Here is a 120,331-nt window from a genome sequence, read left to right as displayed (position 1 = left end):
GTGGGCAGCTGGGAGGAGGTGCTCTTATTCTCCATGGACTTTACAGTGTCCCAGAAATGTTTAGAGTTTGTACTGCAGGATGCAAATTTCTGTTTAAAAAAGCTAGCCTTAGCTTTCCTGACTACCTGTGTATATTGGTTCCTAACTTCCCTGAAAAGTTGCATATCGCGGGGGCTATTCGATGCTAATGCAGAACGCCACAGGATGTTTTTGTGCTGGTCAAGGGCAGACAGGTCTGGAGTGAACCAAGGCCTATATCTATTCCTGGTTCTGCATTTTTTGAATGGGGCATGCTTATTTAAGATGGTGAGGAAGGCACTTTTAAAGAATAACCAGGCATCCTCTACTGTCGGGATGAGGTCAATGTCATTCCAGGATACCCCGGCCAGGTCGATTAGAAAGGCCTGCTCGCAGAAGTGTTTTAGGGAGCGTTTGACAGTGATGAGGGGTGGTGTTTGACCACAGACCCATTACGGATGCAGGCAATGAGGCAGTGATCGCTGAGATCTTGTTTGAAAACAGTAGAGGTGTATTTGGAGGGCGAGTTAGTTAGGATGATAGCTATGAGGGTGCCCGGATTTGTTTGTGTTTACGGATTTGGGGTTATATCTGGTAGGTTCATTGATAAGTTGTGTGAGGTTGAGGGCATCAAGCTTAGATTGTAGGATGGCCGGGGTGTTAAGCATGTCCCAGTTTAGGTCACCTAGCAGCACGAGCTCAGAAGATAGATGGGGGCAATCAATTCACATATGGTGTCCAGGGCACAGCTGGGGGCAGAGGGTGGTCTATAGCAAGCGGCAACAGTGAGAGACTTGTTTCTGGAAAGGGGGATTTTTAAAAGTAGAAGCTCGATTTGTTTGGGCACAGACCTGGATAGTAGGACAGAACTCTGCAGGTTATCTTTGCAGTAGATTGCAACACCGCCCCCTTTGGCAGTTCTATCTTGTCAGAAAATGTTATAGTTAGGAATGGAAATTTCAAGGTTTTTGGTGGTCTTCCTAAGCCAGGATTCAGACACGGCTAGGACATCCGGATTGGTCGAGTGTGCTAGGGCAGTGAATAAAACAAACTTAGGGAGGAGGCTTCTAATGTTAACATAGTAGTGGCGCTTGGCTTACACATGAAATTCAGAACACACGACATTCTATGATAGAATTGTGTTATTTGACGTGTCAAATTAAAAGCTTATTTGACTCGTCAAGTAGTGTTATTTGACGTGTATCTTTTTGGACACGCAAAGACCCAAATGGCGTTCCATAGTGTGTTGTGAAGCTAATAGCAGTGACTATTACTGTGTAACTCCGGTGCTCGACCAGTCGCGAAAGCCAACATCACCCACGACCGAGAACAGTTGATTATCAAGGGAAATTCATTCCATTATCTTGGTGTTACTGGATTTTGCCTTTTGAATTGTCTCGCTGAAATGTTACTCTTTCAAATGACTGCTTGACTTGTTGACTGCTTGATCCACACAGCAGACATTGTGGGCTAGGTTAGGAATGCTGTGTTGCACTTGTAGCGCAACATTTTACGTGGTGTCATTACGTCATGTACCTACGTTATATAGGTATGCACGTCAGATTTTACATCGGTATTGCACATCAGCGTTAAACTACACATCGGGCCAATACTGACGTTTCCATTTTTAGCTAATATCGGCCAGTTCTGTTATGTTCACCGATATATCGTGCAGCCCTAGTAATGATCATGCTGTTTAACAAGCTTCTTGATATGCCACACCTGTCCAGTGAATGGATTATCTTGGCAAAGGAGAAATGCTCACTAACAGGGATGTAAACAAATTTGTGAGCACAATTCGAGAGAAAAGTTTTTTGTGCGTATGGAACATTTCTGGTATCTTTTATTACGGATCATGAAATATGGGACCAACACTTTACATGTGTTTATATATTTTTTTCAGTGTAGTTTGTATTCTGTGTAAATTATCCCTTTTCAAGATGATATTAAAAAAAAAAAAATAATATTTAACATTTTAGTTAACTACGCAAATCGGTTAATAAGAACAAATTCTTATTTTACAATGACGGCTTACCCCAGCCAAACCCTGCCCTTGTGCGCCGCACTATGGGACTCCCGAACACGGCCGGTTATGATACAGCCGGACCCCGAGTGGTATAGTGTGTGTTTGAAACAACAACACTTGTGCTCAGATGGACAAAGAGGTTCAAAGTTATCTATGCTAAGCATCCAATTTTCTGTTTCCAATGTTTACAAATGGCTTTTCATTACTCTTCAGTATTTGCAGGTATCATACAATTTAATTGCAGCTTTCAACCTTTTCAGTGGCATGTTGAAAGAGTCATACAGTAGTTGAGCATCTCAACTTATTTATACGTATCTGTACAACATTTAATTGGTTTGACTTGATTATGTACACCTAGGGCAACGGACATTCAGGACAATGGATACTTACAAAATCTTCAGATAGAAATGTATAGCGTAGAACAAATATGACTGTCAGATAGATTGGAATAGTATAGGAGATTGTGTTTGGTCTTTTCATTTTATTTCTATCTTCAACATGCAGTTCCAGATACAGCCCTGTCATTAGTTGAAGAGATTCCCTAAAAACACTCCACTTTGATACAACTATGACTTTTTCATAGCATGTTGGGATAATAAATATAGCAGGTTAGAACCTGGTTGGCAGGGAGCTCAGCAGCAGTGATGTACTGATGACCAGCCTTTCAAAGCACTTCATGATTACAGATGTGAGTGCTACGGGACGATAATTTAGGCAGGTTACCTTGGAGTTCTTGGGAACAGGAACAATTGTGGTCAATTTGAAACATGTTGGGATTACATACTGGGACAATGAGAGGTTGAAAAAGTCTGAAGATGCTTGCCAGCTGGCCGTCATGTTCTGAGAATGTACCTTTTGTATTCCGTCTGGCCCGTTGGCCTTGCGAGTGTTTACCTGTTTAAAAGTCTTACTCACATCGGCCTATAGCTTGTTCAGTAACCTGTTTAAAAGTCTTACTCACATCAGCCTATAGCTTGTTCAGTAACCTGTTTAAAAGTCTTACTCACATCGGCCTATAGCTTGTTCAGTAACAACACTGGGTTGCTACTGACATATTCAGGAAAGAGGCTAAACAGTCAATTCTGCCACTTTTGAGAAACAGAATTGACCATTTACCTTCCTCTCTGAATATGATGTCAGCATCACCCCAGAGGACTGTGAACAATGACAGGTTTTGCCCCTGGACTCTGCAGTGTTATTCCTACAGAAATCAAGAAAATGTAAATATGTGTTTTGGGGATTTTTCTCCCCTTAATTAAATATAATCCACTAATAAACTGTCATAAAAGTCCATTTTTTAGCTGAGTGTGAACTGAATCAAATAGTATAAACCACTTGGTAGTTCCTATCAGGGGATGAATACAGTATAATGTCAAATGTAAAGTTGCTAAAGATTAGTGTCATCTATCAGTCTTACAGTGATGGTGGTCTTGGGCTTCTTATTATCAATGTACTTAAATTATTCATCAGACACTCTTATCCAGAGCGACTTAGTGAGTGCATGTTTTCGTACTGGTCCCCGGTGGGATTCCAACCCAAAACCCTGGCGTGGCAAGCACCATGCTCTACCAACTAAGCCACATGGGACCATATCATGTACATTTGGAAGGAATGCAATGTTTTCACTTGTGTTTAACACATGTAATGAATCCACTGAAATATCAAATATCAGAAATACATGACTTAGAAAAACAATTATCTGATCAGAATTCAACGTTAACATTCATTTTCTTTCCTCTAGTGACTCACTCCCTGAAGTATTTCTACACTGGATCTTCTGAAGTTCCCAACTTCCCAGAGTTTATGGTTGTGGGGATGGTGGATGGTGTTCAGATGGTTCTCTATGACAGCAACAGCCAGAAAGTGGTGCCCAAACAGGACTGGATGAACAAGCAGACAGACGCAGCGTTCTGGGAGAGCGAGAGAGAGAAATTCTTTGATTCCCAGCAGTCTTTCAAAGCTGAAGTCGATATTCTGAAGCAGCGTTTTAACCAAAGTGGAGGTACGTCCTTCATCTTTACCTCATCTGATTCATTGTTTGTATAAACTGTCAAAATTCCTTATTCTAGGAGACAAGAATTAATCAGGATTAGAGAAGTGACCACTAAAGTTACAGATCTAGAATATCAGGGATGTACAGATCTGCCCCTCCTTCCTGTTTCTGTTTCCTTCACACACTTGCCACACAGCATCATTAGCTGACTTCAGTATTAGAAAGCATCTAGCATGGACTCCTTTGTTTCTCTGCTTATGTTTACTGTATGTATGATTCCACTTGTTGCTCCTGGACACCAGCACAGCATTCATTTTACAACTACTGTGTGCTGTTTTAAGTGTGTGAAGGACAGATGACTATGACCAAACCACTACTGTAAATGGAATCAAACTATGAGCATCTTTATGGATGTATAGTATGTCATTGTTAAGTTCAGTCTCTAATTACCTGAATGTCAGGTTGGTGAAAGTCAGATCTCTGCTTGGAATACATTTGCATGTTTAATTTGTCAGTCAATACCTCAGTCAGTCCCTCTAGTCTGCTCTGTGGAGCTTTCAGGGTGTGTGTGTTATCCACACTGCCCAGCTGTGCTCCCCCTCTGTCCCCCACAGCAGAGCTGTAGTCTCCTCAGCCTCTCTGAGTGTCTCTCTGATCTGATGGGACAGTAGAGAGAAGCAGAGGAGCAGAACATGATGTTCCCAAGTTCTCTCACGTCACCCCGCTCCTCCGCACACTCCACTGGCTTTCAGTTGAAGCTCGCATCTGCTACAAGACCATGGTGCTTGCCTATGGAGCTGTGAGGGGAACGGCACCTCCGTACCTTCAGGCTCTGATCAGTCCCTACACCCAAAGAAGGGCACTGCGTTCATCCACCCCTGGCCTGCTCGCCTCCCTACCTCTGCTGAAGCACAGTTCCCGCTCAGCCCAGTCAAAACTGTTCGCTGCTCTGGCACCCCAATGGTGGAACAAGCTCCCTCACGACGCCAGGACAGCGGAGTCAATCACCACTTTCCGGAGACACCTGAAACCCCACCTCTTTAAGGAATACCTGGGATAGGATAAAGTAATCCTTCTAACCCTCCCCCCCTACCCTCCCCCCAAAAAAGATATAGATGTACTCTTGTAAAGTGGTTGTTCCACTGGATATCATAAGGTGAATGCACCATTTTGTAAGTCGCTCTGGATAAGAGCATCTGCTAAATGACGTAAATGTAAATGATGATGATATGTTTGGGCTTCTCTGCTCTAATGGACCAAAGCTCCCAGTGACTCCCTGTGGGCTCTGCTGTTGGAGCTGATCAGGTCTCTCAGGGGAACTCTCTACACACACACTTGTCACCCTCAGGATCTGGGGAACACACACACACCTGTCACCCTCAGGATGTGGGGAACACACACACCTGTCACCCTCAGGATCTGGGGAACACACACACACCTGTCACCCTCAGGATCTGGGGAACACACACACACACCTGTCACCCTCAGGATCTGGGGAACACACACACACCCGTCACCCTCAGGATCTGGGGAACACACACACACACACCTGTCACCCTCAGGATCTGGGGAACACACACACCTGTCACCCTCAGGATCTGGGGAACACACACACACCTGTCACCCTCAGGATCTGGGGAACACACACACACCTGTCACCCTCAGGATCTGGGGAACACACACACACCTGTCACCCTCAGGATCTGGGGAACACACACACACCTGTCACCCTCAGGATCTGGGGATCACTCACACACACACCTGTCACCCTCAGGATCTGGGGATCACTCACACACAGACCTGTCACCCTCAGGATCTGGGGATCACTCACACACACACCTGTCACCCTCAGGATCTGGGGATCACTCACACACACACCTGTCACCCTCAGGATCTGGGGATCACTCACACACACACCTGTCACCCTCAGGATCTGGGGATCACTCACACACACACCTGTCACCCTCAGGATCTGGGGATCACTCACACACACACCTGTCACCCTCAGGATCTGGGGATCACTCACACACACCTGTCACCCTCAGGATCTGGGGATCACTCACACACACACCTGTCACCCTCAGGATCTGGGGATCACTCACACACACACCTGTCACCCTCAGGATCTGGGGATCACTCACACACACACCTGTCACCCTCAGGATCTGGGGAACACACACACACCTGTCACCCTCAGGATCTGGGGATCACTCACACACACCTGTCACCCTCAGGATCTGGGGATCACTCACACACACCTGTCACCCTCAGGATCTGGGGATCACTCACACACCTGTCACCCTCAGGATCTGGGGAACACACACACACACCTGTCACCCTCAGGATCTTTGGATCACTCACACACACCTGTCACCCTCAGGATCTGGGGATCACTCACACACCTGTCACCCTCAGGATCTGGGGAACACACATATAGCTCCAGTAGTCTTACGTTATTGAGAGATAATCTTCCTCATGTTAGTCTCTCCATCTCTCCTGTTGTTCCTGACTGAACAGAGGATCATCTCACTTCCTCTATCTCTGACATCATCACTAGAGGACAGTCTTCATTTATCAAGTGTTTTATTCATTTACACACCTCACTGAACTACAGTCCTACACAACATCCATTTGTTAGAATAACACTAGTGTACTGAACACAGTGTATCTTCAACACAGTAGATAGAACCAAGCCAACATCAGCTGGTGTAGAATAGATCCACACTCTCTGAGTCTCCACCTCACCTCTCTGTCTCTGTGGTGAAGGTGTGACATCATCATCATCACTGTAGATGTGTGAGATGATCTGTTTTATTCCAGTCTGGTTGAACAACTAATACATGATGATAGAGTCCCACTGGCAGACTGAATCTGGAGAACAGATTGCACAGTGTTGCTGACCCTCTTTCTCTCTTTCAGGAGTCCACGTTCTCCAGTACATATATGGCTGCTCACGGAATGATGAGACTGAACAGAGAGATGGTTTTGGGCAGCTGGGTTATAATGGGGAGGACTTCCTAGAGTACGACATGAATACGTTAACTTGGAACGCTCTTAAACAGCAAGCTAATTTCATGCGGGATAAGTGGAACAATGACATCAGTAGACTGGGCTTCTGGAAGATCTACTTCTCCCAGACCTGCATTGAGTGCCTGAAGAAGCAGGTGGTCAATGGGAAGAGGCCTCTGATGAGGACAGGTAAACATTCAGAAATGTCACTTTCATTTGTCCTTTTATATATGCAACACCTGAAATCTATCTTTTGATTTGTGAATTCAGTCCACTATGACATAATTATAGATGTGTCACTTAGGAACATTGAGAGGTTCTGGAACAACAGTGAAATATGTCTGGTTAATGATCCAGAATGCACCATATTGGTGTGACATCATCTATACCACCAACATCCTTTATCTTTACTGATTCTGTGTTGTCTACAGAAATCACCATCATTTATGGTATAATTTGGATAAATGTAGATGCTTTTAGTCTGCGCTCATTTCAAAATAACACCAATGAAATGTCTGAACTCTCTCCAGTCCCTCCCTCAGTGTCTCTGCTCCAGAAGACCCCCTCCTCTCCAGTGACCTGCCACGCTACAGGTTTCTACCCCAGTGGAGTCATGGTGGTCTGGCAGAAAGACGGACAAGAACAGCATGAAGATGTGAAGCATGGAGAGACTCTCCAAAACGATGATGGAACCTTCCAGAAAAGCACCCACCTCACAGTGATGCCTGAGGAGTGGAAGAACAACAAGTATCAGTGTGTTGTTCAGGTCACTGGTATCAAGGAGGACTTTATCAAGGTTCTGACTGAGTCTGAGATCAAGACCAACTGGGGTAAGAGGGAGATATATTTAAATATACACTATAGCCAGCCCTCCTACTGAATGTGCCCAATAATCCTCATTTAAGTTCACTCATCTGCTCCGTAAAGCTACCTATCTGACTGCATGTTCTCATTGACCTTTTACATGTAGGGGAATGCTGCTTGGATTTCATTTGAGATGGAAATGTGTTATGTTGCACTAGTCTGAATGCTCTGTTCTGATGATTACAGATGACCCAGCCCCCAACATTGTCCTCATCATTGGAGGGGTGGTAGCTATCCTCCTCCAGGTCGTTGCTGTTGTTGGGGTCGTCATTTGGAAGAAGAAGAGTAAGAAAGGTGAATGAGGAAAGAAGGAAAGATATTATCAGCAGTGATTTAATTAGTAGTTGTGAGGTCATAGTACTGGTTTAAAAGCCTTAGTATAGTTGTGATGGTAGAAGTACAGTATGTTTAGATTTTAATCTGTTATGTGTAAATAAAGAATCTTGTCACATAGCCTTCATGTCAAGTCTGCAGAAGGAATAGAGGATTTGGCATACTCTCAAACATTATATTCTCTTGTATTCAAATAAAGCAAGCTATCAGAGTCATTAATAACTTCATGTTTATATCTGTTTCAGGCTTTGTTCCAGCCAGCAGTAAGTGCCTCAGTTCATATTGTTCGCTGTTCTGAAAAGATCACATATTTTTGTTTTGTTTGACTGTATCCATTTTAGAATGTGGTTGTCTCTTTTCCTTGTAGATTGTGATGATGGTTCAAACTTAATGTTAATTGATGCAGCAACTTAGTTAATATGGAAGGTTTTATTTACTGTGAACCATGCATTAAGAACTTGGTAATGAACCTGAACTCATTATCTTTCAATCAGTCTCTTTTCTAACACAGGTTTTATTTCTGTTTTAGCTTCCGACACCGACTCTGAGAACTCTGGGAAAGGTCTCTTGAAGACATGAGAAACCTCTGCACTTCTGTAACATCAGAGTAAGTCACTTAAGATGTCCTCATATTAATGAGCGAACTGGAGATCCAACCACTACCACACTGGAACACACTGCTACTGTTTGGAATGTGTTTATGTGTGTAACCTCTCTCTTCTCATGTGTTTTAGGAAGGAATGGAAACATCCACTACTACACTGGAACACACTGCTACTGTTTGGAATGTGTTTATGTGTGTAACCTCTCTCTTCTCATGTGTTTTCCAAGAACACAACACATACAGTTGAAGTCGGAAGTTTACATACACTTAGGATGAAGTCTTTTAAACTCGTTTTTAAACAAATTTCTTGTTAACAAACTATAGTTTTGGCAAGTTGGTTAGGACATCTACTTTGTGCATGACACAAGTCATTTTTCCATCAATTCTTTACAGACAGATTATTTCACTTATAATTCACTGTATCACAATTCCAGTGGGTCAGAAGTTTACATACACTAAGTTGACTGTGCCTTTAAACAGCTTGGAAAATGCCAGAAAATTATGTCATGGCTTTAGAAGCTGCTGATAGGCTAATTGACATCATTTGAGTCAATTGGAGGTGTACCTGTGGATGTATTTCAAGGCCTACCTTCAAACTCAGTGCCTCTTTGCTTGACATCATGGGAAAATCTAAAGAAATGAGCCAAGACCTCAAAAAAATAATTGTAGACCTCCACAAGTCTGGTTCATCCTTGGGAGCAATTTCCAAACGCCTGAAGGTACAACGTTCATCTGTGCAAACAATAGTACGCAAGTATAAACACCATGGGACCACGTAGCCGTCACACCACTCAGGAAGGAGACACGTTCTGTCTCCTAGAGATGAACGTACTTTGGTGCAAAAAGTGCAAATCAATCCCAGAACAACAGCAAAGGACCTTGTGAAGATGCAGGAGGAAACCGGTACAAAAGTATCTATATCCACACTAAAACAAGTCCTATATCGACATAACCTGAAAGGCCACTCAGCAAGGAAGAAGCCACTGCTCCAAAACCGCCATTAAAAAAAGCCAGACTTCGGTTTGCAACTGCACATGGGGACAAAGAGTACTTTTTGGAGAAATGTCCTTTGGTCTGATGAAACAAAAATAGAACTGTTTGGCCATAATGACCATCGTTAAAAAGGGGGAGGCTTGCAAGTTAAAGAACACCATTCCAAACGTGAAGCACGTGGGTGGCAGAATCATGTTGTGGGGGTGCTTTGCTGCAGGAGGGACTGGTTCACTTCACAAAATAGATGGCATCTTGAGGAAGTAAAAGTATGTGGATATATTGAAGCAACATCTCAAGACATCAGTCAGGAAGTTAAAGCTTGGTCGCAAATGGGTCTTCCAAATGGACAATTACCCTAAGCATACTTCCAAAGTTGTTGCAAAATGGCTTAAGGACAACAAAGTCAAGGTATTGGAGTGGCCATCACAAAGCCCTGACCTCAATTCTATAGAAAAGTTGTGGGCTGAACTGAAAAAGTGGGTGTGAGCAAGGAGGCCTACAAACCTGACTCAGTTACACCAGCTCTGCCAGGAGGAATGGGCCAAAATTCACCCAACTTATTGTGGGAAGCTTGTGGAAGGCTACCCAAAACGTTTGACCAAAGTTAAATGCCACCAAATACTAATTGAGTGTATGTAAACTTCTGACCCACTGAGAATGTGATAAAAGCTGAAATAAATAATTCTCTCTACTATTATTCTGACATTTCATTTTCTTAAAATAAAGTGGTGATCCTAACTGACCTAAGACAGGGAATTTTTTCTGGAATTAAATGTCCAGAATTGTGGAAAAACTGAGTTTAAATGTATTTGGCTGAGGTGTATGTAAACCTCCGACTTCAACTGTATGTATACTTACACACACATCAGTCTCTCACACACATACACACACACACACTGTAAACACATAATCCATATAAAAAAAGATCTGCTGTCAGAAATATTCTTTGGTGATTTCCTTGAGAGAGTTTATTTTATTTAAACCATGGTGTGGCTTTTTAAAAGTTGTCCTGTCATAATATTGCCTCTGTGTGATAGACGTATCTCAGTCTTACAGGTATACTTCCGGAGACACCTGAAACCCCACCTCTTTAAGGAATACCTGGGATAGGATAAAGTAATCCTTCTAACCCCCCCCCCCTTAAAAGATTTAGATGCACTATTGTAAAGTGGTTGTTCCACTGGATATCATAAGGTGAATGCACCAATTTGTAAGTCGCTCTGGATAAGAGCGTCTGCTAAATGACTTAAATGTAATATTTAGAATCTATGGAACACCATGAAAGTGTGTTTCTGGAAAGGATTCGATTGTTGTGCGATGTTAAATTAAGATTTAAATGTATATTATACTACAAATAAAACTTAAATTAGCTTGATTTTCTCCTAACTGAAGCCACCAAAACAATCACATTTAAAAGATGATAACGCTGTAAACTGGAAGAACATAATTATTTAGTTTGAATGTGTAGTGCAGCAGCACATGTATCTTTTGAGGGTATAAGATACAGTAATTGTATGACGTTATAACTTTGCTCACAATAACTTGTTTTAATTGTGTGGCTATAAGCTAGACAAACCCTATCCATATGTTACATTTGTACATATTTATATTTTACTGAAAGTGGCTTTATTATTCTAGCTTTTTCGATTTTATGATACAATTGATCATTGGCGTGGCATCTGATATGTAAACTATAATTATTTTAAGTAAAATGCTTCTTAAAAAGGGGGATAATCAATTCTGTTCCTTTTAGTCCTGGCACCTATTTCAGTCCAAGACAAGCACTGGGCCGTCGACAGGCATAACTAAATAGGGGCCGATACTCATTTTGGGTACTGTGTAGGTGTAGGAGTTCCACAATTATTTTGTAACGATATAATAGGCTTTTGAATAAAGGTCATTCTAGATATTTTGTTGACCTGTATGAAAGATGTTTGAATAAAATGCTTATTAAAATAGATAATCTCTGCACTGTCTATTTTGTCCTGAACATGATCATATGATAGAGATAAGAATAAATCATGTTCAGTATCTACTTATCTGGAGGTCCATGTCACTGCTAGTTTTCATTCTCTACTAATCAGGGACTGATTCAGACCTGGAAAACAGGTGAGTGAACTATGGCCTATGAACAAATTATATTTATTGATTAAAAAAATACTTACTGTTTTTTGTACCTTTATTTAACTAGGCAAGTCAGTTAAGAACAAATTAGTGTTTTCAATGACACCCTAGGAACAGTGGGTTAACTGCCTTGTTCAGAGGCAGAACGATAGATCTGTACCCTGTCAGCTCAGGGATTCAAACTTGCAACCTTTCAGTTACTAGCCCAACGCTCTAACCACTAGGCTACCCTGCCGCCCCACTTCTGCCCTCTGTTGTATCTTATCATCTGGTATTCACCAAGACCTGTTGCACATAATCTTTCCTGGCAACAGATGATCAACATTGGTAGACTATTTTATGGAATGTAGTTTCTGTAAGGGATGTAATTCTCTTCATAATAACCCACTGGGAACTATAGTATACTCCACATGTAACTACTGCACAGACTATTCATATCCACAGTGACTCATTTATCAAGCTGAGAAAATGAACATAATACGGGAAAAATAGGCTTCTTCAGGTTTTATTCATTCCATTAATTTAAAACTTCCTCTGATATCACAAACATTTTGGTTGTAGAATTTCATTTGTACAATTAACTCCTATACTAAGGTGGAAATTTACAGAATGGTGACAACCAAAAGATACATGGTCAAACACATCCGACTGGTTTGGGACATGTATTTGTGTTTCAGGAAACAGTTTGTTGGAGGCAGATACGCTAGGCAAAACTATACGGACTCTAAATTTTACTTCCTCCTTGTCACAGGTGTCAAATGGAGTAGACCAAGGCGCAGCGTGTAGAGTGCTCATATGAATCTATTAATGAAACACTTAATTAAAAAAAAAAAAAAAATGACAGCCAAACAGTTCCGTCAGGACACTATACAAAACGGAAAACAACTAACCACACATGAAAACAGGCTGCCTAAGTATGGCTTCCAATCAGAGACAATGATAGACAGCTGCCTCTGATTGGAAACCATACCCGGCCAAAACATAGAAAACAAAACATAGAAATAGAAATCTAGAAAACTCCCACATAGAACCAGAAAACCCAAAACCACCCAAAACAACCACCTGTCACACCCTGACCACTCTACTATGGAAAATGACCTCTTCCAAGGGTCAGGACGTGACACTCCTTCAACTGTTGGTTATGAGGTTATGTTATTTGACCGTTTAGTAGGCTAAAACATTTGACTAAATCTCTACAAGTTACAAAGTTGTCAAGTGTATTTCACAAGTCTCAACAGACTTTACAGAGAAAATGTTTGTAGTATTAGTATTGTATTAAACAGTTCTACAAACCTTTTCCAATGACTGGTAAATAACTGGTAGATTATAATACTGTACATTTTAATAGGACTGGTAAGAGTTACAGCAAGTTGTGACGGCATATAAGACCTTTAGGTTAAACAATCCAGAGAATGCAGTTTGAAAACGGTCTTTATTTGGAGCAGTGCTGGGATCAGCTGATAGAGAACACAGTGTGTCTGTGTGGGTGTAGAAACTGATCTATGATCAGAACATGCCTTTCCTGTAGCGGTGGATCAGCTCTGACACGTCCTCCTTACACACCTTTATCCAGCCGTCCTCCTGCATGTGGTACACTGGACAAACACAGACACAGTTACACATAAACACATTTTAAAGGTATTGTTTACATTGTAATTTCCTATGGATTCAGCATATGAATACTTTTTACTATGGATACATCCTTATGAGATTAGATTATAATTGTATATTTAGTTATAACCTCTTGAATGGAATTCACACTGGGAATTTACACAACAAACAAACAATATCTCAACATACATCAAACTCAATCCTGCACCTATCTATGCTTCACATGGTCTCACGAACTGACTTAGTCAAGTCAAATCAAATGAATCGTTATAGAATGAGTAAAGGTTCAGAACAAGGTCACTCACGGTTGACCACTCCTCCAGAGTAGGCATCTCTGTGTGTGGCGTGGGTGATGCCACGTCGGCCCAGCTCGTACGCCTCCTCAACCGTCATGTCCTCACGGTAACCGCTGTCCACCACTCCGTATGCATAGCTGCTATACACCCTAATGTTGCATAATCCTTGTCAAAGGATTTGTGAAACATCAGAGACATATGGTGAATACCTTTTGAAAGTCTTATTTTAAAGTGGACAGGAATTTGCTGGTTTCTTGCCTTCCTTGAATTTTTGATCAGCTATATGTATTTTATCTGATTCTTCATAACTGTCTTTATTTCATAACTATGCAAAAATGCCCAAATTTGGGAAAACAAAAAAACGTTATCCTGGTAAAGGAAATCCCATTGAGAGGCAAGACTCTGAAGTGAAAGAGGCACATTGTCCCTCAGTGCTGCACCTCTGGCTCAGAACCTCCTCAGGCCCAAAAGGAGGACCATAATCCGGCTACAAGTGATACCCAGACTAGCAGTGCTCAGAGGAGGAAAGTGGAAACAGTGGCTGCATGGAGAGAGATGAGGGAACAGCTGCACAACATCCTTGTGGAGAACATGGCCCCTGAGTAAAATCCATCTGCTCCTTGTGTGGGATCCAGCCAGAGATAATATGACGGTGCAATGACTGTGGGGCTGAGACAACATTTTGCTCTGACTGTGTGGTGGCCACCCATAAAGATAAAAACAGTGTGCACTATCTGGAGAACTGGCAGGTAATTATCATTTACCATGTTTCATCATATTCCCAACTGACAAAGAAACTAATTTCTCAAACATAAGTTAAGTTAAATGGTCAGCGTCTGAGGCCTTCGCAGAGGTTTATCCCACTGACTATTACTGTCATAACTTTAAAACCAATCATTTGTACTATTGCAGTTGTACTTAAACTGATCAACTAAATGTATTTTCTCTCTCTGTCTCTCTCTCTCTCTCTCTCTCTCTCTCTCTCTCAGACATATTTCCACCCACAACTTACCTATTTTCACCAGGTCATGCTTTTTAACCATGGCTAAATCATTGAAACCAAGCCCCAACTTATAACCAATGCAGTTCCTCTTAAGGATGGTCAATTTAGAAGGACCCATCCATTTGCTTTTGAACGGCACTGGAGTCAGAGAGATGGCCATAAGTACTCACTCTACCACAGTAGACTTCTGGGGGTATTTGATGACTTTGGTAAGAAATAAAGCATTTTTTTTGTAATATCTTACAGTAAACAAAAACCTTTCAACTTCATCTCTACATAACTTTTTTAGTGTTTTTCAAAATGTTCAAAGCAATTTTGTTGCATTTTCAAATGATATACACTGAATTTACAAAACATTAAGAATAAAAACATTATTTGCATGACATAGACTGACCAGATGAATCCAGGTGAAATATGACCCCTTATTGATGTCACATGTTAAATCCACTTCAAACAGTGTAGATGAAGGGGAGGAGACGGGTTAAAGAAGGATTTTTAAGCCTTGAGACAATTGAGACATGGATTTTATATGTGTGCCATTCAGAGGGTGAATAGACAAGACAAAAAATGTAAGTGCCTTTGAACGGGGTATGGAAGTAGGTGTCTGGCGCACCGGTTTGTGTCAAGAACTGCAATGCTGCTGGGTTTTTTATGCTCAACAATTTCCTTTGTGTCTCAAGAATGATCCACCACCCAATGGATATCCAGCCAACTTAATACAACTGTGGGAAGCATTGGAGTCAACATGGGTCAGTATCCCTGGGGAACGCTTTCGACACCTTATAGAGTCAATGCCCCGACGAATTGAGGCTGTTCTGAGGGAGAAAGGGAGGGGGGGTTGCAACTCAACAAACGGAAGGTGCTCCTAATGTTTGGTATTCTCAGTGTATATACCTTGATTATGGCTTATGTCTTCATTGTAGTAGAGTAACTGTGTTATGATATCATAACTAGAACAATAAGAAACTATTACTGGATATAGTCAATGGGATAGTTTTTGTTGTCATGGAAGACTTTTAAAATAAATTATGTGGCTGGCCACCCCTTTACAACTTGGAAGGCATGGTTTTGCAGATATTAAAGTGAACAAGACAGTTTGGGCAAGCGTTTGTTCTCAAACAACTCGTTTCAAGTTTAAATTATTAAAGGAGAACCTAAAACCTCAGTTTTGAGTTAGAACAGCTGAGAATCTGCAGCGGGTGTTGTTTATTTAAAGCATAATGCGCCCATCAACTCAGTGGCCTTGGGGTTCGTGTCGACCCTGAGATTGGAAGGTTGGGTTCCATCCCCAGTTTAGTCATACCAAAGACTCTAAAAGGCGGGACCTAATGCATCTCTGCTTGGCACTCCGCATTAAACAGATGGATTCGGGGTAAGGCATTGTGATAGACTAGTGTCCTGTCCAGGGGGTACACTTGTGTATCAAGCTGCCTCACGCTACTGAAACAGGAGATAGTCTTCTGCCCTATGGGCTGTCATGGCTGGGACAATGCTAATTAATATGCACCCAGAGGTAACGTTATTTCTCATACATTTTTCACCAAACCTAAACTTCTTAAGCTTGTTGATTATGTTTACTTTGTGTAATGCTAGGTCCCCATGATCTGTTACAAAGCAGCAGCTACTCTTCCTGGAGTCCAAAAACTACAATTTGTATCCAGGTATATTTGACATCTCTTTACAGGACAATGGAACAGTGGTGGTAGCAGCAGGTGGGCTTTTTGCTTTGCCTTGGAAAAGTTGTCAGAATCAAGATATGAGCCACCAAAACATAAGGAAAAGTACTCCGCAAACCAACCTGATGTGGATTGATTTGTTTGTAAGCCCGTATCACCAACAGGGGTAAAGTGATAACATTATGCCTGAATGTAATATGCACTGCAATTTAAGGATACCTTCCATTGTTACCTTATGCACATCTGGAAGGGAATGTGAACGAAGTCTAAAATGATGATATCAAACTTTGCCACTAATTCATGCAGTTGTCCCTCCACTTCATCTGTTTGACTCAGTGGTCTTAAGGTTGGAGACGGTATGCTGGTAATATTCATTTAGGCACTGAACCTGGCACAACTGTGTGTGTTCTGCTTCAGCAAACAGCTCAGTACGTTATACCTGTACTTTACTTTATATATATTTTTAAAATGTTTACGGTTGCCATGGATTTCAAGTTGTCAACGCCATCAGGTCCAAACCCAAAACAACTAAATTGGACGAGACAGTCGTGTTGGGGCTTTCCTGAGAGCATGAGCACCCGCTTCACTTCTGGAACATGAAAAAGGGTGAAAGGTGGGATGCAGCATTAAGGATTTTTTTTAGTTCAGTCATCGATTAATTTAGTTTGCAAATAATGATGTGTCTCTTCTGTAGTTTGTCAAATGCAGTGTACCTACTGAGAGAAATGAAGGAGGGGGTGAGTGGCAAGAACATCTAGTTCATCTTCAAGATGCAACCACATGTACAAGTAATTAACCTTTTTTTATTCAAGATCTTTTATTCAACTTTAACATTTGAATAGCAGTTTTCACCCAAAATAGTTTTAACATTAACATTTTGTCCATAACTTTTTAGAGAAACTTTCCTGAATTGAAGCGTGGGACCAAATTCGTTGTGCCAGTTTTCAATGCTTAAGGACATGACTTGCCATGTCAGGTACTTGAAAATGTTCTAAGGTTTAACCAAATAACCATTTTATCATGGTATGACATGATTTTATATTTCTAGATGAAATTCAACACATGATATGTCGAAGGTGCTTGCTTGACTGGCAGATGGGGAGCAGATGGAGAAGCTTTGGTCGTATCTGAGAAGCTTTGGGAAGGTCACCAAAGTGATGCCGCAGTCCCATTGTATTGACTTCCTGACTGATGCCTTTCTCCACCATGGGAAAAAGATACGCTAGAGGCAATGTTAGTACACTTGGAATTGTTATTCATTTACTTGATGATGGTTGACTCTAGTGATGTTCCTAAAAACAAAATGTTTTGTGGACTCTCTCCCAAGGACTCTCTCCCGAGCCACAGAAGTTGCAACAGAGGCAGAAAGGGAAATGGCAGAAATCTCTTTCAGGTAAACCATTGTATCAAAGATCTAAGCATATCATTTCACTATTGATTAGAAAGGTTGTCACATCTGTCACTTATGTTTTAGGAACAACACTGGACACCACTAGAGTTTGGGGCAGGAATGTCAGTGTCACTCTTGAGAGGCAAAAACCTGCTCTGTGCTGGGAGGAGCAATATGTTGCAATGCTCCAGCAACATACAGTTGCAATGCATGTCATTAATTTCAAATGACAGAACAAAGGTGTTCTTTTTTGGCATGCATTATTGTATGCCCTCTCTAATAATTTTATTTTTGGGGCACAGCAGGAAAGTGGCGATGGAACAGCTGTTTTTCAGCTTGTGCAGATCGAGAGGTACTTCCTCAGTTAGTTTTTAACAGTGCAATTGTTAGATCATTGAATATAATTGATCTCCCTGGTCAAAGTATTTAGAAGTTTTCCGATTACAGAAAACTCAAGATGATGGAAAGGCAGAACAGCATCCTCCATCGATGGTCCCCAACCAGCAGTCACTTCCAGACTGCACTCCACAGACTGCACAGTAACAGAGGACCGATCTGGAGGTAACCTTCAGTCTGGTGCTAGAACGGAGGTTCCTCTGTGGCCCGATTAGAAAATATGCAGGTTATATGTACAGTTGAAGTCGGAAGTTTACATACACCTTAGCCAAATACATTTAAACTCAGTTTTTCACAATTCCTGACATTTAATCCTAGTAAAAATTCCCTGTCTTAGGTCAGTTAGGATCACCACTTTATTTTAAGAATATGACATTTCAGAATAATAGTAGAGAGAATGATTCATTTCAGCTTTTATTTCTTTCATCACATTCCCAGTGGGTCAGAAGTTTATACTCAATTAGTATTTGGTACAATTGCCTTTAAATTGTTTAACTTGGGTCAAACGTTTTGGGTAGCATTCCACAAGCTTCCCACAATAAGTTGGGTGAATTTTGGCCCATTCCTCCTGACAAAGCTGGTGTAACTGAGTCAGGTTTGTCGTCCTCCTTGCTTGCACACGCTTTTTCAGTTCTGCCAACACATTTTCTATAGGATTGAGGTCAGGGCTTTGTGATGGCCACTCCAATACCTTGACTTTGTTGTCCTTAAGCCATTTTTCCACAACTTTGTAAGAATGCTTGGGGTCATTGTCCATTTGGAAGACCCATTTGCGAGCAAGCTTTAACTTCCTGACTGATGTCTTGAGATGTTGTTTCAATATATCCACATAATTTTCCTCCCTCATGATGCCATCTATTTTGTGAAGTGCACCAGTCCCTCCTGCAGGAAAGCACCCCCACAACATGGAGCAGATCATGGTATGACAGTTTCCTTCCAAAAGATAACGGTCCCTTGATGTTTAACTCATGCCGCAGAAATCTAATGACGATGGTCCCCTCCTCAAAAGAGCGTTAGGGGAACCAACCTTTTCCACCACATCCATCTAACAGGGAAGACACAGAGAGCTTGGTATGGATAACATACATACTGTATATATCAAACATCAAATGTTACATACTACATTACAGGTAACACTAAACAACAAAATTACATTTTGGCTGTAATCTATTGTGACTAAATGCATCTGCTGTTTGCTATTGTGAGAAAGAAATGTCCATGTGGGCTCTGCTATGTCGGTAAGACCTCCCGCTCTCTCAAACAGAGAATTAGTGAACAGAAAAGTTCAATCAGGAGAAACGACAGGGATTATCCAGTCGCAGTACATTTTAATGACCTAAAGCATGACATTTCTACCTTTACATTTTGTGGCATAGAGAAAGTTAAGATATCAGACAGGGGAGGTGATATTAATAATACTCTGAGCAAAAGAGAATGTTTTTGGATTTTCACCCTCCAGACATTATTTCCTAAAGGACTTAATGATGAAATGCCTATGTATGTTATGTTGTGAATTTGAAATATGTCCCTATTTAAGATTACTCTGATGTTTTTCATATGATGTACTTAATAATTAATGAAAACTTGCTATGTCCTCATTGTGGTTTTATGGACGTATTCAATGCGTCTTATTTATACGCTTTTGTAGTGTTTGTGAAATGCATATTGTTATGTTTGGAAGCACTTATTTATTTTTCCTTTGCCTCCAACTCCTTTCCATACGTGGAACGGATGTGGGTGGGGCTAGGTCTACATAAAGGTGCTGTTTTCAGAAAATTCACATAAGCTCTGACGAAGGCCGTTAGGCCGATACGTAAGCTTATTAAATATCAGTGATACTATCAAGAGCAGTGTGCGGTTTCCTTTTTTCCTTCATCCTATTGTGAGAAAGAAAATCACTTTAAACATAAATATACTAATATTTAGAACTGAAGACGTCTTTAACATTTTTACATTTGTATTAATTTAGCAGATGCTCTTATCTGCCTGAACTAGATCTACTTGGCTCCTCCCACCCTCCTGTGGTCCTGTTGTGTTTACACCTGTGAACAATTAAAAGAACATGGTGCAGAATGACACTTCACATAATATAGGATAAGTATAAGCACCCAATTCATTATCATCATTATAAGTATTTGTGGATATATTTAGGAAAACAAGAAACACAGCAACCACATTGTCTATTTTACAATAATACTTTACCTGCAAAGAAAAGGCCAAATTCTCCGACATCTCCAGTTGGCATAGAACACTGTTACGCTTCACTAGTGGCCAGGTGCTGCACCTCCTTTTGTTCTCCATGTTTCTTCAAGAAGAGGACAACAGCCTCCACCCCCAGATCCTAGAAATCAGACAACTTAATAAGATGAACATTTATTATTAAACTACATAAGGAGGATCCAAACATTACATTTATTTTATAAGATATAGTAAATTGTACAGTTTTTATACTGAAAACAAATGACTAATTACATTTTCTGTAACACACAATCATTATGTTTAAGTCATCTCTGAACCTATATTAAAACCTCTTCTCTTCTTTCATACTTCTTATCTTACCCTGTGTGAGGTTCTAAAACACTAACACTTCTTATCTTACCCTGTGTGAGGTTCTAAAACACTAACACTTCTTATCTTACCCTGTGTGAGGTTCTAAAACACTAACACTTCTTATCTTACCCTGTGTGAGGTTCTAAAACACTAACACTTCTTATCTTACCCTGTGTGAGGTTCTAAAACACTAACACTTCTTATCTTACCCTGTGTGAGGTTCTAAAACACTAACACTTCTTATCTTACCCTGTGTGAGGTTCTAAAACACGAACACTTCTTATCTTACCCTGTGTGAGGTTCTAAAACATTAACACTTCTTATCTTACCCTGTGTGAGGTTCTAAAACACGAACACTTCTTATCTTACCCTGTGTGAGGTTCTAAAACACGAACACTTCTTATCTTACCCTGTGTGAGGTTCTAAAACACTAACACTTCTTATCTTACCCTGTGTGAGGTTCTAAAACACGAACACTTCTTATCTTACCCTGTGTGAGGTTCTAAAACACTAACACTTCTTATCTTACCCTGTGTGAGGTTCTAAAACACGAACACGTCTTATCTTACCCTGTGTGAGGTTCTAAAACACGAACACTTCTTATCTTACCCTGTGTGAGGTTCTAAAACACGAACACTTCTTATCTTACCCTGTGTGAGGTTCTAAAACACTAACACTTCTTATCTTACCCTGTGTGAGGTTCTAAAACACTAACACTTCTTATCTTACCCTGTGTGAGGTTCTAAAACACGAACACTTCTTATCTTACCCTGTGTGAGGTTCTAAAACACGAACACTTCTTATCTTACCCTGTGTGAGGTTCTAAAACACTAACACTTCTTATCTTACCCTGTGTGAGGTTCTAAAACACTAACACTTCTTATCTTACCCTGTGTGAGGTTCTAAACACTAAACACTTCTTATCTTACCCTGTGTGAGGTTCTAAAACACTAACACTTCTTATCTTACCCTGTGTGAGGTTCTAAAACACTAACACTTCTTATCTTACCCTGTGTGAGGTTCTAAAACACTAACACTTCTTATCTTACCCTGTGTGAGGTTCTAAAACACTAACACTTCTTATCTTACCCTGTGTGAGGTTCTAAAACACGAACACTTCTTATCTTACCCTGTGTGAGGTTCTAAAACACGAACACTTCTTATCTTACCCTGTGTGAGGTTCTAAAACACTAACACTTCTTATCTTACCCTGTGTGAGGTTCTAAAACACGAACACTTCTTATCTTACCCTGTGTGAGGTTCTAAAACACGAACACTTCTTATCTTACCCTGTGTGAGGTTCTAAAACACTAACACCTCTTATCTTACCCTGTGTGAGGTTCTAAAACACGAACACTTCTTATCTTACCCTGTGTGAGGTTCTAAAACACTAACACTTCTTATCTTACCCTGTGTGAGGTTCTAAAACACGAACACTTCTTATCTTACCCTGTGTGAGGTTCTAAAACACGAACACTTCTTATCTTACCCTGTGTGAGGTTCTAAAACACTAACACTTCTTATCTTACCCTGTGTGAGGTTCTAAAACACGAACACTTCTTATCTTACCCTGTGTGAGGTTCTAAAACACTAACACTTCTTATCTTACCCTGTGTGAGGTTCTAAAACATTAACACTTTATTTAAGCCCTCACTTATCAGGCACTAATTTGCAGCTTTTAAGTCAGAGCCAATAGCTGCAAAGGTCGCTGGTTCAAACAACTGGAGAGCTGCTGAAATCTAACTGAAGTAATACCTAATAAGGGTCCAATAAACTACCTATGAAACACTTATAAACTACAAATTAGTGGCTAAAAAGTGTTAGCTAAAATATAGTGTTAGGCTGCCATACTAATGACTGTTACTCTGGCCTGGGCTTTAAATGACTTTCTGTGGTCATCAACTCTTCTTGCCCTAACATCTACAGCCATCTGTCCTTTATCCCTGGGCTTCCTGAGCTCCTCAGCCATCTCCTGAAATTTCCTCCTCTCCATCTCACGTAAACTCCCCCACCTGCCACTGAGGGTTATCAGGTCATCTGAGATGACAATATTGTATGCTGATGTCAACTATAACAGAGGATATTGTCGTTGTGAAAGTGTTTTGAGCTACTGGCTTGAACAATACAGGATCCCCTTCAAACTGCTCTGCTCACCTACGAATCACTCAACAGACTGGCACCCTCATACCTTACTGACCTCCTGCACCCCTACATTCCCACCTGCTCACTGCACTCCTCTAACAATTACCTCCTCATCATCCCTTGCACCAGGCTCCATAGGAGACGTTGTTTTTAGCAGTGCAGCCCCCCAATATAGCAAAACAAAAACGGATAAAAACTGGAACAAATCTCTGATTTATTGTACAGATGCGGTGGTACAAGACAATGGGTGCTCTTTCTCCAGCTCCACGGGCTACAGTTCTACCGTGACAGAGCTAAGGCGAGCACACAATGTTGTTTCACTATTTAACCAGATATTCAACTGACTAACAGGCCAGATACAGTAGGTTATAAACACACAATGTTGTTTCACTATTTAACCAGATATTCAACTGACTAACAGGCCAGATACAGTAGGTTATAAACACACAATGTTGTTTCACTATTTAACCAAATAGTCAACCGACTAACAGGCCAGATACAGTAGGTTATAAACACACAATGTTGTTTCACTATTTAACCAGATATTCAACTGACTAACAGGCCAGATACAGTAGGTTAGAAACACACAATGTTGTTTCACTATTTAACCAGATATTCAACTGACTAACAGGCCAGATACAGTAGGTTAGAAACACACAATGTTGTTTCACTATTTAACCAGATATTCAACCGACTAACAGGCCAGATACAGTAGGTTATAAACACACAATGTTGTTTCACTATTTAACCAGATATTCAACTGACTAACAGGCCAGATACAGTAGGTTATAAACACACAATGTTGTTTCACTATTTAACCAGATATTCAACTGACTAACAGGCCAGATACAGTAGGTTATAAACACACAATGTTGTTTCACTATTTAACCAGATATTCAACTGACTAACAGGCCAGATACAGTAGGTTATAAACACACAATGTTGTTTCACTATTTAACCAGATATTCAACTGACTAACAGGCCAGATACAGTAGGTTATAAACACACAATAACGCACGTGACCCATGACTATATCAATATTATAAAGATATTATAGCCCACATATAATATTATCTAATAATATACACCATTAAACAGACACTTTTAAGTGACTTAGTCATGCGACTTAGTCATGTGTAGCTTAACCTAAATATGCTTTATGTAATGAAGACTGCATGTGTAATAAAACAATGCACTTTAAAATACAGTTCCTTGCGAAAGTATTCGGCCCCCTTGAACTTTTCGACCTTTTGCCACATTTCAGGCATCAAACATAAAGATATAAAACTGTAATTTTTTGTGAAGATTCAACAACAAGTGGGACACAATCATGAAGTGGAACGAAATTTATTGCATATTTCAAACTTTTTTAACAAATAAAAAACGGAAAAAATTGGGTGTTCAAAATTATTCAGCCCCCTTAAGTTAATACTTTGTAGCGCCACCTTTTGCTGCGATTACAGCTGTAAGTCGCTTGGGGTATGTCTCTATCAGTTTTGCACATCGAGAGACTGAAATTTTTGCCCATTCCTCCTTGCAAAACAGCTCGAGCTCAGTGAGGTTGGATGGAGAGCGTTTGTGAACAGCAGTTTTCAGTTCTTTCCACAGATTCTCGATTGGATTCAGGTCTGGACTTTGACTTGGCCATTCCAACACCTGGATATGTTTATTTGTGAACCATTCCATTGTAGATTTTGCTTTATGTTTTGGATCATTGTCTTGTTGGAAGACAAATCTCCGTCCCAGTCTCAGGTCTTTTGCAGACTCCATCAGGTTTTCTTCCAGAATGGTCCTGTATTTGGCTCCATCCATCTTCCCATCAATTTTAACCATCTTCCCTGCCCCTGCTGAAGAAAAGCAGGCCCAAACCATGATGCTGCCACCACCATGTTTGACAGTGGGGATGGTGTGTTCAGGGTGATGAGCTGTGTTGCTTTTACGCCAAACATAACGTTTTGCATTGTTGCCAAAAAGTTCGATTTTGGTTTCGTCTGACCAGAGCACCTTCTTCCACATGTTTGGTGAGTCTCCCAGGTGGCTAGTGGCAAACTTTAAACGACACTTTTTATGGATATCTTTAAGAAATGGCTTTCTTCTTACCACTCTTCCATAAAGGCCAGATTTGTGCAGTATACGACTGATTGTTGTCCTATGGACAGAGTCTCCCACCTCAGCTGTAGATCTCTGCAGTTCATCCAGAGTGATCATGGGCCTCTTGGCTGCATCTCTGATCAGTCTTCTCCTTGTATGAGCTGAAAGTTTAGAGGGACGGCCGGGTCTTCGTAGATTTGGAGTGGTCTGATACTCCTTCCATTTCAATATTATCGCTTGCACAGTGCTCCTTGGGATGTTTAAAGCTTGGGGAATCTTTTTGTATCCAAATCCGGCTTTAAACTTCTCCACAACAGTATCTCGGACCTGCCTGGTGTGTTCCTTGTTCTTCATGATGCTCTCTGCGCTTTAAACGGACCTCTGAGACTATCACAGAGCAGGTGCATTTATACGGAGACTTGATTACACACAGGTGGATTCTATTTATCATCATTAGTCATTTAGGTCAACATTGGATCATTCAGAGATCCTCACTGAACTTCTGGAGAGAGTTTGCCGCACTGAAAGTAAAGGGGCTGAATAATTTTGCACGGGCAATTTTTCAGTTTTTTATTTGTTAAAAAAGTTTGAAATATCCAATAAATTTCGTTCCACTTCATAATTGTGTCCCACTTGTTGTTGATTCTTCACAAAAAATTACAGTTTTATATCTTTATGTTTGAAGCCTGAAATGTGGCAAAAGGTCGAAAAGTTCAAGGGGGCCGAATACTTTCGCAAGGCACTGTAGTTCTCTAATTAAACATTACAGAATACCCAAGTCGACTGCTATATTGGTGTGACATGCGTCACCTAACTGTAATTGCGCCCAGGTGCGTCTCGTTATGTGACTCTGGTGCTTAGTTGTAAAGGTTGCCGTGCCTTGGGAGGACAAGAGAAGTGAAGGTGCCTTAGACCAAACTTCCGGTAATGGCTGCCTGGTAGTTGAATCGTAAGTATGGCAAACATATGACCTCCAGCCAGGATCTGCTCTCCTTCTCCCTGGGCATGTCTCCCTAAACCTATGACCTCCAGCCAGGATCAACTCTCCTTCTCCCTGGGCACGTCTCCCTAAACCTATGACCTCCAGCCAGGATCTGCTCTCCTTCTCCCTGGGCACGTCTCCCTAAACCTATGACCTCCAGCCAGGATCAACTCTCCTTCTCCCTGGGCACGTCTCCCTAAACCTATGACCTCCTGCCAGGATCTGCTCTCCTTCTCCCTGGGCACGTCTCCCTAAACCTATGACCTCCTGCCAGGATCTGCTCTCCTTCTCCCTGGGCACGTCTCCCTAAACCTATTACCTCCAGCCAGGATCTGCTCTCCTTCTCCCTGGGCACGTCTCCCTAAACCTATGACCTCTAACCAGGATCTGCTCTCCTTCTCCCTGGGCACGTCTCCCTAAACATATGACCTCCAGCCAGGATCAACTCTCCTTCTCCCTGGGCATGTCTCCCTAAACCTATTACCTCCAGCCAGGATCTGCTCTCCTTCTCCCTGGGCACGTCTCCCTAAACCTATGACCTCTAACCAGGATCTGCTCTCCTTCTCCCTGGGCACGTCTCCCTAAACATATGACCTCCAGCCAGGATCAACTCTCCTTCTCCCTGGGCATGTCTCCCTAAACCTATGACCTCCAGCCAGGATCAACTCTCCTTCTCCCTGGGCACGTCTCCCTAAACCTATGACCTCCAGCCAGGATCACCTCTCCTTCTCCCTGGGCACGTCTCCCTAAACCTATGACCTCCAGCCAGGATCTGCTCTCCTTCTCCCTGGGCACGTCTCCCTAAACCTATGACCTCCAGCCAGGATCTGCTCTCCTTCTCCCTGGGCACGTCTCCCTAAACCTATGACCTCCAGCCAGGATCAACTCTCCTTCTCCCTGGGCACCTCTCCCTAAACCTATGACCTCCAGCCAGGATCAACTCTCCTTCTCCCTGGGCACGTCTCCCTAAACCTATGACCTTTGTATGTATTTCTGTTTCTATTTGAAAGTGAAAACTGATAAGTACATGTTGGTGATAGGATCATTGTATGATTGTTAGTGCTGTAGATTGTGTGATATTATTGCTGAGCTCTCTAATGGTGATTATAGAGATGTGACTCTGTAATATTCGTGCTTCAGAAAATCAATCTGCTGTCTATTTGAAATCTATCTCAGGCAGTTACAACTTATTGCATTAGGCTGTATCAGGTGTGATAGTGCCTGGCTGGATGAAAATGCTTTCTTACTGTTCACTTGGAAACAAATTAGGAAACATGGTACTTTGTACTTACATAATAACTGCTATATAACTGTTATGTAATTACAGTTGGTATTGGTTGTTAGATAACAACCAACATGTTTCAGAACAATGTTGATACTGCATTTATTACTGTGTATTAGATATCTAGGTTTGAGGGCAGCTTGATGCAGTGTGACTAGATACACTCTCATTACTACTTACATAGGCATCCATCTCACAGCTGCTAAATTATTATGGATTGATAAGTGATTTGTAGTGAACCACATCGTTTTAAGTAATAGATTTCTGAATACACTTCACTTATGATTCTAACCTCCTCCCTGTTAATTACTCATCAGTGTGCAAAAACCTTCCTCAACCATGAATGCTTATTGTCAGAAGAATCCATATACCTCCTAACCCTGGGCAAGATCATGTGACATCACAAAGTTTACTTCCACTGCTATGCTGATGACAACCAGCTCTACCTCTCCATCCAACCCACCACTCCCCTCCCTCCCACCTCATCATCAGCTGCCTTCAAGACATCCAGAGCTGGATGAGCATGAACCTCCTGAAACTCAACATCAACAAGACAGAGGTCATGCTCATCGGCTTCAAATCCACTCTCTCCAAGCATCACCGTAGATGGTTTCCCAGTCCTTCTGTAAACACAAGTCAAAAGCCTCGGTGTCTCCCTGGATAGTTCCCTGTCTATCGAACCCCACATAAAAACCAGCACCCAGACAGAATTCTTCCACCTCCACAATGTGTCCAGGCTCCGCCGCTCACAGTCACACTCCAGCACCGAAACCCTCATCCATGCTTTTGTTCTTACCTGACCCAGTACCACTGTAACACTCTCCTCATCGGATCCCCACCAAACTCATCAATAGACTGGTTCTGAACTCTGCTGCCAGAATCCACACCCACACCAGATCAACTGAACACATCAAACCAATCCTCATCAATCTACTTTGGCTCCCTGTGCAATCCTGTATTAACTTTAAAACCCTCCTCCTCCCCTACAAAGCCGCACCAACTACCTCTCTGATCTTCTCCCAGTCTATGCCCTCTCCCGCTCCCTCCACTCTTGCTCTGCTGGTCTCCTTGTCCCCCCATTCCTCCTCTCCACCATGGGTGCCCGGGCCTTTAGCTCCTATTTCCAACCCTACCACCTTAAACCAAACCCTAACCCTAAACTGTGTACCCTACCGCCTTAAACCAAACCCTTACCCTAAACCGTGTACCCTACCACCTTAAACAAACCCTTACCTTAAACCAACCGTACCACCTTAAACCAAACCCTTACCCTAAACCAACCCTACCACCTTAAACCAAACCCTTACCCTAAACCAACCCTACCACCTTAAACCAAACCCTTACCCTAAACCAACCCTACCACCTTAAACCAAACCCTTACCCTAAACCAACCCTACCACCTTAAACCAAACCGTTACCCTAAACCAACCCTACCACCTTAAACCAAACCCTTACCCTAAACCAACCCTACCACCTTAAACCAAACCCTTACCCTAAACCAAACCCTTACCCTAAACCAAACCCTTACCCTAAACCAACCCTACCACCTTAAACCAAACCCTTACCCTAAACCAAACTCTTACCCTAAACCAACCCTACCACCTTAAACCAAACCCTTACCCTAAACCAACCCTACCACCTTAAACCAAACCCTTACCCTAAACCAACCCTACCACCTTAAACCAAACCCTTACCCTAAACCAACCCTACCACCTTAAACCAAACCCTTACCCTAAACCAACCCTACCACCTTAAACCAAACTCTTACCCTAAACCAACCCTACCACCTTAAACCAAACCCTTACCCTAAACCAACCCTACCACCTTAAACCAAACCCTTACCCTAAACCAACCCTACCACCTTAAACCAAACCTTTACCCTAAACCAACCCTACCACCTTAAACCAAACCTTTACCCTAAACCAACCCTACCACCTTAAACCAAACCCTTACCCTAAACCAACCCTACCACCTTAAACCAAACCGTTACCCTAAACCAACCCTACCACCTTAAACCAAACCCTTACCCTAAACCAACCCTACCACCTTAAACCAAACCGTTACCCTAAACCAAACTCTTACCCTAAACCAACCCTACCACCTTAAACCAAACCCTTACCCTAAACCAACCCTACCACCTTAAACCAAACCTTTACCCTAAACCAACCCTACCACCTTAAACCAAACCCTTACCCTAAACCAACCCTACCACCTTAAACCAAACCCTTACCCTAAACCAACCCTACCACCTTAAACCAAACCCTTACCCTAAACCAACCCTACCACCTTAAACCAAACCCTTACCCTAAACCAACCCTACCACCTTAAACCAAACTCTTACCCTAAACCAACCCTACCACCTTAAACCAAACCCTTACCCTAAACCAACCCTACCACCTTAAACCAAACCCTTACCCTAAACCAACCCTACCACCTTAAACCAAACCTTTACCCTAAACCAACCCTACCACCTTAAACCAAACCCTTACCCTAAACCAACCCTACCACCTTAAACCAAACCTTTACCCTAAACCAACCCTACCACCTTAAACCAAACCTTTACCCTAAACCAACCCTACCACCTTAAACCAAACCCTTACCCTAAACCAACCCTACCACCTTAAACCAAACCCTTACCCTAAACCAACCCTACCACCTTAAACCAAACCCTTACCCTAAACCAACCCTACCACCTTAAACCAAACTCTTACCCTAAACCAACCCTACCACCTTAAACAAACCCTTACCCTAAACCAACCCTACCACCTTAAACCAAACCCTTACCCTAAACCAACCCTACCACCTTAAACCAAACCTTTACCCTAAACCAACCCTACCACCTTAAACCAAACCTTTACCCTAAACCAACCCTACCACCTTAAACCAAACCCTTACCCTAAACCAACCCTACCACCTTAAACCAAACCTTTACCCTAAACCAACCCTACCACCTTAAACCAAACCTTTACCCTAAACCAACCCTACCACCTTAAACCAAACCCTTACCCTAAACCAACCCTACCACCTTAAACCAAACCTTACCCTAAACCAACCCTACCACCTTAAACCAAACCTTTACCCTAAACCAACCCTACCACCTTAAACCAAACCCTTACCCTAAACCAACCCTACCACCTTAAACCAAACCCTTACCCTAAACCAACCCTACCACCTTAAACAAACCCTTACCCTAAACCAACCCTACCACCTTAAACCAAACCCTTACCCTAAACCAACCCTACCACCTTAAACCAAACCTTTACCCTAAACCAACCCTACCACCTTAAACCAAACCTTTACCCTAAACCAACCCTACCACCTTAAACCAAACCCTTACCCTAAACCAACCCTACCACCTTAAACCAAACCTTTACCCTAAACCAACCCTACCACCTTAAACCAAACCTTTACCCTAAACCAACCCTACCACCTTAAACCAAACCCTTACCCTAAACCAACCCTACCACCTTAAACCAAACCTTTACCCTAAACCAACCCTACCACCTTAAACCAAACCTTTACCCTAAACCAACCCTACCACCTTAAACCAAACCTTTACCCTAAACCAACCCTACCACCTTAAACCAAACCCTTACCCTAAACCAACCCTACCACCTTAAACCAAACCCTTACCCTAAACCAACCCTACCACCTTAAACCAAACCTTTACCCTAAACCAACCCTACCACCTTAAACCAAACCTTTACCCTAAACCAACCCTACCACCTTAAACCAAACCTTTACCCTAAACCAACCCTACCACCTTAAACCAAACCCTTACCCTAAACCAACCCTACCACCTTAAACCAAACCTTTACCCTAAACCAACCCTACCACCTTAAACCAAACCCTTACCCTAAACCAACCCTACCACCTTAACCAAACCTTTACCCTAAACCAACCCTACCACCTTAAACCAAACCCTTACCCTAAACCAACCCTACCACCTTAAACCAAACCCTTACCCTAAACCAACCCTACCACCTTAAACCAAACCCTTACCCTAAACCAAACCCTTACCCTAAACCAACCCTACCACCCTAAACCAAACCCTTACCCTAAACCAAACCTTTACCCTAAACCAACCCTACCACCTTAAACCAAACCTTTACCCTAAACCAACCCTACCACCTTAAACCAAACCCTTACCCTAAACCAACCCTACCACCTTAAACCAAACCTTTACCCTAAACCAACCCTACCACCTTAAACCAAACCCTTACCCTAAACCAACCCTACCACCTTAAACCAAACCCTTACCCTAAACCAAACCCTACCACCTTAAACCAAACCCTTACCCTAAACCAACCCTACCACCTTAAACCAAACCTTTACCCTAAACCAACCCTACCACCTTAAACCAAACCTTTACCCTAAACCAACCCTACCACCTTAAACCAAACCTTTACCCTAAACCAACCCTACCACCTTAAACCAAACCCTTACCCTAAACCAACCCTACCACCTTAAACCAAACCTTTACCCTAAACCAAACCCTTACCCTAAACCAAACCTTTACCCTAAACCAGGTTAGTATCCTCTTCCCAACCCCTTCCTTCTCTTTTTATCTGTCCTGTTTTGTCTGGTCCTTTGATTTTAGATTGCTTAGATGTTATATTCCACTGTTGATTGATGCACTTGATTTTATGACTTAATGTATCACACTTCATTTTATGTAGGCCTACTTTTAATGTAAGATGTCCTTGAGTGTCCTGAAAGGCGTCCGCCAAATTAAAATGAATTATTATTAGTGTGTCGGGAAAAAAAAAATAATAAGATGTCGTTGGGCAGATAATATAGTTTTTAAATAAAACTTTTACTTTAAAACGCCTTTAAAAAAAAAATCCAGCAGGAAACAGTCTTATTTGAAATGAGGAATATATAATATTTTTCTCACTAAAAAAGGAATACTGTGGAAAGACTCATTATTCCCTCCATTTCATACCTTAACTACAGACACACGTAGTCCTGTAGCAGCAGCAACCTCCGTCACCAAGGCTGAGGACCTGCTTTTCATACCCCGTTCATGACACAAGGGTATCCCTGATGTTAGCCGTTATGAGGTGTCTCCTACAACAACAACAAAGATATATGAAATATTAAATTGTAACATGGGTGTATGTAAGTCATTCCTAGTCTGAACTAGAGCCTTCAGTCCTTTGGTCTAACTGACAGAGAATTAGCCTTTGCCAGGAAGACCAAAAGCCCTTGGTCAGGGTAGTAGGAGCCAGTCTTTTCATTATACTGCACTAACATAGATAGCGATTAGGGGTCTTCAATTAGGGGTCTTCCATGTCCCTGTTTCAGTAAAAAGCTATGGGGCTGGAGAAATGTTACCACTCTCAAATTCATAGACAGAGCTATGGATGTAAGGACTGACCATCCATGATATAGCTCGAGGCATATAGGTATGTGTTAGAACTATAAACAAGCTATAATGTTATTTATTCATCAGTATCATCATTAAAACATCTCAATAATCAATGACATTTACTAGCATCTCCTATTGGATCATCATTCCTCCAATGGTGTTTTTTCATGTCACCTACAGTACAACATCATACCCAACAGTCACTCATTATTCCATGATGTGTTATTTTTTTATGTGTGAAATAACAAACTAAACACCATAGCAAAGATTGTAACCCTAAATACTTTTACAGATTATGATTATTATTTTTTTTACTTCTAATGGCATTGAGATATGGCTTAATATGTTTTGTATATCCAGTCAACATATGAAATCAGCTGCCTTTTCAAGAGAGAATATCTTGTTTTTTATTCTTCCTGAGTCATAATGTCACATAATGTCCTGACTGTTTGCAGAATGCAGAGAAACAAGGTGGCCAAAAGGATTCCATGACCTGAGACTTTAATCTGATAAACAAGGCAAGCTAGGTCTCTGCTCTGGCCATTTTACTTCCTGGTGTGTGCCCAATCAAACGCCAGGACTCTGTTGACAATAAAAATGGACTATGCCAGAGGGAGTTGGTAGAAGTTGATACAGGGTCAGATATTTCTTTCACCACCCACAGTTAAGGTCAGGATTGTGGGAGGGGAATCTGATCCTAGATCTGTACCTAGGGGAAACTTTACCCCGGAGCGACAGAGACACACAAAAGTCAAGTGACTCATCATGTTGAATAACGGAAGGTCTTGTATGCACCGTTGTGTCACTCCTTAATGATTACATTTGATGGCTAAACATTGACAAGTTATGACCCTGTTTGTTTGCCATGATGGAGAGAATAGTGAAAGAAGGTATACAGTTGTGTTGTTCAACCCAGCGCTACCATTCAGTCTCATCTAAACTGATAAAGAAATGATTTCCTTCTGTATCTTGTTTCTCTGGATTCCTATAACTTCTGCAGGTCAGTACAAATATAATGTTTCTAGAATCATGTTGCTAGTTATTTGAAATTCAGGAAACTACTTGGTCAGTTCTTAGTCTCCAGACTAAGTGACATGTTTACTACATCTCATTGTAGAGTGAGGATCTATGTTTAAATGTAGGCCGTGCGGTAGGTATTCAATCAATTGCCGATAGGGGTTTTACAAATATGTCAGAAATGACAAAAGACATGCAGCTCATCTATGTTATATTATTGAATTATAGCATTTTATTCACAGCTCCATTCTGTATGATATTACATGATCAATCATATAATTATAATATTATATTCACAGCTCCATACTGTACGATAATACATAATCAATCATATAATTATAATATTCTATTCACAGCTCCATACTGTATGTGTCACGTCCTGACCAGTAAAAGGGGTTATTTGTCATTGTAGTTTGGTCAGGGCGTGTTTGTTTTGTGTGTTTTGGTGTTTTTGGTTTAGGTTCTATGTTTTCTATTTCTATGTTTAAATCTAGTTTTCTATTTCTATGTTGGGTTTTTGGTAGGACCTCCAATTAGAGGCAGCTGGTTGTCGTTGTCTCTAATTGGAGGCCATATTTAGTTGAGGTTTGTTTCACTTTTGTTTTGTGGGTGGTTGTTTCCTGTATAGTCTGTGCACCTTATGGGACTGTTTCGTCGTTTGTTTCTTAAGTTTAAGTGTTATTTCTAATAAATTAAGAAGATGAGCACTTTACCCGCTGCGCCTTGGTCCAATCCTTACGACGCTTGTGACAGTATGATATTAAATGGTCATATAATTGTAATATTCTATTCACAGCTCCATACTGTATGATATTACATAATCAATCATATAATTATAATATTTTATTCACAGCTCCCCACTCTATGAAATACTTATACACTGCAGTCTCAGGTGATACTGGCTTCCCAGAGTTCACGGTGGTGGGTTTGCTGGACGATCATCAGTTTGTGTACTTTGACAGCAACACCAAGACACTGGTCCCCACCACTGAGTGGATGAAGGAGAAGGCAGGAGAATACTACTGGGACCTCTACACTGAGCCCCTGATTAACCAATATGAAGGCTTCAAAAACCTCATTATGTTTGCAAAGAAGCAGTTCAACCAAACCCAGTCAAAAGGTTACAGGATGCACTTGTGCGTGCACCCAAACATACGCACACCTCACACACACACACACACACACACACGAACACACACACGAACACACACACACACACACACACACACACACACACACACACACACACACACACACACACACACACACACACACACACACACACACACACACACACACACACACACACTTACATAAATGAATAAAGCAGTTTATAGCTAGTATTACATGGCCGTTGCCCAGTTAATACATGTTTACTGCAGGTAGACCCCTCTCTCTCCCTCTCTCAGGTGTTCACACAATCCAGAACTTGTACGGCTGTGAGTGGAATGATGGGACTGAACTCAAAGATTATTTCCATCACTATGGATACGATGGTGAGGATTTCATTTCATTGGACATGAAGACCATGAGATGGATAACCTCTGTACAGCAGGCAGATACCATCAAACAGAAGTGGGACAACAACAGCAAGGATCTGCACTATCTCAAATGGTACTTCACTAAGGAGTGTATTGACACTTTGAAGAAGTATGTGAACTTTGCCAGCAGCATCTTGAAGAGGACAGGTACAGAGACACTGTCTGAGACACATGGAGTCCTATTCAATCAAAACCTATAACCGGTTGTTTCCAGGTTGAGACACAACATCATTCCCCAATGCAAGATGCTGTTTGAATTCATATTTTGATCCTTCTTCTTTCCTCTCCTTTCTTCTCTCCAGTCCCTCCATCAGTGTCTCTGCTCCAGAAGACCCCCTCCTCTCCAGTGACCTGCCACGCTACAGGTTTCTACCCCAGGGGAGTCACGGTGTTCTGGCAGAAAGACGGACAAGACCAACATGAAGATGTGGTGAATGGAGAGATTCTTCCTAATGAGGATGGAACCTTCCAGAAACGTGCTCACTTCACAATGGACTGTGAGGAGTGGGAGAACAACAACTACACCTGTGTGGTTGAACACAAAGAAAACATCATCACCATCAGACTGGATCAGTCTGTCATAAAAACAAACAGTGGTAAGATGAATCATATCTTACATTATGACAGAGAATTCAGTGATTTACAGTAATATTCACTGTGTGTCCATGGGTGTCTGTTCATCAACTCAGTCAAGCCTCCTGAATCTGGCCCCATCATTATTGGAGTAGTGGTAGCTGTCATCCTCCTAGCCCTCATCACCATAGCTGGGTTTATTATGTGGAACAGGAAAAGGACAGGTGAGCAATGACAGAAATAATATTTGACTGAGCACAGTACATTACAAATATTTATCAAGCTTTCTCAGTGTCCCATATGGAGTTGAAGAAGCCTGGAGAAGCCCACATTTATTTGAACCTGGCATGGATTGGTATGTACAGTGTTGATGCTTAATACAGCTTTTAAAGGAGTCTAACGATTTGGGTCCCTCTGTTTTGTATTAGCCTCTGATGATGGTTCCAACCCCTCCATGACACAGCAGAACCAGATTCAACTTGAGGTTTCTCTCTCACTAATCAAACAGGTAATGTACTGTATCTGTAAGGGTCCAGTGGCATCAAGTGGCTTGTACTCTCATTAGAATATACTTGTCTGTCTGTCTGTCTGTCTGTCTGTCTGTCTGTCTGTCTGTCTGTCTGTCTGTCTGTCTGTCTGTCTGTCTGTCTGTCTGTCTGTCTGTCTGTCTGTCTGTCTGTCTGTCTGTCTGTCTGTCTGTCTGTCTGTCTGTCTGTCTGTCCTGCAAATCAAATCCCAATCTTTCCTTTATCTACCCAAATGTTTGTCTCTTTATTTGTCTGTCTGTCTGTTTGTCTCACAGGAGAGAAGCAGAGAAAAGTGGACCTTTATTGAAGGACAGTGAGGCCAGCTGAAAAGTGGTACCGACTGATAGGATATTTCATCTCATGATGAACACAATGTCTGCTCAAATCCGACATCACAGCTCCTATGAATATACCACACAGTACCTGAAGAAAGGAAAAACCCACTGTCACTGAAATGTTCTTTAAGTTTCATGTATTTTTTAGCTGCAGAGGTCAGAACAAATGGACACGTTTAGGCGGAAGCTTCGTCAGTGTTTGGAGAACAATCAACATTCACCCATATTTATAGATGGAAGTACTGCTTCTTTCTTTTTTTACAATCATTATTTACTATTATTATTTACTATTATTATTTACATTCATTATTTACATAAATGATTTACATAATTACTTACATACATTATTTACATACTTTGTTTTACATTCATTATTTACATAATTACTTACATACATTATTTACATTCATTATTTACATACTTTAAAAAAAAAAAATATTTACATGATTACTTACATTCAGAATTTACATTCATTATTTAAATTAATTATTTACATACATTATCTATTATTTTTCACAAGAGCTTCAAACTGTACCACAAAGTATTCATGATGGCAGATTACCATGTTTTTCTACATGTAAGAGGGATTTTCAGGAATAAAATTGGATTGTTAATACCATGATTCATTGTGTATTTGTACTTTCTGGTCAATGCAATGAACATGAAACTAGCAGCAACTAGCTTGCCTCTGCAATGTCATCATGAATTACCTGAGCTCATGTGTACTGTAGTGTGTTCTGTATAGATCATCACCAGACAGGGGGACTACATCAGGCTTTATATGTTCTCTAGATTTTCCTGAGTTTCTGTTACCACCTAGAATGACATCACTTTATTAAGCTGTAATTAATGTATTACATGGAGATTGTGATGACGCAAAAGCACATAACTTACTGTCACAAGACACAAACTGCACCATAGATGTTATTGAGAGTGTCAGCATCTGCATTACTTAATTCAGTAGGCTTCAGAAACACCCATTTTACTTCCTGTTATATATGTATTGTGACCCCTCCCCCCAGTGAGCAGCAGCTGTATGACCCAAGCAAGGTTTTGGCATCTCTTATTCCTGTGGCCTGAACTAACACATTGCTGTATACAGCTTTGCATCTCCTGTTGCTGTCTGGGGACTTCCCAGGTCAGGCAGCAGGCTTCAGACTTCACCTACTAGCTTTATATACTCAGGGACTACACAGCCTTACAGGAAGTCCATGAAGCTGTGTGCAGGATATTTTGTAGTAATGAAGGTCGTACACTCAGCTCAGCAGAGGAGTGATGTTATTTGGGACACTGTTCTGTTTAGAAACATGATCTTAGTGTAACAGAGCAGCAACAGAACAGAGATGAAGAACAGAACACTGTGTGTGAAAGGCTGACAGGGGATCAAACCCTAAACACTGAAGCTGAATCCTCAACATCAGCATGTATGTTCAGCATGTTTATCTTTGTTTCAGGCTTTATTCAGGCCAAGAGTAAGTGGCTGCCTTTATTCTGCTTCTGACGTCATCACTGAAACTGAAAGAAAATGCTTCATCTTGTAGTTGTTCATTATTTATCATCTGACTTTGGATGTATTGTGTTTGACTGTATGCATTTTACAATGTGGTTGTGTCTGTTTTCCTTGTAGCTTCTGATGATGGTTCAAACTCCTCCAAAAGGCATGAGGTTTCTCTCTCACTAATCAAACAGGTGAATGTCTCTCTAGTTACATTTACATTTACGTCATTTAGCAGACGCTCTTATCCAGAGCGACTTACAAATTGGTGCATTCACCTTATGATATCCAGTGGAACAAGCACTTACAATAGTACATCTATACCTTTTAATTTTGGGGGGGTGGGGGGTGGGGGGGGGGGGTAGAGGGATTACTTTATCCTATCCCAGGTATTCCCTAAAGAGGTGGGGTTTCAGGTGTCTCCGGAAGGTGGTGATTGACTCCGCTGTCCTGGCGTCGTGAGGGAGCTTGTTCCACCATTGGGGTGCCAGAGCAGCGAACAGTTTTGACTGGGCTGAGCGGGAACTGTGCTTCCGCAGAGGTAGGGGGGCCAGCAGGCCAGAGGTGGATGAACGCAGTGCCCTTGTTTGGGTGTAGGGACTGATCAGAGCCTGAAGGTACGGAGGTGCCGTTCCCCTCACAGCTCCGTAGGCAAGCACCATGGTCTTGTAGCAGATGCGAGCTTCAACTGGAAGCCAGTGGAGTGTGCGGAGGAGCGGGGTGACGTGAGAGAACTTGGGAAGGTTGAACACCAGACGGGCTGCGGCATTCTGGATGAGTTGTAGGGGTTTAATGGCACAGGCAGGGAGCCCCGCCAACAGCGAGTTGCAGTAATCCAGACGGAAGATGACAAGTGCCTGGATTAGGACTTGTGCCGCTTCCTGTGTAAGGCAGGGTCGTACTCTGCGACCCTGCCTTACAGGTAGAGGATGAACCTACAGGATCGGGTCACCGCCTTGATGTTAGCAGAGAACGACAGGGTGTTGTCCAGGGTCACGCCAAGGCTCTAGCACTCTGGGAGGAGGACACAATGGAGTAGTTCCGTCACAACGGGCAGTTCCGTCTTGCCGAGGTTCAGCTTGAGGTGGTGATCCGTCATCCACACTGCTATGTCTGCCAGACATGCAGAGATGCGATTTGTCACCTGGTTATCAGAAGGGGGAAAGGAGAAGATTAATTGTGTGTCGTCTGCGTAGCAATGATAGGAGAGACCATGTGATATGACAGAGCCAAGTGACTTGGTGTATAGCGAGAATAGGAGAAGGCCTAGAAATGAGCCCTGGGGGACACCAGTGGTGAGAGCACGTGGTGCGGAGACGGATTCTCGCCACGCCACCTGGTAGGAGTGACCTGTCAGGTAGGACGCAATCCAAGAGTGAGCCATGCCAAAGATGCCCAACTCGGAGAGGGTGGAGAGGAGGATCTGATGGTTCACAGTATCAAAGGCAGCAGATAGGTCTAGAAGGATGAGAGCAGAGGAGAGAGAGTTAGCTTTAGCAGTGCGGAGAGCCTCCGTGACACAGAGAAGAGCAGTCTCAGTTGAATGACCAGTCTTGAAACCTGACTGATTTGGATCAAGAAGGTCATTCTGAGAGAGATAGCAAGAGAGCTGGCTAAGGACGGCACGCTCAAGAGTTTTGGAGAGAAAAGAAAGAAGGGATACTGGTCTGTAGTTGTTGACATCGGAGGGATCGAGTGTAGGTTTTTTGAGAAGGGGTGCAACTCTCGCTCTCTTGAAGACGGAAGGGACGTAGCCAGCGGTCAGGGATGAGTTGATGAGCGAAGTGAGATAAGGGAGAAGGTCTCCGGAAACGGTCTGGAGAAGAGAGGAGGGGATAGGGTCAAGCGGGCAGGTTGTTGGGCAGCCGGCCGTCACAAGTCGCAAGATTTCATGTGGAGAGAGAGAGGAGAAAGAGGTCAAAGCATAGGGTAGGGCAATGTGAGCAGGTCCAGCGGTGTCATTTGACTTAACAAACGAGGATCGGACCTTCTTTTCAAAATGGTTGACGAAGTCATCCGCAGAGAGGGAGGAGGGGGGAGGGGGAGGAGGATTCAGGAGGGAGGAGAAGGTGGCGAAGAGCTTCCTAGGGTTAGAGGCAGATGCTTGGAATTTAGAGTGGTAGAAAGTGGCTTTAGCAGCAGAAACAGAGGAAGAAAATGTAGAGAGGAGGGAGTGAAAAGATGCCAGGTCCGCAGGGAGGCTAGTTTTCCTCCATTTCCGCTCGGCTGCCCGGAGCCCTGTTCTGTGAGCTCGCAATTAATCGTCAAGCCACGGAGCAGGAGGGGAGGACCGAGCCGGCCGGGAGGATAGGGGACATAGAGAGTCAAAGGATGCAGTAAGGGAGGAGAGGAGGGTTGAGGAGGCAGAATCAGGAGATTGGTTGGAGAAGGATTGAGCAGAGGGAAGAGATGATAGGATGGAAGAGGAGAGAGTAGTAGGGGAGAGAGAGCGAAGGTTGCGACGGCGCAATACCATCTGAGTAGGGGCAGAGTGAGTAGTGTTGGAGGAGAGCGAGAGGGAAAAGGATACAAGGTAGTGGTCGGAGACTTGGAGGGGAGTTGCAGTGAGATTAGTAGAAGAACAGCATTTAGTAAAGATGAGGTCAAGCGTATTGCCTGCCTTGTGAGTAGGGGGGGACGGTGAGAGGGTGAGGTCAAAAGAGGAGAGGAGTGGAAAGAAGGAGGCAGAGAGAAATGAGTCAAAGGTAGACGTAGGGAGGTTAAAGTCACCCAGAACTAGTTGTCTGTTTTTGAAACACCAATGTCAACTTTCTCAACAATCCCCTGTTGACGTGAATGCATGTCATGATGTACGCAGGTTGCCAGGTGTACGGTGTTTCCTCCGACACATTGGTGCGGCTGGCTTCCGGGTTGGATGTGCAGTGTGGCTTGGTTGGGTGGTGGATGGCTCTAGACCTTCGCATCTCCCGAGTCCGTTCGGGAGTTGCAGCGATGAGACAAGACTGTAACTACTACCAATTGGATACCATGAACTTGGGGAGAATAAAGGGGGTAACATTTTTGGTTCAAGTCTTTGGTTTTGATTTGGTTCAAGTCTTTTCAGTGGAATATGCTGTATTAGCTTCAGTCATCTTACTCACTGACCTCTGTCTGTCTGTCTGTCTGTCTGTCTGTCTGTCTGTCTGTCTGTCTGTCTGTCTGTCTGTCTGTCTGTCTGTCTGTCTGTCTGTCTGTCTGTCTGTCTGTCTGTCTGTCTGTCTGTCTGTCTGTCTGTCTGTCTGTCTGTCTTTACAGCAGAGAAGCAGAGACAAGAAAAGAATGACAGATAACTCTTCTAGAAGTTTGAGTCAAAGTAATGTTCACCCAGCAACAAAGACACATTTCTCTAAAACACCACTATCTGGTGATAACTTCTTGGGTAACACTTTACTTGACATCCAGTGTCATAACACGTTATACCTATGTCATAATATGTCATAACAGCTGACATAACTTGTCATAACCTGTCATAATATGATCATAACACTGTCATGACCCATATATTTACACCTGTTGTGACACATATTGCATTATTTTATTGCTGGTTATGAGACCTACAATATTTATTTTCATTGCCAAGATGTTTCCTTTTGTTTGAAAGTTTATCTCTTAAATCCTTTGTTTTTGATGTAATGAATTCTTTCAGTCATGTTTTTTTAAATAATATTTAAAATAACTTGTAGAACATACACTTTATGGCACTGTCATGAAGCATTATGACCATCCTGTGTCACTTTACTTGGACTAAGAAAATACACTTTATGACACTGTCATGAAGCATTATGACCATCATAATCATATAAGCCAAATATGCCTATCACAAACATGCCCTTATATCAGTCACCAGTCAAAAAGAGGGTGTCTTGTCCTGCTTCTGAAATCTGCTCCTGAATTCATCCCAGTCATCAGCAACAGAGCATAGGGGTAGGTGCATGTCTGACATCAATTTGTGAACAATTACAATGATAATTTAATATGGTCAATTTAAAATATATATCATAAACATACAGTTGACACATAGGCTACGATGTAGTGGAATGTTTAGCATTGTGTGGTGGGTTGTGTGAGTTTTTACAGTCTTATGTAGGTGTCATAACCAGCCATAAAATAACGCAAGACAAGTCACAACAGGCCTAAAAAAATGTGTCATGACAGTGTTATGACCATATTATAACAGGTTATGACAAGTTATGTCAGCTGTTATGACATATTATGACATGGTTATGACCCTGTCATAAAGTGTTATGACGCTCGGTGTCAAGGAAATTGTTACCACTTCTTGTAACTAATAACTGCACAACTAAAATCTACAATGACATAAATCTATTTTTTTTTACAATAACTGGGTCTTATATTGGGGTTATAGGTTTTAAAATAGTTTGAAAATCAACAACAGATGGGTTTTAACTGAAACTGAGTTATTTTAACTTTTGCAAACGTGTAACACTGAAGTTGTTAGATGTTACAAACTAAGTTCTAAAGCTATGCTGTGCCACACTGTCAACATCCTGGAATAAGGAGTATCACTATTGTCTTAATAATAGACAATATTAATAACCTCAGAGCTTTAGGATGATCTTTCTGCTACACAGGTACACCAATCAAAAGATGGAAACCTGGAAAGTGTTAACATCAATGTAAAACTAGTGATACAACTAAAATGATGCCACATTTTTAGATCCCATAAATGTATCCCTGGGTTTTTGTGATCCGTACTCCATGGTGTTCAGTAATGCTCTACTACGTCATTCAACAGCCATTTTATTCTTAACAATGGTGTACAAATTATTTTCTCAGATCTTTACAGTTTTATAACAGACATATTGGAGGTGGCCTGAGTGCCAGTATGTTTCTATCTCTGATATCAGAGGGGTTGGGTTAAATGTGGAAGACACATTTCAGTTGAATGCATTCAGTTGTATAACTGACTAGATATCCCCCTTTCCCTTCCCCTTTCACTTTCTGCTATCATGCCAAGGAGTTGGAAAGAGAGCATAAACCGACTGGCACTCAGGCTATGTTGGAGATTATATTTTCTGTATAGAGAATTACTGGGTGGAGGATTACAATCATAAATCTGTATATATCCAGTTAATTTTCAGAAATAAATGCTTGCTAACTTACTAAATGTGTCTTTGTGCTTCATATTGAGCTTTGGGGAGCTTCAATCAGGAGCCAAACAGAGAACATGCACCCTGGTCACATTCTGTAGTGCTGAAGAGACTTACAGTAGTTCAGTAGTGTTTGTTACTATGAATGGGCAGACATTTCATACAAGAAAACACCTCATCAGATACCCTCCCCTTCAATCTTTGGTACATAGGCTATACTGTAGTACTCTCTGCGCTCCTCTCATCTACACATGACCTTTGACACCTCAGGCCAGTCATCAGCAAGGCTGTTCAGCCACAGTTACTGTAATCACTAATAAGATGTATGGAACAAAACACAACCCTCATTATAGTTCACCCATGGGAACAAACATGGCAGACAAGCCAGACCTACAGATGTAGGATCTTAATTTGATCACCCTGTTGCAGGAGAACTTTCCTGAAATGCAGGAAATGTAAAACTTGTTGTGTATTTGAGGTTTTAAAAGGAGATTGTAATTTCCACTTTGAAATTTCAGACGTGATTCCCATGAATTATAATCCACATAATAATTCCCATTTCCTGTTGCTGCATGAGGATTTTCCTGCTGTAGCAAACTGGCTCAAAAATGATCCTACATCAGTATGTCAAAGACAGGATTTGAATGACCGGTTGCCTACTGGAGAAAGACTAGTGAACTGGTGTAGGCTATGTTAGAATTAGTGAGGCCTACGTATAACATATTTGTTTCTGCTATAATTGTCACGTTCGTCGTAAGGAGTGGACCAAAACGCAGCGGGAATGTGTGAACTCATCTTCTTTTATTGGAAAAACGTGAACACAAAATAACAAACAATAACGATGACGAAAACAGTCCTGTGAGGCACACAGCTACACACGGAACAACTACCCACAAATCCCATTGAAAAAACACCCCTATTAAATAGGACCTTTAATTTGAGGCAATGAGAAACAGCTGCCTCTAATTGAAGGTCAAACCAATAAACTAAGCATAGAAATAGACTAACTAGAACGAACATAGAAATACACTAACATAGAAAATGAACCAAAAAACCCCGAAACACTCTAAACAAACACCCCCTGCCACGCCCTGACCTAACTACAATAACAAACAACCCCTTTACTGGTCAGGACGTGACAATAATATAAATATAAACAAGCTATAATGTTATTTATTCATCAGGATCACCATTAAAACATGTCAATAATCAATGGCATTTACTTGTACTTTCTATTTCAACTTATTTTGCTCATTTCACTCTGGTGCCTGATGACATTGTACTTCTTTCATCTCCTATTGGATTATAATTCCTCCACTGGTGTGTTTTCATGTTACCTACAACATCATACCCAACAGTCACTCCTTATTCCATTATGTTTTCTTTTTGATGTTTTTATTGCTCTGCCTATCTTACTTCCTGGTGTATGTGCCAAATCAAATGCCAGTTCTCTGTTGATAATAAAGGCGGACTATGACAAAGGGAGTTGGTAAAAGTTGCCTTAACCACTGATACAGGGTCGGATATGTTTTACCCATCAAATGGTTTATATTAGGATGGGGTTAGAGTAATCTGATCTAAGATCTGTGGTGAAAGGCAACTCTTCTTTCAGCATGGCAGCAGAGACATCCGATAGTCAAGTGACTCATCAGGTGATTTCTCTGAAACAGTGGGGAGGAGAGTTACAGTCTACCTGTAGATAGCACTGTTGCATTGTTCATCCTTCACTGTAGCCTTGGTGGCTGATGGTTTGCCCCTTTCATGATTCTTATCAGGGACTTTCCATTCACAGACTTATTAGCTAACTGAACTTGATGTGGTTATCGCTTCCACACACATACCAGAACACACTGTGGGAGTGTTAAAGAATTCCAGAACATGGTTCCATCTGGGAGAGAATTTCAGTAATTATTGGTGAACAAAAAAATGTGACATTGTTAGCGATGTAAACTCAGCAAAAAAATAAACGTCCTCTCACTGTCAACTGTCTTTTATTTTCAGCAAACTTAAGATGTGTAAATAATGAATGAACATAAGAAGATTCAACAACTGAGACATAAACTGAACAAGTTCCACAGACATGTGACTAACAGAAATGGAATAATGTGTCCATGAACAATGGGGGGTCAAAATCAAAAGTAACAGTCAGTTTCTGGTGTGGCCACCAGCTGCATTAAGTACTGCAGTGGATCTCCTCCTCATGAACTGCACCAGATTTGCCAGTTCTTGCTGTGAGATGTTACCCCACTCTTCCACCAAGGCCCCTGCAAGTTCCCGGACATTTCTGGGGGAAATGGCCCTAGCCCACACCCTCCAATCCAACAGGTCCCAGACGTGCTCAATAGGATTAAGATCCGGGCTCTTTTCTAGCCATGGCAGAACACTGACATTCCTGTCTTGCAGGAAATCACGCACAGAACGAGCAGTATGGCTGGTGGCATTGTCATGTCAGGATGTGCCTGCAGGAAGGGTACCACATGAGGGAGGAGGATGTCTTTCCTGTAACGCACAGCGTTGAGATTGCCTGCAATGACAACAAGCTCAGTCTGATGATGCTGTGACACATCGCCCCAGACCATGACGGACCCTCCACCTCCAAATCGATCCCGCTCCAGAGTACAGGCCTCTGTGTAACGCTCATTCCTCCGACCATCACCCCTGGTGAGACAAAACCGCGACTCGTCAGTGAAGAGCACTTTTTGCCAGTCCTGTCTGGTCCAGTGACAGTGGGTTTGTGCCCATAAGCGGCGTTGTTGCCGGTGATGTCTGGTGAGGACCTGCCTTACAACAGGCCCTCAAGCCCTCAGTCCCTCTCAGCCTATTGCGGACAGTCTGAGCACTGATGGAGGGATTGTGCATTCCTGGTGTAACTCGGGCAGTTGTTGCCATCCTGTACCTGTCCCGCAGGTGTGATGTTTGGATGTAACGATCCTGTGCAGGTGCTGTTACACATGGTCTGCCACTGCGAGGACGATCAGCTGTCCGTCTTGTCTCCCTGTCTCCCAGTCCTCATGCCTCCTTGCAGCATGCCTAAGGCATGTTCACACAGATGAGCAGTTACTTTACATCTATGGTAAAAGAGTTTTCATCTATTATCTACTGCCACTGTATTTCATTTTGCATATGTGTTTACATAGAGTGAGAGAAAAACCCTGGTTGAATGACAAGATTGTAATGTTCATGACAATAACAAACAAAGAATTTGTATCAATGTAATGCATCCCACTCAGCGGTATGGAGATGAAAAAGCATGTTTACTAAAACTAGTTGATGGGTCAGTGTGTCAGCCATCTCATGAATGAGGGTAGATAGACACAAGATGGCTGCATGTTGACACTCTTACAGGAAAGTTTGTGATACTTACCTCAACACTGTTGGACTCCACCCCTCTTGTGTGTGTGTGTGTGTGTGTGTGTGTGTGTGTGTGTGTGTGTGTGTGTGTGTGTGTGTGTGTGTGTGTGTGTGTGTGTGTGTGTGTGTGTGTGTGTGTGTGTGTGTGTGTGTGTGTGTGTGCATGGTACTTTCCATTGCATTTCTATGCTGTATTATTTTATTGCTGTGTTTTCAATGTGATGCTATAAAACTATTTCATATCAAATGGAGCTAGATCCAACACGATGCACCTCCTTCAATGGGTTACATCCAGTACGCCAAATAAACTCCATAGACCTTAACCTGAGATACATGTAGCTCTATTGTGTCATCCTCCCAAACCACAAGCACCCTGAGAATACTATAGGAAGAATACTTTGTTCCTCCTCTTTCACATCAAAGTGATCCTTCTCCCATGTTATAGATTTGAGTCAAGGCCAATATCTAAACCTACAGCAGCAGGTTTCTGCAAGACCTTCCTGTATTTAGATCTACCACAATACACTTGCAGTATCTAGACTGGCTTGTCTTAAAAGGATTTATTGTCACAGAGACACTGAGATGTCTTTTTCCTTTATCCCAATATATCTGATATACTGTATGCCAAGTAAGGACCTGTCACATTTCAGAGGTTGGGGACTACATCATCAACATAAACCTGTCAAAGCTCAAGCTGTCTTCCCATTTACAAGTCATAAATAATACAGGGTCATTCTAAACATGGTTAGGACATCTCAATGTAACTCCATGTTACATTGCTTTCATGATACATTGATAGTGAAACCCATAAACTCACACCAGTGCTAGGAGTGTTTGGGACGTTGCTCTGTTTAGATACAATATCTGAGTGTAAAAGATTGATACAGCAGTAACAGAACAGAATAGCCTCAAACTCTAGTGCTGATGACTGACAAATGTAATTGGAAGTATACTGTGTGATCAAAAACATCTGCCATGACAAATTATGTTTTAATATATAGTAAATGAGAAAGAAGAAAGAAAAGGTGAACGTTTTTCATATATAGACCCTAAGTTTCTCACTACATTTGAACCTGAACGCGCTCTCTGGAGATACACTATCTTGAGTTGCAATAAGCCATCAAAGTTAATAGCAAAAATATCTAGGCCCCCAGCCCCAATGACAGCACTATTTTGGGCCTAATGGTTGACTGACTACAACTTACTTTCAGTTTCGTAAGTCAACCGTTGCTGCTTATTTCCACCCAGATTCTAATGACACTTAAGCTGGCTAAATTCTCATTGGCTTAAAAACGATACACAAGCGCATTTTAATTTGGTGCGAAATATATTTCATCTCATTTGTTCTTTACCGTTCAGGAGAGAGAGGTTGTCAGAGGGAACCTTCATATAAACAGTCATTGGAAAGAACACATAGGCCTACTTCAGAACGTCAACATGAAGGATATTATCTTGCTGGTGCTGGGAATAGGACTTCTTCATACAGCATCTGCTGGTCAGTAGAAAGTTATTTGAGATTTTAGAAAAAATATGACATTTCCCGTTTATATAGGTAATTTATTTAAGGCTTTTGCTTAAATTGATACTACGGGATTTTGGCAATGCATTCCTATATCTGCAATCTCGGAGCCAGATGAACTCGTGGATATAATTTGTATGTGGGTCTCCTCATGCAGTTTGAAGGAAGTTGCGGACTAGCGTTAGCGCAGCGACTGGAAGTCTATGGCAAAACGCTAGTTAATATTGGCTCGCAAAACTACCTCTAGCTTCATTCATACTGGATGCAGTTACACAAAAATTGAGGTGGCAGTCCTGACAGTGGGCACACACACTGGTAATCAACATTGTTTCCACGTAATTTCAGTTTAAATCTGTGCCCAGGGGGGAGGCAGTAGCATTTACATTGAAATAAACTGATATGAATCACAATGATGCACTGAGCTTTAGAAAGCATTTTGACCAAGGAATAGTCTACTGAAGCCTAGGTTTGTGTTTTAAATTCCTAGAAAAACACTTTTATTAATGGATTTATGCAATATGTTCATTAGAAAAAAAATGTCTCTTTAGGCTATTTGGAATATTCAAAATCTCTGTTGGATCTGCCACCAAAATATTGTTTGTTTCACTTTGGTCTACATTGTTGATAGTGTTGAATTTAGTTGTGCATAGCAATATGTTTTTGTAGTCCTGTACTAGAATTCACTGGAATGTACAAACCTGAAGATTTGCTGTCCTTTAGTTACGTGGTTCTCGCTGTCCTGTCTAGTAATACCTCGATATGACAATATCCACACCTAACTGATCAGATGATAGTGGGTTGGTACTAGAGAAAGTTTAAATCGTAATAGACATACGAGGGGTGCTGTGATGTGTACTGTAATTCCAATCTTTTTAATTTACAGTATGTTCAATTTCAGTTCCAATCGTTTTGTGATGGTGAAGATGTAGGCTATTATGAAAGTACATACATTTGGCTTGCAAGAAAAAAAGTTTGCCATGTTATTTTGCAGTAACATCCTCAAGGTGGCAGTATAATACCAGAAACAAAGCTATTGTACGGTCTCTTACAGAAGCATCCACTTGCCTATCAAATCACATTTTATTTGTCACATGCGCCAAATACAACAGGTGTAGACTTTACCATAAAATACTTACGAGCCCTTTACCAACGATGCAGAGTTAGATAAGATAACATTTTATAATAACACAAGTTAGATAATAACATGTTGAATAATAACACAAGAGAAATAAAATACGCAAGAATGAGGCTATGTACAGGGACTACCAGTACCATATCAATGTACAGGATCAGTACGAGGTAGTTGAGGTAGATATGTATATATAGGCAGGGTAAAGTGACTAGGCATCAGGATAAATAATAAGAAAGGTAAGAAAAAATTACTTTAGTAGCAGCAGCAGCACATATAATGAGCATGAAAGAGTGTGTGGATACAGACCTGTGAAGATAACAGTTGTATTTTGTAGTTTATTTGAAAATGCCAACTTTTCAAATACTCAAGGTAGTCAAATATAGTTTATATAGAGTTTAAACTAAAATGCAACTATTTTCTTTGATATTCAAATAAAGATCTCAGAAAACCAAATAATATTTTAAAGTATTTTGAATATAAAAACATGTATTTTTATTTTCATGGCTGCCAAATATTTGATGAAGAACCAAAACCTGCAACAGTTAGTTGAATTAGTGTAAATATATAATCAATAGCACTTGGTTTGGAGGGCTTTCAGATATGATTCTTAATATAGCCTATAGCCTAGAGTTAAATACATGAGGAACATGGAATCACCTCAGCATTGGAGTGGACCACTTTTGCAGCTTCAAAATGACTAACAAATATATATTCCTAATGAGTGAGACATAAGGTAATACAGGAACACTTGACATCAAGTTCTTATACATGTGTAGTAACTTTGATTAATAGCAACGTTGTTACATTAGACTTTAGAAATTACTTTATAATTTCATAATATTTGAGTTATTACATAAGTGGAATAAGGAACAGTCACTATTCCTCGTGTGTACAGTAGTTACAAGAACATTCAGCTCATTGCTATGCAGTTAAAATGCAACTACCAAAGTGTTATGTAACAAAGTGTTATGTACACATGTACAAGAACAGTTTCATGTTCAGTGTTACTGAGAATGCTAACAGTAACAAAATATGGCTATTAGGCTAAGTGTTGAAAGGATACTAAATATCCCAAAACTGCCTTCTTGAATCAACTGTAGTCAAGTTAGGTGAAAAATCATGTTCGTTTGTATTCTGAGTAAACTATTCCTTTAAAGATGGTATAGCGTGTGTTTGAAACAAGAACACTTGTGCTCAGATGGAGAAAGAGGTTCAAAGTTATTTATGCTACGCTTCCAATTTGCTGCTTGCAATTGGCTTTTAATTACTCTTCAGTATTTTCAGGGATCATACAATTGAATTGCATCTTTCAACCTTTTCAGTGACATGTTGAAAGAGTCATACAGTAGTTGAGTGTTCTAACTTATTTATACTTATCTGTACAACATTTTAATTGGTTTGACTTGATTATGTACACCTAGGGCAACGGACATTCAGGAGAATGGATACTTACAAAATCTTCAGATAGAAATGTATAGCGTAGATCAAATATGACTGTCAGATAGATTGGAATAGTATAGGAGATTGTGTGTGGTCTATTCATTTTATTTCTATCTTCAACAGGCAGTTCCAGATTCAGCCCTGTCATTAGTTGAAGAGATTCCCTAAAAACACTCCACTTTGAGAACTTACACAGCAGGTTAGGAGAATTAGGTTAAGGTTAGGGAAAATACTCTCCTAATCTGTTATGAAAAATCACTTGTATCGAAGTGGCGTGTTTTTAGGGAGTCCTGTTAGTATAAGGCAACCAATCCAATAGTTTCTGTATTCAAATATATTTTTTAAAGTAGTTGCTTTCTGATATCTGTATTCAAATAGTTTAAACAAGTAGTTACTTTCTGATATCTGTATTCAAATAGTTTAAACAAGTAGTTACTTTCTGATATCTGTACTCAAATAGTTTAAACAAGTAGTTACTTTCTGATATCTGTATTCAAATAGTTTTGAAACGTAGTTACTTTCTTAGATCTGTATTCAAATAGTTATAAAAAGTGGTAATCTTTGGGGTCTGTATTCAAATTGTTCCCTCAGGAGTTTTGGGACTTTCCACAAAGCATAGTTAAAACTTGTAATTCCAGGTCTGGTGTGTATGTGTGTGTGGCGTCAGTATGCGTGTATGTGTTTGTTATGTGTGTGTGTCTGTGTGCGTATGTAGGGTATGTGGGTTTGTGTGAGTGTCAGTGTAAGTGAGTGTGCCTAGAGTCAGTGCAAAATAGGGTCAATGCAGTTAGTCTGGTAACCATTTGATTAACTATTTAGCAGTCTTATGGCTTGGGGATAGAAGCTGTCTCGGAACCTGTTGGTACCGCTTGCTGGACGGTAGCAGAGAGAACAGTCTATGGTTTGGGTGGCTGAAGTCTGACATTGTTTTCGGGCCTTCCTCTGACACTGCCTGATATAGAGTTCCTGGATGGCAGGGAGCTCTGCCCCAGTGATGTACTGATGACCAGCCTTTCAAAGCACTTCATGATTACAGATGTGAGTGCTGCGGGACGATAGTTATTTAGGCAGGTTACCTTGGAGTTCTTGGAACAGGAACAATGGTGGTCAGCTTAAAACATGTTGGGATTATAGACTGGGACAAGGAGTTACTCTTATCGGCCTATAGCTTGTTCAGAGTGACAACACTGGGTTGCTACTGACATATTCAGAAAAGAGGCTAAACAGTCAATTCTGCCACTTTTGAGAAACAGAATTGACCATTTACCTTCATCTCTGAATGTGATGTCAGCATCGCCCCAGAGGACTGTGAACAATTGACAGGTTTTGCCCCTGGACTCTGCAGTGTTATTCCTACAAAAATCAAGAAAATGTGTTTTGTATTTTTCTCCCCTTAATTAAATATAATCCACAAGTAGACTCTCGTATATTTTGATGCCGTATTACCGTTAGCTGAGTGTGTGCTGAATCAAATAGTATAAACCACTTGGTAGTTCCTATCAGGGGATGAATACAGTATAAGGTCAAATGTAAAGTTGCTAAAAAGTTATGTATTTTTATCTATCAGTTACAGTGATAGTGGTCTTGGGCTTGAGTTACTGTCAATGAACTTACATTTACATTACTTAACAGACACTCTTATCCAGACTACTAACACTAGAGTGTATACATTTTTGTACTGGTCCCCCGTTGGATTCCAACCCCAAACCCTGGTGTTGCAATGCGCCATGCTCTACCAACTGAGCCACACAGGACCGTATCTCTTCCAAAATGTACATGCTGTACATTTGGAAGGGATGTCATGTTTTCACTTGTGTATATCACCGGTAATGAATCCACAGAAATATCTGCCTGGGAATATCACATTGTTCCATTTCAGAAAACTATTCTGAACGTTCAATGTTTCCATCTACACTGATTCCAGATCATTCTCTTGATAAAACGTTCTTGGTTCTCCATGTCTGATACACAAAATGTGTAATATCTAGGGGTTTCATCCTGTCTTAGAAACTTTCCTTATAAATGTCATCCTGCAGTTTAACAAAAACACCTATTTTGATAAAAAAAAACATTGTTCAAAGTAATATTTAATGAACAACCAGTTTATTTAACAGTAGTGTGGAGAAACTAAAAAGTGAATATAGAGAAAATGTAAACCTCTGTTTAGTCAACATGACTTAGAAAAACAATTATCTGTTCAGAATTCAACATTAACATTTACTTTCTTTCCTCTAGTGACTCACTCAATGAAGTATTTCTACACTGCATCTTCTGAAGTTTCCAACTTCCCAGAGTTTGTGGTTGTGGGGATGGTGGATGGTGTTCAGATGGTTCACTATGACAGCAACAGCCAGAGAACGGTGCCCAAGCAGGACTGGGTAAACAAGGCAGCAGACCCACAGTACTGGGAGAGGAACACAGGGTATTTCATGAACTCCCAGCAGATTTTCAAAGTCGACATCAATACTCTAAAGCAGCGTTTTAACCAAAGTGGAGGTAAGTCCTTCATCTTTACCTCATCTAATCAGTTGTGTTTGTATAAACTGTCAAAATTCCTTATTATAGGAGACAAGAATTCATCAGGATTAGAGAATTCATCCCTATAGTTACAGCTCGAGATCAGGGGTTCTTAAACTTTTTCAGCCTGGGACCCAAATGAGAAATTCTGTGTTTTCCTGGGACCCGAGCTTAGGAAAATATGCAACTCTACGTAAATATCGGTACATTTCATTGCCCTTATGCTTAAAAACAATGCGATATAGACAAAAACAAATAACAAGGAAATACCCATAAAAATATTTTCATGTTTATTTCCCCGCATTAAAAACACTTACATACCTGTCATACCCAGTTGGAACTGTTGCTGTTAACCTCTCTCGGGTATGTGGGACGATTTCGTCCCACCTACGTAACAGCTACTGAAATTCCAGTGGCGCGATGAATCGTTAGAAATACTATTACTTCAATTTCTCAAACATATGACTATTTTACAGCTATTTAAAGACAAGAATCTCGTTAATCTAACCCCACTGTCCGATTTCAAAAAGGCTTTACAACGAAAGCAAAACATTAGATTATGTCAGCAGAGTACCCAGCCAGAAATAATCAGACACCCATTTTTCAAGCTAGCATATCATGTCACATAAACCCAAACCACAGCTAAATGCAGCACTAACCTTTGATGATCTTCATCAGATGACACACCTAGGACATTGTGTTATACAATACATGCATGTCTGTTCAATCAAGTTCATATTTATATCAAAAAACAGCTTTTTGCATTAGCATGTGACGTTCAGAAAAAGCATAACCCCCGCAAACTTCCGGGGAATTTACTAACAGTTTGCTAAATTACTCACGATAAACGTTCACAAAAAGCATAACAATTATTTTAAGAATTATAGATACATTACTCCTCTATGCACTCGATATGTCCGATTTTAAAATAGCTTTTCGGATGAAGCACATTTTGCAATAATCTAAGTACATAGCCCGGCATTACAGGGCTAGCTATTTAGATACCCACCCAGGTCAGCCTCCACCAAAATCACATTTCCTATAAGAAAAATGTTCTTACCTTGCTTGTTCTTCATCAGAATACACTGCCAGGACTTCTACTTCAATAACAAATGTTGGTTTGGTCCCAAATAATCCATCGTTATATCCAAACAGCGACGTTTTGTTCGTGAGTTCTAGACACTATCAGAATGCTTCTTCACGGTCCTGCGCATGGCGCATTGGCGTGTCAAAAATGTCTAAATATTCCATTACCGTACTTCGAAGCATGTCAACCGCTGTTTAAAACCAATTTTTATGCCAGTTATCTCGTAGATAAGTGATAATATTCCGACCGGGAGTATGCATTGAGCCTAAACAGCCGAATAAAATTTCTCCTCAGGAGCGACTCATGCACGCGCCTCATTCAAAGGTCCTCGGAGCAGCCACTTACAAAAGGTGATAATGTGTTTCAGCCTGAGACTCCCTCGTAAACCTTCAGTTATTTCCCGGGCTCTGAGAGCCTATCGGAGCCCTGGGAATTGTCACGTTACAGCTAAGATCCTTACTTTTCAATAAAAAGATGTAAGACGCACGACTCCTTGTCAGACAGGGTACTTCCTGCTTGAAACCTTGTCAGGTTTTTGCCTGCCATAGGAGTTCTGTTATACTCACAGACACCATTCAAACAGTTTTAGAAAATTCGGAGTGTTTTCTATCCAAACCTGAACAATAATATGCATATTCTAGCTTCTGAGTTGGTGTAGGAGGCAGTTAAAAATGGGAACATATTTTTTCCAAAATTCTCAATACTGCCCCCTAGCCCAGACAGGTTAAAATACAATAAATAATTTCATTCTGAGCTGGAATAAACGGATTGATCACATCACACAGAAGTATAACAGAACACATACACACAGGCTTTTTGACAGTGCAACCCTAAGTAACAGTACAGATAAAACATTTTCAGGCCTACTGTACATCTTACTGTAGAAATGATTGTTGATAGAACGTCTAGGTTGGAACTGTTGCTGTTAAAATACATATTTTTTATTCTGAACTGGAATAAACTGATTGATCACATCACACAGATGTAGACCAGAAAACACACACATACACACAATCCTAACGAGAGGTGTGTGGCTGGTTGAAGTTTTCAACAAACGTCTATTCTGGGCTCTGTTTTTGACAGTGTAACACTGAGGTTATGCTCAGCCTTGAAACTGTTTCTGTACTTGTTTTTTAAGTATGTCAGAGTTGAGAACCCTGACTCGCATAGGTATGTGGTGCCAAACTGGACCAGAACATCTACTGCTTTCTCAGTCAGACAGGAGACCACTTCCTGCTGTAGATGAGCAACCCAGAACTGTGTGAGTGTGTTTGCCTCAAAAGCATCTTGCTTCAATCAGTTTATTCCAGTTGAGAATAAAAAGTATTACTTGTATTTTAACAGCAACAGTTCCAACTAGAGGTCGACCGATTAATCGGAATGGCTGATTAATTAGGGCCAATTTAAAGTTTTCATAACAATCGGTAATCTGCATTTTTGGACACCGATTATGGCCGATTATAATGCACTCCACGAGGAGACTGCGTGGCAGGCTGACTACCTGTTATGCAAGTGCAGCAAGGAGCCAAGGTAAGGTGCTAGCTAGCATTAAAGTTATCTTATAAAAAACAATAAATCTTAACATAATCATTAGTTAACTACACATGGTTGATGATATTACTAGTTTATCTAGCTTGTCCTGCGTTGCATATAATCGATGCGGTGCCTGTTAATTTATCATTGAATCATAGCCTACTTCGCCAAACGGGTGATTTAACAAGCGCATTCACGAAAAAAAGCACTGTCGTTGCAACAATGTGTACCTAACCATAAACATCAATGCCTTTCTTAAAATCCATACACAAGTATATATTTTTAAACCTGCATATTTAGTTAATATTGCCTGCTAACATTAATTTATTTTAACTAGGGAAATTGTCTCACTTCTCTTGCGTTCTGTGCAAGTAGAGTCAGAGTATATGCAGCAGTTTGGGCCGCCTGGCTCGTTGTGAACTGTGTGAAGACCATTTCTTCCTAACAAAGACCGTAATTAATTTGTCAGAATTGTACATAATTATGACATAACATTGAAGGCTGTGCAATGTAACAGCAATATTTAGACTTAGGGATGCCACCCGTTAGATAAAATACGGAACGGTTCCCTATTTCACTGAAAGAATAAACGTTTTGTTTTCGAAATGATAGTTTCCAGATTTGACCATATTAAGTAATTCCTTTCCCTTTTCATTCCCTTTCCTTCAGAAACCATTTAAAACGTTTAAAACATTTCCATCATTCTGCGTGTCCAGTTTAAAACCAAATTGAAAAGACCCCACACAATAAATCCCACGATATTAACACCACTAACCCATATTCATAACCAATACGTTGTGTTTGCGTGCTGGTGTGTGTGTGTGATAAACCGTATGGCGAAAACACATGGCCAAGCCTTCTTATCTGGGATCATATTTTACAGCTTAATCTGCATACCTTTATACTTATAACACTGCAGAATTTCACTAACTGCTCTCCCAAGACCATAGCCACGGAAAACCTTCCAAAGAGAAAGAAAAATGGCACCCCCTCCTCTCCTGGAAGAGAAAGTGTACATTTCGTTAGCATTCGCTATGCTACATCTTAATCAGCAACTTGTACGTTTTAATTACAAACCAAACTCGATAATGATAAATCCACCGTCCTCCCTCTAATCATTAATGGTTTGTTTTAATCCACCCCATTGTTTATATGCCCTTATTTAGCATGTACCCTTATACACAGCCACATTTATCTCTCCACCGAGTCCAATGATTCACTCCCGTAATGACTGGTCTCTCTTCTCCATGATTAACCATAACCACAGCACTACAACATTGTTCTATAAATCTATTTCAGAATAAGACTATAAATAAAACGTCTCACGAGATTAAAAACCCCTCAAGGTTTTCTGAGTTTTCAAGGAGTATTTTTCCATTCCGATTCTAAGTTGTTACCTTTTAGACTCCATTGTCTTTGATTCTTGCAAGGATTATCCAACCCCCAAAATCGGCTCCACTTCTATCCATGTAAAATGATCTGGGCATTGTTACTGGACCTATGTTCAAAGACATGGTTAATAGCAGTATCGCCTTAGATGGTGCCCGTATTACCCGCTTAATGTCATTATTTTCCCTGTTGCAAATTTAGCATATATCTCATCGTAAGGAATCAGTGATATTTGATTCCAGGCATCTTTTAGAAAGTTGTGTGATACGTGGTCTCCTGTCTCCCTTCACATAAAAACTGTCATCTCTATGTACCACTATTGATCGAACCGAGGCCATACACCGCTATTTGAAAGTTTCCTGCTCCGCTGCCTTTAAGTGTTTGCTGCTTTTCTTTCGTCAAAGATGCAAACGCTTGCATTGCTGCGTTCCCCCAGAATGCACCGGGTGCAGTAAGCTCCATTACCACACTCTACACTCATTCTTCCAATAAATGAAACAGGGATCTGTCGCCCTACACTTTGATGTTTTTTAGCTACTTTTCCCTTCCTGTTTCTTTGTCTTACCTTGGCCATTAAAACCACCATTAGCGACTTTCACTGTGGCTGTATTAACCCCTCGCACGACTGCACAATGAGCGGAGTTACATTCCACTCTCAAAGCATCCTGTTCTATTTCATTCACTACCCTCTGCAATTGCTGTTTTGATAACAGGTTTCAAACCTGCCATCAAAGCAGATGTATACATTCTATCAATGTACTCACCTACCCAGTCTTTTTGTAGCTGAGTACATCTATTAATTTAGGGTTTAAACCTCTCCCGACGGTATCCAGGGGGTTTAAATCTCCACACCCACACTTTTAACTATTGTTACTATTTTCTTCTCACAAATGTTCCAGTTATTTATCTACTTATTTCCACAAATTCGAATATATATATATATATATATATATATATATATATATATATATATATATATATATATATTCACCTGTGGATGCTTGCATTAAATACAGCTCTGACCCATGAAAACCAGCACACAAAGTCATTGTTTTCACCTATATTAAGTACACGTCTCCACTCCTGAATCCCCCTGAACTCTGTCTTTGCGGCGAACACGGCACAACCCTACATCTATTCTCTGATATGGACGCACCCCTACCCGAATCAATCACCTAATATGACCCGTCTGCGTTGAACGACCCTCTGAACAACAGCACGTTATGGTGAGACTCTGTATACTGAATTCCCACCCCAGACCATACGATGGTACAACCTGACCGTAATGCCCTCACCCCAGACCATACGATGGTACAACCTGACTGTAATACCCCCACCCCAGACCATACTATGGTACAACCTGACCGTAATGCCCCCACCACAGACCATACGATGGTACAACCTGACCGTAATGCCCCCACCCCAGACCATACGATGGTACAACCTGACCGTAATGCCCCCACCCCAGACCATACGATGGTACAACCTGACCGTAATGCCCCCACCCCAGACCATACGATGGTACAACCTGACCGTAATGCCCCCACCCCAGACCATACGATGGTACAACCTGACCGTAATGCCCCCACCACAGACCATACGATGGTACAACCTGACCGTAATGCCCCCTCCACAGACCATACGATGGTACAACCTGACCGTAATGCCCCCACCCCAGACCATACGATGGTACAACCTTACCGTAATGCCCCCACCCCAGACCATACGATGGTACAACCTTACCGTAATGCCCCCACCCCAGACCATACGATGGTACAACCTTACCGTAATGCCCCCACCCCAGACCATACGATGAGACCTTCTATAGACCTGTGCTAGACAGTCCGGATATGTCCTAGTCAGTCCTTCCCCCAAATTCAAAACTACTACCAATAGTCTGCACTCTTATGTTGACCAGACTCTCTTTCGGGTGCCCCTCCCACCAGCAACGGTTTCACATAAACAAATGTAAACTTCACTCTCCTACAGATACTTTTTTATTCAGCAACCTCAAAAAACACAACTGAGGGAAAAACATAAAGGGTAGATGGCCCTTATAGGCCACAGGAGGTATTGGTAAGAAACTAGCTTACCTTTTTTATTTCAGGCAAGCCACCTCCACTACCGATTCTTCTTCCCACCAAGTCTGTCTCTCAAGGATGAATCCTGTTCGTCCGACGCCAATTGTTAAAAAGAAACATGCTTTTGCAACCTCTTTGCAATAAGGAATAGAGACCAAAAGATCAAGAGAAGTTTCAAGTGCTTAATACCAAGGATACAGTCAGTTGAGTACATACTTTTAGAAAATTCACAACACATTTTACACTCTTCCCTTGTAGGCGTCACCTCCCCAGCTATACATTTTATTATACTCTTCCTTTGTAGGCGTCACCTCCCCAGCTATACATTTTATTATACTCTTCCCTTGTAGGCGTCACCTCCCCAGCTATACATTTTATTATCTCTTCCCTTGTAGGCGTCACCTCCCCAGCTATACATTTTATTATACTCTTCCCTTGTAGGCGTCACCTCCCCAGCTATACATTTTATTATACTCTTCCCTTGTAGGCGTCACCTCCCCAGCTATACATTTTATTATACTCTTCCCTTGTAGGCGTCACCTCCCCAGCTATACATTTTATTATCTCTTCCCTTGTAGGCGTCACCTCCCCAGCTATACATTTTATTATCTCTTCCCTTGTAGGCATCACCTCCCCAGCTATACATTTTATTATCTCTTCCCTTGTAGGCGTCACCTCCCCAGCTATACATTTTATTATACTCTTCCCTTGTAGGCGTCACCTCTCCAGCTATACATTTTATTATACTCTTCCCTTGTAGGCGTCACCTCCCCAGCTATACATTTTATTATACTCTTCCCTTGTAGGCGTCACCTCCCCAGCTATACATTTTATTATCTCTTCCCTTGTAGGCGTCACCTCTCCAGCTATACATTTTATTATACTCTTCCCTTGTAGGCGCCCCTCCCCCTGCCTCTCACGCCAACAAAAATGTGAGATCACGTCTTCCTCTCTGACAAGCGGTTTCAACTCGCTATTTGCATTTGTGGTTTGGTCCAACAGAATGGATCATATGGACACTAAAACACATTGAGACGTTACTGTAATAGAGGAGAAGTTAACCTGTCTAACGATGCCCTTTTTTATGTCTCAACTACTCAAATTGCACACAGAGCAGACATTACTAAAACGAGAGTATCAATAACGTTGATTCTGGAAAATGAATGCTCAGTTTGTCACGTGCTGCATTGGTGTACTGCTAGCAGCATTTTAACCAAAGACTGTTATACTAGCTGTCTAGTCTGTGTTTTATAAATGTGCAATAACCATCAAACACAATTATATAAGGAATTGGCAACTTGTTCTCATTCTGAGAAATAAGGAAGGCCACTTGATTTCAACATCTGAACAAAGTGGACAGGCTAGCACGCTGTTCAAACAGTTGGAGACAGACAGAAGGGTGTGTTCATAACAATTCATCTGTTCTACCTTGTTAGCAAATAGATCCAAGTTGGTTCATTTTGAAATAGAAAGATTAGCTAGTTAATCACTGGCACATGGGCTTGAGAGACGTGATGAGACCTTTGTTCATGTTCTAAAGCCTATTGCCTGCTACAAGAAGGAAGTCATTAATAATGAATGTGCATTATGCATGGTTCTAGGTACATTTGTAACAAAACATAGAATTTTTATAGACAGACTTGAAAGCCAGATCAGTGATTATTGCAACAATAAAAAAGCAAGTTAAACTATTTTGATCAAATAATGAAATTATTAGTGGGTCTTATGGTTGTGAAAGGCTTGTAAAAGGCCTAGGTATAACTACACAAGCCCTGAATTCATTAGATTACTGCTGACTGTTTGAAATGCACTGTATTTGACCTCTAATTGTACAACAACGCATATTCTAAAGACAACATAAAAAAGATTGATATATATAATATATATATATATATTGTGAATCGCCAATAAGTTTGAAAATAATCAATATGATTTTCAGTCCATAGCGCCCAGCCCTGTGATTGGCTATAGGTCAGGACCTATTGGTCACGTCCATGTGATGCATACCTGTTTCACGTAAAGAGAGCAAGGGGTTCAGGGAATAGGGAATGTTTTTCCTAAACAAATGAGGGATTTCGGTAACAGCTTTTCAGTCAGAGACACAAGTAAGAAACTAAATGGCTGAAATTTTGCAGCTTCAGCACCACGGACAGCGTGATAAACACTTGCTGTGTTGTGGTGCCTGTTTGCTGCAGCAGGGAGGAGAGGAGACAACGTGCGCCAGTCACAGGCCCTCACTGTCATTTATTTAACACAGCGTGGCCATCTGACTCCCTGTTGAGTCATTTATTTAACCCAGCGTGGCCATCTGACTCCCTGTTGAGTCATTTATTTGTCTTAATTATTTCATCAAACAGTGCGCTTAACCTTTTCACTTGTGAGTTCCAAATATCTTTTTTTTATATGCGTGAAGTCAGAATGCTCTCACTGTTCCAAAACGGGATTGTTACGCAACAGGATAGTTATGCCTCGATCACAACGACTGCATCATGGTGTTTTGGTACACCAGAAGTACATTCATTTCCAATGGAGCATTGCGTTACAGGGGCAGTTGCAGTACATTCTGTGTGGTGCATAAAACTGTATGTGTAGACTTGACAGAAAGTAGCAAAATGTGAATGTTGAACTTTTGTTGCACACATATCCAGTAAAAAATATAATGGATTACGTATTAAAACAAATATGTATTAGAATTTTAGATTAATACATTTGCCAAGTAGCATACATATTATTTATTCGATGACATCTACACATTTATCGTGACAGACTATAATATAATTTCTCTCCAAAATGCATCGTTTTGGCGGGAATTGCAATAATAAATAGTCTAGATAGCAGAGAGTAGGCTCTTTCAACAATGTGACCAATGTTGAGGAAGGTGGTCTTGATCGCGCTGTTGGACCGGGACCAGCCTCGCCGAAAGCTCAGGTCTGTGTGGGTCCAGGGATGGTTGAAGTCCAGAAAGCAGGCAGGGGAGTCCATTAAACATCAGTATTATACACACCTGGCAGGCTACATCAGGTGAGCAGGAGCTCTAATGAAGGTTATAGGACATACAGTTAGTATGATAACAAAGGGAAAGGCTAACCTAGGGTCCATACAAATAGTACAGTTTACCACCATGATCACTGGTCTGACAACATGCAGGTGGAGAAAAAACTAATTAGGAAGAGAATGGGTTTTTACTTTAATATTGTCTGAGATCCAGTGGTGTAAAATACTTAAGTAAATATGTTTTAAAGTACTACTTTAGTATTTTTTGGGGGTATCTGTACTTTACTATCTATATTTTTGACAGCTTCTACATTTACTTCTTTACATTCCTAAAGAAAATGTACTTTTCATGTACTTTTTACTCCATACATTTTCTCTTACACCCAAAAGTACTCGTTACATTTTGAAAGCTTAGCAGGACAGGAAAATGGTAGATTGAAAGCATCGCAGGACAGGAAAATGGTAGATTGAAAGCTTAGCAGGACTGGAAAATGGTATAATTCACGCACTTCTCAAGAGAACTTCTCTGGTCGTCCCTACTGCCTCTGATCTTGTCAGCGTATGCGCTACTGGTGTAGAAGTCAGGTGCAGGAGAGCAGAGAGTTGTGATCAGGCGCACTCTTTATTGGGCAGAAGCACAACAAACGGACGCAACAGTGTCAAACCTCCAGCCAAAATGCAAAAGAGAAAAGCACAAAATCCAGTCACAAAACAAAGGTAATAATCCAACCTCCTATGGGTTACACGAGAATACCCAGGGGGGAAATAACCCGCCTGGCGCGTCACACTGAACATGTAACAAAAACAATTCCACACAAGGACATGGGGGGAACAGAGGAATATATATATATATATATACAATGTGATTAGGGAATGAAAACCAGATGTGCGGGGAACAAGACAAAACAAATGGAAAAATGGAGTGGCGATGGCTAGAAGGCCAGTGACGTCGACCGCCGAACGCCGCCCGAACAAGGAGAGGAGTCGACTTTGGTGGAAGTCGTGACAGATCTGGCGGACTCACTAAACACATGCTTTGTTTGTAAATGATGTCTGAGTGTGCCCCTGGCCATGCGTTAATAAAAAAAAACAAGAAAATGGTGCCGTCTGGTTCGCTTAATATAAGGAATTATTGAAATGATTTATACTTTTACTTTTGATACTTAAGTATATTTAAAACCAAATACTTTTAGACTTTTACTCAAGTAGTATTTTACTGGGTGACTTTCACTTTTACTTGAGTCTTTTTCTATTAAGGTATCTTTACTTTTACTCAAGTATGACAATTGGGTACTTTTTCCACAACTGCTTAGATCTGCAAAGGTATAGGGAGGAAATAAGAAGATTAGGTCTAAATGAGATACTAATAAACAAATGAAACTGCCTTTGAAAAAATGGGAAAGAGCACGACAGGTGAATTCTCTTCTGTGTGAGTTTTAACTAAGTTAATTTTCATAATCTATGTACAACTAATAATGGATGCTATACTATAGAGGAACTATTTACTTTATGAATTCCATGAATTTTATACTAAAAAATCCTACTAACAAGGACATAATGAGCAGAATAAGGACAGTTGGAAAATCTCAATTGAGGACATTTGGAAAGACTCAGTTGCATTTCATTGATTCCTCACTGTTTGTATTACTCTCTCTCCATTGGAGAATCTAAACTGTATTTCCTTGACTCCTCACGTCATCTCTCCTCACCTCCCGCTCAAAACCCATTGGAGAAGGTCAGCTTGAAGGTACCTGACATTCCCTCTCTCTGACCTTCTCCTCCAATGGGCTTTGAGAAGGAGATGAGGATGTGAGGAGTCAAAGAAATACAGTTTAGATTCTCCCATGGAGAGAGAGAGTAATACAGACAGTCAACCCACCCCCCTCACCAGTCTGCCTGCCTTCTCCCCTCTACCTGCCTCTGCTCCATCCATATGGTTATCCACCACCATTCATCTCAACAGCCTCCTCAGGCAGAGGGAGATAAAAGGGCGGGGCACTGGGCATGTGAGGTGCCTTGAGGAGAAGAGCAGTGTCTCAGTCTCTGAAAAAAAGAAACATAACAGAGCTAAACAGACGAATGGTCCCTGGACGTCATGGACCAGTCCATGGAACATAACAGAGCTAAACAAACGAATGGTCCCTGGACGTCATGGACCAGTCCATGGAACATAACAGAGCTAAACAGACGAATGGTCCCTGGACGTCATGGACCAGTCCATGGAACATAACAGAGCTAAACAGACGAATGGTCCCTGGACGTCATGGACCAGTCCATGGAACATAACAGAGCTAAACAAACGAATGGTCCCTGGACGTCATGGACCAGTCCATGGAACATAACAGAGCTAAACAAACGAATGGTCCCTGGACGTCATGGACCAGTCCATGGAACATAACAGAGCTAAACAGACGAATGGTCCCTGGATGTCATGGACCAGTCCATGGAACATAACAGAGCTAAACAGACGAATGGTCCCTGGACGTCATGGACCAGTCCATGGACCATAACAGAGCTAAACAAACGAATGGTCCCTGGACGTCATGGACCAAACCATGGAACATAACGTCACAACAAGTTTCAGCACCATGGTTTTCAGGTGGTTTTAAATGAAAGAAGTACATTCACCTTTAGTCTTGTAAGAGACTAACAAGAGCATCTGTGAATTCTCCGGTGTATGAGTTTCAATTCTGTCAATTCAGAAATCTATATAACACTAATAATGAATGCTGTCCTAAATATGTAACAATGACTTCATGAATTGACTGAATTAAACAGAATTGACACGTGTGAAAGGAAAGGTACAGTAAGGGAGGTCAAAACAACAACCAGACAACTCCTCTCCTCTTCCTGTCAGCAGGTCGGCTAATTTGACTCCATCTCATTACATAGTATAACACCATAGATGGTGAGATGTATGTTAACCTCTCTGGGGTATGTGGGACGATTTCGTCCCACCTACGTAACAGCTACTGAAATTCCAGTGGCGCGATTTTTGAATCGTTAGAAATACTATTACTTCAATTTCTCAAACATATGACTATTTTACAGCTATTTAAAGACAAGAATCTCGTTAATCTAACCCCACTGTCCGATTTCAAAAAGGCTTTACAACGAAAGCAAAACATTACATTATGTCAGCAGAGTGCCCAGCCAGAAAAAATCAGACACCCATTTTTCAAGCTAGCATATCATGTCACATAAACCCAAACCACAGCTAAATGCAGCACTAACCTTTGATGATCTTCATCAGATGACACACCTAGGACATTGTGTTATACAATACATGCATGTCTGTTCAATCAAGTTCATATTTATATCAAAAAACAGCTTTTTGCATTAGCATGTGACGTTCAGAAAAAGCATAACCCCCGCAAACTTCCGGGGAATTTACTAACAGTTTGCTAAATTACTCACGATAAACGTTCACAAAAAGCATAAAAATTATTTTAAGAATTATAGATACATTACTCCTCTATGCACTCGATATGTCCGATTTTAAAATAGCTTTTCGGATGAAGCACATTTTGCAATAATCTAAGTACATAGCCCGGCATTACAGGGCTAGCTATTTAGATACCCACCCAGGTCAGCCTCCACCAAAATCACATTTCCTATAAGAAAAATGTTCTTACCTTGCTTGTTCTTCATCAGAATACACTGCCAGGACTTCTACTTCAATAACAAATGTTGGTTTGGTCCCAAATAATCCATCGTTATATCCAAACAGCGACGTTTTGTTCGTGAGTTCTAGACACTATCAGAATGCTTCTTCACGGTCCCGCGCATGGCGCATTGGCGTGTCAAAAATGTCTAAATATTCCATTACCGTACTTCGAAGCATGTCAACCGCTGTTTAAAACCAATTTTTATGCCAGTTATCTCGTAGATAAGTGATAATATTCCGACCGGGAGTATGCATTGAGCCTAAACAGCCGAATAAAATTTCTCCTCAGGAGCGACTCGTGCACGCGCCTCATTCAAAGGTCCTCTGAGTCGACACTTACAAAAGGTGATAATGTGTTTCAGCCTGAGACTCCCTCGTAAACCTTCAGTTATTTCCCGGGCTCTGAGAGCCTATCGGAGCCCTGGGAATTGTCACGTTACAGCTAAGATCCTTACTTTTCAATAAAAAGATGTAAGACGCACGACTCCTTGTCAGACAGGGTACTTCCTGCTTGAAACCTTGTCAGGTTTTTGCCTGCCATAGGAGTTCTGTTATACTCACAGACACCATTCAAACAGTTTTAGAAAATTCAGAGTGTTTTAGCTTCTGAGTTGGTGTAGGAGGCAGTTAAAAATGGGAACATATTTTTTCCAAAATTCTCAATACTGCCCCCTAGCCCAGACAGGTTAACTAAATACTGCTTGTATAGTGTATTAAATGGCATAAATATTGGAACAGTGCGGTAAAGTTGGTCATTCTTGCGGTTTACACATGGAATTTGTATTTCAGATCAAAAGATGAATATGACAGGCAAATATTTAGACAGCTAACTGTTGTTTTAGGATATTTTCGAACCCAGAAACAACAAGAGCATATTAATCCTATTAATCCTTTGATCTGAAATACCAATTAGCCTACATCAGTATACTGTAAAAATGACCTACTTCACTGTCTCAGTACTTATGACACTACCTGTGTTGTGGGGGAAAAACGTACCATTGAACTCGGCTTCGAAAAGCAGCTGATGAATTTGAACCTTGACTGCTGCCTTTCTTGGCTGAGGCAGCCTCTTCAGGGTAGGCATGGCAACGAGGGTCTCTTCATCCTCCTCTCTGTGAGCATCAGGTTGGGCTGCATCCCTCTCGACGGCTTGGAGGAGCTTCTGCTGAAATGAGTTGAGCGGCTCTGGGGGCTGGTACTGTACCTCTGATGACGCCTGGTGTGACGTTGTTCCTCTTCGTTTCCTCCCTGTTTCTCTCCTCGTTTGTCTCCACGGCCACATCCTGTTAAACAAGGTCCTCAGTGGTCATTTCCATGAGGGTCTTAATAATCACACCGGGTCCCAGATCCAGAGGTGCTTCCTCCATTTCAGCATCTTCCATGGCTGCACTGATGGAGGTCATACTTGTAGAGGTCGTAGAGGGTCTCACTGCACCGGTGGAGGTGGAGGTCATACTTGTAGATGACATATTGCTTGTAGAGGTCGTAGAGGGTCTCACTGCACCGGTGGAGGTGGAGGTCATACATGTAGATGACGTAGAGCAGGGGTGAACAATTAGAATTCAAAGAGGTCCCGTGACTTAACATTTTCTCCCCAAAAGGCCCAAACCATTAAAATGTCTAACGTGCACTATGATTTGGGGGCATATGTAGTTCTTGTAAATGTGTAGCTAATAAACAAAGTACTACATTTCAATAACATTTCAACAATATTTATTGCACATTTTCAATGCAGATACATTAAACATGAGGTAAAATAAATATGCAGCCTAATCATTAATAAGAGTAGGCCTATCACAAATGTTCTCCTTTCAAGCAAAACAAGACTGCATCTTCACACAACAAGACTGCACCTTCACACAACAAGACTGCACCTTCACACAACAAGACTGCACCTTCACACAACAAGACTGCACCTTCACACAACAAGACTGCACCTTCACACAACAAGACTGCATCTTCACACAAGACTGCATCTTCACACAAGACTGCACCTTTCACAACAAGACTGCATCTTCACACAACAAGACTGCACCTTCACAAAGAAATAACAAAAGTGCCTGTTTCTGAAAAAAGTGTTTTGATTTTTGAACAAATAAGAAACCAGAGGTTTAATATTTATCTTTCCTACTCTCTCCCACTTCACTTCTCCATCTCTCTTTAGTGAGAGAAATGGGCTGTTGCTTGCCCTGCCAGTCATTTGAACCTTGGCTGGAATGGAGTCTGTGTCATTCTCATGCACATATGTAGGTGCTCATTGGTGAGTCTAGAACGGTACTTATTGTTAATGATGTTCATAGTGGAGACAGAAGACTCACAACTGTATGTAGAGCCAAACATGGTCAAGGTGTGTAGTGCTGCTTTGGTTCGACCAGGGAACACAGTCTCAGACAGAGTCTGCAGCCAGAAAGGGTCATGATCAGTTAGTTTGTTCGACCAGGGAACACAGTCTCAGACACAGCCTGCAGCCAGAAAGGGTCATGATCAGTTAGTTGGTTAGACCAGGGAACACAGTCTCAGACACAGCCTGCAGCCAGAAAGGGTCATGATCAGTTAGTTGGTTAGACCAGGGAACACAGTCTCAGACACAGCCTGCAGCCAGAAAGTATCATGATCAGTTAGTTGGTTCGACCAGGGAACACAGTCTCAGACACAGCCTGCAGCCAGAAAGGGTCATGATCAGTTAGTTGGTTAGACCAGGGAACACAGTCTCAGACACAGTCTGCAGCCTGCAGCCAGAAAGGGTCATGATCAGTTAGTTGAAAGTGCTCTCTTAGTGCAACATTTGCTTGCAGATCAATCAGTTCCATCTGTAGAGATCCAGCATGTGCCCACTTGAAGGTCTGTGTCACCTCCTTTTGAAAATCACCTGACATCTGTGATGAGGAATGGATTCTCAATTAGAAGAAGAAAATCTAACATACACCAGAAGCTGGGCATTATCACTCACATCAGTAGATTCATCAACAGCATAATGCTCTGCATGGTTCACTCTGAATAGCTTCATCAAGCTGTGTTAATACGTTCTCTGTTAGTATTTCACTCTTGCTGTTGTTGTACGCGACATTTGGTGTTGACCCAAAATCCAAGCTATTTTTAGTGAACATTGGTTTGCACGTTGTTGGGCAGTGAATGCACGGGAGAGGACTCTGGTGGATCGATCATACTGGGCTTTGAGTTGGTTTGTTTTGCGTGCCCTCACCTCAGACTGCTGTGGATATGTTTCCTCAAAAGATCTGTGCTTTGTTTCGTAGTGGCGCTTCACGTTGGCACTTTTTATTAGAGTCACGGTCTCTGAACATGTTAGGCAGAATGGTTTGACACTCGCTGGGGAAGGATAAAGGCATAGTTATCTGTCCACTCCTCTTTGAAACCTCGATTTTCTGTATCGGCTTTCCTGACTTTTGCGCACGCCGTTAGTTTCTCCTCTCGCTTCCACTTTTGCTTCTCTCGCTGTCTCTCTCTCTGACAACATCAGTCTGCTAACATGCATGTTAAACATTCACTTTGATTGGCTGAGTTTCGTGAAGTGATTTAAATAACACACGTGATTGGACAACACACAGTAGTATGGGACGCTGTCTGGGACCTTCCCAGCTGCACTGAGCCAGCGCAGTACGTGTACATCAGTATTTCATTTAACAAATATTTATGAGAAATGTGTCGAGGTCCAGATAGAACCTTCACTCGGTCCGGACACGGGTCGGCCAATCGAGGTCTGCCAATTGTGCACCTCTGACGTAGAGGGTCTTGATGCACCGGTGGCGCCCGCACTTGTGGATGACGTAGAGTCTGGCTGTAAAATTGCCACTCGTTGCCTACTGTACACACAGACACACACACAGACACACGGTTATCTGACCAAATGATCAGGGGTATCTACTATCATTTCTATCACTATTTATCTCTCTCACTCACACACACACACACACACACTTTCTCACATACAGACTCACACTCTCACACAAACGGTTATTTGACCAAATTATCATGGTAGTAACTAGCATAATTTATATTACTATTTCTCTCACACACACAGACACACACTTAATTGGCTAGGTTAGTTAGCTAGCTAGCTGGCCACATGTAGAACAAGCTCACTACTAAACTGACCTGGCAATCCTATTGTGTGTTTATGTCCCTATAGCTGTCAGCAGTTGTGTCAAAAAGACACGGTTTTGAGGATACTGCGAAAATGATTCCTCCCTGTGTCTAACAATGGCATGCGACCATCTGCAACACGTGTGTAGATACCTGCAGTCAGTATAGTTGCCTAGCTGCGCAAAATGTTATGCTGCATTGATGCAATGATGCTGTCGGTGTGATCAAGGTGTTAACCCTCGCTTCCATCATACCAATCCACGCTGCCCTCTAATTATCTGTAGGCTATGTTTCAACTTGTCAATTTCAAATAATTTTCTAACAAGTTATATATATATATATATATATTATTCTTTCTTTTTTTTCATTAGAACAGACTCTGGTACACATTTAATATATTTACACTGTTCCAAATGGTCAGGAAAAATAATCATGTCTTCCACACATCTGACTTCTCCTTTCCCCACTGAGCAACCAGTAAACATTCCCCTGTTTTGAGTTTTTTCACAATTTTTCACGTCCTCCGCATCCATTTTGCTGTGTTACAATGTTTGGAGTTTGTTATAACAATTTATTGATGTGATTATGATAGGCTAAAGGTCAGGTGCTATTGGTCATGTGCATGCGACGCATATCTGTTTCTAGTAAGGAGAGCAAGGATTGAGAGAACAGGTAATGTTTTTCCTAAACAAATTAGGCATTTTGGTACCAACTTTTCGGTCAGAGAAACGAGTAAGAAACAAAATGGGCTGCAAATATGTTCCAGCTTCAGCACCATGGACAGCGTGATAAACACTTGCTGTGTTGTGGTGCCTGTTTGCTGCAGCAGGGAGGAGAGGAGACAACATGTGCCATTGAGAGATAATCTTCCTCATGTTAGTCTCTCCATCTCTCTCCTGTTGTTCCTGACTGAACAGAGGATCCTCTCTCACTTCCTCTGTTTATCAACATCCATTTGTTAGAATAACACTACTGTACTGTATACTATCCAGGCTGTATCACATCCGGCTGTGATTGGGAGTCCCATTAGGGCGGCACACAATTGGCCCAGCATCGTCCGGGTTTGGCTGGTGTAGTCCGTCATTGTAAATAAGAACTTGTTCTTAACTGACTTGCTTAGTTAAATAAAGGTTAAATTAAAATCTATTTAAAAAAATACTGAACACAATGTGTATCTTCAACACAGTAGATAGAACCAAGCCAACATCAGCTGGTGTAGAATAGATCCACACTCTCTGAGTCTCCTCCTCACCTCTCTGTCTCTGTGGTGAAGGTGTGACATCATCATCATCACTGTAGAGGTCTGAGCTGATCTGTTTTATTCCAGTCTGGTTGAACAACTAATACATGATGATAGAGATCCCACTGGCAGACTGAATCTGGAGAACAGATGAAGCCATTGATTTACTGTTTTAATGTGTGCGTGTGTGTGTGTGAATGCATGTGTGTGTGTGCATGTGTGAATGCATTTTGTGTGTGTGTGTGTGTTATCCACACTGCCCAGCTGTGTGCTGCCCCTCTGTCCCCCACAGTAGAGCTGTAGTCTCCTCAGTCTCTCTGAGTGTCTCTGATCTGATGGGACAGTAGAGAGAAGCAGAGGAGTAGAACATGATGATGATGATGATGATAGTGATGATGATGATGATGGTAGTGATGATGATGATGGTAGTGATGATGATGTTAGTGATGATGGTAGTGATAATGATAGTGATGATGATGTTAGTGATGATGATGGTAGTGATGATGGTGGGGATGATGATGGTAGTGATGTTGATGGTAGTGATGATGGTAGTGATGATGATGGTAGTGATGATGGTGGTAGTGATGATGGTAGTGATGGTGATGGTCGTGATTATGATGTTAGTGATGATGATGGTAGTGATTATGGTACTGATGATGATGGTAGTGATGATGATGTTAGTGTTGATGATAGTGATGATGTTGATGAGGATAGTGATAGTGATGATGATGGTAGTGATGTTAGTGATGATGATAGTGAAGATGATGAGGATAGTGATGATGATGGTAGTGATGTTAGTGATGATGATAGTGATGATGATGGTGATGAGGATAATGATAGTGATGGTGATGAGGATAGTGATGATGATGATGATGTTAGGGATGATGATGTGTCTTTGGTCTTCTCTGCTCTAATGGACCAAAGCTCCCAGTGACTCCCTGTGGGCTCTGCTGTTGGAGCTGATCAGGCTCTCAGGGGAACTCTCTACTAGGGCTGACCCCATTTAGTCGACTGGTCGATTGTTTGGTTGATAGGCTGGTGCACAAGCCACCTGTTTGATTGGCTCCTTTCTCAGTAGACTAATCCATTATGGCATGGCACAGTCCATCAAAGACATGCAACTGAAATTGTATATGTTTCTATTGTCTAAGAATAATAGTGCAACACTAATATTGTTTTATTTTATAACATGTGCTTTCTTCCGCGTTGGATAGCGGTCACTTTGCGCGGTTCTGAAAAATGCACGTCACATGCACGTGACCAATAGGACCTGACCTTTAGCCCATCATAAGAGTTGAGTGTTTAGGGAATGTTTATCCTAAACAAATGAAGGATTTCAGTAACAATTTTTCAGTCAGAGAAACAAGTAGAAACAAAATGGCTGTAATTATGTTGCAGCTTCAGCACCACGGACAGCGTGATAAACACTTGCTGTGTTGTGGTGCCTCTTTGCTGCAGCAGGGAGGAGAGGAGACAATGTGCGCCAGTCACAGGCCCTCACTGTCATTTATTTAACACAGCGTGGCCATCTGACTCCCTGTTGAGTCATTTATTTAACACAGCGTGGCCATCTGACTCCCTGTTGAGTCATTTATTTAACACAGCGTGGCCATCTGACTCCCTGTTGAGTCATTTATTTAACACAGCGTGGCCATCTGACTCCCTGTTGAGTCATTTATTTAACACAGCGTGGCCATCTGACTCCCTGTTGAGTCATTTATTTAACACAGCGTGGCCATCTGACTCCCTGTTGAGTCATTTATTTAACACAGCGTGGCCATCTGACTCCCTGTTGAGTCATTTATTTAACACAGCGTGGCCATCTGACTCCCTCTTGAGTCATTTATTTAACACAGCGTGGCCATCTGACTCCCTGTTGAGTCATTTATTTAACACAGCGTGGCCATCTGACTCCCTGTTGAGTCATTTATTTGTCTTAATTATTTCATCAAACAGTGTGTTTAAAGCGTCAAACTACTCTCGTTGACCAAGATTGTTTTTAGTGGGGGACAGCCCAACTCTCTAGACACTCACACACACACACACACACACACACACACCTGTCACCTTCAGGATCTGGGGATCACACACACAGCTCCAGTAGGCTCACATTATTGAGAGACAATCTTCCTCATGTTAGTCTCTCCATCTCTCTCCTGTTGTTCCTGACTGAACAGAGGATCCTCTCTCACTTCCTCTATCTCTGACATCATCACTAGAGGACAGTCTTCATTTATCAACAGTGTTTTATTCATTTACACACCTCACTGAACTACAGTCCTACATAACAACCATTTGTCAGAATAACACTAGTGTACTGAACACAATGTGTATCTTCAACACAGTAGATAGAACCAAGACAACATCAGCTGGTGTAGAATAGATCCACACTCTCTGAGTGAAGCAGAGGAGTAGAACATGCTGATGATAGTGATGATGATTGATGACGATGATGATAGTGATGTCTTTGGTCTTCTCTGCTCTAATGGACCGAAGCTCCCAGTGACTCCCTGTGGGCTCTGCTGCTGGAGCTGATCAGGACTAGGGCTGTGGCGGTCATGAAATTTTGTCAGACGGTGATTGTCAAGCACGTAACTGCCAGTCTCACGATAATTGACCGTTAATTAACATAAACACACTTAGCATCTCCTAGCTTCCACACATAGCCTACAAGCCACTGATGCAGACCTTTGGAACGTCTACATTTTAAAACATCTAATAAATCCATGTAATATAGCCTACACCTTCACAATAAATCCATTATTTATTTTAGACAGATGATATGAAGAAAAGGTAGTCTATTTCAGAAGAACAGAATAGCATACTCTGAGTTGTCCTTATGTTAGGTCCTGATCTGGCTATGCCAAATGGCTGTGGGCTACACTAGTTCATTTAGCAGACAAGATTTGCTTAGAATTCCGTGGCATTATTTGATATTATTTTGTAGTATGAAGAATACAATTGAACATAGCTGAATAAAATAGAAAGGATATGGCTCTGACATGGCTCTCTCAGAAAGCTCAATTCTCATTAGCCAATACCCGTCACGTGATCGGGTCTTTCTCACAGGCTACAAGTGAAGACAGACACATCGGGGACACAACTGCACGGCACGCGTCCTTATCCAATTCCAAGGTGCATATTGAAGATATTGGAAGAACTGTCATCATTTACATTTCTTCAGTCAACAAGATGAGTAGGCTTTCCGAACAGCAAAAGCACTAGCCTATGTCAATCTATTATCCCCCATATTACAAACGTCAACTTATTCTATTAAGTGCAAGAAATCAATATTCCGAACATAGTCTGGGACAGTTGTGGGATGCGATAGAAACCAAATTAATACAACCATTAGCATTAAAAAAAAAATGTTTAAGCAATGTGGCTGACTCAACAGATCAGAATGTTTAGCTTAAAATATTGATAAACTATTAGGCTATTTCTTCACATTACAAGCGCAGCAATGCGCACGGCAGCAGACTAAAAGCAAAATGCAATCAATTAGTTGGAAAACACCATTCTCAAAAGTGACCGCAAATGCAATTATGCATGTAATGCTTTTATTATAAAGGTGCATTTTTATGGTGAAAATTATCTTCCCCCAAAACTTGAAACTCACATGCTGCTTATGTATGCCAGTTAGGCTCTACACCCCTTGTAAAGCAGATTAATGTGCTTAATTTTAAGATATTATTTGACAACGTTAGTCGTGATACAAACCTTAGCAAAACATATAGGCCTATAGGCTAGGCTACATAAGGTGTGCAACTATGATTTGAAAAAGGTGCAAAACAAAGGCGCGCTATTTCTTGCCTTTCGCTGTGCATCATTCACAAGTGATAATATATAATTCACAAGTGATAGGCTGATATTGTCACCCATCAGACTATTCTTGGTGTCACAGCTGTTTGAATGATTGGACCAAAATGCAGCGTCGGTTTCGTTCCACATATTTATTAAACGTGAAACTGAATGCAATACACTTAAATACTTGAAAACGCAAAAACAACAAACCGTGACGCAGAGAAGAAAACACACTACTCAAAATATAATCACCCACAAAAACCAAGTGGGACAAACATCAACTTAAATATGGCCTCCAATTAGAGACAACGACAACTGGCTGCCTCTAATTGGAGGTCATGCCAAACAAAAACCAACCTAGAAATACAAAACTAGAAACTAAACATAGAAATACAAAAAAACAGACAAACACCCCCTGTCACGCCCTGACCTACTCTACCATAGAAAATAACAACTTACTAAGGTCAGGACGTGACACTTGGTTTAATCCTGTCTTTACATATACTAAATAATATATGTGTGACATTTGTATTGATTTAGAATGGACCATTATCATGCACCTGTATCAAAACAGGGGCAGCGGCAAATCTTTTATTTAATCTATGCACTTAAATAGTGAATGAAGGACGCTTTTCCCCATGGTTTATTTTCATGTCAGTCAGGTAGGCTATACTCCTGTTGTAAATATAAGCAATGTGCTTAATATTAGGAAAGTTGAGAAATAAATATAGTAGCCTAGCCTATAGAAAGCTGATGAGATCCTCTTTTTAATAGAGGCCACCACACTGTTTAATCTTGCCCAACATGAGCTCATGGGCTCTCATTAAGTGTTTGATTAGATTTTCGATTACATTTGCATTGGTCAGAGTGATTAGAGGGACAATAGAGTGCTGAGTACCAGGCAGTTAGCAAGTTTGATAGGCTACTAATGACCATCAGCAGCATCAGAGCTTGGAGAAGCCTAATTACCATGACTAAACGGTCACATGGGAATTTGACTGCCGGTGTGGCACACTCACCTGTCGCCCTCAGGATCTGGGGAACACACACCTGTCACCCTCAGGATCTGGGACACACACACACCTGTCACCCTCAGGATCTGGGGAACACACACACACACACCTGTCACCCTCAGGATCTGGGACACACACACACACAGGAAACATTTTGTTCCTCAAGGTAGCATTCATTAAGATAACTAGTATTGTGTTTGTGAGTAACATTTTTTAATTTTAGGTAGTCCTCAGGATCTGAGCACGGAAACCCCCTTTTCCCTTCAAAATGTACAAGTAAAATCAAAACATTGAGACAAACACAGACAGAGGCACATGGATCAGTTTCTTTATCATGTTAGGTTAGTGTGACCTGTAGTCATGTGACTCATCACAGATCTGAAACACTCGCTAAGAGAAGGGTCACCGGCAGGAAGGCAACCCCACATTACAGCCAGCTAGCTATTAGAGTGTATTACATTGTGAGCTCATACATGTCTGTTTGTTCCCTCTAGGAGTTCACGCCCTCCAGCGGATGTATGGCTGTGAGATGGATGATGACGGCGTCACTCGAGGATATTTCCAGTATGGTTATGATGGAGCAGATTTCCTCAGTCTGGACAAGAGCACTCGTACCTGGACTGCTGCCAACCAGAAAGCTGTCATCACCAAGCTTAAGTGGGATGCAACTGGAGATAACGCTAACATCTTCAAGAATTATCTAGAAAACACATGCATTGAGTGGCTTAAGAAGTATGTCAACTACGGCAAAGACACTTTGGAAAGGAAAGGTACAGTATAATCACTTTGAACTTCTTCCTTTTAGCTGAACACAACTTGGGTGGTGTTGACAAATATGAAACAAATCTCCCTTTAATCATAAGGGGTCCATTACATACATGGTTGTAGAACTATGATATAGAAAAGTATTTATGTATACTCAGTATTTATTAAAATGTTCACTTTATCTGTCTCTCTTTATCTCTATCTCTCTCTCCAGTCCCTCCATCAGTGTCTCTGCTCCAGAAGACCCCCTCCTCTCCAGTGACCTGCCACGCTACAGGTTTCTACCCCAGTGGAGTCATGGTGGTCTGGCAGAAAGACGGACAAGATCACCATGAAGATGTGGAGAATGGAGAGATTCTCCCCAACAATGATGGAACCTTCCAGAAAAGCGCTCACCTCAAAGTGACGCCTGAGGAGTGGAAGAACAACAAGTATCAGTGTGTTGTTCAGGTCACTGGTATCAAGGAGGACTTCATCAAGGTTCTGACTCAGTCTGAGATCCATCCCAACTGGGGTAAGACCTTGAGGGTTATGAGGGAGAGAGTTAAATATACACTATAGCCAACCCTCCTACTGAATGTACCCAATAATCCTCATTTAAGTTCACTCATCTGCTCTGTAAAGCTACCTTTCTGACTGCATGTTCTCATTGACCTCCTGACCTTTTATTGTCATTGAGGGATGCTGCTTAGAGTTAATTTTAGATGAAAATGAACTATCTATCACTGTAGTCTGAATGCTCTGTTCTGATGATTACAGGTGCAAATGACCCAAACACTGTTGGCTCCGCCCCCATCATTGGAGGGGTGGTAGCTCTCCTCCTCCTGGTCGTTGTTGTTGTTGTTGGGGTCGTCATGTGGAGGAAGAAGAAGAGCGAGAAAGGTGTGAGGAGAGAAATACCTCTTTCTATTGTCATATGTAGGATACACTGTCATCTTAGATATAATCAGCTGTGTTGTATTTAGTGGTTTAGAAGTAGTAGTCATAGTACTGGTTTACAGGTAATAGTGTTGTACAGTCTAGTTAGTGATGGTAGAAGTGTGTTTGATTTGATCTGATTCATGTAAATAGAGTCACGTTGTCACTCATGTTGTGTGATGTCTGCAGTAGGAATACATGACTCAGAATACTGTCAAACATGATGTTCTCTTGTAATATTCCACCAAACCAGAGTCAATAATAACATGATGTTTATCTCTGTTTCAGGCTTTGTTCCAGCCAGCAGTAAGTGGGGACCTTAATATTGTTCACTATTCTGAAAAGATCACGTTTTTTGTTTTGTGTTTGACTATCCATTTTAGAGTGTGGTTGTGTATTTTTTCCTTGTAGATTGTGATGATGGTTCTAACTTAGATGTGAATTGATGTAGCTACTTAATTAATATGGAAGGTTTTATTTATGCATTAGGAACTTGGTAATTAACCTGAACTCATTATCTTTCGAATCAATCTCTTTCTAACATTGGAGTTTTTTTTCTGTTTTAGCTTCCGACACTGACTCTGAGAACTCTGGGAAAGGTGCCCAGAAGATTTGAGAAACCTCTGCACTTCTGTAACATCAGAGTAAGTCACTTAAGATGTCTTCATATTAATGAGCGAACTGGAGATCCAACCACTACTACACTGGAACACACTGCTACTGTTTGGAATGTGTTTATGTGTGTAACCTCTCTCTTCTCATGTGTTTTAGGAAGGAATGGAAACATCCACTACTACACTGGAACACACTGCTACTGTTTGGAATGTGTTTATGTGTGTAACCTCTCTCTTCTCATGTGTTTTAGGAAGGAATGGAAACATCCACTACCACACTGGAACACACTGCTACTGTTTGGAATGTGTTTATGTGTAACCTCTCTCTTCTCATGTGTTTTAGGAAGGAATGGAAACAACCACTACTACACTGGAACACACTGCTACTGTTTGGAATGTGTTTATGTGTGTAACCTCTCTCTTCTCATGTGTTTTAGGAAGGAATGGAAACATCCACTACCACACTGGAACACACTGCTACTGTTTGGAATGTGTTTATGTGTGTAACCTCTCTCTTCTCATGTGTTTTAGGAAGGAATGGAAACATCCACTACTACACTGGAACACACTGCTACTGTTTGGAATGTGTTTATGTGTAACCTCTCTCTTCTCATGTGTTTTAGGAAGGAATGGAAACATCCACTACTACACTGGAACACACTGCTACTGTTTGGAAGGTGTTTATGTGTAACCTCTCTCTTCTCATGTGTTTTAGGAAGGAATGGAAACATCCACTACCACACTGGAACACACTGCTACTGTTTGGAATGTGTTTATGTGTGTAACCTCTCTCTTCTCATGTGTTTTAGGAAGGAATGGAAACATCCACTACCACACTGGAACACACTGCTACTGTTTGGAATGTGTTTATGTGTGTAACCTCTCTCTTCTCATGTGTTTTAGGAAGGAATGGAAACATCCACTACTACACTGGAACACACTGCTACTGTTTGGAATGTGTTTATGTGTGTAACCTCTCTCTTCTCATGTGTTTTAGGAAGGAATGGAAACATCCACTACTACACTGGAACACACTGCTACTGTTTGGAATGTGTTTATGTGTAACCTCTCTCTTCTCATGTGTTTTAGGAAGGAATGGAAACATCCACTACTACACTGGAACACACTGCTACTGTTTGGAATGTGTTTATGTGTGTAACCTCTCTCTTCTCATGTGTTTTAGGAAGGAATGGAAACATCCACTACTACACTGGAACTCACTGCTACTGTTTGGAATGTGTTTATGTGTGTAACCTCTCTCTTCTCATGTGTTTTAGGAAGGAATGGAAACATCCACTACTACACTGGAACACACTGCTACTGTTTGGAATGTGTTTATGTGTGTAACCTCTCTCTTCTCATGTGTTTTAGGAAGGAATGGAAACATCCACTACTACACTGGAACACACTGCTACTGTTTGGAATGTGTTTATGTGTGTAACCTCTCTCTTCTCATGTGTTTTAGGAAGGAATGGAAACATCCACTACCACACTGGAACACACTGCTACTGTTTGGAATGTGTTTATGTGTAACCTCTCTCTTCTCATGTGTTTTAGGAAGGAATGGGAACAACCACTACCACACTGGAACACACTGCTACTGTTTGGAATGTGTTTATGTGTGTAACCTCTCTCTTCTCATGTGTTTTAGGAAGGAATGGAAACAACCACTACTACACTGGAACACACTGCTACTGTTTGGAATGTGTTTATGTGTGTAACCTCTCTCTTCTCATGTGTTTTAGGAAGGAATGGAAACATCCACTACTACACTGGAACACACTGCTACTGTTTGGAATGTGTTTATGTGTGTAACCTCTCTCTTCTCATGTGTTTTAGGAAGGAATGGAAACATCCACTACTACACTGGAACACACTGCTACTGTTTGGAATGTGTTTATGTGTAACCTCTCTCTTCTCATGTGTTTTAGGAAGGAATGGAAACATCCACTACTACACTGGAACTCACTGCTACTGTTTGGAATGTGTTTATGTGTAACCTCTCTCTTCTCATGTGTTTTAGGAAGGAATGGAAACATCCACTACTACACTGGAACACACTGCTACTGTTTGGAATGTGTTTATGTGTAACCTCTCTCTTCTCATGTGTTTTAGGAAGGAATGGAAACATCCACTACTACACTGGAACACACTGCTACTGTTTGGAATGTGTTTATGTGTAACCTCTCTCTTCTCATGTGTTTTAGGAAGGAATGGAAACATCCACTACTACACTGGAACACACTGCTACTGTTTGGAATGTGTTTATGTGTGTAACCTCTCTCTTCTCATGTGTTTTAGGAAGGAATGGAAACATCCACTACCACACTGGAACACACTGCTACTGTTTGGAATGTGTTTATGTGTGTAACCTCTCTCTTCTCATGTGTTTTAGGAAGGAATGGAAACATCCACTACCACACTGGAACACACTGCTACTGTTTGGAATGTGTTTATGTGTGTAACCTCTCTCTTCTCATGTGTTTTAGGAAGGAATGGAAACATCCACTACTACACTGGAACACACTGCTACTGTTTGGAATGTGTTTATGTGTAACCTCTCTCTTCTCATGTGTTTTAGGAAGGAATGGAAACATCCACTACCACACTGGAACACACTGCTACTGTTTGGAATGTGTTTATGTGTAACCTCTCTCTTCTCATGTGTTTTAGGAAGGAATGGAAACATCCACTACTACACTGGAACACACTGCTACTGTTTGGAATGTGTTTATGTGTAACCTCTCTCTTCTCATGTGTTTTAGGAAGGAATGGAAACATCCACTACTACACTGGAACACACTGCTACTGTTTGGAATGTGTTTATGTGTGTAACCTCTCTCTTCTCATGTGTTTTAGGAAGGAATGGAAACATCCACTACCACACTGGAACACACTGCTACTGTTTGGAATGTGTTTATGTGTGTAACCTCTCTCTTCTCATGTGTTTTAGGAAGGAATGGAAACATCCACTACCACACTGGAACACACTGCTACTGTTTGGAATGTGTTTATGTGTGTAACCTCTCTCTTCTCATGTGTTTTAGGAAGGAATGGAAACATCCACTACTACACTGGAACACACTGCTACTGTTTGGAATGTGTTTATGTGTAACCTCTCTCTTCTCATGTGTTTTAGGAAGGAATGGAAACATCCACTACCACACTGGAACACACTGCTACTGTTTGGAATGTGTTTATGTGTGTAACCTCTCTCTTCTCATGTGTTTTAGGAAGGAGCTGAAGAGGACAGAAACGTAACGGAAATGACAAACGTTGAACTTCCCAAGAACGTAACACATACGTATACTTACACACACATCAGTCACACACAGAAGTTTACACACACTGTGAACATAGAATCCATATATAAAAAAGATCTGCTGTCAGAAATGTTCTTTGGTGATTTCCTTGAAACAGTTTTACTTTAATTTAATCCATGGTTTGGCTTTTTAAAATAGAATTTTGTTGAATTATAAAATGTAATATTGCCGTAGTTTGGCTTTTTAAAAGTTGTGCTGTAATTTTGTTGAATTATATAATGTAATATTGCCACTGTGTGATAGACTTATCTCAGTCTTACAGGTATATTAGAATCAATGGAACACCATGAAAGTGTGTTTCTGAAAATAATTAGATTGTTGCGAGATGTTAAATTAAGATTTTAATTTATATTATTCTACAAAAAGAACATACATTTGCCTGATTTTCCCCTAAGTGAAGCCACCAAAACAATCGCATTTAAAAGATATTGCTGTAAACTGAATAATTGTTTAGTTTGAATGTGTAGTGTAGGTTTTGGTGGTATAAGATACAGTAATTGTGTGACGTTATGCTCACACAAACTTGTTTAATTGTATAACTATAAGCCAGACAAGGCCTGTCCACATGTTCCTTTTGTACATATTTCTCTTACCGACAGTGGCGTTATTTTTCTAGCTGTTTTGATTTTATGATACGTTTTGATTTATGATGGGGCATAACACTTTTGGACTATACGTTCTGTAGTTGGTGATGGGGCAAGGGAACATGTATTTTATTGCAAGTGTAAATGTGATCCATTTAAGAGATGCATAATCAACCAGCAAAACAAGACAAATTAGAGACCAAATTCATGCATTCTGTAATAATGTTTTTACACCTTTCAATAAAGTCTAAATAAAGTCATACTGAGCCTTTTAATAATGTTTGCAGTAAGATATGTTCTAAACAGCAAAGGACTTGGAAGTAGAACAATATCATTTTGTATATGGGTTTAAGAAGTAATATATATTTTGATCACCTGTATGAAAAATGATGGGGTAGCAGGTAGCCTAGCTCTTAAGAGCATTGGGCCAGAAACCGATAGGTTGCTGGTTTGAATCCACGAGCCGACTAGGTAAAAATCTGTCAACGTACCCTGGAGCAAGGCACTTAACCCTAATTGCTCCTCGTTCTGGATAAAAGTGTCTGATATGTAAATGTTTTAATAAAATGCTTCTTAGAAAGGGGGTCATCTCTACACTGTTTCTTTGAGTACCGGCACCTATCTGAGTCCAAATCAAGCACTGGCTGTAAACAACAACAGGCGTAACTAAATAGGGGCCTATACTCATTTTGGGTACTGTTTAGTGTACTGTAGGTGTAGGAGTTCCACAATTCTTTTGTAATAGGCTTTTGAATAAATAACGTTTGAGATATTTTGTTGACCTGTATGAAAGATGTTTGATTAAAATGCTTATTAAAATAGATAATCTCTGCACTGTCTATTTTGTCCTGAACATGATCATATGATAGAGATAAGAATAAATCATGTTCATTATCTACTTATCTGGAGGTCCACGTCACTGCTAGTTTTCATTCTCTACTAATCAGGGACTGATTCAGACCTGGAAAACAGGTGAGTGAACTATGGCCTATGAACAAATTATATTTATTGATCAATAAACTGCCAGGGAGAACAGTATCTGTAGCAGTACTTCTGCCCTCTAGGGCTGATATGTAATAGCCTATCATGTTATTCACCAAGACCTGTTGCACAGAATCTTTCCTGGCAACAGATGATCAACATTGGTAGACTATTTTATGGAATGCAGTTTCTGTAAGGGATGTAATTCTCTATAATAACCCACTGGGAACTGTAGAATACTCCCCATGTAACTACTGCACAGACTATTCATATCCACAGTGACCCATTTATCAAGCTGAGAAAATGAACATAATACGGGAAAAATAGGCTTCTTCAGGTTTTATGGCAAATTCATTCCATTAATTTAAAACTTCCTCTGATATCACAAACATTTTGGTTGTAGAATTTAATTTGTACAATTAACTCCTATACTAAGGTGGAAATTTACAGAATGGTGACAACCAAAAGATACCTGGGCAAACACATCCGACTGGTTTGGGACATGTATTTGTGTTTCAGGAAATATTTTGTTAGAGGCAGATACGCTAGACAAAACTATACGGACTCTGAATTTTACTTCCTCCTCCAACTATTGGTTATGAGGTTATGTTATTTGACCGTTTAGTAGGCTAAAACATTTGACTAAAACGCTTCAGGTTACAAAATTGTCAAGTGTATTTCACAAGTCTCAACAGACTTTACAAATAAAATAAAAATCAAGGTTTGTAGTATTAGTATTGTATTAAACAATCCTACAAACCATTTCCAATGACTGGCACTGGTAAATAATAATTTTAATAGGACTGGTAACAGTTGCAGCAAGTTGTGACGCATGTAAGACCTTCAGGTTAAACAATACAGAGGATGCAGTTTGAAAACAGTCTTTATTTGAAGCAGTGCTGGGATCAGCTGATAGAGAACACAGTGTGTCTGTGTGGGTGTAGAAACTGATCTATGATCAGAACATGCCCTTCCTGTAGCGGTGGATCAGCTGATAGAGAACACAGTGTGTCTGTGTGGGTGTAGAAACTGATCTGGGATCAGAACATGCCCTTCCTGTAGCGGTGGATCAGCTCTGACACGTCCTCCTTACACACCTTTATCCAGCCGTCCTCCTGCATGTGGTACACTGGACAAACACAGACAGTTACACATAAATACATTTTAAAGGTATTGTTTACATTGTAATTTCCTATGGATTCAGCATATGACTACTTTTTACTATGGATACATCCTTATGAGATTAGATTATAATTGTATATTTAGTTATAACCTCGTGAGTGGAATTCACACCTGGAATTTACACAACAAACAAACAATATCTGAACATACATCAAACTCAATCCTGCACCTATCTATGCTTCACATGGTCTCACATGAACTGACTTAGTCAAGTCAAATGAATCGTTATAGAATGAGTAAAGGTTCAGAACAAGGTCACTCACGGTTGACCACTCCTCCAGAGTAGGCGTCTCTGTGTGTGGCGTGGGTGATGCCACGGCGGCCCAGCTCGTACGCCTCCTCTACCGTCATGTCCTCACGGTAGCCGCTGTCCACCACTCCGTACGCATAGCTGCTACCACAACCAGTAGAGAACATACGACCAGAGAGACGTGTGGCGTTATCGTCCACGTAGTACAAACCAGGGCCCTGGACAGCAAGACACAAATAAATAAATACTTATCTATAGACATGACAACTGGAGACTCTCCAATGGTACTCAAACATCTTGGGTAGCATCAGGATGAAAATGTCATCTATAAAACAAGGCTTTCAAATAAATAAACACACACACACACCACTCCTCCCTCCCACCCTGTACCTTGTTGTCCCAGCCAACGATCATGCTGCCCATGGAGAGGCCCATGCCTCTGTATCCCAGCATCATGTTACACAGCAGTTTAGAGGCTGCAGACACTGAGATCCTCTGCTTGTTCCTCAGTTTGTACAGCCTGAGACACAAAGAGATGGTCAGTCACTGTATGAGACAAGGCAGTCAGAGTGCTGAAACACTGGTTTACTTCCAGATACATTTTAACACCCCAGAAAACACTGATTTACTTCCAGATACATTTGAACAGCCCAGATACATAAAGACATGAATGTGTCTTGGAAGCAGACCAAGAACACCAATACAGTAGAAGACTACTCTAGATAACAATAATGGACTAAACGTAAAGTAGATGGTAACTACAAAGTTACTGGTTGATACTGATATGGTTGTGCAGTGCTTACAATATGTCCCATGTATTTGTTTTGAATGTAATTACATTGATTGGTAGATTTTCTCTCCATCCAACCCTCCCCTTGTGCATAAGCCTAACAGACAGACAGACTTACAAAGACAGGCATCAATGATTATGATATTAACACCATGTAACTGTATAGCGGGACTCAATCCCACAGAGACAAGCTCCAACAGACCTGCACTCCTTAGCCAGCAGTCTCTCCCAGTACTGGCAGTCAGCAGCACTACCAGACATGGTCCCCAGCAGGTAAGGGTTGATCTCTATCACCTTGTTAGCCTCCTTCGACGCTGCAGGGAAAGACAAATGCATGGCAAAGAGGTTAGGGAATGATTTCTTTATGTTCGGTTACAGATCTCCCAGAGATCCATTCTGCATCTGACCTGTTGGATGTGTCTACGACTGCTGCTGGAAAAATGTAATGGACCAACTCAAGGCTGATCACATCAACGTTCCAAGGTAAATCACATCAAAATGGATGATTTTACAATTATCACTTGTAGATGTTTTAGTACTCACAATATAGTAGTAACAGTAGAATGCTATTACTAGTTTCTTACTGTGTAGAGGCACAGTATTGTCATATGAACACAAGTGTATGACAGAAATGATAGACTAAAAACGAATCCCTATGGAATGTGATGTTTACCAATGTAGCTGCCGGCTGAGGCCCTGGAGTCCACAGCCACAATGACACCATGGCGAAATTTGAAAGCCAGTGTAGTAGTACCATGGTTCAGATCTATGGACACACCACCTTCACGGCTGCATGACTTCAGGAACCCTGAAGGCTGGAGAGAAAGAGCGAAATATAGATGGGGACAGAGAAATAGATTGATCCAATCGTTTAAAAAAATGTGAGACAGCAGCTCTTGTCAACATTTTGTCAGGTGGTATACATGCGTGTGCGCGTATGTTTGTGCGTGCGTAAAAGTGTGCTTGGGGTGAGTTGAGAGTCTGCATTGAACCATGCGTTAGTAATGTTTAGTTCACTAAACAAGGGACACATTAGATCACCATATCATTGTCACAGAAGAAACAGAAACGAACTGCAGATTGAAAGACGCGTAAAATACTCACATCCACTCCAACCGGGACAGCAAATTCCTGATTCGGTCGGTCAACAAGATGCCCTACTCCTGTTCCAAGAATCTGCCCACGAAGTCCCGCGTGGGACTTATAACCACTTACGTCGAAAAGTGCCATAATGATTAAATAAAATATAACAATGTAGACTGTATCTTAATAAAATTTGAAAGCGAAAATACAGCTTGACTTCGCTCTGACGCGTCAAGGAAATATATTTCCTAATGCAAACGAAACCGAAAGGGTTTTTAATATACATTTTCATTCCTAATCGAAAAAGTAACCCAACTGTTACTTATAATATGCGTACTCATTCCGAGTATTATTTGACAATAGCCTAACCATCCCTAGTCATACGGATAAACAATTGTTAATAGACATTAAGTTTTGACATGATTTCTCACAACAATATACAGTAAACTGGCTGAAAACGTATCACACATTTGGCCAATCGCAGAGCATCATTTGTGGGTCGTCATCAGTAAATAGGAAGACTTACCTGTTAGAGGTTTACCGTGCTCAAGGAGTCACTCACAAAGAATCACAGGGAGAGAACTACAATGAACAACAATATAAATACAAAATGTTAAGTGCTCGTCCCATGTTTCATGAGCTGAAATGAAAGATACCAGGAAATTTCCAGCTTATTTCTCTCAAATGTTGTGCACAATGTGTTTACATCCATGTTAGTGAGCATTTTATATTTTGTCAAGATAATCCATACATCTGGCATATCAAGCTGATTAAACAACATGATCATTACACAGGTGTACCTTGTGCTGGGGACAATAATATTCCACTCTAAAATGTTTTGTCACACAAGACAATGCCACAGATGTCTCAAGTTTTGAGGGGGCGTGTAATTGGCATTCTGACTGCAGGAATGTCCACCAGAGCTGTGTCCCACCCATGGCTGTGCCCTTGCCCAGTCATGTGAAATCTATAGATTAGGGCCTAATGCATTTATTTCAATTGACTGATTTCCCTATATGAACTGTAACTCAGCAAAACCATTGAAATTGTTGCATGTTGCGTTTATAGTTTTGTTCAGTATAAATGTTATGCTATATTACATTTGAAATATCTAAATCCCCTGGATTGTAATAGCGGGCATATTCTTCATTGGTGAACCATGGCAATAATATTTTTTTTAAAAACATGAAGATTCTGTGAGCTGAAACTGCTATAAGGAAAATGGAAAGCTAAAAGTGAGGAGGAAAAACTCAAACACGTATTCATGAAAAATAATAAAGACTTTTTATTCAATCAATCACTTTCCAATATTTCACCCAGTGCATATAGACACAGCTATAGCCTAGGCCTACTATACCTGTTCAAAATGTATTGCTGACTACAGTTCATTGAACTAAGATCTTTATGTGACAATGTTTTTTTTATGGCTTTGCATTGTAGTGTCACCTAGTAGTCACATCTTGTCATTATTAGGTGTATTGTATTCACTGATCATGTCTGAATATTGTGATAAGCCTCTGTGACTCTATCTTTGTTGTTTCTGAGTGGTCAGGTTCAGGCGGTATCCATCCGCTGGACTGTCTCCTGCACTACCTCCAGCTCCAGAGGGACTATTTTCTCTGTCAAAATAGACGTTGTACCTGGGCGATACTTGTATCTTCTCCGCCTGAGTAAGAGAAAGAGCAAAGAGAGAGAGAGAGAAGATAAGATAGAAATTAATCACTGTTCTGTCAAAAAAAATAGTTTTCTCAAATATGCTGTCTAGAATAATAGTTGAAGCAGAATCTGAGGATGTGAAAACTATTTACCTCTTGTCTTTATACTCTGACTCCTGGTACGGCCTGATGTAGTCCACCCCCTGTTTAGTGATGACACAGATATCTATGTTGTTGCCTGAGCCCAGGTCACTCATGATGCCAGAGTGGATGGCATCCCGGACCAACTCCTTAGCGTCCTCCAACTAGAAGGGCATAGGGATGAAGAGTGAGTGAAGGGACTGGAATGGGGGAGGAAGGTCTGTAATACATCCAGCTTAATGTAAACAAATCTGATGCCTTCTTTATGGTGAGTCCAATGACTTAACTCTTGAGACTTGAAGTCTATCGATGTGATGGCATATGAACTACATGTACGACAACCCCTAGCCTGCCTAAGGAAAAGTCACTCACCTCCATATTAGGTTTGAATCTATCCTCCAGAATCCCCAGAGCGGCCAAGTCACCAGACCCTACACAAAACACAAATAGGAATCAACTAAATGTCATTATTTATAGATTATTCATGACTAGTCGATTAATCAACTGATAACGGTCCACACAATAACAGTATATGGATGTATGCTTATGTTTGCTTGACACAGTAGCAGTCCCTCACCCATTGCAAGGTATGGCACATTGTCTATGCTCCCATAGGGCCCCACTGTGTAGAGGTGATTGCCGGTGCAGTCCACCCCTCCGAGGATTAGACTGGCCCCTATCTGGCCCCGGTACCTAAACATACACATATGAGATACATTATGAACAAACAAGAATGACTATTTTGAATCAAACCTATCTGACATGAAAGGCGGTTACATTGGAGCGGCTATAGTGGTGGACGAGGTGAGTTATTCAACAGAATGGGATGTTTAAAGGGGCCATCTGCATTTGCTGCATCCATTTTTGGACTTTTAAATCAATGATATGTACCCATTGATTCTTGAAGAATATAACTTACAAATGCCTCATGAGCTTAGTTCAACTGTCGTACCCGTATCAGAACCCAAAATAGAATACTTGTTTACTCCAATGTTTGTAAACAATGTAATTCTAAATAAACACTGTATAGCCTTAAAACACGGGCCTAAATTCAATCAGTTCAGCTTTAACCCGCAATAACTGACAACTGCATAGCATATCATTGTTTTTGTTTAGGCGATGTCAGAGGTGTAACTGCATTGGAGCTGTCAAACCCAGAAGCGGCACCCGGCATTATACTGTACATATGGCAGACATTGCCATAGGATGCATTAGTAGAAATACCATGCAGCCGTGTTCGAACACTGGAATGTGTGATGTAATCTATTCTACACCTTGATTAGGCTGATAAAAATCCTTATTATTTTGTTTAGTGATTTTCTATTTGACCACATGAGCAGCTGCTCACCGATTTGCCAGCTCCAACGCAGTTACACCTCTGACATCGCCTGAATAAAAACAATTAGAAACTGTGTGGTTCGAGCGCTGAATGTTGATTGGCTGACATATCAGACCGTATACCACAGATATGACAAAAACAAATGTTTTTACTGTTCTAATCATGTTTAGAATAGTTTATAATATCAATAAGGCATCTTTGAGGTTGGTGGTATATGGCCAATATACTGTAACACGGCTAAGGGCTGTATCCAGGCACTCCGCGTTGTGTTGTGCATAAAAACAGCCCTTAGCCGTGGTATATTGGCCGTATACCACACCTCCTCTGAACTTATTCCTTAATTATATGCTATGTGATTGTTGGTTATCGCAGGTTAACGCTGAACTGATTGAATCTAGGACATGGTAAAAAATATATATAATTTTGACCTCACTGATGGTCAGTCCTTACATCCATAACTCTATGTATGAATTTGAGAGTGGTTACATTTCTCCAGCCCCATCCCCCAGCTGTTTACCAAATCAGTGGCAGGGTGCCCGCTTTTTAGTTTTTTGAACTGCAGATTGCAGTTGTTCTAATGCAGTGGTTCTCAACTCTATTGTTGAGTACCCCCAACAGTACACATTTCTGTTGTGGCTCTGGACAAACACACCTGATTCTACTAATCATCAACCCCTTGACAAGTTGAATGAGGTGTGTTTGTCTGGGGCTTCAACAAAATGTGTACTGCTGGGGTTACACGAGAACCGGAGTTGGTAACCACTGCTGTATTGGAGAGTTTTAAAGATACACACACACACACACACACACACACACCTGAATAGCATGTCCTGTAATATGTTTACTGCCATCACGACACGTGGGTTCCTGCCGCTGGTCATAGAAAAGATGGTGAGGTTGGAGGAGAGCATGTCGGTGGTCTTCTCGGTATCCGCTGCAGTTCCTGCACCACAGCAGCTGAGAGAGGGAGTAAACAGGAGAGGTCAGGAGAACAATGGAGGTGTGGGCATGGATATCTCAAATTAAAGTGACAGCCTACATTTGTTCACTACTCTTTCACTTCTCTCTTCCACACATGACAATCAATTCCATTCTAAACATGTCACACATGGACTATCCCTTCAACAGGTGTAGATCTACTCACTACATATTGGGGGAGATGTAGTGGATCTTGGCACACATCTTATCAGCCACGACTTCACCTGAGGTGGCCCGCGTGTCTGCTCCCAGAACCACTCCATCCTGCACAAACAAAGACCCAAACAACACTCCATTTTACTATCAGTATACACAATTAATTTCCATCATTATTGTATTTTTTTAAGTCACATAAAGACAGGCAAGGATCATAATAATATATCACTATGTAAAATGTACTGAAATACTCCCACTATATGGAGTCTTCCACTTATTAGAGATGCCTGCCCTTTATCAGTGGACATCACTCTCACCTTGCACACTACTCCAGCTATGGTGGTCCCTGTCTTCATAGGCTTAGGTGCCTTGGTGTGTCCTCCCTCAAGCAGACCCTCCAGAGCAACATTTCTATTTGATAAGGATACAGACTAATCAAACACACTGTAACACAATACCAATAGTGTAGCACAAAATCTTACTAAGAAAAGCCCTATCTAACGATGACCAGATCAATACAATTACAATCAGCTGACTAACACATAGAAGTATGACTTTCATTAGAAGAAAATTCAGAAAGAATCAAATTCAACCTTTACAATTATGTAGACTTGCTGGTCTTTTTTAGAAAGAATATTTACACGATTATACAAGATGCGTTACTTTCACTTTTGATATAGGCTTGGTATGCGATGAGATTATTACGAAGTTTACTATTTACCAAAAAAATACGAAATGTTATTATCCTTAAAGATAAAAGAGAAATCATACCTGGAGACGTTCTCAAAATTAAATCCCGATGCAGGTGTTTCGACAACATTTGTTAGCGCCATACCTGAAGAACTTTATTTTGCACTCAGTGGTAAGAGTTTGACTTCACTACAGTCGCGCATTTCAAGTCCCTGAAGAGGTCGCTATTTCCTTGACATGGTGTGACTGTATGTGACTGAAGGACACAGTTTTATCCGTATTTTTCATCGGTTTTCGGGAAATACTGGAAAGACACTTTATGGACTCTCAAATCAAAGGAGTTAGCACTGGCGTAAGTTAATTGTTTTTCATATTTTGTACCTAATAATGTTAAATTGAAGCTGTTATTAACAGTACATTTTGGGAAGGACGTAGCCGAATTTACAGTGAGGGTTTTAATTCTAGGTTGCCTTGTTGATTTTTGTCATAAATTCATCTCAGTAGCCTAAAGCTGAACCTTCAAGGAAAACGTTTATACATTTAACTTGATAATAATAGACTTATTTCATATTTTCCGACGAACAAAGTGCTGAATTTACTTTCGTTTTCGAGTCATTCATCTGCAACTCAAACTCAGGGTAGAAATTAGCCTACACTTTACCACTGATCTGGGATCAGTTTAGCCTCCCCAAATCCCAACCATAGTTTATCCATTGACTGTAAACTTAGGAAAACTAACCTTAGATAATATATTTTAAATATGTCATAAATATATTATCAAACAAATATATTACTATATATTATATTGTAATTGTATGCTCACCCCATCTAACTGATTATTCATTTATTACTGATTTTTAAAATCTACAGACCACCATCTTGGCGGTGACGTTCAATGGAGGGGTTATCATTGGCTCAGATTCCAGGGCGTCCATCGGAGGGTAAGGAGGATCTTCAACACCTGGAACCAAATGAATCATATTGCCCCTCCTTTCCTCTATGTCTTTATGATCAAGTCTGTGACACGCAACATATTAAATAAATCAGCCATCACTTATAGCAATATATACATTGGAACGTGTCACTAGGAGTCTCTACCTAATGTTTCTCCAGGAGTCTCTATCTAATGGGTCTCCAGGAGTCTCTATCTAATGTGTCTCCAGGAGTCTCTACCTAATGTTTCTCCAGGAGTCTCTATCTAATGGGTCTCCAGGAGTCTCTATCTAATGTGTCTCCAGGAGTCTCTATCTAATGTGTCTCCAGGAGTCTCTATCTAATGTGTCTCCAGGAGTCTCTACCTAATGTTTCTCCAGGAGTCTCTATCTAATGGGTCTCCAGGAGTCTCTATCTAATGTGTCTCCAGGAGTCTCTATCTAATGTTTCTCCAGGAGTCTCTATCTAATGGGTCTCCAGGAGTCTCTATCTAATGTGTCTCCAGGAGTCTCTACCTAATGTTTCTCCAGGAGTCTCTATCTAATGGGTCTCCAGGAGTCTCTATCTAATGTGTCTCCAGGAGTCTCTATCTAATGTTTCTCCAGGAGTCTCTACCTAATGTTTCTCCAGGAGTCTTTACCTAATGTTTCTCCAGGAGTCTCTATCTAATGTGTCTCCAGGAGTCTCTATCTAATGTGTCTCCAGGAGTCTCTATCTAATGTATCTCCAGGAGTCTCTACCTAATGTGTCTCCAGGAGTCTCTACCTAATGTTTCTCCAGGAGTCTCTATCTAATGTGTCTCCAGGGGTCTCTATCTAATGTGTCTCCAGGAGTCTCTATCTAATGGGTCTCCAGGAGTCTCTACCTAATGTTTCTCCAGGAGTCTCTATCTAATGGGTCTCCAGGAGTCTCTATCTAATATGTCTCCAGGAGTCTCTATCTAATGGGTCTCCATGAGTCTCTATCTAATGTATCTCCAGGAGTCTCTACCTAATGTTTCTCCAGGAGTCTCTATCTAATGGGTCTCCAGGAGTCTCTATCTAATATGTCTCCAGGAGTCTCTATCTAATGGGTCTCCAGGAGTCTCTATCTAATATGTCTCCAGGAGTCTCTATCTAATGGGTCTCCAGGAGTCTCTATCTAATGTGTCTCCAGGAGTCTCTATCTAATGTGTCTCCAGGAGTCTCTACCTAATGTTTCTCCAGGAGTCTCTATCTAATGGGTCTCCAGGAGTCTCTATCTAATGTGTCTCCAGGAGTCTCTACCTAATGTGTCTCCAGGAGTGTCTACCTAATGTTTCTCCAGGAGTCTCTATCTAATGGGTCTCCAGGAGTCTCTATCTAATGTGTCTCCAGGAGTCTCTATCTAATGTGTCTCCAGGAGTCTCTACCTAATGTTTCTCCAGGAGTCTCTATCTAATGGGTCTCCAGGAGTCTCTATCTAATGTGTCTCCAGGAGTCTCTATCTAATGTGTCACCAGGAGTCTCTATCTAATATGTCACCAGGAGTCTCTATCTAATGTGTCTCAAGGAGTCTCTATCTAATGGGTCTCCAGGAGTCTCTATCTAATGTGTCTCCAGGAGTCTCTATCTAATGGGTCTCCAGGAGTCTCTATCTAATGTGTCTCCAGGAGTCTCTATCTAATGGGTCTCCAGGAGTCTCTATCTAATGTGTCTCCAGGAGTCTCTATCTAATGGGTCTCCTGTCACCAGGAGTCTCTATCTAATGGGTCTCCAGGAGTCTCTATCTAATATGTCTCCAGGAGTCTCTATCTAATGTGTCTCCAGGAGTCTCTATCTAATATGTCTCAAAGAGTCTCTATCTAATGGGACTCCAGGAGTCTCTATCTAATGTGTCTCCAGGAGTCTCTATCTAATGTGTCTCCAGGAGTCTTTCTAATGTGTCTCCAGGAATCTCTATCTAATGTGTCTCCAGGAGTCTATCTAATGTTTCTCCAGGAGTCTCTATCTAATGGGTCTCCAGGAGTCTCTATCTAATGTGTCTCCAGGAGTCTCTATCTAATATGTCTCAAAGAGTCTCTATCTAATATGCCACCAGGAGTCTCTACCTAATGTGTCTCCAGGAGTCTATATCTAATGTGTCTCCAGGAGTCTCTATCTAATGTGTCTCCAGGAGTCTCTATCTAATATGTCACCAGGAGTCTCTATCTAATATGTCACCAGGAGTCTCTATCTAATATGTCTCCAGGGGTCTCTATCTAATATGTCTCCAGGAGTCTATCTAATGTGTCTCCAGGAGTCTCTATCTAATGTGTCTCCAGGAGTCTATCTAATGTGTCACCAGGAGTCTCTATCTAATGTGTCTCCATGAGTCTCTATCTAATGTGTCTCCAGGAGTCTCTATCTAATGTGTCTCCAGGAGTCTCTATCTAATATGTCTCCAGGAGTCTCTATCTAATGTGTCTCCAGGAGTCTCTATCTAATGTGTCTCCAGGAGTCTCTATCTAATATGTCTCCAGGAGTCTCTATCTAATGTCTCTCCAGGAGTCTCTATCTAATGTGTCACCAGGAGTCTCTATCTAATGGGTCTCCAGGAGTCTCTATCTAATGGGTCTCCAGGAGTCTCTATCTAATGTGTCTCCAGGAGTCTCTATCTAATATGTCTCCTGGAGTCTCTATCTAATGTGTCTCCAGGAGTCTCTGTCTAATGTGTCTCCAGGAGTCTCTATCTAATATGTCTCCTGGAGTCTCTATCTAATGTGTCTCCAGGAGTCTCTATCTAATGTGTCACCAGGAGTCTCTATCTAATGTGTCTCCAGGAGTCTCTATCTAATGTGTCTCCAGGAGTCTCTGTCTAATGTGTCTCCTGGAGTCTCTATCTAATATGTCTCCAGGAGTCTCTATCTAATGTGTCTCCAGGAGTCTCTATCTAATGTGTCACCAGGAGTCTCTATCTAATGTGTCTCCAGGAGTCTCTGTCTAATATGTCTCCAGGACTCTCTATCTAATATGTCTCCAGGAGTCTCTATCTAATGTGTCTCCAGGAGTCTCTATCTAATGTGTCAACAGGAGTCTCTGATGTGTCTCTATCTCCACTTCACCACAGGAGCTACGTGTCTTCTAAGACCATCAACAAGCTGATCCAGGTTCATGACAGGATATTCTGCTGCATCGCCGGCTCCCTGGCAGACGCTCAGGCCGTCACCAAGGCTGCCAAGTTCCAGATCTCCTTCCACAGGTATGGACCACCCTGTCCCTGTCCTTGTCTGGTTCAACATAGCTCAGGATTGTTGATATCAGACTAATGTAGCTTGATTGATGTGTGATTGATTTGTATTATTAACAGCAATAAGGAGACCTCCATTTTAGATCTGATCTTAGTAGTAATGTGCAGCCTACATTTACCAGAAGCTCTTATCCAGAGAGCAATTAGGCTTAAGTGCCTTGCTCAATGGCAGATTGTTTTGACCTAGTCAGCTCGGGGATTCGAACCAGCAACTTTTCGGTTACTGGCCCAAACCTCTTAACCACTAGGCTACTGCCTCTTGAACTACAATAGACATAGAAACAAACTGTGGAATAATGATTACAACCATGTCTTCTCTGTGTCTGTCCTGTGTGGTAAGTATTCAGATGGAGTCCCCTCCTCTGGTGAAGGCAGCAGCGTCCGTGTTGAAGGAGCTGTGCTACAACAACAAGGAGGAGCTGCAGGCCGGCTTCATCACTGCAGGCTGGGACAGGAAGAAAGGGCCACAGGTGATGCCATGATCCGTAACAAACAGACATAGAATAGAACACGATAGAATAGAACACACACACACAATTTCTAACCGTTATTTCACCTCTAGGTTTACACGGTGGCCTTGGGCGGTATGTTACTCAGTCAGCCGTTCACCATCGGAGGATCAGGGAGCACGTACATCTACGGTTACGCCGACGCCAAATATAAACCTGACATGAGCAAAGAGGAGTGCCTGCAGTTTGCTACAAATGGTAAAAGTTGATTTTTCCCGTAGAATCTCATAGGCTTCATTGTTTTATTAGAATGGCGCTGTTTTCATTTTATTTTATTGAAAACATCTTCCGGTGGGACAGGAGAGTGATTGTAGGATGGGTTTGCTATGGGATTATTGGCACTGGAACACAAGAGAGCTGTTCCTGAAAACGTGGACAGATATGGTCTCATACCCATCTCTACCTGCCATCTGATCTATTTTCCTCTCTTTCCTCCCCCTTGTTTTTCTCCTGTTCACCCCACCTAGCTCTTGCCCTAGCTATGGGCAGAGACAATGTCAGCGGAGGTGTGGCACACCTGGTAGTGATCACCGAGGAGGGGGTGGAGCATGTGGTCATCCCTGGAGACAAGCTACCCAAGTTCCACGATGAGTAGAGTGACACTACAATCAACCAATCAGTGACACTCTGTGAGATGACTCTTCACTCAATCGTTCACTGTTGTTCATACATGCAGAACTTGGTGTTCATATGCCAGACTGTTCACATCAGTTTTGGGACTGCGGATAGAAAAACAGTCATGATTTCCAAGAGACCAATGTGAAAATCTCTGGTTCTGCCTATGTGTTTCATAATCTACACCGTGTTCGTTTTGTTTATGTGCATTATATTTGTTTACCTAATGACCTCTGGGTGGAATCAATAAAATCTTAAGTAAAAAATATGTTTACACTGCATGTAAGTGTGTTTGATTATAAATATGTAAATCTGAAGGTCCCCACTATAATTGAGTAGACTATTTCTGAGGGAATACGCCCTATTTAATTTGAAGCATCATTAGCAATAGATAATTAGTCAATATTATAAGCCTGTTATAACTAATGCATAACTGTCTGTATCTAAACCTATACATTTACAAGACAGCAACATACAAATCATTACAATTAGTACATATTGGTACAACTTAAAACTTTTATATGATGAGTGAGAAAGTTACAGATGCACAAATATCATACCCCCAAGACATGCTAACCTCTCACCATTACAATAACAAGGGAGGTTGGCACTTTCTCACTCATCATTATTCACGATTCATTCAGGATTATCCGTAATCACGGTAGCATCCACATGAATGCAGAACGTTTGGCACAGTACATTATTTACCATTCATTTCTATTGGGCACAAAATAATCTGAAACACATCCGAAACAAAAAGAAAATGCATCCAGTCACGTGCTTTATGTAGGCATTGCGTGCTATACATATGAGCCCAAATACCTAACTTTTTAATAGTTTAATACACATATAAGTGAATGTGTCCCAATACTTCTGGTCCCCTAGAATGGGGGACTATGTACAAAAAGTGCTGTCATTTCTAGACGGTTTACCCGATATGGATGAAAACACCCTCAAATGAAAGCTGACAGTCTACACTTTAACCTCGTAGTCATTGTATCATTTTAAATCCAAATTGTTGGAGCACAGAGCCAAACCAAATACTAAAACGTTTCTTGAGAAATTATATCAGCCTCTCAACGGCCGGTTCGTGACTGACAATGTAACTTTCATTTTCAGTTTATTCCAGAAAATGGTGGACTAGACAGAAATGAATGACGGCTCCTTGCTCAAATATATTTAAGAGTTGATTCTTAATACAACAGTACAGTTGAATAGTAATCGTTCGTGTCCTAAATGAAGCGTCGTTTGGTGTTTTCTTTTTCTTTTCATTTCGCGTTGAATCAATAAGCTTCTCACACACCGTGCGCACTGCACAGGTATCAGCGCGACCAGCCACAAAACTAAAGTGCTTCAATATGTTAGAAGAATCATCAGAGCCAGGGTGGCTATCCGAAGAAGTAAAAACTGGGGTGAGTATAATTGAATGACATGTTTGGACCTGGAATTGATGTTAGCCTAGAGAAGTGTTCTCATTGTAAAATCTTGGGGTGTGCATTGATTTTGTTTATTTTTATTAACGTATAAACGCAGTCTATTGCCTTTCCCAAATGGTTAGTGTCAAAGTGAACATAACTGTGTTGAGTCCTTCCATTGAGTCAAATTAATTATGCCCTTAAACCAGTTTGGAAAGCACTTAATCAAAATTGTGTCTGTGCTTTGTTTTCAGACTACCATCATTGCTATTGAGTTTGATGGAGGGGTGGTGCTGGGCTCTGACTCTCGAGTGTCTGCTGGGTAAATCGCTGTTCCAAGTCTTAGAGAGCCAATCATTTACTATGAACATTAAAAAAGTCCTCCCTCAAACCTCAGTTCTCCCTCCACCCATCCCCCCCTCTTCCCACCATCCCTCATAGGGAGACTGTGGTGAACCGGGTGATGAACAAGCTCTCTCTCCTCCATGACAAGATCTACTGCGCCCTGTCAGGCTCGGCTGCAGACGCCCAGACCATCGCTGAGATGGTCAACTACCAGCTGGATGTGCACAGGTATTACCCACTGCATGGCTATTTATTGTGGTCGGCAATAGCTCTAGTGCTATGTGTAACACATTTTGGTTGAGTTAAATGTATGGAAAAGGTTTCTAGGCTCACACTGTGCATTTTCACGTGTTCTCATGGGGGTTTGCTTATATAGACGCAGTTAAAGAATTCTGCTATTGAGCTGTGACTTGTGATCCTCTTTAACTCAGCATTGAGGTTGGAGAGGATCCTCAAGTTCGTTCAGCTGCCACTCTGGTGAAAAACATCTCGTACAAGTACAAAGAAGAGCTGTCAGCACATCTCATTGTTGCCGGGTGGGACAAGAGAGGAGGGGGACAGGTTAGTCATTACATTGGTATTTGTATTTATTAGGGATCCAGCAGCTACTCTTTCTGGGGTCCAAACACATTAAAGCACTTACATCACACATAAAACAAAAGATAAAACAGTTAATCATATAACATTATTACACCACTACATATCTACAAAACAAAATGTAGAATTACAAAATGTAGAATATTACCATGTACGTGTGTGTAGAGTGCGTGAGTTAGCGTTTGTGTGCGTATGCGTGTGTCTGTACCTGTGTGTGCCTCTTCACAGTCCCCGCTGTTCCATAAGGTGTATTATTATCGTTTTTTTTAAATCTGATTCTACTGCTTGCATCAGTTACCTGATGTGGAATAGAGTTCCATGTAGTCAATACTCTCTACTGTCCGCTTCCCATAGACTTGGGGATTGTGAAGAGACCTCTGGTGGCATGTCTTGTGAGGTATGCATGGGTGTCTGAGCTTTGTGCTAGTAGTTTAAACAGATAGCACGGCACATTCAGCTTGTCAGCACTCCTTACAAAAACAAGTAGTGATGAATCTCTCTTCCACTTCCATGAATATTATTAATGTTAGCTGTGTACTTTTAAGGGCCAGCCGTGCTGCCCTGTTCTGAGCCAATTGTAATTTTCCTTTGTCCCTCTTTGTGGCACCTGACCACACTACTGAACAATAGTCCAGGTGCGACAAAACTAGGGCCTGTAGGACCTGCCTTGTTGATAATGTTGTTAGGAAGGTAAAGCAGCGCTTTATTATGGACAGACTTCTCCCCATCTTAGCTACTGTTGTATCAATACATTTTGACCACTACAGGGTTACTCTAAGCAGTTTAGTCACCTCAACTTCCACATTATTCATTTTTTTACCCCCCCCTTTTTCTCCCCAATTGCTGGTAGTTACTGTCTTGTCTCATCGCTACAACTCCCTCACAGAGGCAAAGGTCGAGAGCCATGCGTCCTCTGAAACACAACCCAACCACACTGCTTCTTAACACAGCACGCATCCAACCCGGAAGCCAGCCGCACCAATGTATCAGAGGAAACACCGTACACCTAGCGACCTGGTCAGCGTGCACTGCACCCAGCCTGCCACAGGAGTCGCTGGTGTGGATATCCCTGCCGGCCAAACCCTCCCTAACCTGGACGACACTAGGCCAATTGTGTGCTACCCCATGGGCCTTCCGGTTGCAACAGAGCCTGGGCTCGAACCAAGAGTCTCTGGTGGCACAGCTAGCACTGCAATGCAGTGCCTTAGACCACTGCACCACCCAGGAGGCCCCAATTTCCACATTATTCATTATAAGATTTAGTTGAGGTTTTGTCCCAAAATGATTTGTCCCAAATTCAATGCTGTATGTTTTTGAAATATTTAGGACTAACTTATTCCTTGCCACCCATTCTGAAACTAACTTCAGCTCTTTGTTAAGTGTTGCGGTCATTTCAGTCACTGTAGTAGCTGATGTGTATAGTGTTGAGTCATCCGCATACATAGACACACTGGCTTTCCTCAAAGACAGAGGCATGTCCTTAGTAAAGATTTTTTTTAAGTATGGGACCTAAACAGCTGGATTATGTTGGAGAAGCTTCCATTAAAGAACACCCTCTGTGGCGGCAGGTAGCCTAGTGGTTAAAGCATTGGACTAGTAACCGGAAGGTTGAAAGATAAAATCCCCGAGCTGACAAGGTAAAAATCTGTCGTTCTGCCCCCGAACAAGGGGGCACTGTTCCTAGGCCGTCATTGAAAATAAGAATTTGTTCTTAACTGACTTGCCTAGTTAAATAAAGGTAAAATATATATATTTTTAAAAGACAGGTAACTCTTTATCCACATTATAGCAGGGGGTGTAAAGCCATAACACATATGTTTATCCAGCAGCAGACTATGATCAATAATGTCAAAAGCTGCACTGAAGTCTAGCAAAACAGCCCCACAATCTTTTTATCATACATTTCTCTTTGCCAATCATCAGTAATTTGTGTAGGTGTTGTGCTTGTTGAATGTCCTTCCCTATAAGTGTGCTGAAAGTCTGTTGCCAATTTGTTTGCTGTAAAATAGCATTGTATCTGGTCAAACACAATTCGTTCCAAAAGTTGACTAAGGGTTGGTAACAGGCTGGTTAAATAGAAATGCCACATCTATAAACACTAGTCCAATCAGTATTAATTGATTTTTGTGTCCCTTTCAGGAAATGTTCTTGCATCTGGAACATTTTAACTGATCCCTGAAGCTTAGAAGAGGTCATTTTAAATATAATTTTTTTTGTAATAGTTTTGAGTGTTTGCTCAACAAAATGTACCATGAGTACAATTACAGAATCAAACTCAGCTGCCTCAAACTCACAGTTGTTCACTAGTCTGCATAATATTTAACTTTTTCAGAGTTTGTTAGGTTGCTGTGCTCAAGCATTCCCCTCTCATTGACCCCTCCCAGGTGTATGTGACCCTGAATGGCCTGTTGTCCAGACAACCCTTTGCGGTCGGCGGCTCCGGAAGCGCCTACGTCTATGGGTTTGTTGATGCAGAGTACCGGAAGGCCATGAGCAAAGAGGACTGCCAACAGTTTGTTGTCAACAGTGAGTGACCAAAAGTGTACTTTTAAAATAAAATAAATGTGTTGATATACAGGTATGACCTAAACAGCATGAATTAGAAGCTATTAAGATGTGTCATTTGTCAATAATATGCTCTCACTCGCTCTCTTTCTTCACCTCTCCTCTCTCTCAGCACTTTCATTGGCCATGAGTCGAGATGGTTCCAGCGGAGGTGTGGCCTACCTTGTCACTATTGATGAAAAGGGTGCAGAGGAGAAATGCATCCTGGGCAACGAGTTGCCCACTTTTTATGATCAGTGAAAACTGGGTTGTGAAAACAGTAACAATGAGGTTGTCGTAGTTATGAAACAGTGAGTGGACATATGGCCACCTTACGAACAAACAGTACTATTAAATCTACACAGGATATAGAATGTTTGGATAGGGGTATAAATCATGCTGGCACAATGTCAAATATTCTCACTACACATGCCATTTTCAAAATTGTTATGCCCTCTGTTGAAAACAACTGATTTTATTTTGGATAGCCAGGGACCTCAGGCTGGACTGTGTCTTTGGGTGATTCACAATTAAATTAAACTTTCCTTGGATATTTCTCAGCATGTTTTTTTTCAACCCCAAAACAACTATTCAAGAAGTCTTATGCCACCATCAAAAGGTATGATAATTTTAGTTATTATGATTATGTCTACCATATATAATGCCGCATTCAAAGCAACTGGGAACTCGGAAATCTCTGACTTCCGACTTCAGTGCGTTCAAAACAACTGGGAACTTGGAAAAAAACTAGCTCTGATGGTGAAAAATCGTTTTGAATGTTCATCCAACTCGGAATTCCAACACAGGAACCTCTTTCTAGAGCTCCGAACCTTCTGACCTGAAGATCACTGACGTCATGATTTCACCTCGTATTTTTCAGTTGCACTGGTGAGGCCATGGGAATATTCGTAGCAAATTGTATTAATTTTAGGTGATTAGTCATCAGTTACAAAGTGGATATGAAGCCGGGCTTAAAATAATTATCCTAACCTGTTGCGTAAATTCTCCTGCTAAGAAAAGTCAAATCTGACGTTAATTTGACAAAAGCTGGATTCCTTCAAGCCATGACCGGTTCTTCAGCTGTCCCCATATGAGAACAATTTGTGGTTCCAGATATAACCTCTTTTGGTTCCATGTAGAACCTTCTGTGGGAGGGGATCTACATGAAACCCAAAAGGGTTCTTCAAAAGGTTCTCTGGGGACAGCCGAAGAGCCCTTTTAGGTTCTAGATAGCACTTTTTTCTAAGAGTGTAGGGTAAACCTGTTACCATAGAGTATCACAGTATGAGTCATAAAACCCATAAAACCTAGTGGTCAAACAGTGAAATTGTTCCAATCGCTTTTCCTCCATTCATTTTCCCATAGGGGATTTTAGAAACACTTAAAATAAGGGCTGTGTTTCATTTAGGCTTACCCTGGCGGGACGTTTTTTTAACTGTGTAAATCTCTCTAGGACAAGGGGACTTTTATCAATATACTGTATTCCGTGTATTTACCCTCCAATGTGGCTATCATAATGAATTACAAATGCCTTGATGATCTGGACAAGGCTTCCGATTCAAGGCAAAGGTAAGAATCTCTGGATTATCTAATGTTAGTTAAATGTAGTAATGAATAAATTGGCTACATTTCTTTAAATGGACAATTCTGTAAACTGTCTTGTGCAAGTTTTAAATTGACATAATACCTGTTAGCAAAGGTGTCCGGTAGAGATGATGTGCAGGAGCATGCATGGATTTGTAGTTTTGCATTATGTCTACTTTAATGCTGATTAGCATTTTCAAATATGAGAGTAAATAGAGTCGAATATATGGATAAAAGTCACCTTGTCTGAGACAGATTTACATGGTTATCAAAATGTAACCCCAGGGTAAGCCTACAGGAAACACTGCCCTGGCCTCATAGACAACTTTTTAACTACTTACTACTTTTTTGCTACTTAGCAACTACTTAGTATGTTAGCTAACCCAAACCATTTTAGCTAACCCTTCCCCTAACCCAAACCCTTTAACCTAACTCCTAAACTTAACCCTAACCTTAACCCCTAGCCCAGCTAACATTAGCCAGCTAGCTAACGTTAGCCATCTAGCTAGAATTAGCAACATATCATACGTTTAGCAAACTCGTAACATATAGTACGAAAAGGGTGATGGCAATCCACAAATGAATACATACAATTTTAGTGTTGTGGATTAATGTACAGAATAAAACGAAATGCTATGAGACCAGGTTGACAAAATGAATGGTGGAAAAACGATGCTGTTCGATGCTAGGTTTTATGGGTATTATGGCACCTCCACTGTGGGGATCTATTAACCACTATGCTAAGTGTGCAAGCATTATTGTCTGGTATTTATTATGGCACAGAATAAACGCTATATGGAAAGGTGCTTGATATTGTGGAGAATAATTCCCCCTCTGTTTAAGGCATATGTGAAATTGAAACTAAAACGCAGACTGAAAACAACTGAAACAATCCATTCCGTGAAAAGATCTCCGCGAATACGCGGGTTTGACATCGCTCACCTTTTAATTAATAGGTTGTAGATTCAAAACAATTATAGACGACAAAAATGATGCGTAGAACGTGCGTGTTCACTATGGCTGTAGGTCTATGCATTGACATAACCACATTTTGCGCCACGGGTTATGGCGCATCTATTTCCAAAACTGGACCAATAAGTTTTGATGTTTTTGGAAATCTGATGCGTCTATGGGTTGAAGCGGGGATTCGATTAGTTCTACTATTTGGTTTATCGCTACTCACACTAGGATCGATTAAACCGGTATTGAAGCGCTGGTTAGCGGTGCACTGTTTCCTTGCCCCGGTCTACGAGACCGGGCAACTGATGCTGCATGGAAGTTCACCGGAGAGCCCGAATGGATCGTTGGGGGGTCCAAGTTTGTGGCTATTGTGTACCGCGGCAGCAGCTGCAGCAGCCCTGTTTTGGGAGAAAACCTTCCCTGACAGCAAAGAAGAAATTAACGGAAAAGAGAAGACGCAGAAGGCACGAGCGCTGTTCATGAGAGTCCTCTACTTCTACAGACCTGACACCCTCCTTTTGGTTGGAGCGTTTATATTCCTGGCACTGGCTGTCCTCTGTAAGTATTTTATTGTTTTGACAAAATGACTGAGTATTATATGATGATGATCATTATGATGATGATGGCGAGTATGATGAAGATGATGACGGTGGTGTGCGTTTTCAGGTGAAACGTTCATCCCATTCTATACAGGAAAAGTGATTGACATCTTGGCTTCCCAGTACAAGTGGAATGACTTTCTCACAGCTATCGTCCTCATGGGGCTCTACTCTTTGGGAAGGTAAGCAGATACACGAGAGAGCTTCCTATCTGTTTTTCACCACTAAGGCCTTCATCAATTTCGCACATTACATATTGTAGTTTGTGTAATGTATGTATGTAAAGGTTATTGAAATACACTGATTTCCCCGCTGCAAGTGAACATCAACATCAGATTGATTATTTCTACACTGCTGCAGTTTATGGTGTCTGTTTCAGCTCTTTCAGTGCAGGCTGTCGAGGAGGCCTCTTCATGTGTGCCATCAACAGCTTCACCTGCAGAATGAAAGTAGAGCTGTTTGGGGCCCTGGTGAAGCAGGAGATCAGCTTCTTTGAGACCATCAAGACAGGTAGAGACACGTTTATGATTACCCCAAACAAGAACTAATGATCAGTATGCAATCTGTTGTATTGCTGGAATGTGTGGCATCCTTGTTTGTTCATGAAATGACTGTAACTGGAATGCACTTCCGATTGAACTTCCTCTGTCTTCCGATGTGTGGCTGAATAACTGTTGAACACCCTATCAGTTGGTTCTTCTATGCTCCTTGGTTATTCGACGAAGTTGCAACAATTTACTTTCACCTCTGAACTCTCGTAGGTGACATCACGTCCAGGCTGTCCACAGACACCACTAAGATGGCCCGGACGTTGGCCCTGAATGTCAACGTCTTACTGAGGACCCTCATTAAGACCGTGGGTATGCTGTCGCTCATGATGAGCCTGTCCTGGAAGCTCACTCTGCTCATGCTGATGGAGACGCCCATCACCGGCCTGCTGCAAGGCGTCTATGACAACTATTACCTGGTATAGTACACTCTATCTAGAACCTAAAAGGGTTCTTTGGCTGTCCCCATAGGAGAACCCTTTGAAGAACCATTTTTGGTTCCAGGTAGAACCCTTTCAACATAGGGTTCTACATGGAATCCAATAGGGTTCTACCTGGAACCAAAAAGGGTTATCCTATGGGGACAGCCGTAGAACCCATTTGGAACCCTTTTTTCTAAGAGTGTACTGTTTATGTCCAGATCAGAAGGTCCTGAAATGATCTATTGGTCCCTGCAAACCCTGAAATAAATCCCTGAAATGATCTAATGCAGAAGGCCCTGACATTTTTGGTGTGAAAATACAGTACATGAGATGGTGACTGCTAAAAGTACTGGGTAACCTTATAAAATAAAGTCTAGTAAATGTTATTGTGGATTGACTGTTCCACAGAGGCTCTCTAAGGAGGTGCAGGACTCCATGGCCAGGGCGAACGAGGCAGCGGGAGAAACAGTAGCAGGAATCCGGACCGTGCGAAGCTTTAACACAGAGCGGAGTGAGGCTGCTCGTTATGACCACAGGTTGATGGACACCCACAATCTCAAAACCAGGCGGGACACCGTCAGGGCAGTGTACCTGCTCCTGAGAAGAGTGAGTATGCAGGGATACCCTGTCCCCTTAGGCTCAGAAGAGTTGAATGCTTCTGATGTGATCTTCATGTGATCTTCAGTGTACGTACTTATGTGTGTGTGTGTGTGTGTGTGTGTGTGTGTGTGTGCGTGCGTGCGTGTGTGTGTGTGTTAAAGCTAACAGCGCTGGTAATGCAGGTGGCCATGCTGTACTATGGCAGACTGTTTATCCAGCGAGGTCAGATGAGCACTGGGAACCTGGTCTCTTTCATCCTCTACCAGTCTAACCTGGGAGCCAACATCAGGGTAGGCAACTATGAGTGTGAGGGGATATGTTTGAGCGAGGCGAGGCACAGAATCACAAATCAAATATATTAACAAACCAATAGCAATATTGTCATTACATAGTACATAGTAATGGAAAAGTTTGATTAAAGAGGCAAGTAATACTAATGTTAGGGAATGAAAAAATAAACATGTTTAATGTCTGAGATACTGTTGTAAATGTTGTCTAACTAATGTTTATTGAGTTACGATTATACATCTGTATAATACATCTGCCCTCTGCCCTCTCCAGACTTTGATTTACATATTTGGCGACATGCTGAACTCGGTGGGGGCGGCTGGTAAGGTGTTTGAGTATCTGGACAGAGAGCCACAGGTCAGCACCAAGGGGACCCTCCAACCAGAGACCTTGACTGGACACGTCCACTTCCACAACCTCTCCTTCTCCTACCCCACCCGCCAGGAGCGCAAAGTACTGCAGGTAAAGCTCACCTGGGAGATGGGTGGCAAAGTTCCGGAAACATGAGAAAACCCTAACTGGCAGTTTTGCCATCACCACATTTTTGACTTCACATGTACCCATTGCTAAGGTAGTGTGTCATTGGCTCTCTGCTTGTCTTAGGGCTTCTCTCTGGAGCTGAGGCCGGGTCAGCTGACTGCTCTGGTGGGGCCGTCAGGGGGGGGGAAGAGCACCTGTGTCAGTCTGCTGGAGAGGTTCTATCAGCCTCAGCAGGGAGAGATCCTATTGGATGGACAACCACTGCACAGCTACCAGCACCACTACCTACACAGGAAGGTAGTATAGAAAGCTACCAGCACCACCACCAACACACCTGGACAGCAAAGTCATAAGACTATACCTACACAGATATTGACACATTTACATCTCTAGAGAAAGCATAGCAGTCAAGATAACCTACTTTACCGTGCCTGTATGGCTACCAACATCATAAACATTTTCGCTTGAGAAGAAATATAACATTGGTTTTGATTGGTGATTGGTTTTGCCCTATGATTGGTTTTGCCCTACCAGGTGGCCATGGTGGGCCAGGAACCTGTTCTATTCTCTGGGTCCATCAAGGACAACATTGCCTACGGCCTGGCAGACTGCTCTCTGGAGAGGGTGCAGGAAGCTGCTCGCAGAGCCAATGCCCACAGCTTCATCAGCCAACTGGAGAAGGGTTATGACACAGGTACACTGGCAAATAGGAATATTATATATATTACTAATGGATGACCACAAGGAGAGACTCGATAAATGTACTGTTTGTCCATCAATTAGATGTAGGAGAGCGAGGTGGCCAGATGTCCGGTGGTGAGAAGCAGCGTATTGCCATCGCCAGAGCTCTGATCAGAGAGCCACAGGTCCTCATCCTGGACGAGGTCACCAGCGCACTGGACACTGAGAGCGAACACATGGTACGGCATCCCTCCACACATAAACTAGAATGCTTTAGCCTTCCATCATTCAGACGCTCAATATGGTTAGTGCTAGCAGTTTCACGTACGTAGCTATAGCTAGCATTGACATTCTCAATAGGGTTAGCGCTAGCTAGCGGTTTCACTCAGATGTTCCCTCTGTCTCAGGTCCAGGAGGCCCTGGCTAGCTGCCCCTCCCAGACCCTGCTGGTGATTGCTCACAGGCTGAAGACCATCGAGAGGGCAGATCAGATCATTCTGATTGACCAGGGAAGTGTCCTGGAGCAGGGCACTCACCAGGAATTGATGGACAGGAAGGGGGGCTACTACAAACTAAGAGAGAGACTCTTCACAGAAGACGACACGTCACATTGACCAAAGAAATCCTACTGTTTGAACTGTAAATATTGATGTAATTTTCTCACTTTCACTCTGACCAATACTCACAACCTCCCAATATACTGTAAATTACATGTACATCAAAAATGTATTTAAATATTGAATATAGTTAGGTATATATTTTTTCTTCATAAGAGATGGACACTTCTGTTGGTGACATTTTATTATGTTGTATGACTCTAGGAGTGGTTTTTATTTTATTTTATTGTATTCTTACTATTCTTCTATTTCTTAATGTTCGATGTAGATATAGAAAGGCAATGAGTGACCCACATTATAAAACCATTTATGATGTTCTGGAGCAAAGGCCATTTATGTTGTCTAACCAAGGGAATAAATGATCTATTGAACATTTTAACCTCTCGCTAAACCACCTCTAATTTAATCTGACGCTTGTTTTACATTTCCAGTACACTTCCATACCCATTGTTGTGAATGCTTTTGTCATATAGTATAGTATTTTTGTAGTATAGTATCAGTGTGACAGACTTGTCTACAGCCATTTTGTGGCAAAGTGTAGCCTAAGCATTGGCTTAAAGATAAAATGTTTTCCAGTATTTTTATTGTGCATGAGTTTTTATGTACCTTTTGGGTGTTGTCTGGTCCACATGAGTGTATACATGAGCACATTTTGCTGTGTTACGGGCTGAATGTTATTTTACCACACAGAGCACAAAGTCCCTGGAGGCCAGTCCCTTGTTCATTGCCGATGTTTATGGCAGTTTTCCTGGCTGCACCACAACAAGATGTCAGCAATCCACCATCAGAGAACAATAACACAGACCTCAGGACAGATAATGGCAAACATTTTATCACCAGATATGCAACTAGTACACATCACCATGAAATGGCAGCAGTTAATTGTCATACCAATCTTCACTTTTTGTGCACATGCAGCACTAAATGTTTTACATTGAAGTTCTTTAGCAGACACTCTTATCCACATAGACTTACAGTAGTGAGTGCATAATTGTTTTTTTACTGGTCCCCCATGGGAATCAAACCCACGACCCTAGCTTTGCAAGCACCATGTCCTACCAACTGAGCCCCACAGGACCCCTGGTGCAGCCGTTCATCATTGACTGGTGCAGCCGTTCATCATCGAGTCATCCGAATCGTTAAATTAATCAAAGTATTGATAAGAATACGTTTTTTTTGTGTGTGTTTCGGGGCTGCTGCAATTTGAGCACAGGACATTTGTGAGACAACAGTCATGTGGCAACATTCATCAACTCAATTATTTTCTCACTAGAAGAAGTTTGCATTGTCAGTGAGACATATATAGTATCCTCTCCCGGTCTCTTTAGGTTTGCGACTTATCAACAACAATTCACCTACCCACCCTACAGATACCAACAAGGAGGGAGGGAAAGCACAAAGGGGAAATACCAGCGGACATCTCCTCTCAAGACCTGGCATCACAAAATGGCCGACAATAACTTGAGCTGTATCTGACATGGGTGAAGCGGAAATTGTGTAACCACTCCGTGCCGAATCAGTTGACTTAAGTGGATAAGAGTCTGCTAAATAACTTAAATTTAAAAATGTAGTGCTGCAGATGCACAAAAAGATTGGTATGACAATCGACTTTTGCCATTTCAGGGTGATGAGTACTAGTCGCAGATCTGGTGATAAAATGGTTGCAATTGCAATCACACCAAGTTGGAAAGTCCCTTCTGCCTTTGCTTTCACTTTCAATTTAGTACAATTCACCAAGCAAAACCAAGCCAAGCCGTGGATCTTGTGACTGTTATTGAGGCTTTGATACACTAAGCTGCTGTTTTATTGAACCTTTATTTAACTAGGCAAGTCTGACTTGCCTAGTTAATGTTTGGTGAGGCTAGCGGAACGCATCACCAATATCCAATGGTATAGAGTGGCGCGAATTACAAATACCTAAAAAATGCAAAAACTTCCATTTTTCAAACATATGACTATTTTACACCATTTTAAAGACAAGACTCTCCTTTATCTAACCACATTGTCCGATTTCAAAAAGGCTTTACCACGAAAGCAAAACATTAGATTATGTCAGGAGAGTACCCTCCCAAAAATAATCACACAGCCATTTTCAAAGCAAGCATATATGTCACAAAAACCAAAACCACAGCTAAATGCAGCACTAACCTTTGATGATCTTCATCAGATGACACTCCTAGGACATTATGTTATACAATACATGCATGTTTTGTTCAATCAAGTTCATATTTCTATCAAAAAAACAGCTTTTTACATTAGCATGTTTTGTTCAGAACTAGCATACCCACCGAAAACTTCCGGTGAATTTATTAAATTACTCATGATAAACGTTGACAAAAAACATAACAACTATTTTAAGAATTATAGATACAGAACTCCTTTATGCAATCGCGGTGTCCGATTTTAAAATAGCTTTTCGGTGAAAGCACATTTTGCAATATTCTGAGTAGATAGCCCGGCCATCATGGCTAGCTATTTTGACACCCACCAAGTTTGGCACTCACCAAACTTAGATTTACTATAAGAAAAATTGGATTACCTTTGCTGTTCTTCGTCAGAATGCACTCCCAGGACTTCTACTTCAACAACCAATGTTGTTTTGGTTCCAAATAATCCATAGTTATATACAAATAGCTCCGTTTTGTTCGTGCGTTCAAGTCACTATCCGAAGGGTGACGCGCCGGCGCGTTTCGTGACAAAACATTTCAAAATATTCCATTACCGTACTTCGAAGCATGTCAAACGCTGTTTAAAATCAATTTTTATGCAATTTTTCTCGTAAAATAGCAATAATATTCCAACCGGGAGACGTTGTATCCGTTCAAACGCTGAAAGTAAAACATGGAGTCGTCACATGCACGCGCGCACCAGTGCCATTGTTCTCAGAAGGACCACTCATCAAAACCCCTGCTGTTTTTCGCCCAGAGACTGCAGAGCTATCATTCAACGTTCTGGCGCCTTCCTAGAGCCAATGAAAGCCTTAGAAAATGTCACGTTACAGCAGAGATCCTGTATTTTTGATAAAGAGGCTATAGAAGGACAAGAAATGGTCAGACAGGGCACTTCCCATATAGAATCTTCTCAGATTTTGGCCTGCCATATGAGTTCTGTTATACTCACAGACACCATTCAAACAGTTTTAGAAACTTTAGGGTGTTTACTATCCAAATCTACTAATTATATGCATATTCTAGTTTCTGGGCAGGAGTAATAACCAGATTAAATCGGGCACGTTTTTTATCCGGCCGTGAAAATACTGCCCCCTATCCCTAACTTAAGAACAAATTCTTATTTACAATGAAGGCCTAGAAACAGTGGGTTAACTGCCTTGTTCAGGGGCAGAACGACAGATTTAAGGTAGTGTAATAAGAACTTTACATGACCAAAAGTATGTGGACACCTGCTCGTCGAACATCTCATTCCAAAATCATGGGCATTAATATGGAGTTAGTCCCCCCTTTGCTGCTATAACAGCCTCCACTCTTCTGTGAACACTTTCCACTAGATGTTGGAACATTGCTGCAAGGACTTGCTTCCTTTCAGCCCCAAGAGCATTAGTGAGGTTGGGCACTGATGTTGGATGATTAGGCCTAGTTCGCATTCGGCGTTCCAATTCATCCCAAAGGTGTTCGATGGCGTTGAGGTCAGGGCTCTGTGCAGGCCAGTTAAGTTCTTCCACACCGATCTCGACAAACCATTTCTGTATGGACCTTGCTTTGAGCACGGGGGCATTGTCATGCTGAAACAGGAAAGGGCCTTCCCCAAATTCTTGCCACAAAGTTGGAAGCACAGAATCGTCTAGAATGTCATTGTATGCTGTAGTGTTAAGATTCTCCTTCACTGGAACTAAGAGGCCTAGCCCAAACCATGATAAACAGCCCCAGACCATTATTCCTCCTCCACCCAACTTTACAGTTGGCACAATGCATTGGGGCAGGTAGCGTTCTCCTGGCATCCGCCAAACCCAGATTTATCTGTTGGACTGCCAGATGGTGAAACGTGATTCATCACTCCAGAGAACGCGTTTTTTACTGCTCCAGAGTCCAATGGCGGCTAGCTTTACAACACTCCAGCCGATGCTTGACATTGCTCATGGTGATCTTAGGCTTGTGTGCAGTTACTCGGCCAAGGAAACCCATTTCATGAAGCTCCCTACGAACAGTTCTTGTGCTGACATTGCTTCCATAGGCAGTTTGGAACTCAGTTGGGAGTGTTGCAACCGAGGACAGACAATTTTTATGCGCTATGCACTTGAACACTCGGAGGTCCCGTTCTGTGAGCTTGTGTGGCTTACCACTTCGTGGCTGAGCCGTTGTTGCTCCTAATCCACTAATATGAATGGGCGTCCACATACTTTGTATATATAGTGTTGTTGCAAAGTTGCTAATTAAATAAAATGCTAAAGTTAACCGTGATGAGATTCAAACATGCAACCTTTGCATTGCTAGATGTTATACCAATCTCCTTTCTTTTTTCCTTAAGTAACCTACTGTCCATGCCAAGCTTAACATATCATACTATACTGAACAAAAATATAAACCCCATGTTTCATGAGCTGAAATGTAAAAAGAAAATGAAATTGTCCATATGCACAAGAAGGTTATTTCTCAAAAATGTTGTGCACAAATTTGTTTGCATCCATTTTAGTGAGCATATCTCTTTTGCCAAGATAATCCATCCACCTGACAGGTGTAGCATATCAAGAAGCTGATTAAACAGTATGATCAATACACAGGCGCACTTTGTGCTGTGGACAATAAAATGGCACTCTAAAACTTGCAGTTTTGTCACACAGCACAATGCCAGATGTCTCAAGTTGCAGGAATGTCCACCAGAGCTGTTGCCAGAGAACTGAATGTTCATTTCGATACCATAAGCCGGCTCCAACGTCATTTAAGAGAATTTGGCAGTACATCCAACCGGCATCACAACCGTAGGCCACGTGTATGGATGCTGATGTCAACGTTGTGAACCGAGTACCCCATGGTGGCGGTGGGGTTATGGTATGGGCAGGCATAAGCTACAGACAATGAACACAATTGCATTTGATCTACGGCAACTTGAATGCACAGAGATACCGTGACGAGATCCTGAGGCTCGTTGTTGTGCCATTCATCTGCCTTCATCACCTCATGCTGCAAGGATCTGTACACAATTCCTGGAAATTGAAAATGTCACAGATCTTCAATGGTCTACATACTCATAAGACATATCACCCGTTGAGCATGTTTGGGATGCTCTGGATCAACAGCGTATTCCATTTCATGCCAATATCTAGCAACTTCACATAGTCATTGAAGAGGAGTGGAACAACATTCCACAGGCCACAATCAACAGCCTGATAAACTCTATGCGAAGGAGATGTGTCACGCTGCATGAGGAAAATTATGGTCACACCAGATACTGACTGGACTGGCTTTCTGATCCAGCCCCTAACTTTTATTTTAAGGTATCTGTGACCAGCAGATGCATATCTGTAAATCCATAGATTAGGGCCTAATGAATTTATTTAAACTGACAGATTTTCTTATTTGAACTGTAACAGAGGATGGCGCCGGAGAGGATGGCTGCCGCTTTATTGGCTCTTAACCAACCGTGCTATTTTGTTTGTTTTTTTTGTATTGTTTGTAACTTATTTTGTACATAAAGTTGCTGCTACCGTCTCTTATGACCGAAAACAGCTTCTGGACATCAGAACAGAGATTACTCACCTCGAATTGGACTAATAATTTTTCTTTAACGAGTCGGACGGGAAAGATATACTCCAAACACCCATACAGGCCTTCATCCCTGCCAAGCTTCCTGCCATCCAGGACCTCTATACCAGGCGATGTCAGAGGAAGGCGCTAAAAGTTGTCAAAGACTCCAGTCACCCTAGTCATAGACTGTTCTCTCAGCTACCGCACGGCAAGCAGTACCGGAGCACCAAGTCTAGGTCCAAGAGGCTTCTAAACAGCTTCTACCCCCAAGCCATAAGACTCCTGAACATCTAATCAAATGGCTACCCAGACTTTTGTAAAATATAATACGTTTTGGTCTGAGACCAGGTTGGGACACAATAGGCTGCATTAGATTAAATGTCCAAAATTATAGGTCCCAAATTTTTGCCACATTCGATAAAGATGAGAAAAACAGACTTCATAAAATAAATAATATAAATACTGAGCTACAGTTGAAGTCGGAAGTTTACATACACTTAGGCTGGAGTCATTAAAACTCGTTTTTCAACCACTCCCCAAATTTCTTGTAAACAAACTATAGTTTTGGAAAGTCGGTTAGGACATCTACTTTGTGAATGACAAGTCATTTTTCCAACAATTGTTTACAGACAGATTATTTCAGTTATAATTCACTGTATCACAATTCCAGTGGGTCAGAAGTTTACATACACTATGTTGACTGTGCCTTCAAACAGCTTGGAAAATTTCAGAAAACGATGTCATGGCTTTAGAAGCTTCTGATAGGCTAATTGACATAATTGGAGGTGTACCTGTGGATGTATTTCAAGGCCAACCTTCAAACTCAGTGCCTCTTTGCTTGACATCATGAGAAAATCAAAGGAAACCAGCCAAGACCTCAGAAAAAGAATTGTAGACCTCCACAAGTCTGGTTCATCCTTGGGAGCAATTTCCAAACGCCTGAAGGTACCACGTTTATCTGTACAAACAATAGTACGCAAGTATAAACACCATGGGACCACGCAGCCGTCATACCGCTCAGGAACGAGACGCATTCTGTCTCCTAGAGATTAACGGACTTTGGTTCAAAAAGTGGAAATCAATCCCAGAACAACAGCAAAGGACCTTCTAAAGATGCTGGTGGAAACAGGTGCAGAAGTATCTATATCCACAGTAAAACGAGTTCTATATCGACAATACCTGAAAGGCCGTTCAGCAAGGAAGAAGAAGCCACTGATCCTAAACCGCCATAAAAAAAGACAGATTACGGTTTGCAACTGCACATGGGGACAAAGATCGTACTTTTTGGAGAAATGTCCTCTGGTCTGATGAAACAAAAATATAACTGTTTGGCCATAATGACCATCATTATGTTTGGAGGAAATTGGGGGAGGCTTGCAAGCCGAAGAACACCATCCCAACCGTGAAGCACGGGGGTGGCAGCATCATGTTCTGGGGGTGCTTTGCTGTAGGAGGGACTGGTGCACTTCACAAAATAGATAGCATCATGAGGGAAAAAAATTATGTGGATATATTGAAGCAACACCTCAAGACATCAGTCAGGAAGTTAAAGCTTGGTCGCAAATGGGTCTTCCAAATGGACAATGACCGCAAGCATACTTCCAAAGTTGTGGCAAAATACCTTAAGGACAACAAAGTCAAGGTATTGGAGTGGCCATCACAAAGCCCTGACCTCAATCACATAGAAAATTGTGGGCAGAACTGAAAAAGCTTGTGCGAGCAAGGAGGCCTACAAACCTGACTCAGTTACACCAGCTCTGTCAGGAGGAATGGGCCAAAATTCACTCATATTATTGTGGGAAGCTTGTGGAAGGCTACCCGAAACGTTTGACCCAAGTTTAACAATTTAAAGGCAATGCTACCAAATACTAATTGAGTGTATGTAAACTTCTGACCCACTGGGAATGTGATGAAAGAAATAAAAGCTGAACTAAAGCATTCTCTCTACTATTATTCTGACATTTCACATTCTTAAAATAAAGTGGTGATCCTGACTGACCTAAGACAGGGAATTGTTACTAGGATTAAATGTCAGGAATTGTGAAACACTGAGTTTAAATGTATTTGTTTAAGGTGTATGTAAACTTCCGACTTCAACTGTATATTGCATGCTCAATTTTCTTTTTATTATATTATTTTATACTAATACAATTGCTCGGATAAATAGATTTTGTTAAGAGTGATACTTTTTTGTGTATATATATTTGTTGTAATTATTGGTAACCCTGTTTTCAATACCTCAATACCTCACCTTGCAAGGACAACAGCACTGAGCCTTTTTCTAAAATGTTGCACTATATTCTTTTCTACCTTTTCTTTTGTATCAGAAAAAGGAAATATTTGATTAAAACAGAAGGGCAGTGAGTGGCCCACGCTATCTATTGTTCTTCGGTGACCCCAGTTGACTGTAAACCATTTATGGAGCAAAGGTCTATTAAGTTGCCTATCATAGAGAAGAAGTTAGTTAAGTATCAGTAAGATGTATGTGTAGCCTTAGCATTGACCTACACTAGAGATCAACTTTATTGCCTGTATATTTGTTGTGTGTGAGATTTTGATGCTATGTATTGGCGATTTAGAGGCTTTGAAGCCACCGGTTGGCCATATTGACACTCTCCAGTAGGAGAAGTCCTCCATAGGAATGAATGGAATTCTACAGTATTTCAATTCAATGTTTCAAGGACTCATAACAAACTGTTATGAGTAACCAATTTGCGGACACAGAGGATATGGCACACACCAAACCAAACTAGGTAGATGATCTAAGAGATCTTCCTGTTTGGCCAGGGTTCATGTAAGGATGACACTTAATGGTTGCCCTGTGTTAAAGACAATGGTGGAAAAAGTAAAAATATAGATGACTTCATTGAAAATGACTCAAGTAAAAATTTAAGTCACCCAATAAACACAACTTGAGTTAAAGTTGAGTTAAAGTTTTAAAGTATTTGGTTTTAAATATACTAAAGTATTAAAAGTACAAGTAAAGTATAAATATTTTCACATTCCTTATATTAAGCGAACCAGACGGCACGGTTTTCTTGTTTTTAAAATGTATGGGTAGCCAGTGGCACAATACTCAGACGTCATTTACAAACAAAACATTTATGTTTATGAATCAGCGAGATCAGAGGCAGTAGGGATGACGAGGGATGTTCTTTTGATTAGTGTGTGAATTTGACAATTTTTCTGTCCTGCTAAGAATTCGAAATGTAACAACTACTTTTGGGTGACAGGGAAAATGTATTGAGTAAAAAGTACATTATTTTCTTTAGGAATGTAGTGGAGTAAAAGTAAAAGTTGTCATAAATATAAATAGTAAAATAAAGTACAGAGTACAAATACCTCAAAAACGACTTAAGTAATACCTTAAAGTATTTTCCTTAAGTACTTTACACCACTGGTTAAAGCTTCAATAACCTAGATAGTCTAGACTGGACCATTTCACTGAATTTGTTGTACCTGCAGCAGTTGCAATTAATAAAATTAATTTCAGTAACCAAGATACAGCAATTGAAAAGGCTTTCCAGTGTAGGATATCACCATGATATCATATCATAATTTTTCTTAAAAACTGCATTGTTGGTTAAGGGATTGTAAGCATTTCACTGTTGTATTCGGTGCATGTGACAAATAGCATTTGATTTGATTTGATATAGTGGACCTAGCAGTATTCTGACTAAGACACAGTGGTATTATGCATTATTTTGGATTTGATAGCAGCCTTTTCCACCTCCTGAGAGGACAGAACTTAGCATTACATGCTTGGGGGGTGTGTCAGGTAAACTCCCGGTGTGTTGTTGTGAACCCCCTAGATTTCCCTGAGGACAGCACATGTTTATTGGCCCTTATTGGTTCATAATCTTACAAGATGACGCGTGTGTGTGTGTGTGTGTGTGTGTGTGTGTGTGTGTGTGTGTGTGTGTGTGTGTGTGTGTGTGTGTGTGTGTGTGTGTGTGTGTGTGTGTGTAGGACTTTGTCTTTGTTCTTTGCAGTGTATCACATGAGAGAGACTGAGGATGTTGCTGACCTGTACCACCACTTGTACAATGAGAAAAAGTGAATCTGGCCCATTCTAACTATATTCAGAGTCACATCAATACCATACATCATAAACATAAACATAGTCATAAACATAGTCAAATAAGTATGTAAAATAATATGTTTCATGGAGTCGTGACCTTCTTTCAGGAAAAATCAATAAAATATATATTTTTAGAGAACTGTCACTGTCATTTTTTTAAACATTGTGGTTATGAGTATAAGACAATTATTTTCTTTCAAATATTCTGAATAGAAAATCTTTCAAATTGTCTTTCCAAAAAATATATTCACACATATAATTAGTTTACTCCTGCCACAGAACTTTCTTTTGTGTTTTACAATAAATTCCTGTTTGATCTTACAAATATTTCGAGAAAACAGGGCTGACATGAAATGTGAGCTCCCCAAGAGGTCTAATACCCGGTTCATATTACTGAGCTGAACCAAACCGAGATGAGCCGAGGTGAACTGCGCTGGCCTAATTAAGCATCTGGTTAACGCATCCACATAGTTGCTGGATCCATGCTGAAAAGGACCATGTGAAAAGAAAATATCTGAGCCAACGAAGTACAGTTCAGGTCAGCACGATAGTGTGAAAAGGATAAGTGACACAGGCAAAGCCATAGATTTATGAGAATTGATGTTATGGTTCTGATAGAGTACAGTATACGTTTTCTAGCTCCTGTGGCGTACACGCTTCTGACCTTTAACAGAGTATCCTAGTTTTCATTAAAGATTGGAATCTGGCATGAACAATAACAAGAACATGGACACTAGTTGAGCAGGGTCGACAGATACTGCAGATGAGGAATCAACTATTCTTACAGTAAACTGATCCGACATAAGTGAGTAAAGACTCCCAAGACTCAGCTGCTGTTCATGGCAGATAAAGGCTCTCCTTTATCTCCTATTTTCTCCTTTACATTCCTCAAAATACTCCACACTGTTCCATATCTAGTTATATTTGATTATTACTTATATTTTTTTACTTTCTATTTATTCAATACAGTTTTGGGGACTACAATGTTTGTAGAGTAAGCTGAGTTCTTTAGCTGAGATGGACATTTCCATCCTCATATCAATCTGCCTGGCAGTGCCATCATGTGATTGTCAGCCACCAATTACATCCATAAAATGGTGCTCAATGAGTCTAATGGAAAAAGAAAGCACACATTAAAATATGAAAGAAGCTTCAACTGGTTAAATCTGAAGCATTTCATGTTATCTTATAAAAATAGTTGAACTTGCACAGCTGTATAACTCCAACTTTCTAAATCAAGCCTCACATAAAGCAAGAGTTAGAGGCGGGTCTGGTCTACATGTCTGTACATGTTTCTTATTTTACCACACAGAGCACAAAGTCTTGTAAAGTCCCTGGAGGCCCGTCCTTTGTTCTTCGCCAATGTTTTTGGCAGTTTGCCTGTCTGCACCAAAAGCCACAACAACATGTCAGTACTACACCACCCCCTCCCGGAGAACAATACCATATCGATATAGACCTTAAGCGATACTGGCAACCATTTTGTGACCAGATCTGCGACTAGTGCACATCACCGTGAAATGGCGGCAGTCGAGTCTCACACCAATATTGAGCATTTCCTTTTAAGAATCCTTAACACTGATCTGGAAAACACCGTGCTTGTGTCTTGCAGGTGTTTTGAAGTATTGACTTGGTCAGTGTCTTGTTGAGAGTCTCTGCTCACCTTTACTTTTTGGGCATCTGCAGCGCTGGTGCAGGCAGACATTCATCATCAAGTCTTCCAAATCATTAATCATCAATGCCGAATCAGTTGGCTTGCAGTCACACTCAGTTATGTATGTAAACCCTGGATTGCTGATGCTATGTATTGGCCATTGAGAGGCTTTGAAGCCACCGGTCGGCCATATTGGCACTCCCCAGTAGCAGCAGTCCTCCATAGGAATGAATGGAATTCTACA

General features: G+C 41.3%; 9 protein-coding genes and 1 long non-coding RNA gene across 13 annotated transcripts in view; 7 read left to right on the top strand and 3 right to left on the bottom strand.

Annotated features, from left to right (window-relative positions):
• Positions 1-9,165, top strand: part of LOC115175920 (BOLA class I histocompatibility antigen, alpha chain BL3-7) — a 14,801-nt gene extending 5,636 nt beyond the window's left edge. Inside the window, exons 2-8 of the mRNA XM_029735568.1 lie at positions 3,786-4,046; positions 6,957-7,235; positions 7,577-7,876; positions 8,097-8,204; positions 8,489-8,506; positions 8,773-8,850; positions 8,978-9,165. Of these exons, the coding sequence (XP_029591428.1) occupies positions 3,786-4,046; positions 6,957-7,235; positions 7,577-7,876; positions 8,097-8,204; positions 8,489-8,506; positions 8,773-8,822 (1,016 nt within the window). The 3' untranslated portion in view covers positions 8,823-8,850; positions 8,978-9,165. The remainder of the gene's footprint in view (positions 1-3,785; positions 4,047-6,956; positions 7,236-7,576; positions 7,877-8,096; positions 8,205-8,488; positions 8,507-8,772; positions 8,851-8,977) is intronic.
• Positions 9,166-13,377: 4,212 nt separating this feature from the next.
• On the bottom strand, positions 13,378-14,015 carry LOC115175925 (uncharacterized). The gene is made up of 2 exons (XR_003872122.1): positions 13,881-14,015; positions 13,378-13,559 (listed from the first exon to the last, which is right to left on the bottom strand). It is a non-coding gene; the product is annotated as an uncharacterized LOC115175925 (long non-coding RNA).
• A 19,196-nt stretch (positions 14,016-33,211) lies between these two features.
• Positions 33,212-37,002, top strand: LOC115175916 (class I histocompatibility antigen, F10 alpha chain). Of its 3 annotated transcripts, XM_029735561.1 has the most exons (7): positions 33,212-33,754; positions 34,625-34,891; positions 35,181-35,459; positions 35,615-35,908; positions 36,002-36,109; positions 36,314-36,393; positions 36,688-37,002. In XM_029735561.1, the coding sequence occupies exons 1-7, from the start codon at positions 33,706-33,708 to the stop codon at positions 36,727-36,729; spliced, it is 1,119 nt and encodes a 372-aa protein (XP_029591421.1). In that variant the 5' UTR covers positions 33,212-33,705; the 3' UTR covers positions 36,730-37,002. The 3 variants fall into 3 exon arrangements, with proteins under 3 accessions (XP_029591421.1, XP_029591423.1, XP_029591422.1); XM_029735563.1 differs by lacking the exon at positions 34,625-34,891 and having other exon boundaries at positions 33,229-33,754; positions 36,688-37,000; XM_029735562.1 differs by lacking the exon at positions 33,212-33,754 and having other exon boundaries at positions 34,785-34,907; positions 36,688-37,001.
• An 11,022-nt stretch (positions 37,003-48,024) lies between these two features.
• LOC115175919 (BOLA class I histocompatibility antigen, alpha chain BL3-7) lies at positions 48,025-83,248 on the top strand. Its single transcript, XM_029735566.1, has 8 exons — positions 48,025-48,199; positions 53,031-53,291; positions 76,716-76,991; positions 77,201-77,500; positions 77,746-77,868; positions 78,193-78,210; positions 78,471-78,548; positions 81,752-83,248. Exons 1-7 carry the CDS (start codon positions 48,142-48,144, stop codon positions 78,518-78,520), a joined length of 1,086 nt encoding a protein of 361 aa, XP_029591426.1. The 5' UTR covers positions 48,025-48,141; the 3' UTR covers positions 78,521-78,548; positions 81,752-83,248.
• On the top strand, positions 58,304-59,339 carry LOC115175924 (leucine-rich repeat extensin-like protein 2). The gene is made up of 2 exons (XM_029735573.1): positions 58,304-59,109; positions 59,251-59,339. Exons 1-2 carry the CDS (start codon positions 58,607-58,609, stop codon positions 59,291-59,293), a joined length of 546 nt encoding a protein of 181 aa, XP_029591433.1. The 5' UTR covers positions 58,304-58,606; the 3' UTR covers positions 59,294-59,339.
• Positions 83,249-83,797: 549 nt separating the features above from the next.
• Positions 83,798-87,149, bottom strand: psmb8a (proteasome 20S subunit beta 8A). 2 transcript variants are annotated; one of them, XM_029735571.1, is made up of 7 exons: positions 86,733-87,149; positions 86,302-86,443; positions 85,831-85,942; positions 85,229-85,358; positions 84,852-85,056; positions 84,441-84,535; positions 83,798-84,358 (listed from the first exon to the last, which is right to left on the bottom strand). In XM_029735571.1, exons 1-6 carry the CDS (start codon positions 86,856-86,858, stop codon positions 84,447-84,449), a joined length of 804 nt encoding a protein of 267 aa, XP_029591431.1. In that variant the 5' UTR covers positions 86,859-87,149; the 3' UTR covers positions 83,798-84,358; positions 84,441-84,446. The 2 variants fall into 2 exon arrangements, with proteins under 2 accessions (XP_029591431.1, XP_029591430.1); XM_029735570.1 differs by having other exon boundaries at positions 84,129-84,535; positions 86,733-87,148.
• An 823-nt stretch (positions 87,150-87,972) lies between these two features.
• Positions 87,973-91,890, bottom strand: psmb13a (proteasome 20S subunit beta 13a). Its single transcript, XM_029735569.1, has 8 exons — positions 91,752-91,890; positions 91,298-91,391; positions 90,991-91,088; positions 90,663-90,803; positions 89,085-89,200; positions 88,880-88,938; positions 88,520-88,671; positions 87,973-88,377 (listed from the first exon to the last, which is right to left on the bottom strand). Exons 1-8 carry the CDS (start codon positions 91,811-91,813, stop codon positions 88,266-88,268), a joined length of 834 nt encoding a protein of 277 aa, XP_029591429.1. The 5' UTR covers positions 91,814-91,890; the 3' UTR covers positions 87,973-88,265.
• On the top strand, positions 91,877-97,241 carry psmb12 (proteasome 20S subunit beta 12). The gene is made up of 6 exons (XM_029735572.1): positions 91,877-92,022; positions 92,541-92,611; positions 95,670-95,801; positions 96,190-96,319; positions 96,412-96,556; positions 96,826-97,241. The coding sequence occupies exons 1-6, from the start codon at positions 91,990-91,992 to the stop codon at positions 96,951-96,953; spliced, it is 639 nt and encodes a 212-aa protein (XP_029591432.1). The 5' UTR covers positions 91,877-91,989; the 3' UTR covers positions 96,954-97,241.
• Positions 97,242-98,080: 839 nt separating this feature from the next.
• psmb9a (proteasome 20S subunit beta 9a) lies at positions 98,081-102,430 on the top strand. The gene is made up of 6 exons (XM_029735560.1): positions 98,081-98,385; positions 98,643-98,710; positions 98,830-98,961; positions 99,165-99,294; positions 101,715-101,856; positions 102,008-102,430. Exons 1-6 carry the CDS (start codon positions 98,332-98,334, stop codon positions 102,133-102,135), a joined length of 654 nt encoding a protein of 217 aa, XP_029591420.1. The 5' UTR covers positions 98,081-98,331; the 3' UTR covers positions 102,136-102,430.
• Positions 102,431-103,556: 1,126 nt separating this feature from the next.
• On the top strand, positions 103,557-109,231 carry LOC115175914 (antigen peptide transporter 2). The gene is made up of 11 exons (XM_029735559.1): positions 103,557-104,976; positions 105,085-105,199; positions 105,397-105,527; positions 105,779-105,984; positions 106,396-106,593; positions 106,749-106,877; positions 107,149-107,337; positions 107,479-107,652; positions 107,890-108,049; positions 108,139-108,275; positions 108,444-109,231. The coding sequence occupies exons 1-11, from the start codon at positions 104,448-104,450 to the stop codon at positions 108,648-108,650; spliced, it is 2,175 nt and encodes a 724-aa protein (XP_029591419.1). The 5' UTR covers positions 103,557-104,447; the 3' UTR covers positions 108,651-109,231.
• Positions 109,232-120,331: the final 11,100 nt, after the last annotated feature.

This window comes from Salmo trutta, chromosome 36, assembly GCF_901001165.1.
Source record: "Salmo trutta chromosome 36, fSalTru1.1, whole genome shotgun sequence".
In the NCBI taxonomy this organism is placed as follows: domain Eukaryota; kingdom Metazoa; phylum Chordata; class Actinopteri; order Salmoniformes; family Salmonidae; genus Salmo; species Salmo trutta.
The sequence above is the reverse complement of the archived record's forward strand: the minus strand, read 5'-3'. Positions and strand labels throughout refer to the sequence as shown.

Bases quoted from the DNA above. Each gene is read 5' to 3' on its own strand.
- LOC115175916 (XM_029735561.1), top strand. From the start codon at position 33,706: ATGATTTCCTTCTGTATCTTGTTTCTCTGGATTCCTATAACTTCTGCA. The intron at 35,460-35,614 runs GTACAGAGACAC...TCTTCTCTCCAG, and splicing joins CAGCATCTTGAAGAGGACAG to TCCCTCCATCAGTGTCTCTG. The intron at 35,909-36,001 runs GTAAGATGAATC...TCATCAACTCAG, and splicing joins TGTCATAAAAACAAACAGTG to TCAAGCCTCCTGAATCTGGC.
- LOC115175919 (XM_029735566.1), top strand. From the start codon at position 48,142: ATGAAGGATATTATCTTGCTGGTGCTGGGAATAGGACTTCTTCATACA. The intron at 53,292-76,715 runs GTAAGTCCTTCA...TGTTCCCTCTAG, and splicing joins GCGTTTTAACCAAAGTGGAG to GAGTTCACGCCCTCCAGCGG. The intron at 77,501-77,745 runs GTAAGACCTTGA...TGATGATTACAG, and splicing joins TGAGATCCATCCCAACTGGG to GTGCAAATGACCCAAACACT.
- LOC115175924 (XM_029735573.1), top strand. From the start codon at position 58,607: ATGCCCTCACCCCAGACCATACGATGGTACAACCTGACTGTAATACCC. The intron at 59,110-59,250 runs AATGCCCCCACC...GACTCTCTTTCG, and splicing joins CGATGGTACAACCTTACCGT to GGTGCCCCTCCCACCAGCAA.
- psmb8a (XM_029735571.1), bottom strand. From the start codon at position 86,858: ATGGCACTTTTCGACGTAAGTGGTTATAAGTCCCACGCGGGACTTCGT. The intron at 86,444-86,732 runs GTGAGTATTTTA...CTTTCTCTCCAG, and splicing joins CTGTCCCGGTTGGAGTGGAT to CCTTCAGGGTTCCTGAAGTC. The intron at 84,536-84,851 runs GTGAGTGACCTT...GTGTTTGTCCAG, and splicing joins CTCTGGAGGAGTGGTCAACC to TGTACCACATGCAGGAGGAC.
- psmb13a (XM_029735569.1), bottom strand. From the start codon at position 91,813: ATGGCGCTAACAAATGTTGTCGAAACACCTGCATCGGGATTTAATTTT. The intron at 90,804-90,990 runs GTGAGTAGATCT...TCCCTCTCTCAG, and splicing joins TACATCTCCCCCAATATGTA to CTGCTGTGGTGCAGGAACTG. The intron at 88,378-88,519 runs GTAAATAGTTTT...TCTCTTACTCAG, and splicing joins TCAGAGTATAAAGACAAGAG to GCGGAGAAGATACAAGTATC.
- psmb12 (XM_029735572.1), top strand. From the start codon at position 91,990: ATGGACTCTCAAATCAAAGGAGTTAGCACTGGC. The intron at 92,023-92,540 runs GTAAGTTAATTG...TAAAATCTACAG, and splicing joins TCAAAGGAGTTAGCACTGGC to ACCACCATCTTGGCGGTGAC. The intron at 96,320-96,411 runs GTGATGCCATGA...TTTCACCTCTAG, and splicing joins ACAGGAAGAAAGGGCCACAG to GTTTACACGGTGGCCTTGGG.
- psmb9a (XM_029735560.1), top strand. From the start codon at position 98,332: ATGTTAGAAGAATCATCAGAGCCAGGGTGGCTATCCGAAGAAGTAAAA. The intron at 98,711-98,829 runs GTAAATCGCTGT...CATCCCTCATAG, and splicing joins GACTCTCGAGTGTCTGCTGG to GGAGACTGTGGTGAACCGGG. The intron at 98,962-99,164 runs GTATTACCCACT...TCTTTAACTCAG, and splicing joins TACCAGCTGGATGTGCACAG to CATTGAGGTTGGAGAGGATC.
- LOC115175914 (XM_029735559.1), top strand. From the start codon at position 104,448: ATGATGCGTAGAACGTGCGTGTTCACTATGGCTGTAGGTCTATGCATT. The intron at 105,528-105,778 runs GTAGAGACACGT...GAACTCTCGTAG, and splicing joins CTTTGAGACCATCAAGACAG to GTGACATCACGTCCAGGCTG. The intron at 108,050-108,138 runs GTACACTGGCAA...TCCATCAATTAG, and splicing joins GGAGAAGGGTTATGACACAG to ATGTAGGAGAGCGAGGTGGC.